Source organism: Cryptomeria japonica, chromosome 3 (genome assembly GCF_030272615.1).
Source record: "Cryptomeria japonica chromosome 3, Sugi_1.0, whole genome shotgun sequence".
Taxonomy (NCBI): domain Eukaryota; kingdom Viridiplantae; phylum Streptophyta; class Pinopsida; order Cupressales; family Cupressaceae; genus Cryptomeria; species Cryptomeria japonica.
The window spans coordinates 488,455,776-488,599,954 of record NC_081407.1 but is presented as its reverse complement, the minus strand read 5'-3'; positions in this window follow the sequence as shown (position 1 = coordinate 488,599,954).

The window sequence follows — 144,179 nt, the reverse complement described above, 5'->3', positions numbered from 1 at the left end:
CACAATAAAGAAATAAAAGTATTCCAATGTATCCAATTTCCATAAACCATTTAAACATAAGATCAAAACAATAACATTCATTTCACTGACATAATAATATTACAATATCCATAAATACATGGCTTCCAATAATATCACTGGTTACAAATATACAATATCAAGGTTACATAAAAGTCTGATACAATGACCACAAGGTCTCAATTGAACAATGAATTCGAACAAGAGCTGGTACATAAACCACGATCCAAGAAACACCAACGAAGCCTTTCCTCGCCTGAAGATACAATCCAGAACATCTGATGGGAAGTGGCACTACCACCCGACCATGTGATCCCAAAATGGAACCACCCCACTGTGCTAGGAGATAGTAGAAAACCCTCAAGCAAGCAAAGTAAGACAAGTACGAAAGGACTACAAGACTCTGCAACCATCCATGTAACACAACTCACAAAACACTAGTGACTCTAAGAAGAGAGTGTCATTGCATAGCTTGATGGTTACCATGGTACAGCCTCCATAGGTCCTAGCCCCCATACTCGAGTTTCTCCTAGTAACCTCTCCCAAGCCTCTGGTTCCAACTAAGTCTCATGTGGACCCTACCAATCCTTTCATGAAGACAAGGTGGTAAGTTTGCCATTCCAGGCCTTCTCATAACATCATGAGCCCTATACAAGCACTCACCTATGCACGAGGCACATTTATCTTAATTAATATTTAAACTACCCACCCCCTAATCAATTATTAGGTTATCACTTTTTAACTAACTTTCGACGGGTTATCTTGTCATCCACTTCGGGCACGGCCCCTGCTCGAAAGCCACTCTCTCTCTTAGGACACTAACAGGAAATGTTTCCCTCTACGAGAACTCTATGGTGAAACAAGCAACCATAAACAATCCTGACAAACACAGGTGAAGGATACTCAAATACCAACCCAAGATTGACCATTTGGACAAAAACACACAATGGCTCATATCAAATAGGTTATACAACAACACCTGATCTAGGAGAAATAATAACATAGGACACAATGACAATTTAACCAAAATTGCAATGAATAAAACTTGACTGAGAACACAATATACGCAAGATCCTATTACAGGCAATCTTTCCTTAAAAACAGCCAAAGCATAAATAACATGCAATTTACAAATTTCCAAATAACAAGAATTTACAACTTTTTAATACCAAAAACATCCACTTTGTCATTTGTCCAAAAAGATTTAAAATACAAATAATTCTCCTAATGTATTTTCAACATATTTATTTAAATTAACATTCCAAATTGTAATTAAATAATATTTTAAATAACATTTAAAATATTATAATAACTACCAAAAGAAACATATCTAATATTAAAAACACATATATGAATATATTAGATTTATTTATATACATATATAATATTATACATAATAATATTTAATTTATCTAAGCCCTTGGGTACGAAACCCGAAACAGTGGACAGGGTTTAGAAATTAATTAAAATTAAAAAAAACACTTTAATAATTGTAAAAAGCCCCTGTCACGGTAGCCTATGCTACCGCCGGTAGATAGTACTATCATCCGGTAGCACTGCTACCGTCCGGTAGCACTACTACCGCCCGTAGCACTGTGTACTACCGCCGGTAGTGGATGCTACTGTAGGTAGTTTCTTTTTTTTTTTAATTTTTAATTTTTTATTTTTTTTATTGTTTTTTAATTTTTATTTTTTTATAATTATTTTATTTTTTTTATATATATTTTTAAATAGAACAATAAAAAAAAATACTTTTTCAATAATTTCATTTTAATAAAATTTTAACAACAATAATAACAAAAAAACAATATTTTTCCAATAATTCCATTTTAACAAAATTTCAATCCTTCTTCCTTTTTTTTATTTAACTAACCCAAATAAATTTAATGTGTAATTAAATTTATTTTCTTAAGGTAATTAAAACCATTTCTCAGGTAAATACCCTTTCTCACAAATCTTGCAAATTTCCATGCATCCTAAAATCTGACAAATTTTCTATAACAATTTTCCTAATTTTCACAAAATTACATTCTTCCCATAAACAAGAAATAAACATCAGGCATGAATTTTCAAACAAAACTCAAACTCACCAGAAGAGAGTTTTGGATTTGACAATTATTTTACACACACATCAAGCAGAGAAAAATAGAAATATTTTTAATAAAACACAAAACTAAGAAATCATCCAACCTGGTATAGCTTTCGTGGAAGAATTTTGTAGAAGAGCCCTAATCCCTTCAATAACTTCTAATAAAATTTCTTCACCTAAATTCTTGACCTGTTCCTGTGTATCCCTGTCTGTGTAACTAAATAAAAGACCTAACCCCTATTTAAACTAAAATTCTAGGATCAATAGCTTTTTCACAAAAAACCTAAATTTAGAATAATAGTAATTTATTTTATTTTATTTTCTAAATTTATCACATGCAATAATTAAACAACCTGGTATAGCTTTCCTGGAAGAATTCTGTAGAAGAGCCCTAATCCCTTCAATAACTTCTAATAAAATTTCTTCACCTAAATTCTTGACCTGTTCCTGTGTATCCCTGTCTATGTAACTAAATAAAAGACCTAACCCCTATTTAAACTAAAATTATCGGATCAATAGCTTTTTCACAAAAAACCTAAATTTAGAATAATAGTAATTTATTTTATTTTATTTTCTAAATTTATCACATGCAATAATTAAAAAACATTATTCTTTCTTTACTTTTCTCATGCACATTAATTAATTTCCTAAATAAAGAATTAATACAATATTTTAATTCCAATTAATTAATTTTCTAAATAAAGAATTAAAACAATACTTTAATTCCAATTAATTCTTTTTCTAAATAAAGAATTAAAACAATACTTTAATTCTAATTAATCCTTTTATTCATTTATTTAATTATAACTTTAGAAAATAATAAATACAATTAATCTAATTTATTTTTAAAATAAAAAAATATTTTTAATACCATGCAGCTTAATTTAATAATTTCTTTAATTAACTAAATTTATAATCTCAATGCATAAACAATACAATAATGAGATAATTTCATAAACTTAATTAATTAATTAATTAAATCCACTAAAACACTCAAATTAAACAAATCTCAAGCAATTACCCATAAAAGATAAAATGACAAAATACGAAGACCAAACTAACTAACAAAACGACTAACTGACGACACTCATACGAGTGTAATTGAGTAAAATAGGGTCAACTACTATCTCCTCCACTTCAATCGGAAAATATAAGGCATGCTCAGACCTGTGAAGCCAGGTGGAGACGATACCCCGTACCTACCTGATACTTGTACCTGCAATATCCTGCATCACTGAACCACACATGCATATATATATATATATATATATAGAAAACACGGCATACACACCGATGAAGGAGAATCGCGACGTTCCCTGTCTCACTGAAATGAGTGAAGGAAAATCGTCCCCTTGCATCCAATACACTCGTAAACACACAACATATAATTCCACATTGCATAAATAACATAAAATGTCAGTACATAGTAATAATACATAAAATGCCATAAATCACAAGTACTGAAATACTGCAAATAAATTATACATCTCATCTCCAAATAAAGCATAATGTCATAAAAATCTGAATAATATGTCATGGTAATGTATCCACTGAAAAACAACCAATAATAAAATATGAGTCTAATGAGTTCAAACTAGTAGGGGTACTACATGAGCAGTGCGCTCTACACTGTTGGCCTCCTGCAAGTGTAGGCCCCTCAATTGCAATTCACATACTTACTGCAAAAGTATTATCTGACTGTGGGTAGGTTTCTCACCATGGTTTTTCCCTTTGCCAGGTTTTCCACGTATAAATCTTGGTGTCATGTGGATTGTATTTATTCTCTGATTATTGTTTATGCTTAATTGGTTTATCTGTTATTTTGGTAATTGGTTTATGCATTCCGGTATTGATCTTTTGGGTTTCGGTATTAAATTTTTAATTTCTTAAGGTTCCGGTAATCTGGTGACAATTGATTCAACCCCCCCCCCCCCCCCCCCCTCTCAGTTGTCTTCTGGTTATTTGAATTGTCTAACATTATTTCCCCTCCTTTTCTAAACTAAATGTGTATTGAGGTACATTAGTCCAATGAACTTCATGAATATTATTATTCTAGACTAATGATTGGGGCTCCCTCTTAGGGGGAGCTAAGTGTAGTTGTGATTTTTTTAGGAATTAAACAAAATGAGCTAACAATTTTTGTGTTTAGGCATTTGTATTTGATGGCAAAGGGGAAGATAATGAGAAGATGGGAGAAAATGAAAAGATTGGTAAAGGGGGAGAATGGTGTATTAGAAATCATTAAAAATTTGGTATGAGAGATATTAATATTGTTGATGTCATTGGTGTGTTTCCATCAATAACAAAGGGGAAGATTGTTGCAAGTTTGGACAGAATGAGATTTTATTGTGTTATCGTTGATTTCAACATGCTTTTTTTTTCATTGGTGACTAGTTGGTATAATTGATATTATGTTTCTTATGCAATTGAGATGAGATATCTTCTCTGGATATCTTCTATACTATACATCTATTCATGAGATTTGGATATGTTATTGATAAGTGTTTAGAGATGTTATATTTTGGATTTGATTCTCCAGTTTGTGGTGATAAGGAAGTTGTGTTCACCAGAGTGTGATGATGTCTAATAGTGTTTCTGTGTGAAATACATGATTTGCATTTCTCCGTCTTATGGTTTCTAGTGTTGCAGTTTTGGATTTAATTTGATAATGTCCTTAGCTTCATTATATTCATTTGGCATGTTTTCATGGGCTTCAGAAGAATGGTTTCAAAGTTCAATGGTCTTTTACTCTAGGTTTGACTAACCTCGGGTATTTACACTTCACATTATTTCTCCAATGTTTATGGATCATTGTATAACATGTTTGGTATTCTTTTTTATCTTTATTAATATGTGTTGTGGTCCACTTTACATTCTTTTCCACCACAAGAATATTTAGTGTCAACCTAATTTGAATTATGTTCAATTGAGATGCTTATCCAAACTTGGGATATTTTACACATGTGAGGTATCTACAGATCTTACAGTTGCCGAGGTACATTAGTGGTGGATGATTTCTCTTTTATTCTTCTTCATCTAGGTAGTGAACCTCTTCTTTCTTTCTCTTGGGTAGTAAGCCTTTTGGTAGTGAGCCTTTCTTTGTAAAAAAACATCAATTGGTGTCATCCTAGTAGGTGTTCATATATTGAGAATAGCATTCTTCATGGTTTTCCGCCCAATAGGTTTTTCCATGTAAAATCTGGTGTTTCATTGTGTATGGAGTGTTCTATTTTTCATGTTATTTCATGTTCATATCTTTCTGGAAATTAAGTGCTAAGCTAAAATGTTATGGATATGATTTTAAAAAGATTTTATATTTGTTTGTACAACTGATTCACCCCCCTCTCAGTTTTCTTGTGTGTTAGAACATTCGACAATATGTAGATCTCATAAGGGCTTTAGTAGACAATATTCATGATAATCCTAGAGATGATATTGAAAAAGATAGCACTTTTACCTCTCCTAGGGTAACTTATGAGAATGAGGAAAGAATCAATACTCCTATCAATGATCTATCTAATAGAGAAGAATCATTGAAGAACAACATGACACCACCCTCTTCTCATATACATACATTAGCACAAGGTGGAAAATGTAAAAATGGTGGTACATCAATACCGCTAGATCCTTATTTTCCTAGAGCTTAACTTGATCATCAACATATTTGTTGATCTATCTCCTAACATACTATTGAGAAAATATGAAGCCATAATTGATGAATATCCCTCCCTCCAATATACTGAAGAGGATATGAATAATAGTGATAGAAAGGAGAGTCTCCCTACAAATGATATCCCTTCCTCATCTATTCAACATTTTGGTCCTTTAACACACCCAAGAAAATTTATAATGAAAGCCCTTCTCCTTCACAATTGAAAACATCCTATGAGGTTGGCTATGATATCATTTCAATAAAATGCTATTGAGGACAAGGACTTGGAAAATAAGAACAAGGAATCAAGATCCCTATAGATCCTCCCTCACAATCCACTATAGAAGGTTTAGAATATCCCAATTCATCAACATCTATGGATGACCTTCTCAAGGTTCAAATGCTTAAGGATTACTTTGAAAAATATATAAACTATCTTCCATCAAAAAAATCGTCTTCATCAAACAATTCTCCTCCTCCCTTACCAACTCTTTTATGATAAGAGAAAAATTATTCTTCCTCAACTATCATACCTTGTCCTACATCTCAAGAGACAAGACTTATTTTGGAGATTGAAATATGATAAAAATGTTACTCTTCATTAGATATATCAATAATTACAAGAACAAAGAGGGTGACATGTATTGTCTCTTTCATCATAGCTATTCTCATTCTCTTGGAAATTGTAAAGCTTTTAAGGAATTTATTAAAGATCAATATGATTGAGCTTGTATCACTCTTACAACTAATCTCATGATTTTTCTTAATAAAAATTTGTAAGAGTGGCTTAGCATTCCATTTTCTTTATTATTTTGTTCCTTACCCTATAACATTGGTAGTTTACCTTCATTAGAGGCTCTTTGTCATGTGTGGTGATACAACTTAAATTACAATCATAGTTGGACAACAACATAAAAAGTCTTTCTTCTTTGTCTCCATGCTTGGGGGGTAAGAATAGTATTTCAATTACCTCTCTTTTCAAATATTGTCTTTTCCTTTGAGTTGAATTTTTCATAACTTGAGGTCCATTCTTACATAGAGTGGTCCTCCATGTGAGTACATATTTGTCCCTTGGTTGGACTTGTTATTTGTTTGCATTAATGTGTCTTCTTATGAATGATCTCGCCTTAGTGAATGCGTTCAATATTTTACTAAAAATTCACTTTTCCCTAGCAATGGGAGAAGGTGTGTATTATTAGTTTCTTTGTCCTTTTCAAATATGTTATCTTTATCAAATATCCCTTCTATTTTTTGGAGGTGAATATATTTGGATAAATATCTCTTCCTCTATGCATCCCTCAAAAGGATCCTTTTACACTTGTTGCAAGATATCTCTTTTAAAACTATCTTTTCCTTGCTTATAAGAGTTATGACTCTTTAGCTTGGAGTCATGTACATTATTGCCTAAAGGATATCTTATTGGTCATAAAGGTTTGTATCCTTGTTTCTATCTTCTTTAAGACATCAACATAGGGTTATGTTGAAATCTTAAGGGAAGGCATACATGTGGCCTTTGTGTAACATATGTTCAATGCAAATTGCACATTTCCTTGCATAATGCCTTGCTTGGTTATCCTTTTTCAATTTAAGTTATGGATTCCCCTGCATAATACCTTGCTTGGTTATCCTTTTTTAATTCAAGTTGTAAGTTTTCTTGCATAATTCCTTGCTTGGTTATCCTTCTTCAATTCAAGTTGTGAATGTCCTTTCAAAATGCCTTGCTTGGTTATCCTTTGCCAATCCAAGTTGCATATTTCCTTGCATAATGCCTTGCTTGGTTATCCTTTTTCAATCAAATTTGTAGATATCCTTTCATAATGCCTTGCTTGGTTATCCTTTTTCAATTCAAGTGGTAAATTTTCTTGCATAATGCATTGCTTGGTTATCCTTTTTGCAAATTTCCTTACATAATACCTTGTTGGGTTATCCTTATTACAAGTCTTATACAAGTTGTTGCATGCTTGAAACTAGACAAAAAATTCTTAGATGAGATTCTTAACTCCAAAAAATAAATAATGACATATATGACAGGATGTCAACTCATCCTCTTTTTCAACTTCTTTAAGGTAGGTTGAATATCATGATACAACTTGCTAGACCTTTGAACCCTCCTTGTGTTGCATTTTTTGATGAGTGGAACTAGCATGACACAACTTGCTAGAATATTCTAACTATTCCATTTTACATGGATCACACAACATAGCATGACTAATTTTCCCATGATAATTCATGTTTCCATGGATCACCTAGCATAACACAACTTCCTAGCCCATAGAATCCATGTTCTCTCCTATCTCCTCCCCATGAACTCATAGGTTTTCTAGTTTTTGGATCATGGTTCATAATTTGATGCATGCTCTTCCTATTTCCATGTGACCACTTGTATTCTTGTGATAATATTCCGAGAATGAGATTAGTGGGACATTTTGACTATCAAGGTCTCTTCAACTCGTTGACTTGGAGCCTTTTTTTTAGTACTAACCCCTTTTATTGTGTATCTTTTATCTTTTATTTTGTTTGTTTGGATTTTTTGACTTTGTCTTGTTTTTTGTATCCTTGCATGTGTTTGTATAAGTTAAGATCCTAAGATTGGGGACTTGATTCCTCAAAATTATTGTTTATCTCTTTGTGATCTCACTCCTAGTTTCTCCCCTCTCTCTCCCTCTCATCTTTCTACTTTACCAAGAGTATTTGCATAGGGTCATACTCTGGTTAAAGTGGGGGCTAAATTTAGTGTCATAAATTGTAACCGGTACAATTCACATCTCATTCTTGTGCCCCTACTTTAGTGTGTCCCATCCTAGTTCTCCCTAGGTTCATTTTGACCTATTTTACTCAAAATCCTATTTCACCCTATTGCATGGCTATGTGGACCCCATCTTGGGACCCCACCCTCCTATTTTCCACCTTGTTTACCCTATTTTGGGAGGACAAGATTTCTTGGGGCACCCCTATTCAATCTATGATGCCCTGGGCATGACGGTCCCCCTTAAACAAGCCCCAATTTACATAAGATTGAGCACTTTACCTCCCTAATGAGTTTTGGTCCCCATGCCTCAATGTGACCATTGGAGGTATACTTAATCCATAATTTACCTAGGAAACCCTATATAACAACATCCTATTAATTTATTTTGATATAAGAAAGATAAGACTCTAAGAAGCATTCCTAGCATAATTGAGATCATCACAAGCATTCATATTAAAACATTCTCAAGCATTCAAGGAAGCATTTCATACCACTATATCCTTGAAGCATCATGGAGAAAATCACATCAACTTTCATGCAAGTATATGCATGTGTTTGACTCTTCTATGTGTTGTCATGTTATTACATCAACATTTTTTATCACATTTAAAGAGTATTGCATCATCAAGTTTCAATCAATTGTTGCATATATGAGTTAGTATGATGCAACATTTACTTCAGTATTTGAATTACAATTTCAAGTCAATTCAAGGTTAATTCTTAAACTAGGGTTTAACAATCAAAAACCCTATTTCTTTCTTTCTATGTGCAGGTAATTTTCTTAGGAGCTACGAGTAAGGAATCCGACAAGTGAGATAATGACAACCAGACTTAGTTTTTGAAGGCACAAAAAGTAGAGGATAAGGACGATTGGCTCCCCTTAGTCCCGAGATTTTTTGACAACCTTTTGATAGTGGACTTTGTGCATCATCCTAATCCAAAAAACATTCACTTTGTTTGCCTCCAATATTCAAAGGACCAGGATGACCTACTCCCCTTCGTCCTAACAATTCAACTTGAACTTTCTATCATAGGTTCTAATCTTTTTTCCCTCCTCAAATCTAGGTTTATAGCTCTTCATGATATCTAGAACATTCTGTTACTATGGCTTCATGTCATTTTCTCATTATTTGTCCTAGATCAAGTAGTGCAATTTAACCCTGATTAAAATTCAATTTCAACTCAAACCAAGAGGAATAAATCTGATTTGTATTCAACCCTTTTAAGATTGGATCAATCAAATTAAATTCCCTCCTTAATGTAAGGTTGATCCCACGTAGAATTAGTGGCTTTATCCCTCAAGGTGTTGAAGCACTAATTCAAAAACCTTACATCCATTAAAATATTAATTGCTTATTAATCTAATTAATGATATGTATGTTGGATTTAGTGGATGGATATGATGAAGATGATATTATGGTGTTGTCTATTCATGGAATAATTATATGTTTATTTCTGCAATGAAATAATATTGATGTGGTTATTTAATATAGTTAATTAGATAAGATTGTTATTAATATGCTTTAATAGATTATGATAATGATGTTAGATGTAGTAATTAGGTATGTTCCATTTTATAAGATATCATGTTGTTGACAATATTGCTATGTGACCTCAATTGGGGAATGATTACTTACATTTTAGTTATGATATAGTATATGTATGCATAGGTGTTTGTATGTTTCGGTTAATGCAAGCACATGGAATCAATTCCACCTGGCTCCATAGGTCTAAGTGTGCCCATATAATCGATAGTAGCTATAGGAGTTAGTACACTGGCCATTAATGTCACCCAACCATAGCCATCATTCTTAATTTGGACAATTTTCCTTTATTTATATATGATAATACCTTTGTGACCATTTTGGTAATGTCCGGTTACCCAAATACATAATTTTGAATGACCAGTAAAGACTATTTGTGCATAGTTGGTCATATGTGAATTGTCATCATTTAATGTGCATATAGTAATGTTATTTTAATATTACTATGTTGACAAAAAATTTACTTGTGAAATATGTCTTATGAGTATTCATTTTAATTAGAATTTACCCAATTGGGAATATGGGTGAATTTTGGGGTTAAATTTGGACTTCAAGAGATTTTGGATTTATTTTATTATGATATGAATTTTAAACGTTTAATGGTTATTTGATGTTTTTGGAATATTTTTACGGGGCTTATTTAATGCTTATTTTATTATGCATTTTATTGTGGTGAGTTTATGAATGTGGGAATTAAAGTTTTATTTAATTATTTATTTATTTTGTCATTTTAATTTCAAAAAGCCAATCGGGTTTTATAAGAAGAAAGTGTTGATTTTGACACTTGGTTATTTTTTTCTCATATTGGCTCTCAACAAAAAAGCCCTACACTTAGGATTTTGAATTGATGATTGGTGGATATTTTCTTGATAGAATTTTATGGGTAGAAACTCAAAATATTCATGTGGGCAATGTCTACAAGTTGTCTAGTTTTTGTAGCCTCTTTCGGCGTGTTTGGATTTCTTTTAAATTTTGAAGATTTCTTCCATTTGAATGTATGTGCCTTGAATTTCTCTATTGCCTCTTAATTTGAGTGTTTGATTCTTGTTGCAAATGTCTTATAAGAGAATTTATAACATCCCTTTAATCTAAACTTATTCCTTTCATTGAGTATTTGAATTTATAGTTTGAATTTTAAATTGTATGCTTTCAATTTTAAAAACTATGATTGATATGGGGAAACTCTGTCCAAATTTTTATGGATAGATGAAATGTGAATTTTATTGCATTTTTGGAGTGTTGTATCACTAGGGTTTCCTAGATTTTTGATTGGTTGAGTTTGAATTTTGAATATTTTTAAAGGTCTATCAATGGTGGATGGTCTCCATCAATGGTTTTAGTCCAAAATATGAATTAAAAAAAGTTGAAATTTGTGGTTTATAAGAAAATTTAATTGTTGGATTGATTCATATTTGAACTCTTGACATTATGGCCAATTGAGTATATTGTGAATTGTATGTGAATATCACAATGTAAATATAATAATTTAAGGTGCATTGAGAATTGTTAGGCTCAATTGACGAAGTATTTGGTCTTTCATATTGGCACCTTTATCATTTGGTTTTTGTAATGGTGTAAATTTCGAATTAAGGTTTCAAAAAATAGAATCACTAATGTCATGCCCACTCTTGGGCACGAACGGAAATTTTTTTTTTTAAAATACTTAACTAATTATCGACTAACTAATTTAAAATAATGCAACTTAGTACGAATAGCTTAAATAAATAATGCAATTTAGGTTAGGTCTTAACTATATTTGTGTCAATCGGGTAATTAAATTCAATTTAGTAACTAGGTTCACTCAGTTACCAACGAGCTAGTATTTCCCCAAAGGGGTAATCACTAAGCTTCATCAATAAATTAAAATCTTAATACAACGATTAATGTAAGCGTTTTAAAATTTATCGTATCCTCCTTAATCCACTAGAATTCTAAATTCAATTATCCTCGTAATTTAAAAAGCATTTTATTTAATAGAAACCTCTATATTTAAAATCACTTTATAATCTTTTACTTGACCTGACCCTCTTGGCCCTACTAGAAACTTAGTGTTGACACCCTCTTATCTTTATTAATTTAATCTAATCCTCCTAATATTAAAATCCTCCTATATAGCCTCCTCTACTTATGCTCAATATTTAATATGAGTATTCAAACTTACCTTTACATCTATCAATTTGATACAACTAAATATCAATTTAACCCTACCATTTATATATATGTATAAATATATAAAATATATATATATATATATATATATATATATATATATATTTTTACATGTTTACCTATATATTTACTTATAACTTTATAAAAATGAGATTATATTGATATATCAACATGGAAGGGGAAAAAGTGTTGTTGATCTCTCTTTTTGTTTGGTGAAATCAATTCCCTCTTTTTTTTTTTAAATCATACTTCCCTCCACCCCATTCTTTATTCTAAAGCTTGATGTGTTGCCCTAGCCCGTAACTAGGGTTAGGGCAAAATTTTAAAGCATCCTCTATTATTTTTTTTTTTAGAGCTGTGAGTGTATGCGGGTGGGGGAAGGGGCAGCGGCCACATGAAGGGCATTGTGCAGGTTGGGCCGAATGCCACGCCCTCACCCCACGCCCCCCCCCTTATTGTTTTTTTTTTGTTTGCTAAATCTCGAACTTGGGCGGAGGGTTTACCATTGCAGGGAAGGCGTGGCGCATGACTTCCATCTATTACGCAGCGTGGGAGGTTTCGAGGGAGGCGAGGCGCGGGGAACCACCGCAACGCGGCACCGCCGCCGGCCGCGGACGGCGCCGTTCGCAGGCTGCGGGCGTCGCCGCCCGCAGTCTGCGGGTGCCGCAGGCTGCGGCCGCCGCCGCCCCCGAGCTGCGGCCCCCGCTACTTACTGCGTGTCATCCTTGCTTCCTACGATGGTCCGTTCGTTGGTGTTTAGCAATGCGTTTTTTTTTTTTTAACATTAAAAAAAAGTTTTCTTTACTGTAAAATATGCCTTCCGACGCCCAACGCGTGGATATATATATATATATATATATATATATATATATATATATATATATATATATATATATATATATATATATATATATATATATATATATATATATATATATATATATATATATGATGATGGTATGGGGTTTACTGGGAATATTTACAAATATATATGCTGTTTATATATTTATATATAAAAGTGTGTTCATGGAGTTTTCTGTTCAATATACAGATTTTTTTTTTTTTGTTCTTTTTATTCTATATATATATATATATATGTATATATATATATATATACATGTTTTAAATGATTCATCCAACAAATTTATTTAAGCTGCAATTATTCTCTTATTTTAAACTGGCAGATTTCTTGTAAGGGAATCAAATAAAAAAATAAATAAATAAATAAATAAATATATATATATATATATATATATATATATCATCAGTTGTCTTCTTTTCTTTGAAACAATAAATCTGGAAATACACCATCCCTCTTTTCTTGAAACAGATTTTTTTTTTTTTCTTCTGTTTTTAAACAGCATAACTGAATATTAGTTAATGAGATGAAAAGATTAAATGGGTATTTATATATGCTATTTGTTCTTTATTTCTTTATATTTTTTATTTTTTATTTTTTATCTTAACTATGACTCATATAGCCTACTTGTGGGTATTTCATTTTTTAGGATAACAATAGAATAATTTTAAGGGAATCCCTACACACTTTATCTTTCCTTGTCACTAAAATACTAAAACTAAATGCTAATATACTCTTTTTTTTTCTTGCAAGGAAAAGACTAACATAACAAATTTCTTTTCTGCAATAACCAGAAAAATAAAAGACTGTTTTATTGAATTTATAGCAACATGGTTTCATTTACTTGCAGAATAAAATAAGATGTATTTACTCTTCTTTCCTTGAAAACATGAAATTTTACATGCAACCTAATGCATTACTTTCTTCATTTCCAACTAAGTAAAGACATGATAATTTTCTCTAGCAAGGTAGATACAAAATAATAATGTGCACAAATAAACTTAAATACTACGATTTTGGCAATAGGACATTTTCATTTCCCTTTCCATGGAATAATTATACATAGCTTTACTTTTTTGGAAGATTAAATACAACATTGACTATTCCCTCTTTTACAAGCTAACCTTGAATACATTAACCTCCTTCCTTATTAATAACACATTCTAGCTCTTTCTTTTCATTTACAACTCCAAAGAGAATACATTGCCATATTAACTAATTTCTGCAACATAAAACAGCAACATGGTCTTTCAATCCTTCTTTTCACATTCCCATGCAACCTGCAAAGCAACACATTTTGACCATGGGAAGCTCACCTCCCAGCCTAGGCTTACTAGAAGCCACCCCCGAGCTTGGAGAACCAAGCACTAGACGGGATACAAACATGCAAAAACCACTACAAACATAGGAAACATATTTACATTCAAATTTTCCCTTCCCAAGTCTTCACATTCACCACTTTCATGGTGACTCTTCCATGGGTGGAAGTGGACCAAGTACCTATGGGGAGAATGCATGCCAAAACAATACAACATAGCCACCTCATGGCAACACAAATGCAACCAAAAATGCTTCCTCATTCCTTATGCCCCCCAAAAGGCTCAAAGCCATATTTACTCCCCTTATGACCCCCAAATGCATACACAAGGCTATGCATCAAGGGTCACCAAGGACACCCTTGAGAACACTCTCCACAAGGAGAGCCTCTCACCCATGGCTGTCAAACTCCTTCCACCCCAAGATCTTCCTACCCTCCCAAGGATAGAAGATCTTGGACACTCCCAAAAACAACAAGAAAACACAAACAAACACATAGAAAAGAAAACTACTCATTTTATCTTCAACACAAAAACTTCACAAAACACAATCTATCAAGCAACTCCTTTCTTTTACAAAACAACATAAACTAACATTTACAACATAACAAGAAGAAGAAGGGAGTAACCAACCTTATTCTGCCAAAAGGTTTGCTAACTTTAGTTGGGGATGAGCTGCCCAATTCCACCCTAACTTTCTCCAAATTCCACCAAAAGTGCTAAATCTCTTACTATCTTTTTCAAACAAGCATAATCTCCAAGAAAGGAGAGTGGGTGATTACTCACTAAGTTTGCAAATTCTTGCCTAAGAAGGCCTCTCACACACTTCCCAACCCCTTGGGTGAGGTGTGAGTTCCCATTGGTTGCCCTTCCCAAACTCTTGCACATTACTCAAATTGGAAAGGGAAAAGGTGGAAGAGGATGGGGAAGAGAGTTTAACTCCTAAAGGGAAGGTTCTCTATCCTAGGGAGAACTTTCTAAGTTCAATTTTCGTGCATCTTGGAATTATCACTTTTTGAAGTGACTTCATAGTCACATGGGAGAAGCCACATGTTGCAAAACACCCCTAACCCATAGGTATACCCTTAGGACCTTTGGAAAAGCCTAAAAACTTACCCTAGGAGTCCATTAAACCCTTTGGAAACCCCACTGAAGTTTACCTACGGGTCAAGCTTGAGTTGACCACTCCCATGACTCCCTACCCAAGACAAATTTGGGACCACACTCAAGTTTTTGAATGGCTTGGGTAGAAACAAAACTCCCTCCAAGAGACAAGTCAACCTCAATGACACTTAATCAGCACATGTGTCAAGTGACACAACAAAATTACAATATAAAAATCACACATGGAAAATGGGTCTCTTGAAGGATTACACAATTACATATATATTAAATTTTACACTCAAGCATTATACACATCACAAATAAAATACATTACAAGGGGAGGGGTGTTGTCTCTCCAAATAGACAACTCCCGGCTTAACAAACGCACATTGGTCTAGGCTTGGTTCTCCATTAAATTCCATGGTCACATGGATAATTTTCCTGCGCATCTCAATTAACACATTAGTAACTCCAAATAATCATAATTATTCATAATCAAATACATGGATTCCATTGCAAATCAAACACTCATACATTAGGCAACACTAATTCAATTTCTCATTTGTTTTCGCATTCAATTTCACATAAGCAATCAACATAATTTCCCAAAAATGAACCATTCATAAATATGCATCATTTTTCTTTCACCAAAATAAAATCCTGCAAATGACATTCACCATCATAATGTAATTCTATTCTAGTAACATATCTAAGGTTCCATAATCATCATGCATGAAATAAAACATCAACAAATGTCAGTGTGATCCAAATCATGGGATCATATAAGTTCTAAGTCCATAATGCATAAAATAAAGCATCCATAATAGTCTCAATATGCAAATAACTGAAAGTGTCAAACTGAATCGGGGTAGGGCCTCACAACTAACTAGCCAAATTGACCATACATTGAAAGAAGAAGGTAAATTTAATAGATATGCCATAATTTGATTAGAAAAGGGGCTAAGTATATTGATCAGATTTATCATTTTTTTTGTGGGGTATGAGTCTCCTTTCTAAGTTGAATTTGTAATGTAATTGTAAAATTATGGTAAAATGAGGGATCCTTGAAGTGATCTGCTAGAAATAGTAATCTACATATGTCCCATGGAGCCACCAACTGATATTTGGGAAAAATGAGATGTTTAGAACCTATCCTCAGATGTTTGGCCTAATTTTTCAGAGCCAAGTAGCACGGTCCTTCAATTTTCTGTCGTCAAAAGTTGAACCTATTTGTCACTATCAACACTGCTGGATTTCCTAAGTATAGCTCATTCCCCTATTCGTATACATATAAATAAAGGAAAAGATGTTGGGGATAGGGGTTTGACATGGAATTAATCATGAATGAAATAATGCAAATACTGAAATAAATATTAGGGAGATATACCACAAATTTGTAATTGTTGACGATGATGCAATGCTCTTTGAATGTAATCATAAATTCTAAATGTAATGGTATGAAAAATACATGGACATGAAAAACCCTAATCACACACATGATTGCATGAAGATTGATGTAACTTTTCTCCACAATTCTTGAATATGCAGCCTTAAATCTCTAAAAATGCTCAATGATGATTGCTTCATGGATGCATGAATAATAGGGTATATGATTGATGTCAAAATAAATTGATAGGATTTCTTTATATAGGGTTCCCTAGGTAAATTACCAATTAGGCCAACCTCAAATGGTCATGTGTAGTCTTGAGAATCAAATTCTATTAGGGAGATATAGTACCCAGTCATTTTAAATTGGGGCCCATTTGAGAGGGAATATGGAATTTTGGGGTACCCCGATCCTTCTACAAATAGGACCAAAATAAATAGCCAAGGGGGAGGGTATTCCATGATAGGACCTACTAAAGGGTGTTCATGACATCAAAGTTGGAGAATAGGGTCAAATAAAACCTAGAGAGGAGATGATGATAGGATACTAAAGTAGGAGCACAAACAATGTAAATTGGAATGGTTACAATTTATGACACTACAATTTCATGATTGGATTTTTTGAGCCTAGGGTAGGTAATAGGGTCAATGATAGGAGTGGTGTAATGGGGGTTGGGGCACAAAGGTGTCACCAGGTTAACTCATTGGGAAATTTGGTAATCAAGTGAAAATATTAATTAAAATCTGGATAAGGCTAAACATTAAATAAGATTAACTAGACACCCCTCCCATGGCTTTAGTGCTTGTATAGACTAAGTATGAGTTTAGAAGGCTTGGTCATCTATGGGTCATTGATCTAGCATGATCAGGTCCTCTTATCTATATGAGAGAACTACTTGATTCTACATGAACCATCTCTTTGAGCTACATGATGACACTTTCTACTCTTTCTCTATATGTGCCTAGCCCTATAGATATGAGTAAAACCTAAAAGATGATATGCCTTCCATGTTGATAGTGCCCTTTTATGGATTTGTGTGGGTTACTTATATGTTGGCCATTGGGCCTTATTATCTCTTGACAATTGGTTGATTATTGAACTTATTCTTGATTCTTTGATGTTTCCCTTACCTATTAAGAACATTTGTACTTATACATGATAATGATTTCTTGAGACTTTGGATTTTAACATCTTTTACCTTGATGTGGTATTATGTTTCTCATTTGTTGATGAGATCTTGAGTGTTGCTCCATGTTTTCTCTAGTGTGAGTTTATTACCTCCCCTACATGTGTGTATGATTGTTTGTCTTGTGTGAATATATCTATAAGTATGGTGGGGTGGACCTAAGGGTATCACATGGTTGAGTGGAGTTTCCAATCATAGTTGGGGACCAGAGGACTTGGATTATGAGTGGCTTCAATAGTCCTTCCTCCTTTCTCAACACTTGTTATTCTCCTTCTCTTATTTATTACAAGTTTCAATCATTGTAAAATGGTATTAAGCATTGAAATATTAGATTATTTATATGTTTATCACTCCAATTGGAGTTGAATATAATTTATAACTTAATGTAATGAATGGGTATATCTTTGCATGGTTTGGTGTCAGAATCGACCACAAGGATGATCTTGTATACTTCTTATTTCTTGTTGTGACATATTTTTATCATAGTAACATTTCCATTGGTACTTAAAAACAATGTAGATGTGTTTCTTACAGTTTCTAAGTTTGATCTAGTTATCTCCTATCATGGTCATGAGACATTGACCAAGCCTTGGTAGGATTAATTGGAACCACCTGCTGAGTATTTCATGGACTCCTATTGTCGAATCCTAGTTGTGTTGGAATATTTTGTGTTTATGTGTTGGTTTATGGATTTTTGGATGAAGAATTGTTTTTTTAATGATTTACGAGTTTGCCTACAAATCTAAGTTATTGTTTAGAGCATCAATTTTAAGTACAACCCAGTCACTAGAATACAATGAAATTATTCATAATATCCCATCTAAGTAAGTGTCACTTACTATTCAAACTCAAATAAGAATACAACTTTGTCATTTAATCCATAATCAATCAAAATATCACAAACCCTTTTCCATATAAGCATGAATTATTAATGAATTTTATTTATTTCAAAATAATAACCTTAGAATTTTGATTTGACTTGAGATGTTCCCATTATTTGAGAGTTGTTAGTTTCATATAATATTAAAAGTTGGCCAAGTTATTATTCATTAGTATTACAAGATGAAATGTTGTCTCTACACTAGATTATTCTCAAAAATACCTAGGTTTACTAGTATTATATTTATTATCCATTAGTAGGGTACTAAATCATTTTTTTACAAAAACTTCAACTCAAATTATCAAGTCACATACCAACTCTAAAGTTACAAGTAGAGCATAAACTCTTACTCTATAAATAATGATTCAATGTCACCTTTAATGATCCTTAGTCAAACACATTATAGATACCTAAATGATATAGTACCTTTTTATTCATTCCTTAATGTAAGATTGTGTTAGGACTAGTAAAATTGTTTAAATTTAGGGTCTAATTTTATCTTTTTAAATCTTGAAAAAATCCTAAACCCTATTTTCCTAGTGGCCTTTTGTTATGTTTTAGACTTTACTAGTGTGTCGTATTCATCATTTTTTAAAGTCACGACTTAAGGGTGTTTTATTATGTATTAACCAACCCCATCCCTTAGGGGTTTATTTTTTCCTAATTGACATTTTTTAAATCCCTAGGTCCTAAGTTTTTACATTTTGAGCTTTAATACTCATGGCCTCTTGGTTTCCCCCTTGTCCCTAGTACACCTTAAGTCTTCACATTTTTTAAAAGCATTTTAAACTGCGAGTCTCATCATTGGAGCTTGAGCTATCCATGAAGCCTCTTGCAAGATATAATGATACAATGAAGTGATAGAGAATTCTTATGTGGTTGTGTGACTCAACATATTGATGGAACCCTTTAGGTGTTCCACTGATGTGAACCAAAGGATGTTGAGTCACTTCATCATTGAAACTACAACAATTTGTGGAAGTGTTCTTCCCTTCCAGCAATCCATCGATGCAAAGAAGGAAGGGGTATCATGGAATATAATGCATATTGATAGAGCTTAAACTATCATTAGAACCTATTTAAGGTTCCAATTATCCATTGATGCATGTATATGTGGTAGTAACAAGTCAATCAAAAAGGTTCATTGATGGGGGCTACTTTGAGCTCCATCGATCTACCGATAAAGAAAATAAGAACCACATGATTGATGGGCCCTAACATATTGATGAAACATAATCTATCATTGGAGCTTCTCCTAACCTCTAATGATCTAATGATAGACATAAATGGATGTGAAGTGGAAGCTTGTGTAGACATCATGTGGCATAATAAAGAGTCATCGATGAAACACTCAAAGAGCTCTAACAATCTAATAATAGTAACACCATAGATATCAAAGGCTTGTCAATGGAACTCAATACATTGTTGGAACATCAAATGGGTTCCAATGATCAAGTGATTGATGTGACTTTTATGAGTCATATCGCCAAATTATTTTCAAATCTTGACAATGACCATTGATTATTTTTATCAACTGTGGAGATTTAAACATGCCAATGGTCTAACTGGTAGTATAAATTATGCTCACATGAGAATGCATTAATGAAGTCCAATTGATGAAATATAATCAATTTTTTTCCCAATTCTCATCATAAATCAAACTAAAAAGTTTCTTAGAGCTCTCCGCAATTAGTAAAATAGATTCAAAGGGTTTCCTTGCAAAATGATGCAAATATTTCTTAGAAATTTAAAGCATTTGGCATAGAAAAAATAGTAAGTGAATTAAAGCTCTTTTTTTGCAAATTTGGTTTTTGTTCTTTCAGTTAGGGCTTTTGTAAAATTGTTGTTGTTGAAACTCAAACCCTAGTTAACCAAGATTCACTATGAGTTGCAAATTAGGCAAAAAGGAATTTATGAATTCTCTACAAAATAAATATAGGTGCAATACTTGAATTCTTTGAACCCTAGTATCTCAAATGGCTAGTTCATCTAGTGGGTCTACAAAAAGGTAGCCTAGGGTAAAATGATAAAAGAAATACAAAGAATTATGTGCAGATTTGATAGACCAATTTCCTAGTTTTGTTGAATAGTTGTAAAATAGTAAGATGTAAACATTCAAAAATATATATTATATTATATTCAAAGAGGTTGTAAGGATGGTGTCTTGTTGGTGGATGGATATGTCCTATTCAAGAACCATTATGAAAAATGTACCAAAAGATTCTAGTCTATAATCCTCGGAGACTTGGGATAGCTAGATTGGTGGTATCAAATATTTTTTTTGTGAAGGTTTAAGTTTTTTTTTAGGGCATTAGATAGAAACTATGCACCTGAGAAAAAGAAGATTTATCATGAGGATGGTGAATAAATTGTTGAACTAATGGTAGGACTAAGAAGGGGGGGTGAATCACTCTAAAACTTCAAAACAAATAAATTATAAACAAAATTAAACCATTCAAAAATAATACTAAAAATACATCAATGATCAAAACAAGAACACAAGATTTACATGGAAAACCCAAACAGGGAAAAACTAGGGTGAGAATCTAATTCACAATATAAATATGAATGATTACAATGTTTTAGGCTCACTGCTAAAGAGAAACAATACCTGAAGAACTTGTAGGCTAAGATGCACTACCTTAGGGAAAGATACATAGACTTGCATAGTTGAGGCACACTGTTTAGGATAAGATACAAAAATGATGCTAAAGGACCCATTGTCATTCAGCAGTAGAAGAAATGGTAAACCTGATATGGGAAGGATTTCCTGACTATGAAATTATCCTTTAACATTAAGATGAAGTGACCAATATCATAGGAAAAATCTTTTAACTTTGGCACTGGCTTTGTGCACTATCTTCTTGAACATATCACCTAGAAAGCTCTTCACAAACTCAAATATTCTTGCATATCATTCCTATATAATTCTCAAAAATTCACACATATACCATACACAAATCATAGAACCTCATTCCTTAAATATAAAATAGATCATAAAAACCTTTAACTAAGGGTCAACCACAATTAGAATAAAAAATATTGACCAAAATAAGCCACCTAGACCAAAAATACTCAAAGCGATCCACACTAGGAGAATGTGATGAAATAGCTCTGATTCAGAGCAGACAACTAGGGGGAAGGGAAATAGTTGTCACAAAAACTTACATAATTTAAACTTATTCTTAGATATGATAATTAACCATGAAATCATGAAACAACAACACAACATTAACACACATAACACCAATAATTTTTATGTGGAAAATTCATTCAAGGGAAAAACCACGGTGGGAACCGACCCACAATACGATGATACTCTCTTAGAAGTATTTGAAATATTAAAATGGGGAATACACATGCATTCAGGCACACTATCTAGAGCTCATTACTCAAAAACAACAAGGGCTACAACCCAGGGAAGAATTATTGTCTTACAAATAGATTCAGATCACATCCCGAAGATCATGAACTAAAGAATAACATCTCCTAATGTCTGGTAACAGCTCTGGTTAAGAACAACTTCCTCTTCACTCTTCTCCGCCTCCAAAATATTAATATATTATTTGTACATACATTTGATTCTTATCCATATACAACACCACACAACTACAAAGACATTACATTTATTTGAACATGACATCAATCTTGTGAAGATCATCAAGGTCAACTCAACACTCACCACCTAATTACAAAAATATAACTATACACGCTACAACATCACATGCGGAGCAAGCAATGTCAACTAAGACATAGCACAGACCCATATCACATGCCTCGAATATGAGACACCTCCAAGAATTATGCATCAAACATCCACAACATGCTACAAGCATCTGGTTGGCCATAAATATGAAGAACACTAATATACCATTGAAAATCATCAATTACGTGCACAACGATCAATGTGGACCACCAACACAAAAGTCACATGATCTAGAAACATCCAAAAGCATCATGAATTACCAGTGCAACATCCGCATCAATTCAAATTACTAGAATCACATCACCATTATACCAAACTTCAAGAACACTAACTGCAATGACTGTCAACCTGAAAAGGTAACTTGCAGAGATCCAACCATGAACCAATTAAATTGAAAATACACATCAACCTCCCAAACATTTCTCCAAATCTTCAAATCAAGATATTACAATGCAGAGCAATGCAAGTCAAATTACTGACACTTTGTCACCACTAAACAACAGAATAATCAACCATAACACAGATATCCATAACCTACTCAAATCTTCATGGGGACCTCTAAAAATTACACTGAATCATCTATATGCAATCCTCTACAAACCCTTTAATCTGCAAACTTTGATCATCAACATGCTAAACAAATCGACTCATTGATCTTCACTACATCATTGTCACAAACAGAGAAATATGTTGACATCAATGACAACAGATATCTCAGATATCTCTCAAGAACATACTTGTATAAATCTCCAACAAAATGTGGGGAAACAAATACATCATAATACATTCTTCCAATATGAATCTAATGATCTGCACATGCTAACTTATCCTCCAAAGTCACCATCAAAGATAACCTATACATAGGAAATAAAACTTATCAAATAGTTTGCCAAAAGACATTGTCAAGTTCATACTATGCCACATAGATCTCCACATGCCATGGTGAGACCCATAGAAAGACTCTAACTCAGTCTCCAATGCATATACAAGCCAAAGAACATGATTCAATCATGATAGCCCAATCAGACACATCAAACTATAATACAATTGAATATCCCAAACCCAATTAACATACCTATCCTATGGAGAAAATAATCCACTAGAGAAGAACACTAAGAATACTATACGAGCCATAAAATCATATCCACTAAAATACAACATATTCAGAGGCCACCTAAGACTTTTTGAACCAGTTTGACAAAAACTCTTACTATGAGAAAATAGAAACAACCAGCTTTTGTAAACTAGAATCAATATACCACAACCAACACCAAAATATCAAACTCAATCTGTATCCTAAAGTACAATTACAACAATCAAAATAATGTTCAGATCAAAAAATATCCATACAACCAAGTTTGAGATCAATGACGAGCATACAAATTCATATTTTCAACAATCTTCCCCTTTTTATTGATGACAACACTTGCGAACATCAAATCATCTCTCTCTCTCTCTCTATCAACAACTATTGAAAATTTCTCTCCCCCTATGAAATCAAAGACAAAGGGAAAAACATAATATATTGATCATCCAACACATATTCCATTGTTCCCCTTGAGAGCAACAACAACATCAATCCAAAAGATAAAGGATAAGCTCTGAATCTTCCCCTAGAAAGATGCACCACTACAATGCATCTAGTTTGAAAAGGGAGGGGAAATGACTCCTAGTTTATGCCTGAGATACTCAAATGTATCCTTCACCAATACCTTAGTAAAAATATATGTAACCTATTCTTTTGTAGAATTATACTCCAATCTAACATCCTTTTTTCAAAGTTTTCTCCTTTAAGAAATGATAACAAATTGAGATATATTTTGTCCTTGGATGCATTGCTAGATTATTTGAGATGTTTATAGCAGTAGTACTATCACACATAATAGGAATAACTTCATCATATATCCTTAAGAATATATTTTATCCACATAACCTGAGTATAGCACGATGTTGTTGCCATGTATTATACTTCTATAGTAGACAAAGATATTGGATGTGCCTTCTTACTTAACAAAGAAACAAACCTATCTCCCAAGAAGAATGTACCCCCACTACTTTTCCTATCACCAACACTTTCGGCCTAATTAGCATCTATGTAATATTTCAGCATGAAATATCTATTCTTCTTATACCAAAGAGAAAAAATTGAAGTCCCTTTCAAAAACCTAAAAATACTCTTTACAACTTGCTCATATGACTGCTTCAGATTAGTCTTAAATATTGCATCTAAATAGATAACCTACATGATATCTGGTCTAGGGGAAGTTAATTATAATAGTCCTCCAATCATAGATCTATACTTCTTATGATCAACTTACAGAGATACATCTTCTTTACTCAATTTACAACCAAAATTTAAAAGGGTAGCAATAGGTTTACTGTTCTCCATTTCAAACTTCTTTAGCATATGTTTGAAATATTTAGCTTGGAAAATAAAAATTTCATCCTCTGAATGAGTAACTTATAGACCAAGAAATAATGAAACTCACCAATCATTGACATTTCAAATTCCTTCACATCTCTTCTACAAATTGTTTACATAGACCATCACTTCCTCTAAATATGACATTGTCAACATAAACAACAACAATAAAAAACTTGTCAACCTTAAATTAAATATTTTTGTTAGCGGTACCTTTCTTTAAGTTTTGTTGTAACAAATATTAATCCAATCTAGCATACCAAGCTCTAGATGCTTGTTTGAGTCCATACAATGCCTTCTTTAACCTACAAACCATATCCAGATCTTTTGACAATCTGAATCCATCTAGCTACTCAATATACACTTCTTCCTCAAGTTCTCCATTTAGAAAAGTTGGCTTAACATCCATTTGATATACCTTGAAATAATTCAAGGCTAAAAAAGAAAGAAAAATTCTTATAGCTTCCATCCTAGCTACTAGAGCAAAAGTTTCCTCGAAATCAATACCTTCAACTTGTGAATAACCTTTACATACCAATCTCGTTTTGTTCCTTGTAACCTGTCCTTGTTCATTTAACTTGTTCTAAAACACCCACTTATTTCCTATCACATTTTTGTCCACTATTCTAGGTTCCAATTCCCATGTCTAATTCATTTGTATCTAATTTAGTTCTTCATCATCTTTCTTTCTATTGTATTCTGGATCTATCTTTTCTTTTGTAGGAATAATCTCAAAATTAACCTCCTATATAGGTTCAAGAGTAACTTGATCCCATTATTCACATACTTTCACATATTTTAATTTTCACTATCTTGTTTAATCTTTTATTGTAACATCTGTAATCTTTGTTGTTTGTACCATATCCCAAAAATATTCCTTTATCTGCTCTACTATAAAACTTTCCAAGATCATCTTCATTTATTTTGATGCAATTTATTCCAAAGATTCTAAAATACTTTATAGTAGGAGGTCTTCCATTACATAGCTCATAAGGTGTCTTAGTATGATTTACTCTTATCTATACCATGTTAATAATATAAACAATTTCTTTCTGATACACATTAGCCAAGTTAGCATCCTTCAACATAGTTTTGTCCATATCAATAACAATTATATTCTTCTTTTCTACAACTACATTCTTCTAAGGGGTTCTTGGAGTAGAAAAAATCCTTCTAATTCCATATTTCTCATAAAAATTATCCATATTCTTTTGAAATAAACTCTTCTCCTCTATTACATCTCAAACATTTGATTTGAGCATCTACTGATTTTTCAACCATCGACTTGAGTACTTTAAATCTTTCATAAGCTTCATATTTCTCTTTCAAGATTATAACCCATGTCATCCTAGGATAATCATCAATAAGCAACATAAAATACCTCTCACCATAATTCCTCTTGTCCTTGTAGGCTTTCAAATACCTATATGAATCAGCTCCAAGGGCTTTGAAGTAGAATACTCCTTGTTCTTGAATCTCCTCTTTGTCAATTTCCTGTGAGGCCTCACCTCGACTCAGTCTTACATTCAGTGGATTTTATATTTAGACTATTATGGATACTTTATTTTGATGCATTTTGAGACTTAGAAATGATTTCAGGATTTGGATAACATTGCTATGTTTTGATGAGTTACTTATATGCTTTATGAGATAGAACACTACATGATTGTTAGATAGGATGATATTGCAATGATAGATGTTGTTATTGAATTTGCAGGACTTTACTATGATAATAGAACTATGACGTATGGTTAAGTTTATGTGAATTGGGATGAAATTGCTTATGTGAAATTGCTTGATAAAAGATGTATTTAATTTGTGCAGATGAAAATTGTATGCAAGTGATGATGTGTATTGTTATTCCTTTGAACTATATTATATGTGGATATTTGAAAGTACTAATGTGTAAATTGAGATGCGCAGGAAATTTACCATGTGACCATGGAAAATTATGGAGAACCAAACCTAGACTTATGTATGTTCGTAAGCCAGAGGTTGTCTATTTGGAGAGACAACACCCCATTTGTGTTGTATTTTATTCGTAATAGTGTATGCTGCATGGGTGTTAAGTGTCATTTAAATTTAGTGTGTAAAACCCACAAGAGACGATTTCATGTTTTAATTTGTAAAAGTGTTTTATTTGTGTCACTTGACACGTGTGGATTTAAATTTAAATGTTTTATTTTTGTCTCTTGGTGGGAAAGTGTTTAACTATAGTTTTTTTTTTTAATAATATAACGTGTTGTCATAAATACTTTGGGAAAAGAATCTTTGGAGAGGTCAACATATGTTTGACCCGAAAATAAACTTTAGAGGGTTTTAAAATGGGTTAAATGAACACCTAGGGGTAGTTTAATATGGTTTCCTAAAGCCCATAAGGTATACCTAGGGGTTAGGGGTAATTTTAGGCAAGTTTCTACTTTTAAGTGACCTTTTTGACACTTTAAAAATTGGCTTTTTTGAGTTGTGCGAAAATTGAAAATTAGAAGTTTAAATCTAATTGAGATTTTTCCTATTCGAATGGGAGTCTTTTTCCCATTCTGCTTTACTTTCCTTTTTGGGTTTTAGAAACTTGTGAGAACTCAGAGAATGAGCTTCTTAAGCAAGAATTTGAGAATTGGAGGGTAATCACCCACTCTCCATTTTTGGAGACAAGAGAATTTTTGAAAAGAAAAGAATAGTTTTGGAATAGAAAATTTGACTAAGGGTAGAAGAAGAAGATCCATGGATTGGGCAGCTCTTCTTCAAATATTATACTACCATTGGGCAGATTAAGGTTGGTTTCATTATTCTTTAAATGTCTATTTTCTTGTATGTGTTTGAGAGTATGATTGGTGTAAGAAATCTGTGTTCTTGAATGTCTTGTTTTAGAATTTCATTTGGAATTTTTGCATTATGCTTTGTTGTGTTTTGGGAGTTTTCTCAAGACCTCTTACTCTTGGGAGAGAGGAGGATCTTGTGGGTGGTAGCAGTGACAACCCTCGAGTGAGAGACTCTCATTTGAGAGCGATCACAAGGGATCTTTGTGTGACCCTTGCTGCATGGCCTGTTTGTGCAATGGGGGTCATAAGGAGGGATATAAGGCTAGAATGCCTTTGGGGGGCATAAGGAATAAGGGGTAGAAATTCTTGATGTATTTATTGTGCCATGAGGTGGCTTCTAGTTTTCCGTACTTGTAGTTCTCCTCGGGGTATTGGTCCACTACCACCCTTGAAAAGGACATCACCAAAGTGTGGTGCTATGTAGCCAGGTTGGGAGTGTGTCTGAATATTTGTGTGTGTATTTTTTGTCCTCTATGTGTTTGCATGTATGTTACCCATCTAGGGCTTGGTTCTCCGAGCTCGAGGGTGGCTACCAGTTAGCCTAGGCTGGGAGGTGAGCACTCCATGGTCATATTTGTGATTTATTATGCAAGAAAGTCAAGAGGAAAGGATAGGACAAGTGAAAAGTTGTAGAAGATTATTGTTGAAGAGATCTAAATTTATTTGCAGTTATTAGTTTTGTTAGGAGAAATACACCCTCATTCATTGGAATGAGAGGCAAGTTGTAAATTTGAAATATAGACATGAGAGTTGGGATTGTAGTTAAAAAAAGAAACATCCTGTAAATTTTGCAGAATATCTTAGAGTTGTAAAAAGCTTGTTTTATTTCTATTCCTGTTTTTAAAAAAAAGCTACTTTTGATTTGCATGCAATAGTCATTTTAATATGAAAATCAGTTTTATTTGATTCAGTATTTTCTCGTATCTGTGAAATTTCCTACATTCTACTTGCAGAAAAATATGAGAAGGATTTATTGTTAGCATCTAAATGAGTGTATGCATGTTGCTTTAAGGGTGTATGTTGTAGTTTAAACTTCCTATTGTAAGATTTAAGTTTTTGGATCCTAGAAAGTAATAGTTGCAAGAATGAAATTTCATAATTAATTGTAGGAATAAAATCTAAAGCATTTTCTCTCTTCCAATCCCTTATCTTTAGTTTAATAAACTTTAGATTGTTAAGTTGCTATTACATTTATTGATATCTGAAGATTTACCAAGCTACAGAAATAGGAGTCAAAAGCTCAAAGATAGTTGTTTTATTTCAATCTGCCGTTATTTTAATGCAGGAAATAAATCTATAGCTATTTACTTTGTTGTGTTCTTTTTATATTTATTTACCTCAGACTTTAGCAAAATCATATTTATGCCTTTGATAATAAACAGTAAAAAAAAATTAGAGTGTTAAAAATATATAAATTCCATCTAAATCCTATATTCACAAAGCAAATGGACAAAAAAAAAACATTATACATCTCTGTCATAGAAAATATAAATAAACTTCTATCAATGTTTTTAAATATTCCTAATAACAAATATATATATATATATATATATAAATATATATATATATATAAATATATATATATATATATTTATATATATATATTTATATATATATATATTTATATATATAATATATATATATATATTTATATATATAATATATATATATATATATATATTTTTAAAATTTAAAACAAAAAAAAAATTGTTTAAACGGAGGGTTCGGCCGGGGGCCGAGCTCACTGTGCAATGCACAGTGGCCGGCGGCCAAGCTCACTGTGCATGGCATAGTGGCCGGCGGCCGAGTCCACTATGTATTGCACAGTGGCCAGCGGGCCAAGCTCACTATGCACTGCACAGTGGCCGGCGGCCATGCTCACTGTGTGATACACAGTGGCCGGCAGCCGAGCCCACTGTGCCTTGCACAGTGGAGACTTCGGCGGCATTGACTCCTGCCTCTCACCTCCTCCCTGCGTTCGCTCATCCCATCCGTTGTTCGCTCATTCCGTCCGCCGTCCATGGCCGCCCTGCAAAATGTAGGGTCAATAAAAAAATAAATTTTAAAAAAGAGAAAACCCTAGCTCGGTTAGAGCTAGGGTAGAGGGGAAAATAAATAAGTTTAAGGGATTTTAAAAAAATAAAGTGTCAAAGAAGTAATTTTATAATGTAATTTAAATTAGGGTTTATATGAAAATTACTTTTAAAGTTGTGGAAAAAAAAAAAATTACATTAACGACTATATTGGATGAGAAAATAAATTAAAGCATTTAGTTTTCCGCAAATAAATTTTAATTAATTTTTGATACTTAGTTAGAATCAGAGTTAGTTTGATTATTGTATGGTCAACATGTTAACACATGTCGTGATAGCGAACTTTGTTAATTAACTAGTTGTTTTAAAAAAAAAATCATTCCATTTTTTTCCTTTTTTTTTTTTGCCCTAATTTTTGGGCATGACATTTCCCTAGTTGACATTCCCTACATACAAATTTTGTAGGTTTGACAATCCTAGGCAAATCTCTCTCAGCTTTAGTATTACTAATCTTTATCATGTTATCAAAAATAACATGTCCCATCCTCTTGTGCCATAACCAATATTCATTTCTCTATGTTAGAAAACATTTGCTTCCACTCTTGTCTTTGATCTAGTAGACATTCCCACTTGTCCTAATACCTTATGCTACCATTATTCCATGTTTTCCTTTTCTAGTTAGGCATCCAATCCTATTAAATAAAACTTCATAACCTTTATTGCACATCTGACTAACACTCAATAAGATATATCTCAAACCTTCAACATAATAAACATCATTAATTTTATGCTTACCATGAATTGAGATACTTCCTATTCCACAAATAGGTGTAGCTTCTTCTCTTGCAAATTTCACTAATCCACCATCACACTTTTTAATATTAATGAACTTATCTTTATCATCAGTCATGTAATTTGAACATCTAAAGTCAATGATCCAAGCTCTTGGTTCTTTTCAAGTATGCAATGCAGTCTTTTTTCTTGCTAACTTTTCCTTTCCTTCTGATCTTTCGAACCTATCCCTATCCTTCTCCTCTATAGCCAAGAATAAAGATTCCTTAGCTAATTCATCACCATCATCATCCTCAGATGAATGTGTCTCCATAGAACATAAGCTCATTTTCCCTTTATCTCTCTCATTTGTCCTTTTTCTTAAAATCACGTCTTCTATATCTACATTTCTTTTCATCATCATCATCAGATATTTTGTAATCCTCCTTGTATATACATTTAAAAGCATAATGACCAATTCTACTACAATTAAATTATTTAAAATGTAACTTACCTTTGTAATTTTCAGTCCCTCTCTTCGGTCATCTTACAAAGTTCACTTCATTCTCATCTAGATTCTCATTTGATTTTGATTTGTCTTTTGCTAGCTTTGAAACATTGAATGCAACTTATTTTTTTTCTCTTTTTTTTTCTTCCATCTCTCCAATTTCATAGGCAGACAAAGTTCTAATGAGTTGATCAATCAAATGATTATTCAAGTCATGACATTCTTCAATTTCACACTTTTTAGTTTTGTAGGGTTAAGTTAGTGTCAACAATATATTTCTTATGGCATTGCCTTCTTATAATGTTCCACCAATGCCATAGATAGCTTCTGCAACATCATTCACTTTGTGCATATAGTTCTCAACACCTTCATCATGAACCATTCTTAAACATTCATATTTCTATTTCAAATTCATCAGCCTAGCTTACTTTGTCTTTGGATATCCTTCATATGCATAACATTATTTGTTCTAAATTTTCTTAGCTTTCTCTAATCCCTTAACTTTTTCGAATACTACATCACTCAGGCAGGTGAATATTATTGTCCTAGCTGTATTGTAAAACTATGGATGAGAAATGGGGAAAAATTATCTTAAAATAAAATTAAATCAATCCTTGAATGGCTTCCTTAGTTTTCTATTTAAGTGTCAATCTAGGGTCATAAATCTTGTGAAAGGTATTGGGGCTATCTGCCTAAGGGATGAATAGTGAATTAGTGGGAATGAGTGCAATTAAACACACATTTATTATTTGCTTCAGGATCTCAATTTAGACTTCCTTTTCACTCTATGACAAGAAGTGTGGCAATGACAAAAAATGCTAGAGATTAATATTTAACTTTCAGAAATAGAACTAATTCAGATTGAGATCTTGGCAATAATAAATTCACACTAGAAACTTAACAATTAAATAATCATTTATCAGTATTTAATGCAAAATCGCACTACTTATAGAAATGATAAAACACAAAGAATCATACTACAATTACTTTACATAGATAATAGAACATACAATGAATTAAACATACAAACTTAAAAGAGATATCACCCAATAATCCAAGCAGTGGGCCCCCTCCTCAATCACCAAATAATTCAACATCTCTGATCTTACACTAGGTTAGTTGAACATTCATATGCATAGTTGACAGTCCATGTTTTTCAAATTAAGAGTAGTGTTATCTTCTTATGTATTAAAATATATATATATATCAATCTTCAAATCATACATATTTATATCAAAACAAAATAGTAGTCTTTCAATGGTTTTTTATGGCCTACAGCCAACAAACCATAACATATCAATAAAAGACAAACAATGGATGATGGCCATAACCTATTCAATATACTAGAAATTGTCTTAGTCAAAATAGATTAAAAAAATTGATTTCATTTGCATACTCAACTGCTCTAACATCCCATCAAACAAATTTTGTCCATATGCGCACGACCTCCTACTGATCTCCTATTATGACAATCAGGCAATTTAATCAGTAAATAATCAAAGTTTTTTATATAGTTTTAATTTTTTATTTTTCTTCTACATTTATATAATTTCTCCTATTTCATTACCAAATAGTGATAGGAATGATAGGAAGAAGTATAGGAATTGAAAACAAAAAGAACAATCAATGGGCTAAACAAGTAACACATTCTAGTCTCATCATTTCCCCCCAGCTAAGGATTTTGCATGTCCCCATGCAAAAAGAGTATAGGTATAGACCCAATGGAGAAAACAATTTCTACATATTACTAGTGATTTCATGAAGCCATTGTTGTCTCATTTTCTTCATGAGCTATTCATGTTTGCAGAATGGCATGCAAGGCTCTTTACCAACAACCACTTGTTCAATTTCAACTTTAAGCATACTAATTTCTTCTACCTGAGAACAATTGGTAACTTGTGCTTCTTGAAGTTGGGCTTTAAGTAGTTGATTCACCTCCTTCAATTGGGCAATTTAATCCCTTAAACCCCAAATTTCCTCCTTTTGTTTCAACAAGAGTTCTTGGTTTTACTTTATGTTATCCAAAATTCCATCCATCTTCTATTCCTCAGTATGGGTAATGATAGGGGCTTTGAGTGAGTTCTCTAACCCCTATTCCAGATAATCTACATGACCAATGTTACTGTCAAGAGTATCTTCATTGTCCACCTTCTTTGTTGTATTTTGTGAATCTTGAATCTCTTATTTATCATTCCCTATTTGTTCTACAGACATTTCTTTATGACCCATTGTGGATGAGGTATGTTCAATTCTAGCATATTCTTTAGTTATGTCTTCCCCCATATCGAGATGTTCAACTATATTTTCATTATCAGTGTTAGGGACTTCTTCATCTTGGTCAAACTCAATTTTTTTTATTTGTGCTACATTATGGATAGGGGACTCATGTTGTTTTAGTTGTTGTTTCTTTATTTTTGTCCATTTTCTATGTCTCGGTTCTTGACTCATTTTCTCCTAGTTCTTTGTCACTTATGCTAAAATTTGCAAATCCTCATCAAATTGTTTACTAGGGATCACCATTTTAGTATCTACATTAGCCAAATTATTTAACCGATCCTCACATGTAATTTTTTATGTTTCATTCTTATCATTGGGGGTAACAAGGGACTCAATTAGAGGCAACCCTAAAGATAACTTCCTTTTACACCTAGAGTCCAGGGTTTGCTTACTGGTTCCTTTATACCTAGTGCTTGAGATTCTTGTTTGATATGGGATTTTGACTTGTTTACTACTAAAATCTAGGCATTTCTTAATTTGCATCTTAGAAACCCTTCTTTTCAGAGAACTAGAATAAGCATTAGGGTTTTGTTCGGATGCCAAATTTTCATCATCTTCACTAGGAGAATTTTCTTCTTCCGGAGTAGGACTATCTTCCCGTTCATATTTATTCTTCAAAAAGTGCTTCCTTATCAGAATAATCCTCTTGTTTATAATTCTCATAAGCAGTATCATTACTAACAAAGGAGTCTCACTCATTGGGGGGGACCTATGAGCCCATGATAAGCTATGGAATTAATATGTCCCTCTTGAACAAATTTACCCATATGCTACAGGGAAGAATGCATAAAATAGGGAATGTTGATGAGCATACCTCTTTGCAAATGTAACATTAAGAAAAAATTATGGGCAAAACCATAATAGTACCTTCCTTCACATGTTATATACTAGATAATGGATTTTTCCACATCCTTCCAATGGTCTAGCAGTATAGACAATTTCATACCTTTCCCAAAGACCATCAAATAAATTCTTCCCTGTCTAAAAATTGCTTCTACATTAGCTTAAGGTTCATCATGTTCATTGAGTTATTAGGAAAATAATTATCCCCTATTATGGGAAAACCAAAAAATTCAACAATGGACTCTACTGTAATATAAATGGTTAAACCTTGAACAACTGCCTAATGCAGGGAGAGACTCAATGCAAATTCTCGGGCCACTTTCACATCATATCCCCTTAATTTCTTGAAATAGACATCCCATAAAGATTGTTTAAAGACTTTATATGCTTCATACTTTAGATCCCTTAGCTCCTCCATAGATATGGGTTCATACTAGGGCCTAACTCCTTCCATTTCTTTACTAAGAAGTTCTATTGAAACAACCTTATAATCCAAAACTAGTTTCTACAGAAAGAAACAAAACTACTAGTGAAACAAACAATTTGTTAAGGAGATGGTTGTGATAGATGGTAGGAATAATAAAACAACTAGTGGTAGCCATTAAGAGGGTATAATTAAACAATACAACTTAGATCTAATCTAATTCATCTTCCATAGCCTTTAACCAATGTTCATCCTTACAAGCTTCAATAATAGATGTCGATTAAACTTGAGAAATAAGACATAACTCTTCATTTGCCAGTGTTCTTCTTGTCATAAATTCCTTGTTCCTATCTCCAATGATTTGATCTTTAGAATGATTTAATATTACATAATTTGGTGTCTTCTGAACTTTAGGTTCACTACTTAGATCATCAGTAACAGTTGAATTTTATGATTGTGTCGGTGTAACTGTCTCAGTTTCCTATACCGGTTGAGGCATTGTCAGTTCAGTTATGATCATTTCCACTACCAGTTCCATGTCATATGATATAGAATGATTTTTGTACTGCTCATCCACTTTCACATGGGCACTTTCCACAATTTTCTGCAATCTTTTGTTATAACATCTATATGCTTTTCTTTGAATTGAATAACCAAGAAATATCCCTTCATCACATCTAGGATCAAAAATTCCAATTGAATCATCTCTTTTGATATAGAATTTACTTCCAAAAATTCTAAAATATTTAACAGTAGGTGTATGTCCAAACCATAATTCATAAGGGGTCTTACCAGTTTCACCTTTGATGTGAACTCTATTGAATGTGTAGACTGTTGTACTCACTGCTTCTCTCCAATAGATATGAGGAAATTTGGCTTCCATCATCATAGATCTTGTTGCATCCAAAATGGTTCCGTTATTTCTTTCCACTACTCCATTCTGTTGAGGAGTCCTAGGTGTAGATAATTATCTCCTAATTCCATTTGTCTCACAATAACTGTTAAATTTATGAGAAGTGAACTCACTGCCATGATCTGATCTTAGACATTTTATTTTCAATCCAGTTTCCATTTCAACCTTTGCTCTAAAGATCTTGAATTTCTCAAAATCTTTAGACTTCTCCTTAAGAAAAGTCACCCACATCATTCTAGAATAGTCATCAATAATCAACATGAAATACCTATCACCTTGAAAGCTTCTAGTCCTTGCTGGACCACATAAGTCAGTGCGAATCAAATCAAGTACATTATTAGATTTTTTATGTATTCTCTTAAAATAACTTCTAACTTGCTTTCCCAATTGACATTCCTTACATATCAGATTATGAGGCTTCATAATCTTAGGTATATCTCTAACTGCCTTAGTTGAACTGATCTTAACAATACAATCAAAATTAACATGACACAACCTCTTATGCCATAACCAAATCTCATCAATATGATCAATCAAACATGTATTATTACCAATGTTCAAGTGAAAGATATTACCTCCAGTCTGAATATTGGTTGCAATCTCCAAACCAGTCTTGTTAATGATTTTGCATTTTCTATCTTTAAACTGAAGTTGGAAACCCTTGTCTACCAATTGACCAACACTCAAAAGATTATGCTTTAAACCTTCTAAATAATAGACATTATCAGTATTATGCTTACCATCCAAAGAAATAATACCTCTTCCTCTGATCATACATGCTTTTTCATCTCCAAATCTAACTTGACCACTATTGTATTCTTACAGGGATAGAAATTTCCCTTTATCTCCAGTCATATGATGTGAGAATCCACTATCAATTACCCATTCATCCTTATCTTCAACTTTTGCTGCTAGGGCCTTTTCTTCATTTTTGATAGCCGGTTCTGGTTCATCTTCCTTTAAAGCATAGAACACCCATTCCTTTCAATTACCAGATCCACTAGTAGGGTCTTCTGTCGGTTCATCTCCAGAGTCATCAGTTACTCCTTCCTCATCCTCTATGTAGCACTATTTACTTTTCTTGAATCTATATCTATTCTGGTTACGCTTAAATGATTTCTTCACTCTTTCCCCAAACCTTGCATTCCTTTCAGGACATCTAGATGCAAAATGACCAATCTTATTACATGAAAAACATTTAAAAGGTTCTTTTCCTTCATACTTACTTCCTGTCGGACCTTTAGGTACTCTTCTGGCAAATAAGGCTTCAAGTTGCTCAAATTCTTCATCTTCTTTCCTCATGTCTTCGAATTCTTTTGCATATTAAACTTTCCAATCACTTTTTCTAGTAGATGATGATGATGATGATGATGCATGAAAAGAAGGTTCAGACTTTACAGCTCCAGAAGATCCAAATTCTTCAAGATCAAAAGCAAATAATTTCCCAATCAGAATGTCTCTGTTAACTAAAGAGTTTGCCATTGTTCTCAACTCATTAATTGCAGTTGCCTTCATCTTGTAAGCCAGTGGAAGGCTCTCAAGACTTTGGAAACTATTTCATCTTCACTCATAAATCCTCCACAACATTGAATTCCCATAACAATCTCATTTACTCTTTCCATAAACACAACAGTTCTTTCATTATCTTCCATCTTCAAGTTTTCATATCTTACCTGGTAATCATCAAGTTTAGCAATTTTGATAGTAGGATCAACTTCATTTAGAGTTTTCAATTTGTCCCACATAACCTTAGCTGATGATTTATCAGTCAATCCCATGATCTGTTGATCAGTAAGTGCACACAAGAGGGCTTCTCTAGCTCTGCAATCATTTTCAATATTTTTGTCCAAGTCTGCAGGAGCAGGATTGCCAAATGTTAGATCATAAGGTGTGTATCATTTCTCAGGGATCTCCCAAATATCCTTGCCAAGACATCTAAGATGAGTCTGCATTCTAATTTTCCATATCCCATAATTTGTTCCATCAAGCTTAGGGATTTCTCTTCTGAAAATAGTTATCGGTGGATTAGAAGTGTTAGCTGCCATAGGATCTACCTCAAGCGGTTAATCTTTTGCAAAAGAGGACCAAAGCTCTAATACCAATTGTTAGAATAACCAGTGAACAACTAAGAGGGGGGGGGGGGGTGAATCAATTGTTAATAGATTATAACACTATCTTAGTGCGAATATTTTCAATCTCAATATTTGTAACTTCAACTTGCCTATTAGCCTGCAAATGATATAGTGAGGACTTGCAATGTCAAATTTCATACTCTCATACCAAAGCAGAAATGAGCTCAAATATGAACTAAGGTCCTTGATCCATGACTATTGGTGGGCAAGGCCATTGATGTCACAACTTGCACCATTTAATTTCTCTTTCATGCTGAACCGAGTGTGTCTGAAAGTTGTCTACGATAGGGAAGTGGTTAATATTGGGGGTCTTTGCATTGTAAAATAGTGACTTGGGTTGGATCATGCTCCATCAAAGCTGTCAGGATATCTTTCCTATGACTAAAAATGTTTTTCAAACCTAAGTTAAGCGAACCCTAAACTATTCTAAGAAAGACTTCAGATCCATAACCAAGGGCTCAAATAGACCAAAATCAAAACTCAATCATGGAATTTTCTATTAGAAACTAAAATAGCTTCTAAGTTCCTATGAAATTAAATTCTAAATCACATGTTGAAAAAATAAACCTATTTTACGTTTGCATGTAATAAAGTCTATTCTAAGTTTGCGGAAAAATAAATTATGTTCTACAACTGTAGTAAATAAACTTCAATTTTATCAAACATCAAATAACCTACATTACATGAGTAATCTCTAGCAATGTTTCCACTCTTTCTCTAATTTTGAATCCACCATCTTAACATCTACTATAATGAAGACAAAACACGAAACTACACAACCAAGATTTGATAACATGCATTCACAAAAGCAATCTTCTACAATTGGAACAATCAATTTCTTAATTATTGAAGAATTTTTCAGAATTCAAACTAATGAAATGAAACGAAATTAAAATGAAAAAATAAAATAAAATAAAGTCACACAAGGATCACCTCCCTTTGGTCGAGCGGGCCCTACTCTTCCTTTGGTGGGATTTGGAAAACAATTAACCCTAGATAACCTCTGAATTTTTATTGAAATTACTTCTAGAAGGAAGTGAAACAAGTTACAAAAATATGAGACTCTACTGTCGGCTAACTTACTAACTTGTTGAACTATCTAACTAGGTTTTTGAAGAAAGCGAAGGGATATTTATACATATCCTTTATTCAAATTCAAATTAAAGTTACCTACTTAAAGCAGAGTAACGATTAGAAAACCAAACTGAAGAAGACTTAACATAGAATTAAATAACTTTAGGAAGAAGTTAAAGTTCTTAGGGACAACCAATGAAACAGATGTGGAGAAGATCAAGGGGATCATCTAACTGGAACGATCAAGAGTTGTCATCAACTTCATGGCAATTAAACTAGATTATCTATTTGTTAACTTGAAACGCATCCAAGAATGCATTAATGAATACAAAACAGATAATAATGATATTATCTTGATTATTTAACCATCCATCCATGCAAACAAGAAGAAAGTAAAACATTTAATCAAAAGATATGATTTCTAATATTTTCCCTAATAAGTAGAATATAATAGCAAAAATAAGTAAACATGCATGCATATAAGTATGTTGCTAGGCATATTAGTCCATAAAATATTAAAAGTTTAAAGTATAATAAAAAAATTTATGATGATGTACTCATCATTCCTCCCCCTTCTATCTAGAACCATGTCCTCATGGTTGATCTAGTATATTTTTGTTTTGCCTCTCAATCCATAAAACCAAATCTATGTTAGGTCCCAGAGACAACTGAGGGGGGGGAATCAGTTGTCAAATGAATCTAAACCAAAAACAACTTAACCAAAACTCAATGCTTAATACCGGTAAACCAAAGTTAATGCTGGTAGACAGTTTATCAGTAAATTGAAGTACCGGTAAAGATTAATGCATGAAACAGAAAGACAATAACATCCACAATACATAACACTAGTATTTGTACGTGGAAACCCTGTAAGGGGAAAAGCCACAGTGGGAAACCTTACGCACAATCAGATGGTACTACTGTAGATAGTATGTGTATACAATAGGGGGTCTACACATGCAGAAAGGCCAAGTGCCTAGAGCTCACTGCTCAAACACAAATGGGAGTCACACAGACTACAATTTGATGGTTAAATCCATGTACTGCTCAAAATAGCATCTTCATATGGTGGATTTAGTAACAGTGTAGTTCTGATATGTCTTCACAAAAAACCTTCCTTCGACCTTCAAATGATGTCTACATGTATTTCTTTGCTTATTCTCACATATACCTTATTACAAATCTTTTTCCCAATCGCATATCAATCTTACAAATAAGATCTTACATATATACCGAAGCCTAGGACCAAAATGTATAGCTCGGCTTTACAAAAGATATTACAATAAAAACAATTTACAAGTAAAACAATAACCGATGCAATATCCAATTCAACATGTCGGCTTAATGCATTTACAACATTAATAAATCATCTCCATAGCGTTCCATGCTGATCTGGAATAGATAAGCTTGTCGGTGCTTATCCTGGACCTATTTGTCGGTAACAACAAATATGCAAACATGAATATACCAATGAACAAATCTCCAAGACAAAGTGTCCAAATGATGTCTTCGACATAGCCAAATATTTTCCATGTCATTCCAAGTGCCGGTGAACAATATATCCTGCCGGTGAACAAGATATTGGTGACTGTGCATAAGTCACTTGCTTGCCAGTGAACATTGCCAATTCTTCAAGTGCCAGAGTTGATAAGTGTTGACATTGATGAAAAAACCATATCAACATATCCAAAATACCAACAATCTCCCCCTTTGGCATTGATGGCAACATAAGATGGAAAAACCATCAAAGTGCCAAAACAGAAATGCCAAATACCAAAAACCAACAATCTCCCAAAAGAGATCATAACTAGAAAAAAAAAGTCTCCCAAAATAACAATCTCTCCCCCTTTGACATCAAATGCCAAAGCAATACAAAAACCAGGTTCAAATACAAAATACCAACTTATTCAGTATCCCAACTACTCCCCCTAAGAAGTAGCTCTCCTCATCAAAGCTAGAGTAAAATATTTCTCTGTTAGTTCTGTCGATTGATGAAAAACATCAACTGTCTAAGTCTCTACCCGTGGGGGTATGACCCTAGGCTAATCTCTGAGATATTCAAAACTCTTCTTAGGTAGAGGTTTAGTGAAAATATCTACAATCTGTTCTTTAGTATTCACATAAACTAGTTTTACTTCTTTTGCTTCAACATTCTCTTTCAAAAAATTCGGTTTGATAGAAACATGTTTAGTTTTAGAATGTAGTACCAAATTCTAAGATATATCAATTGTTGCAGTGTTATCACAATAGATAGTTATAGGTTCCTTGCATTTTACCTTTATGTGCTTCAACATTTGCTTAAGCCATAATACCTGTGTACAGTTGGTTGCTGCTGCAACATATTCTGATTTAACTGTTGATAAGGATGTGCAACTTTGTTTCTTACTTAACCAAGAAATTAATCTGCTTCTAAGAAAAAATGCTCTGTCGATGGTGCTTTTTCTGTCATCTACATCTCCTACCCAATTTGCATATGTGTATGCACATAATTCAAAGTTTTCATCTCTAGGATACCATAGGCCAAGATTTGTAGTGCCTTGTAAGTACCGGAAAATCTTTTTTACTGCTGATTCATGATTTTCTTTAGGATTACTTTGAAATCTTGAAATAATACATATTGCATTCATAATATCAGGTCTTGTTTGTGTTAAATACAATAGGCCTCCTATCATAGATTTGTACCTAGTTGGATTAATAGGTGTAGATTCATCCGTTAGTGATAATTTATCAGTTGTAGTCATAGGTGTGCTTACTGGTTTAGAGTTTTCCATCCCAAATTTCTTTAGTAACTCCTTCAAGTACTTAGATTGACTCAAGAATATACCTTTATCAGTTTGTAAAATCTGCAATCCTAAAAAGAATTTTATTTCTCCAATCATAGACATTTCAAATTCTTGTTGCATTTCAATAGAGAAGTCTTTACATAATCCATCTTCTCCTCCAAAGATTATATCATCAAAAAAACCTTCTATAACCAAGATGTCATCAATAGTCACTTTATAGTATAAGTTGTTGTCAGCATTACTTTTAGAAAAACCAATCTTCAAAAGATATTTATCCAATCTAGCATACCAAGCTCTTGGAGCTTACTTCAACCCATACAAAGCTTTCCTTAACCTGCAAACCATATCTTTGTTATCTATCAAAGAAAATCCATTAGGTTGCTCAATGTAAACTTCTTCAAGATCTCCATTCAGAAATGCACATTTAATATCCATTTGATATACTTTGTAGTTCTTGTGTGCTACAAAAGCCAAGAATAATCCGACTTCCTCAATTCTAGCTACCAGTGCAAAGGTTTCATTGTAATCAATTTCTTCTTTCTGTGAATATCCCTTACACACTAGTCTTGCTTTATTTCTGATTACCTTACCATCTTCATTAAGTTTGTTTATGAATACCCATTTTGTTCCAATTACATTTTTCTCTTTAGGTCGGGGAACTAATGTCCATGTGTTATTCTTCACAATTTGTTCTAATTCCTCTTCCACAACTTTAATCCATTATTTATCGTCACATGCCTCATTAATTGATGCTAGTTCAATTTGAGAAATAAGACATACCTCTTCATTTTCCAGTCTTCCTCTTGTCCTAACTCCTTGATACTTATTCCCAATTATCTGATCTTTAGAGTGGTTCAATCTTACATGCCAGGGTGTCTTTGTTTGCTGCTATTCTTTAGTTACAGTGGAATTTTCAAATGATACCGATGTAACTGGATCTTCATTCTGTAATGGTGGGTTCAATGCAGGCTCATTTTTCAGTATCTCTGTTGCCGGTTCAGAGTCTATGTACCTTGAAGTTCCTCTAAACTGTTCATCAATTTTCACATTTGTACTCAACAATTTTTTGTAATCTCTTGTTAAAACATCTATATACCTTGCTCTTAGATGAATAACCAAGAAATATTCCTTCATCACTTCTAGGATCAAATTTTCCAATAGATTCATCTCTTCTAATATAACATTTACTTCCAAATATTCTGAAATATTTAAGAGTAGGAGTAATACCAAACCATAGTTCATGAGGGGTCTTACCAGTTTCTCCTTTGATGTGAACTTTGTTGAATGTGTAAACTATTGTGCTTACTGCCTCTCTCCAATATACATGTGGTAGATTTGCTTCTGATAGCATACTTCTAGCTGCATCCAAGATAGTTCTATTTTTCCTTTCTACAACTCCATTCTGCTGTGGTGTTCGGGGTGCTGATAATTGTCTTCTGATTCTATTTATTTCATGGAATGTATTAAATTCCTTAGATGTGAATCCACTTCCTTGATCTAATCTCAGAAATTTGATTTTCTTGTCGGTTTCATTTTCTACCATCACCTTGAATAGCTTGAATTTCCCAAGTGCTTCTGATTTTTCTCTGAGAAAAGTAACCCAACACATTCTAGAATAGTCATCAATGATTAGCATGAAATATCTATCACCTTGTAAGCTTTTGGTTCTAGCTGGACCACATAAATCAGTATGAATTAAGTCAAGAGCATTATTGGATTTGTCTGGAATACTTTTAAAAGATGCTCTAACTTGTTTTCCAAATTGACATTCCTTACATACCGGATTGTGAGGTTTAACAATCTTAGGTAAATCTCTAACTGCTTTAGTTGTACTGATTTTCACAATGCAATCAAAATTTACATGACAAAGTCTCTTATGCCATAGCCAACTTTCATCAATATGTGAAATCAAGCATGTCTTTTCATTGTTATTCAAATGAAAGATATTACCTCTAGTTTGATTATCGATTGCAATTTCCAAACCAGTTCTATTCATAATTTTGCATTTCCCATTCTTGAATTGTAACTGAAATCCTTTTTCAGCTAATTGACCAACACTCAAAAGATTATGCTTTAAACCTTCAACATAGTAAACATTGTCAGTATTATGCTTACCATCAAGAGATATAGTACCTTTTCCTTTGATCAAACAAGATTTATCATCTCCAAATCTTACTAGACCTCCATTATATTCCTGAAAAGTCAAGAATTTACTTTTATCACCAGTCATATGATGTGAACATCCTGAATCAATGATCCATTCATCCTTAACTTCAATTTTAGCTGCCAGGGCCTGCTCTACCATTTGAATAGTAGGTGTCGGTTGATATTTTGTTATAGCAACAAAAACCCATCCATTATCTATCGGATCCTCATTAGAATCATCAGTGACTCCTTCATCAACAAGATAATAAGACTTGTCTTTATTCTTCTTGAATCTGTATCTCTGATATTCAGGGTTAGGCTTGTATGTTCTTCTAGCTTCTTCTTTCAAAATTTGCATGACTATCAGGGCATCTTGAAGCCATATGACCTATCTTATTATAGTTAAAACATTTAAAGGGTGCTTTACCTTCATACTTACTTCCAACTGGACCTTTAGGCATTTTTCTTGTGAATAGTGCTTCAAGTTCTTCAAGTTCTTCATTTTCTCTCCTGCTTTCTTCAAGGTCTCTTGCATAAAAGGCTTTCCAATTAGAATTTTCAAATGATGATGTAGATGATGTTGATGCCTTAAAAGCTAAATCTATCTTTATAGTAGCAACAGGACCAAATTCCTCAATTTCAAAAGCTAAAAGTTTTCCAATCAATGTGTCTAGTTACTGATGTATTACGCATTGTTCTTAACTCATTTATAGCAGTAACTTTCATTTTGTATGCCAATGACAATCCTCTTAAAACCTTTGAAATAATTTCATCTTCACTTAAGGTTCCTCCACAACATTTAATACCCAAAGCAATTTCATTTACTCTTTCCATAAAAGTAGAAATTCTTTCATCTTCTTCCATTTTCAGATTTTCATACCTGACTCGGAAGCTTTCAATTTTTGCAATTTTGACTGTGGAATCTCCTTCATTCAATGTTTCCAAATGGCCCCAAATAGCTTTAGTAGTAGATCTATCTGATAATCCCATGATTTGTTGATCTGATAGTGCGCTCAAAAGTACTTCTCTTGCTTTGCAATCATTTTCTTCATCTTTTCCTAAGGTTGGTGGATTAGGCTGACTGGGAGTAGGAGTAGTATAGCCATTCTTTGTAACTTCCCAAATATCCTTTCCAATGCAATTCAGATGTGTCTCCATCCTGATCTTCCATATGCCATAGTTGGTTCCATCAAGTTTAGGATTGTCCTTCTTGAAATAGTTAGAACACATTGGATCTCCTCAAGCTATTAAACTTCTGCAAAAAGAGGACTACGCTCTGATACCAATTGTTAGGTCTCGGAGACAACTAGGGGGGGGGGGTGGGTGAATCAATTTTCAAATGAATCTAAACCAAAAACAACTTAACCAAAACTCAATGCTTAATATCGGTAAACCAAATTTAATGCCGGTAGATAGTTTATTAGTTAATTGCAGTACCGGTAAAGATTAATGTATGAAACAGAAATACAATAACATCCACAACACATAACACCAGTATTTGTATGTGGAAATCCTGTAAGGGGAAAAACCACGGTGGGAAACCTTACCCACAATTAGATGATACTATTGTAGATAGTATGTGTATACAATAGGGGGTCTGCACATGCAGATAGGCCAAGCGTCTAGAGCTCACTACTCAAACACAAATCGGAGTCACACTGACTACAATTTGATGGTTAAATCCAATAATGATGTACTGCTCAAAATAGCATCTTCATATGTTGGATTCAGTACCGGTGTAGTTCTGATATGTCTTTACAAAAAACCTTCCTTCAACCTTCAAATGATGTCTACGTGTATTGCTCTACTTATTCTCGCATATACCTTATTAAAAATATTTTTCCCAATCACATATCGATCTTACAAATAAGATCTTACATATATACCGAAGCCTAGGACCAAAATGTATAGGTCGGCTTTACAAAAGATATTACAATAAAAACAATTTAAAAGTAAAATAGTAACCGATACAATATATGATTCAACATGTCGGCTTAATGCATTTACAACATTAATAAATCATCTCCATAGCGTGTCATGTTGATCTGGATTAGATAAGCCTATCGGTGCTTATCCTAGACCTATTTGCTGGTAACAACAAATATGCAAACACGAATATACCAATAAACAAATCTCCAAGACAAAGTGTCCAAATGATATCTTCGACATAGCCAAATATTTTCCATGTCATTGCAAGTGCCAGTGAGCAATATATCCTATTGGTGAACAAGATACCAGTGACTATGCATAAGTCACTTGCTTGCCAGTGAACATTGCCAATTCTCCAAGTGCAAGAGTTGATAAGTGTTGACATCAATGACAAAACCATATCAACATATCCAAAATACCAACAATCTAGATGGTTGAAATTTTATTGTTGATACTTCTGAGGGGGTACATATCCATTTCACTATTTTACATCATTTGAACATTCTCTTAAATCTACCCCTACAAAATTATTTGATGCATTCAATTATGGCATAGGAATGAGGATCAGTGGAGGTCTGAACTTCATTCAAACCGATTTTATATCCTACTCTTCCATAATCCTTACAACTGACCTTACCCTATTAAGACTCTAGGTAATGTTTGTAGGAGAAATAGGTTCTCTCCTCCTTAATAGAACTAGAATGGTATTATACCTAGCTCTTTATTGTTGCAATGCTTGGTAGGGTAATTGGTTCTGAACATCCCTAAATGCACTTATACTAGCAAACAAATTCCTACTATAAGTGGGTTGTATCTATTTAAGTTGTGCAATGGAGATGAATTTTGATCTGAAATCTAAGGAGTTCAATGTCTCATCACTAATTGGGAGGCCCAATTTGTTTTTTTGATCTCTATATTGGTTCATCTTGTCTTCCCATTCCACTTGATTCTGCAATAGAGAAATGAATTCTCTAACTTGTACATCCCCAACATAAATATTTAGAAAAGACTGGTAGTAGTGGCCTAAAAGAAATCCATGCAGATTGAATTCACACATTTGGTTTTGATAAAGAGGATGGATTCTATAGAAATCCTCAAGAAAATCATCATCATCCTAATACTTTGGTTTCCTATCCAAAACCAACTGATTAATTTTCCATTGAATAACTTTCTCACAGAGAAATAGAGAATACAACCTAGAGAGTTTTCTCATTGCCAATAAAGTTGATCAGAGTTCTACAACTTGCTCTACTCATTGAATTTCTTTATTCTTTTCATCTTTCTCTTTCTCAAGTTGTTTTAACAACTCAAAATTTTCTTTTTTATGTTTTGTAAATGTATACACCTAAAAATGGTCTGAAGATAATTAATTAAATAAGCAATTATTTAATTAATCCTCCTTTCCAATTTAATTGAATTCACTAAGCAATTTGATTAAATTTCCCTTTTCATCTACTTATTAATAAATCTAAGGATTTATTAAATAGGTTCATTTCATTTCACCCCTTTAATTAATTAATTCAAATTAATTAATTCCCCCATCAAAATCATTTCTTCTAAATCTCCTAATTAATTAAAACAAATCAAATCATGAGTTGTTGAAATTAATTAGCCATTTTCTTAATATTTGAATTTCTAAATTCAAATTCTCCTAACTTCTACCACTCCTAAACCTAACCATTCCTAAACCTAACCCATTCTACCTACCACCATGTCCCCTTTCATCCAACACCTTCTAGAACCTTTGTGACACTTGTCACTAAGTGTTCCCTTTAATCCAACCCCCTTTGCCAACCTCCTCCAATTTAACCATTGATATCTATAGATCAATCTCAACTGTTGATTCATGCCAACTCACCCCTAGCCTTGAAAAATCTTATAAATAGACCTCATTTTGAGCAATATGGATCCCATCTCATTCGTAGCTTAAGCATTGTTATTATAGGCATCTAGCTTCTAGCTTATCAGTTTTAGCAATGTTATCATGCTCATTTTAGCTTAATTGCATCTTCATTCTAGTTCATTTTCTAGATCAATCAATGTATTCATGTAGCTAAGTCATGCTATTCTTGCTAAGATCATGCATTTGCATCATTCAAATCCTCCATCTAAGTGTAGTCAACTCATTGGAATTTGCATAATAAGATCTGAGAGCATTTTTCATACTCGCATTTACTAGGAGGCAATAAGTCGATTAGCTATGGTTTTGTCTTTCTTTGATTTAAATCTTCTAACCATGCTTGTAATGATTTATTGAGTGCATTGTGTTTGTAGGTACAGGTACACTTCACAAAGCATGACAGTAATGAGTAGAGAAAGTTCCCAAGGAATGGCAAAAGATGTTGAGATTCCTTGAGTAGGGGTTGGATTTTTTTGATTCCTTATTTGTTTCTCTTTAATTGCCAACTCCTCTTTTAATTTCCTTATCTCATTATTCTGCAACACCTAAGAAGTGGCCTGATTTAATGCTTCCTCTATTTCTTCCATCCATCTTTTTCCAATTTTCTTCTTTTTCATGAGCAATTTTCTATGTCTCGTCAGTTTTCAAAGTGGCTTTTCTTATCTCTTCATCTTTCTGCTTCAAAATTTCTTCCATAAAATTTATTTTATTTTGAGCTTCCGAAAGATCTATCTCAATTCAAGATAACATTATCAATTTGATCAACTTTGCATCTTCCTCCTCTCTTCATTTATCTATTGGCATCGGGAATTTATTCTTTAACTAGTATTTCTTTTCCCTCCCTTCTAACAAACTGTGGAGAAGAAGGTGGTAATTGGGCTTCAAAGTCATGGGAAGGAGATGAATGAGCTTGAGTAACCTCAAACTCTTCAGAAGTTTCCAATATTTTAGTATCTATTCCTGAGGGTGTAGAAGAATGAGGTGACTATTGGGTCTCCATATCATTTGAAGGTTCATCATCAATAGAAATTATTTTGGGTGAGAACTAGTCAGGGATTTTCTCAATCTCTTGTTCTTTTAATGGAACATTGTCAGCACTCGGTTGACTAGGCTGGGTTGAAACAAGGGGAACATTATCAATGAATTGTGTGGCATGAGGGTTTTGAACGAGAGTCTACTAGGCATGCTCATTTGGTTCTGCAATGGAGGGGTCACCAAGAGCTCTATGGATGTCAGAAGGAGAGATAGGTTCTTCTCTAATTTCTTCACTACTAATCTTTTTGGTAGAGCTATGAGTAACTCTAGATATCTTGGGCTCCTCCCTTTCTATTTTATTCTTTTTCTTTGATGGGCCCTCTTTTGTGAGTTTAGTCCCCTTATCTATCCTTTTCATTTTCTTCCTTGAGGGTTCCCCTTTTTTTATTTTCAAACTTTTTAACATGGGACCCTTCTTTACCTTCCTGACAGTTGAAGATGAAAACTCTTAACCATTTTTATTTCCTTGACTCCTTTAAGAAATGATGTTTGCTAATAAGATGAATTACTAGGGTAATTTATATGACCATCTATTTCTTTTACCTTAGCCATCATAGAATAAATCTATGAAAATAGGAAAGAAGGAAGATTAAATCGAGCTTCTAGCCTAGTGTTTCCATACCTTAAATGAATTAGGAGTCACATGCCAGGGCCCAACACCTTGCCATACTTCTCTTCACAGGTGAAAAATTTCATAAGCCAGAGCACTGCTATTTTCCATGGCTCATCCAAACTGCTTCTGTTCACACCCTTAGCGCTACCTTTGTGTATTTGCAACTTAGGCTACTTCTCATTTCCTTCATGGAATAAATTAATCACTTCATCAAAATTAATGTGGCCCTTGTTGATCAATTCCCCTTTAGTGGTAATTCCAGAGAGTTCACTTATAACCTCGGGCGTCACTTCAATTATTTTCCCTCCTACCCTGGTAACATTAAAATGGAAATTCTCCATAAATTCTTCCACAATTCTCGATGCAAACCCTTCATAGATTTTAACAAACCTTATCCAACCCACTTATTCTAGCAATATTTCTGTCTTTGGGTCTAAGATAAAATTTTCTGGCTCAGTGATTCTTTTGTTTCCCATTCCTTTCTTACTCAAAAATTTCACTTCAACTCTGAAAATTAACTCAACTCACAAAACTGGAAATGAAAAATCTTCTGTGAAAGAGAAGAGATATGTTCAGGGTGATTATTAATTACACACAATTTTCATTAACTCCATACTAAATCTGTACAATCCACCTTGTAGTGTCCCTCCTAGATTTTCATTTTGAGTTGTACAATGATAGACTTATTTAGACATATGGTTGATGTTTTGATGATTAATTATGACTATATTCTTATCTTTGATGATATTGGTGATGCTAGATATTTTATGTGGACATATGCTATTTGACAGTTCATGAAGACGATTGATACATGTTAGACTATATTGATGATGGAGCTACATTTGATGATTTATGTATGCTCATTATTCATGATGGATCATACTACTTATGAGATTTTGAGGATATTATGATTATGCTAACCCTATTCTATGATCATGATGATTGATTTGATATTATGGTGTATGTGATTGTCTTTTATTGTATTCATGATTAGAGATGATGTCATACCACTCATTGCGACCATGATATGATGTTGTGATTATCTATCACTTGCCTGATCATTTATGATGTACATGTATCATATATATGTTGTATTGTGTCTAGTGGTGATTGCAGGTTTGCAGGTACCAAACATCGACTCCATTTGGTTTCACAAGTCCATGGGTCTTATCCCAATGGCAAGTTGTTAGAGATGGCATGTGTTTCCCTCTCATACTCTAGGTTTAGTTGCTCACCTTGTTAGTTGTGTTGTGGCGTAAGTTGTTGGTTAGAGTTTTGTGTCGATGTTTGACCCCTTTGTCGAGTTTCTTGATATGATGTGGTTGTGTGGTTATTATTTAATAATTGGATTAATATGATTTATTAATGTTTATATTAATATATTATATAGCATGGTTATTTATTTATTTGGTTTATTTAGTGTTTAATGTTGGCAATTTACAATCATTGGATTCATTTTTTTGTCATTGATGGCAACAAGATCTGATGGAAGTCATATACCAGCACTAGGAGGCATATACCAGCAGATACCAACTTTGGAGAATTCAAGGCTACACCGACATCGACATCAATACTTGATTGGAAGCCAACATCAAGGAGGATTTACTTAATAAATCATTTTGTAAATTTTGTCAAGGTCGACATTCAATATCTTTTGTAAATGTATTGTAAGCTGACATTAGGCATAAAATTTGTAATAGGTATATAGGTCAGTCTGCTAGTTTATTTTTGTGAGATAGGAGATAGATGAAATGTATGGATATAGGAGAATATAGAAGAACTATATAATGAAAAATATATGTATGAGGATCATTTTGTATGCAAATTTTATATCATGCAATGATCTGTAGATAGCTTGGAAAGCATTCTTGGAGGAGAAGAGATACTAGTAGTAGTTGAAGGTTTATGAACCAGTATAGAACAAAGACAGAACTGGAACTCTATTTGGCATAGCAGATGCATTATTAAGTTCATTTTCAGCAATTTACTTTAGTAGAAAGCTTGTAGTCAGTGAGGCTCTTTAGTGATGAGCAGTATACTCTAGGCAATGTGCCTTCCTGCATGTGCAGGCCCCTATTATATGTAATATCTTTTCATATGGCCAGTGAATTGATATTGTGGGTCACAAATCCCACCATGGTTTTTCCTCATTGAGGTTTTCCATGTATAAATTATGTGTCTTATGGTGTTCATTTATGTGGATGGTTTGTTTTCTTCTTGTTATATGTTTATTTGTTTAGCGTTTTATATGTGTATGGTATAAAAGGATAAAAACTATTCATACCGGAAGAACACTGATTCACCCCCCCTCTCAGTGTTCTTGGATCCCAACAATTGGTATCAGAGCTTGGTACCTTAAAATAAGTTTAGCAGCTTGAGGAAGATCCTAAAACTGGAATATTTGAACATGGCTATGGAGAAGCAACTTGAGATGGCTCTTGAGGATTATGATGCTGAAAGAATGAAGAATTTGAAATTGAAGAAGAATTGAATTCTGCAAATGAATTCATTCTTATCCTGTAAGAAAGGTTATCATCCGCTCAAGCCAAGAGAAAAGAAATTTTGCAAAAACCGGATGATGAGGAGAAGAATGCTCTTAAGGAACAATGTCAAAAACTAAGTCAAGCAAACATTCTCATAAAGAATGAAATGCAAGATCTGACTATGAGGTTATCAAAAGATATTGAGGATAGAAAGAAGAAGGAAGATAATCATGTTATATCTCTAAAGAAAAAATTTGATGAATGTGGTAAATTGACTCATGAGAATAATTTGTTGAGAACTGATTTGGCACACTCTTGGAACAATGAACAAGAACTTGAAAGACAAATAACTACTTTGAGAGATGATCTGACTACTACAAGTGAGTATAAAGAAAAGTTTAGGATTAGTGTTGCACAGTTGGATGACTTATTGAAAAGACAAAGACAGATTGATGATCCTAGAGGACTTGGATTTGTACAAGGTGAAAGCTCTGGTACTACAAATGAAGATCAGACAACTAGTATGCAAAACTCATCAGAATAGAGGAAACCGATAAGTCAATCTAATGCTTATATATTCAATGGTAGATTTTTTGTTTGCAATAAATTTGGGCATATGGCTAAACAATGTAGAAATAAAGAAAATTAAAACTACAATTCTGTCCCCTGTCAATGCACAAATTGCAAGAAATATGGTCATAGGTCAGAAGATTGTAAAATGAATGTTAAATGTCATGCATGCAACAAAATAGGTCATATTGCTAAGTATTGTAGAAGCAAGACTCAACCAGTTAATAATGATAAAGATAATGTGAAAGGAAAGCATAAGGTAGATGAAATACAACAAGATCACACCAAGAGATGGGTTAGAAAATCTGAAGAACCAAGTGGAGATGGATCTACACTGGTAACTCCACTGGTAGAACAGGGTATTCCTCCACCGGCAGGAAATTCCACTGGTAACTAAGGCATAAGCCTTAGGGGTTGGCAACGTCATTGCTAAATTTTGCATATTACCACAGAAGAGATCTAAGGAGATCTAAAAGAGATCTGGAGAGTTGTGTTTATCATTGATGAAGGTTCACCTGACACATGACAGTGAAACTGACATCTGTAGGGTTTTTGGCAAAGCATTTATTACAAAAAATTAGGGTTTTATTCACTGATAAAAGGGGATAAGTGAATTCATTTCCACTCACCGAGCATTCAAGCATTTAGAGTGAAGTAAAGGCGAGTTAAGAGCGAGCAAAAGTGTTGTGAAAGGATTTTGAGCAGTTATCTAAAGCACTCAATTTTCCACCAGTGATCGCTTTCAGGTATTTTTTGAAATGGAAGCTCCTACTTTCATTGAAAATCCCACCATTGTCGAAGTCAAGGATAGGTTAAGGCTAGTATTTAAGGAGGTTCCCAAAATTGCTAAAAAGGATGACTCAGCGGGAGCATTTTCTAGGGTTCCTAACGGTGTAATGTATGTTGAAGATGTGAGGGCATACATTCACTGCACCTTGGAGGATTTGGGCACAAAGGAAATAAAAAAAATGTATCAATCTGTGATACTAGGAGACTCTGGAACCATCAAACCGGAATACAAAGAAATTGAGCTTCTAGGGTTAACCGATATTCTATACATACTGGAATTCAAATATGAGGTTATTAGATACATTTTGAGAAGGGTTCACAATGAATTTATTTGGCTAGATAGGCCTTACATGATCACCAAGGAGGCTATTCAAGCTGTCACTGACTTACCCAAAGTTGGACAAGAACCTGGCAAGAAAATTTCCAACACAGAGGTTGAGAAAATCACTGGTGCTACACCTGACAAAAGATCAATGAGGATAAGCACAATCATTGACATTGATATAAAGTTTGCAAGCATGATAATAGGTTACACAGTAACTCAATCCAACCGATTGAATTCTATTGCTAGTTCATGCATTCATGTTGCATATCAGATGCTAAGCAACAATGTAAAGTATGATTTATGTGAATGGATGAGGAGTGAATTAATGTTTGATGAATACTAAGAGGGGGGGTGAATTAGTATTCCAAAAAATACTGTACTTAAACACTTAAACAGTCTAGCAGTAAACCAGTAAAACAGTTTAACAAACAAACCGGTTAACACACATGCAAACCAAATAGAAAATAACGCATTCACCCATAGAAGCACAATCACCATAACACAAGAGATTTTGATGTGGAAACCCAAATGGAAAAAACCACGATGAGATGAAACTCACAAGTAACTATCTGTAGAATAGTAACCAGATCGGTTAAGGTCATACAATGTTCTTTACTAGAATAGATCCTGTTAGGAATCTCAATCTTTGTTAGGAGATAAGTCTGATTAAAGACTACCTTGTGAGAGATTTTCAGATCCATAGATGTGAACCACCTTGTTAGAGGATTTACAAAGGCTTCTCTAGGCCTACCTGGTTAAGGGTTTCTGACTTGTCAAAGATGTGAGTAATCAACAAGTGAATGATCTAGCAAATGGCACAGTCTGCTTGATTAGATCCATTGTAGCTCATAGATAATTCTCTTCAGCATTACTTCAGTCTTTAGTAAATCCACACTCTGTTATAGTACACAGACTTGATCTTCTCAGTTAAGATCGTACATACAAGAGCTTCAATGAACACCCAAAACCTAACAGCTACACTCATACATGCACATTCAAAACCGTAGACATGATTTCCTTAAAAAGAAATTTGATTTCATGTCAGTCCAATAGGATTACATTGCAAGTTCCTAGGTTCATTTTATCTAGACACATTTGGTAACACAACACAAAAGTGTCGTCAAAGTGTCGGTGGATGGTAACTCATCACAAAAATATACCAGTTGGTAACTCATCATAGAGTATTACCGGTTTATACAACTTTTGTGTTTACCGGTTGGTAACTTAGAGTAATACAAGTTCAAACAAATTTCCGGTTGTCAAAAATTGAAGACTGGGAAAAAGATAACTGCCGCTTCTAGCTCCTTTGCTCCTCTCCACTTGAGATCCTTAAACCGCTTGATCTCTCTATGTCACTTGGGTCTTTATACCACTTGAGATTGGTAAACACTTTATTCATAACATCAATAGTCTAAAGACTACAACATGATACCGGTTTGGAACAATTACCGGTTGAGCATAATTCATACATTCACAAAATGATCTCATAGCAAGTGTGTGTCCATCAATGACAATCACAACATAATCATCAAAATGCCAACAATCTCCCCCTTTGGCATTGATGGCAACACTTAGAAAAAAAAAATTGACATCTAAGTGTTTTACAATAAAATTATGCCATAATCAAAATTACTCCCCGTAAGCATATACACTATCCCTTTTGCAAAAAATACAATGTATACTACTTCCTTACAGAGATAATCATGAAAGTATACATAGCATGCATTAAAATTCAAAATACTACTCCCCATCAAAATTTTAAAAATAGAATACTACTCCCCCTTTGCCAATAATGACAAAGTACAACTGAAAAACCCCTGTTCCATTAGCATTAATAACTGATTTAAAGAGTTTATGACAATAAAGAGTGAAACTTGTCAAAAACTGATTTAAAGTCCTGCATAAATGTCTTCATGGATAAAAACCATGATTCAAGCAATGAGGTAGCAACCTCATTCTCCATTTGCATCTGATAGACCTGCTCTTCCATGGCATCCAAGGTACTCATCTCTTGAGTGACCATTAGGGCATCTAGATTTAGATAGCATTTCTGAAGAATTTGCAGTCTTGGTAGTAGGACTAGTTGAAGTTCATGCAAATTACATCTGGTTGCTTATCTCTTCCTCTATTCTTGCAGACTGGAGTTGAAACCAGTGAGCGGTTTGTCCATATGTGGAGAAGGAATCATATGGCATCTTGAAGGTGCTTATAAATGATTGCATATCAGATTGTAGTTTGGCTTTCTGAGCAAGCACATCATCACAGAATAGATGAGGTTGACATATCTTGCTTAGCAATAATTTTCCCTCATCCATTGCATCTCTAATGTCCTTCTGTGCCTTCTGTAGATCAGATCGGAGCTCTATTAACTTTTTCACTAAGGAAGTGTCCAAAGCCTTTTGATGCTCCTTCTTGGCATTTGCTTCTACAACCTCTTCCAGGCTTTGCACCTGGTCTTCTACAACTATGCATAGGAGCTTTAATTATGCAAGAGAGGAATCGGTACTGGGGAGGTTGGTACCGGGTATCAAATGGGTAAGAGTGTCCACCATAGCTTGGATCACATCTTGCTCTTTCTTTCTCCTTATTGCTTCCAGGCGTTCTTGGGCAACCTTAATGCTCTGCAACAACTCTGATTTGTTTGTAGACTAGAGGTCAATGGGATTAGTAATGTCAGCCCATTTGGCTTGACTACTGGTTGCCTTTGGGGTCTCCATCTGAGTGCTCTATGTCACTCCCTCTTTCTCTTTAGCTCTTTTCTTGTCCTCTTTTGCCTTCTTTTTCTCCTCTTCTTTCCACTTCTCTTCTTCTTCATCCTTCTTCTTTTTCTCCTCTCCCTGCTTCTTTTTCTCTTGCTCCTTTCTCTTCTCATCTTCCTTTCTCTTCTCCTCTTCCTTTTTCTTCTTCTCTTCCTCTTGTTTCTTCTTCTCCTCTTCCTTTCTTTTCTTTTCCTCTTCTAGTTTCCTCTTCTCCTCTTCCTTTTTCTTTTCTTCCTCTTTTCTCTCCTCTTCCTCTTTTTTCTTCTCTTCTTCCTTTTGCTTCTTTTCCATTTCTGCCTGTTTTCTATTTTCTTCCTCTTGTTTCTTCTTCTCTTTCTCTGTCCGTTTTCTCTTGTCTTCCTCCTATTTCTCCTGACCTTCTATTTCTATTGGTGCATCCAGAGTAACATTTTCACCGTTCAAGGCATCAACATCAATCAGATCCAATTGAGTAGTGACCGGTTCTCCTTCACTATCATATACTTCATATGGTTGAGTGATTTCCAGTTCTTGCTCAGTTTTCCTGTTGGCTTCAGCCACTTGATGCAATCTTAAAGCTGATTGAGCAAGGGATTGGGTATCTTTGACCACTTCCAAAACTTTTCCTTCCAACAATAGGAGTCTTCTTCTTCTCATGAAGAAGAGGCCCTTATATCTCTCCACCACTTCATACAGTTCTATTTTGGGCACATTAGGAAAGTATAGTTCAAATAATTCCTCTCTTATTTCTTGTTCCTTTTCTATGGCAATGCGCCACTTGTTATCTAAAGAATTACACAAAGAATCAGGTGTCTCAGATTTAATTTCTGATGGCCACCAGTCATTAATACATAAATAATTAATAACTTCCTGTTCAACTTCCTTCTTTTCATCATCATTAAAATTATTAAAGCACTCTTTCAAATCACCAAGTACTTTTCTTCTAATATTCTTAATTGTTCTTTGACAATGTGTCAATGGTTTGTAAGAGGAAATATCAATATTTACCGGTGCAAATGTTGTTGGTTCACTCTTTGTCTCTTTCCTCATTTGCCTAGTCTTCTTAGGCTATTCTTTAGAGATAGTGTCCACTGAGTCTGGTGTATTTCTTTTTGTCTTCTGCTTCCTCTCAAAGACTTTGGCGAGTGTCACTTCCGGTTTCTTCTTTGCTGGTGACCACTTGGTCACTTTGGGACTTGTTGTGATAACTGGTGTCGATGATGAAGGCATTGCCTTTCCCTTCTTTACTGAGGGTTCTTCAACCAGTGTAACCCTTTCCAAATAGGTGCTGGTTCTCTTTGCCTTTGGATCAAGGGGCGACGTGATTAGGGTAGAGGCATACCCATCTATCATGTCATACATTACCTCATATCCCATTGGTTCCACTTCTTCCTACCTAGGCTCAACCACCTCCATTATGCACTCATCAACTCTGATGGTGAAGCAGATGTCATCTTCATATTTCTTGACAATATCACTAGATATTCTTACCCTTTGGTTCATTTTACATCTGAACTAATCAAATTATTTATTCAGCACTTCTGGATAACCGGTTCCTACCACTTGTAGGCTTTCCTTGATTTGCTTTGTCACCAGTTGGTCAGCAGACCACTGAATATCACCTACTCCTAGAAAATAGCCTTGGAAGTAGAAGAACAACCCAACCAATAGTTTTCCAAACTTAAATCTAAAGGCATTGTCCTATTTCATTGACTTGAGGTTCAACAGAAGTTGTCTTTGCATACAAATACATAGATCAAACAATGCATCTTCCTTGATCATCTTGTGGGCGGCATTTACCGTTGCAGCAGAGACAGAGTTGATTCTACTGGCATGGAACGTCTGATATCCTATCACCATACATGCATATTTGACCAAATCATCCTTGATGGAATTGATAGTCATTCCTCGTGAATCACTCACTAAACCAGTGAGCTTAGTCATTTCTGTCTTGCTAATCTTCCTTAGGGCTGGCACTTCACCGACATTGTAGAAACCGGTGATGGCATGAATTGCTTCTGGTGTAATATCATGCGTCCTCTCTAAGTACATTTTATCACCTTGTACTCTGCTCAGAATAATGTGGATGTGATCATCTAAAAATTCTTCAAGGAAATAGACAACATTGTGAAGTTTCTTCTTTTCCAGAATGCTTAATTATGGTTTAATCTTTTTGTCCTTCCCACAAAACAAACTCAACTGAGAATGGATCATCAGAGATCCTAGATCTTCAATCTTACAGTCAATGTAATTAGAAATGCCTTCCTCCACTATAACACCAGTGGGTATTTGAGATAGGGCATTGTATTTTGCCTTCCATTGAATGAAGTCTACAGAATCAACAGGTGCACTAGAACTAGCATGTGATGCGAAAGCCATGATAAACAAAGAATTGTGAAAAATACCTTCGTAAGTCAAAATTTAGGGCACGCAATTTAAACTTTGCTACACACTCCTTTCATTGCTGAAATACCTCTTTGTGTTCTATACTTCACCAACAGATGTTTGCTTCTGATTCTTCTTCAGGATTTTGATAAATTCTTTGAATCGCAATCCAAATCGCTTTTCTGCACTCTGTGCTTGAAAATTTCTTCGCTCATGAACTAATAAGTGAAAAATGACTTTGAAAAATTCTTTTAAACAAGTTCTTCACCTACCACAATAAATGCTCCACTATTAGGGCGTAAACCCTAATTTGCCTTTTACCATTTCTGGTCTTCTACCAACTAATAGGTATCACATACCAATTGAGGTCTTTTATGGGTGTAAACCAGGGGTTTGAGATATTTCACCATTTTCCCCCCTAAGCTTTTCTGATGCTTAGTTCGCCGGTTCAACGACTTCCACACTAGGTGCAGAAACCAATTCTACTTGAATCACTTCTTCCGGCTTCTTCTTCCAGGTTTTCTTCATATCTGCTTGCACAATTTCAACATCAATCTTTCCTTCTGGAGTGACCAGTATATCATCCGATATACTCTTTCTTGTTCTGCAGAATCTTGCTGTATGACCCAGTTTGTTACAATGATATCAAACCATTCCAGGTGCTCTCCAGGGTCCATTATTCATGTTTCCATTCTTCCTTCTGCATGTTGCAATAGTGTGACCATGACCATGACAAATCACATAGATTTCTCTCCATCTAGTTGCCTCTTGATAGCCACCGCTACCTGACTGATGACTATAGGTATTAAACTGGTTTGGGTTCCGGTTCTCAAAGGATTCAGGAAAAACTCCTTGACTCCTTTGAGGATACCTTCTAGTATTGTGCATGACAGACCTGCATTCAAATGCTCTATGCCCAAACTTGTTACATGCATAACAATTACCATTGATCTGTTGGGTCTAGGCTTATCATTTAGAAAATAAGGAAAATTATTGTAAGCCTTACTTCTACATACATTAGCAGTGTGTCCTTCCTTGAGACAATTAAAGCAAACAGGTTTGAACTTTTTCTTACCTTTATTCTTTGATGGCAGTTGTTTCTTTGATGCTCCATCTTTTGTTCCAGAGGTCTCACCTTCCTAATAATCAGAGAAACCATGTTCATTGGTATTCTTTACCAGTTTAGCTGATTCAAGCTTCTGTTCTAGCTTGATAGTGCTCTTATTGAATTTGGCAAGTATTCCCTTTGACTTAGTGAGTTCTTTGGAAATAACAACATTGGATTCCTTCAAGGTTGCATTCTCAGAAATAACCATGTTTAGTTCACCTTGGATTCCTTCCTTTTCCATTTTATTTTCAAGAAAATGAGCGGTAAGTGCACTGATTTCTTGCTTCAGCTTGGAGATCTCATGATCTTTGTCTTTTACCAGATCTTCATCTTTCCTCTAGTTCTCAAGCTCTTGATACATTCTGATAGTTAGTCCTTCAAGTTCCCTTCTTAGGTTGGCATTGGACTCATTCAGTTTTTCAACTTCTTTAATTAGGGCTTCCATGTCCACTTCATCAGAAGAACTGTTTTCAGTTAGCTCCATCGATTTTTCAACATGCTCTCTTCTTTTTGCCTGAGAGGCCTTATATTTGACCTTAAGTTCATCATAAGCTTGCTCAGTCTGAGTGAGCTGATGAGTAAGTTCCCTCATAGTGTATTCCCCCATATCTCTTTCCAAGTGGTTAGACTTATAGAAAGGTAAGCTCTGATACCAATTGATGAATATTAAGAGGGGGGGTGAATTAGTATTCCAAAAAATAGTGTACTTAAACACTTAAACAATCTAGCAGTAAACCGATAAAACCGTTTAACAAACAAACTGGTTAACACACATGCAAACCAAATAGAAAATAAGGCATTCACCCATAGAAGCACAATCACCATAACATAAGAGATTTTGACATGGAAACCCAAATGGGAAAAACCATGGTGAGATGAAACTCACAAGTAACTATCTGCAGAATAGTAACCAGACTGGTTAAGGTCATACAATGTTCTTTACCAGAACAGATCCTGTTAGGAATCTCAATCTCTGTTAGGAGATAAGTCCAATTAAAGACTACCTTGTGAGAGGATTTCAGATCCATAGATGTGAACCATCTTGCTAGAGGATTTACAAAGGCTTTTTCTGGGCCTACCCGGTTAAGGGTTTCTGACTTGTCAAAGATGTGAGTAATCAACAAGTGAATGATCTAGCAAATGGCATAGTCTGCTTGATTAGATCCATTGTAGCTCATAGCTAATGCTCTTCAGCATTGCTTCAGTCTTCAGTAAATCCACACTCTGTTGTAGTACATAGACTTGATCTTCTCAGTTAAGATCATACATACAAGAGCTTCAACGAACACCCAAAACCTAATAGCTACACTCATACATGCACATTCAAAACCCTAGACATGATGTCCTTAAAAGGAATCTGATTTCATGTCGGTCCAATAGGATTACATTGCAAGTTCCTAAGTTCATTGTATCTAGACACATTTGGTAACACGACACAAAATCACCGTCAAAGTATCGATGGATGGTAAATCATCACAAAAATATACCGGTTGGTACCTCATCATAGAGTATTACTAGTTTATACAACTTTTCAAGTTACTGGTTGGTAACTCAGAGTAATACCGGTTCAAACAGATTTCTGGTTGTCAAAAATTGAAGACTGGGAAAAAGATAACTACCACTTCTAGCTCCTTTGCTCTGCTCCGCTTGAGATCCTTAAACCGCTTGTCTCTCTATGCCACGTGGGTCTTTATATCGCTTGAGATCGGTAAATGCTTTCTTCATAACATCAATAGTCTAAAGACTACAACATGATACCGGTTTGGAACAATTACCAGTTGAGCATAATTCATACATTCACAAAGTGATCTCATAGCAAGTGTGTGTCCATCAATGACAATCACAACATAATCATCAAAATGCCAACAATGTTGAACCTTGGTAAGATCAAAGGAATCAAGAAAGGAACTTTTAGATATGGAAATTTGGTTGTTTGTTTAATGCTTTACTTTCTGAATGAGCTACCTAGTCTAGGGAAGAAGCATTGGGCTCATGACATATCGGTAGGTATGCAAATCAAGGAAGCAATCACCAATCTTGGTACCGGTAGAGATGAGAAACTTTGGGGGTATTTCAAGACATTTCAAGAAAACATGAGGCAAAGGGAGAGAATATCAAATAACATTGTGGAGAAGTATTCCACTGATATCTGTTTTATGGTTAAAACTGATAAAACTCTTATGGAAGTAGTTGAACCTAGGAAAATCTGAATTACTGAGCTTGGATATGAGTTGGACGATAGCATTTTTGAACTCTATGCAAAGATGTTGTTAGATGCCATATTAGATGATAAAATAGAGCATTTTGGTATAGGAGGAGAGAAGGCTCTTGAAGTGAAAACCAGTTTTAGTAGGAAGAGAAGAGAGAAGAAAATAGAAAAGATGTTTGCATATGTACAAGATGTAATCTATAAGATAGACACTCAACTAGGTTTGAAATCCAAACAAGCAGCTAAATCGATAGAGGTTGGTACTGTAGAAGTGAAGAAGCCACAAGTTCACATTTCCCCTATGACTTCTGATTCTCATTCTGAGGATAATGAACCTCTGGCTTCTAGAAGGGTACAAATGAAGAATGTGGTAAAACCACCGGTAGAGCAGAAGAAGGTAGAGCCTAAGAGGATACTTGTTAGAAAGGCAACTAAGCCTACTGCACCTCCACCACCGGCAAGGAATCCTATGCAAAAAAGGAAACCAGTAACACCAACAACCAGAAGCAAAAAGAAGAAAGGTGATGATACTAAAACCAGTAAGACCACAATGACTTGTGTTGAGCTTATTGATGAAATTACAAAAGATGAAATATTGAAAAACGTATCAAAGTATTATGAAGATTTATAAGAGAATGAGAAAAATGAATTAGAAGAGGCTATTATGTTGTATATAGACATTTATAAGAAAGCCTTAGTTGAAATTTTGAAGGAGATACCTTTATCCTTCTATAATAAACTTGAGGCTAGAAGACTTGACACTATCAAGAGGGATAGGGAGATTAAGGAAGTAGCATTTTTGGAAATGTGTGGTTCTATAAATAATGAAGAAATGAAAAGATGTATAGATACTGCAAATAGGATAGTTTTCGATAGTAAATACTGACAGATAAGCCTTATGATGGGGAGAGTAAAAGAGGTGATAAGTGAGACTAGTAAGGGATGGACCAACTTCTTTTAGAAAAACCCAGATTTTCTCACATCTCAAGAAGAATTTGCAAGGGCAACAACTTCCACCATTCTTGACAAATCAAAAGGGAAAGGTATTTTGGGCAGTTTAACTCCAATTTAGACACAACCGACAGTAACTATAGATATTCAAAAACCACAGATAGTTAAGGAGAGTGTACAGTCTGTACTGGCATAGACCATTTTTTAGCAAAGCAATGTACAAGACACTAGAAATATTGTGGATAATACTCCACCAACAGTAACTGACACTGCACCAAGTGGTGAAGCCACCGATGCAAAATAGGTTGAGATGGACAAGGTAAAAGCAATTGAGCCCATATCAGCAGGTAAAACTGATTTCTTGGCAAAGGTATTGACAATTGACACTTCTCAGGTTGAGAAGAAATCACGCTCTAATTTGAGTCCAACTTAATTGATGATGATGGCTACTCAGAAATTACTGAAGGAAGGTACTACAGATAAAGGAATGATTGATCAATCGATCACAGTGTTGCACAGATTAATACCTTATTGTCAGATTGAAGATGGAGCAAGCCCTTCCAGCAAGCTCAAGACTCTAATAGAGCATATCTCCAAAAAATTTCAATCTCTGAGGCAGATTGTAGACCGACAGGCTTTGGATAAATTTACAACAGCTAAAAGAACAACTTTTGATCAGATTATAGAAACAGAGAAGAAGAAAATTAAGGAAAAACTTATTCCTATTGAGGTTTGTTTAAAATAATGTACAAATATCTATAGAGTGTGTTGTAACATAGAAAGTCTTATGGCTAATGTAGATAGCAGATTGAAAGAGTTATATGATAAGATAACTAAAATTGCTAACTCTTTTGATGGATTGACTACATTGACCACATTCTATTGATGGATAAATTTTTTCCTTGGAGAACCAAATTTTTGCTTTTGATAAGGAGAGAGATAAAATCATGCGAAGAGCAAGAAATCTAGGGAGACTGGTAAGTCCTAGACTAGATTCATTGGGTGTTCATAAGAGAGAGTGCATGGACATGATAACTAAACCCACACCGACAAATATACAAGAGAAGGAAACACTTGCCCACTTACTAAGTGGACTAGCATCTATTTCTGATACTTTCAAATCTGGTTGGGATACATATATTTAGTTATTACAAAAGACATACCCAAAAATATTAAAGATGACTAAGCTCCAGTGAAACTAATAGTATTATTTTGTTTTGAAATTCTTTCAATTCTTTCACCGGTCTTCGGCATTAATGTCAAAGGGGGATTATGCATATATGTGAAAAATATAAGAGAATACTAGATAAAAACACATGGGAAGGATATCAGATGGAGTGTATTGCTCAAGGGGAGCATACCGATAGAGAATCCATTTTTCACATGAGTGTTGCCATCAATGCCAAAGGGGGAGATTGTTGGAAATTGACACTCATTCAATTCATTTTATTGTCATTGATGGAAACAAGATCTGATGGAAGTCATATACCGACACTAGGAGGCATATACCGGTAGATACCAGCTTTGGAGAATTCAGGGCTACACCGACACCGGCACCAGCATCGGCACCGACATCAATACTTGATTGGAAGCCGACATCAAGGAGGATTTACTTAATAAATCATTTTGTAAATATTGTCAAGGCCGACATTCAATATCTTTTGTAAATGTATTGTAAGCTGACATAAGGCATATTATTTGTAATAGGTATATAGGTCAGTCTGCTAGGTTATTTTTGTGAGATAGGAGATAGATGAAATGTGTGGATATAGGAGAATATAGTAGAACTATATAATGTGAAATATATGTATGAGGATCATTTTGTATGCAAATGTTATATCATGTAATGATCTGTAGATAGCTTGGAAAGCATTCTTGGAGGATAAGAGATACCAATTGTAGTTCAAGGTTTATGAACTGGTACAGAACAAAGACATAACCAAAATTCTATTTGGCATAGTGGATGCATTCTTGAGTTCATTTTCAGTAATTTACTTTAGCAGAAAGCTTGTAGTCAGTGAGGCTCTTTAGTGATGAGCAGTATGCTCTAGGCAGTGTGTCTTCTTGCATGTGCATGCCCCTATTATATGTAATATCTTTTCATATGGGGCCAGTGAACTGATATTGTGGGTCACAAATCCCACCGTGGTTTTTCCTCATTGAGGTTTTCCATGTATAAATTTTGTGTTATGGTGTTCATTTAAGTGGATGGTTTATTTGTTTTTTGTTATATGTTTATTTGTTTACCGGTTTATATGTGTATGGTATAAAAGGATAACAATTGTTCATACTGGCAGAACACTGATTCACCCCACCTCTCAGTGTTCTTGGATCCCAACATTTAATTGATTATTTGATATTTAATTTATTGTTGAGATTTTATAATTATTTAATTGAGATTAATTTATTGATTTATTTTATCTATTGCTTAATTGATTATCTAATTGTTTATTTATTGCCTAATGCTTATTTATTTATTATTTAAATTCAATTGTTGAATTGATTTTATATTTTATTATGTTTCTATTTATTAAGCTTTTATTTATTTATTTATTTATTATTGGGATTTAACTTTTTAATATCCCATTTATGTTTATAATACTACCTTTTTATTATTATTTGCATAATTAGTTATATTATAAAATCTACCTACCCCATCTTGTTATTGGATGAATTAATTGGGGTAAGTAAATAATAATATATTTGGAGGGGTAAGTATGAAATATAGTTTCTAGGAATATTTCTATTGGCCCACATTTTCCTATAGTTTTATTTTAATTTTTCTATTTATTGGGTTTTCTATGAATGTTGTCAGGTTAGCTTCCAGACTGGTTTTCTATGATTTTGGATTTCTTTCTTGGATTTTGGATTGGGAATGCTTGTGAAATGGATTATGGATTTTTTTCTACTTCGAAGTTGTCATTACTATCACTTCTAATTCTAGGTTGGAGGATCATAATCTCTTGCAATTTTATTTTTAGAAAAGAAGTGTTTTCTTTGTGTATGAATATTGTTTGCAGGAATGTGAGTAGTATTATTGCAAATGAAAAAGGAATAATTATATAAATAGGTATATAAAAATATATGTTATTAAAATTTTGAGGATTGGATTTTATTTGCTTCCTTAATTCCTTTTACATTGGATTATTTGTCTGAAATTGCCGTGAATGGCTCTGAATGCAAACTATGTTTTTCCATGGTTGTTTGCATGCATTTTTTGGGTCAATTAATAATTTTAATTGGTTTTACACAATCTCCTATGAGTTCTAGGAGTGATTGCACTCCCAAAACCTGATTTCATTTGCTTGATTTTGACAATTTTCTCTCTGTGTGTTGTCAGGAGTCACAATGGCAAATTTTGAATGATTTTGAGTCTATTGTTTGGTTAATTGATTGAATTTATCCTTGATTATTGTTTTTTGAATGTCATTGCATCTTTCTAGATGGTTTAAGAATCCAATTTTCATTCCTTAGTAGTTTTCTAGGTCATCTGGGAGTGTATTTTTCTGTTACTGAGTTTTCAAGCTTTTTGTTTCATATGCACTAGAAGAAATTTTATATGAGCCAAAAAAATTGTCAAATGCACCACTTTAAGTGTCATATGCCCTAAAGTACTGGTCATATGCATTAGTCTACATTTTCACTGTGTTTTTGAGGTTTTTGAGAGTTTAGATTAGTTTTCTTGATTCTACCTTTTTACCAAAGGCATGTTGTGATATGATTGAGGTTCTTGAGGCATTGTGCTATTCATATTTGATGTATTAGTATTCATTTGAGCTCTAGCAAGAATTTTCATACTTATTCATTGAGGTTTTTTTATTGTTGCTCCAATAAGATGAGTGGATCCTTTCTATTTGAGGATGGACTATTGTTGCTCCAGCGAGAGGATATGTTGTGCCTTGTTGTAGAGTATTATGGGATGTTATTGGCATTATGTTTTGCCCCTATTTATGTGTATTTTTCCTTCTTGAGGCTTTTATCTATTATTGCAATTTGGCAATATGAGATTTATGGCTTGGTTCTTGATGTATAGTTCTTCGTGAATATTTATGGATATCATTTGTTCTTTTAGATTAAATGTTCATATGATACTATTGTTATATATACCCTAAGGTTATGGTCCATGGTTGGGAGAGTGGGCTCTTGCATGTGTAGGACTGGGGTCATGAGAAATAGGCTTCTAAGAGGTTCCTAGAGAGGATGCTCAGGGTCTAGACCTGTGATGCAGGAGCATCCTCAGTTCATAACAATCTTGCATCAACCAAAAACATTTTCTTTTCTGTTTGCAATTTCAGTTTTTCCTTTCTGTGTGTCTCAGTTTTGGCACACTAGTTTCTTGTGGAGTTGGATTCTTATTGAAGAACTTGATCACCCTACTTTCTTTCTAACCACATCTCTTTTGGATCACTTTTCGGCAAGATATTGCTACCGGTTTCCTTGACAGATTCTTGTTACTGGATTGTTCCGTTATTTCTGGTTGCTTGAGACCTATTCTGGTGATCTACTGAAACCCATTTCAATGTTTGTGGAGCCTTAGACGTTGACCTCGACATTTCTTGACATGTGGCTGACCTTCTACATTTTGTCCTTTGGGATTTTTCGGAGGCCAACCTCATTCATTTCTGCATGTTAGGGTTTTGATCCTTTTGGGCCAGCCTGATCCTTTGGATCAATATATATATATATATATATATTTGTAATCATTCTTTGCAATCGATAATCATGAATCAATTCAGGAAAATGAGTATCAGATAGATAGTTCTTAGAAGATAGATCTTTCGATTTAAGGTCACTATGAGACCTATTCTACCAGGCCTGTGTGTCGGTATGTGTAACTCAGTAGTTGCTGGTTGGATGTATTTGACTTTCATACAATAAAACAATCTATTATGCATTTGTCTCCATCATATCTATGTGTTTCCATTGTGTTAACTCTTGCTAACCAATTTGGACTGATCTCTTCGAGGCCCCTCTGTCATGCCCAAAATTTAGGGCAAAAACAGAACGATTTTTTTTTTTAAAATACTAATTAATTATTTTGTCCTTTGGGATTTTCCAGAGGCCAACCTCATTCATTTCTGCATGTTAGGGTTTTGATCCTTTTGGGCCAGCCTGATCCTTTGGATCAATATATATATATATATATATATATATATTTGGAATCATTCTTTGCAATCGATAATCATGAATCAATTCAGGAAAATGAGTATCAGATAGATAGTTCTTAGAAGATAGATCTTTCGATTTAAGGTCACTATGAGACCTATTCTACCAGGCCTGTGTGTCGGTATGTGTAACTCAGTAGTTGCTGGTTGGATGTATTTGACTTTCATACAATAAAACAATTTGTTATGCATTTGTCTCCATCATATCTATGTGTTTCCATTGTGTTAACTCTTGCTAACCAATTTGGACTGATCTCTTTGAGGCCCCTCCTCGTCGGTGACTGCTTCAAGTGGTATCAAAGCGAAGTTTGTTCCAGAGGTTGCGTGTCCTAAATTTTGTTGTAGTGGCAGATTGCGGATCCGACTACAATTGCAGAGGACTAGGAATGGTGGAGCGCATGGGAATGCAAACCCTGTTGTAATAGAGATGTTGTGAGGAATAACAACCCAGTTAGAAGTCATGGAGATAGCCCAGAGAAGAGGGTGACATATTGAGGATGTGAGCAAAGATGAAGGAGAAGAAGCCCCAACAGAACAAGTAAACCTACCAACAGTTGATCCAGAGGAGGAAAGGTTTTTAAGGGTTTTGAGTAGGGCGAACACTAAACCTCATTTTACCCCACTCGAATATGATGGGAAGTTAGATTCATATGAATTATTGGATTGGATCTTGGAGATGGAGAAATATTTTAACTTTGAAAACACTGCAGAAGAGAGGAAGGTGAAGTATGCTTGTACCTGATTGAAGGGTCATGCATCTCTTTGGTGGGAGCACTTGCAAGTTGATAGGAAAAGAAGAGGTAAAGAAAAGATTAAGACATGGGATAGGATGATTTCTAAGTTAAAATCAAAGTTTGTCCTGACAAATTATCCAGTAGATCTATTCCAGAAGTTGCAGAATCTGAGATAGAAGGAATCTAGTGTGAAGGAGTACACCGAAACATTTTACAAGTTGAACATCAGATCCAGACATGTTGATGATGAAAATGAACAAATTGCAAGATATTTGAATGGATTGTGGATGTATATACAAGATGAACTCAGTATGATCAAATTAGAGAGTGTTGAAGAGGCTTATCAGTATGCAATAAAGGTTGAAGAGAAATTGAATAAAAGGCATGAGCAGAGATAGAGAGGTAGAGGTGGAAGGTCTACTGGAGGAAGATTTCAAGGAGGAAGAGGAACCAGTATGGATCAGAACAAGGACAAGGAAGTGAGCAAAGAAGGTAGTTCATACTAGAAGGATGATAGAAATTTCTACTAGAGGAGACAACCGGATGGTTATCGGAATGAGAACTTTGGAAGACAAGACAAAAGGAAATTCAGATGAACCTATTTTAAATGTGGAGGAGAAGGACACCATGCATTTGAATGTAAGAAGTCAGAGACTACCAGAAGAGAGGTAGTGGTGGAAGAGAACCCCACCGGATCAAACAACAAACTGGAAGATGGAGAACTATTGATGATGAGGAGAGCTTTGTGTCATACTGGAGAAGATAAAGAACCCTTACAAAGGAAGAACCTATTCAAGACCAGATGTAAGGTATCCTATAAGTGTTGTAAAGTTGTTATTGATAGCGGTAGTTCAGATAATCTTGTTTAAGAAGAGATGGCGATTAAGTTGAAATTGGAGAGATTGAAACACCCCAAGCCTTACCAGATAGCATGGATTCAGGATGAACATAAGTTGTTAGTAAGTGAACAGTGCTTAGTAAAATTGAAAATTGAGAATTATCATGATGAAGTTTTATGTGATATTATGCCTATGGACATTTGTCATCTTTTGTTGGGAAGACCTTGGTAGTTTGATAGACAGGCAATACATGATGGAAGGAAGAATACATACACTATTTTGGCCAATGGGATGAAGCAAACCTTGTTGCATTTGGAGGAACCTTTGAAGAATGAAGTTTGTACGAATACCAGAATCTGTCTTGTAGATGGAAGGAAGTTCATAGATGGACTGAGACATGAGAATGTATGTTTTACCTTAATTCCTAAGAGAACTGAGAGACCAGAACCAGAAGGAGAACACTCGGCAGAGATAAGAGATTTGTTGATAGAATATGAGGACATCATTTTAGATAATGTACCTGATGGATTGCCAGCTATTATAAGTATTAGTCATTACATGGACTTAGTTCCCAGAGCTAGTTTGCCTAACAAAGTTGCACACCGGTTAACACCGGCAAAGAATGAAGAATTGAATAGACAAGTGCAGGAACTATTGAAGAAAGGTTTGATCAGGGAAAGTTTGAGCCCTTGTGCAGTACCAATAATATTAGAACCTAAGAAGAATGGAGAATGGAGAATGTGTACTGATTCCAGAGCAATAAACAAGATCATAGTGAAATACCGGTTTTCGTTGCCTAGGATGGATGACATAATGGACTATTTGAGTGGAGCAAAGTACTTTACAAAGATAGATTTAAAGAGTGGATATCATTAGATCGGGATCAGAGAAGGTGACGAATGGAAGACTACATTTAAGACCAATGAAGGATTATATGAATGGTTGGTGATGCCTTTTGGACTGACTAATGCACCGAGTACTTTCATGAGGCTAATGAATGAGGTTTTGAAGAAATTATTGGGTAAGTTTGTTATTATATACTTGGATGACATTCTGATTTTCAGTAAAACAAACGAGGAACATTTGTGGCAGTTAAGACAAGTTTTGTAGAGGTTGAGAGAAGAAAAGTTACTGATCAATATCAAGAAGTGCACTTTCATGAAGGATAAGTTAGTCTATTTGGGCTTTGTGATATTTGAGGATGGTTTGAAGATGGACCCTGAGAAAGTGAAAGCCATTGTTGAGTGGCCTACACCAGAAAGCATTAGAGAGGTAAGATCATTTCATGGATTGGCTAGTTTTTACCGGAAGTTTATCAGAAAGTTTAGTTCATTTTTGTAATCCTATGACCGAGACCATGAGGGGAGATAGGAAGGAATTCAAGTGGACCACCGGAGAAAACAAAAGTTTTGAGTAGTTGAAGCAGAAAGTGACTGAGCATCTGTGTTGGCTTTACTAGATTTCAATAAGGTATTTCAAGTGGATTGTGATGCAAGTGGAACAACAATAGGAGCAGTTTTGAGTCAGAAAGGGAGAGCAATAGCATATTTCAGTGAGAAATTGAATGATGCCTGGAAGAGATATTCAGTATATGATCAGGAATTTTATGCCATAATTCAAGCCTTAAAGAAATGGAGAGATTACTTGTTGCCTAAGGAGTTTGTGTTGTATACAGATCATCAAGCTTTGCAATATTTGAGCAGTCAGAGTAAGTTGAATTAGAGACATATGAGATGGGTAGAGTCCTTGCAGAGTTACACCTTTGTGTTGAAACATCAAAGTGGGAAATCTAACAAAGTTGTTGATGCATTGAGTAGGAGAAGGAATTTGTTGACAGAGATGAGAGTGACAGTATTAGGTTTTGAAGATTTGAAGACCTTGTATGATGAAGACCCGGATTTTGGAGAACCTTGGAAAGTCTGTAGAGCTGGTTATGGTTGATAGGAGCAAATGGTTGGATTACTTCATTCAGGATGGAATTTTATTTAAGGGAGTTCAATTGTGCATACCTAAAAGTTCCATGAGAGAGAAATTGATAAAAGAGAAGCATAGTGGAGGTTTATCTAGACACTTTGGCATTGATAAAATAGTTGCATTGGTAAGTGAGCAGTACTTTTGGCCCCAGATTTATAAAGATGTTAAGATATATGTACAAAGTTATAGAGTTTGTCAAGTTACAAAAGGTAGTATTCAGAATGCGGGATTGTATAAACCTTTTCCAGTACCAATAAGACCTTGGGAGGATATAAGTATGGATTTTGTACTTTGCTTACCTAAGACACTGAGGGGGAATGATTCATTATTTGTGGTAGTGGATAGATTTTCAAAGATGGCTCATTTCATACCTTGTAGGAAGACATCAAATGCATTGCATATACAAGACCTATTTTTCAAGGATGTGGTAAGATTGCATGGATTACCTAAGAGAATAGTTTTAGACAGAGACACTAAATTTGTTAGCTAGTTTTGGAGAACACTTTGGAAGAAGATGAAGATAGATTTGAAGTTCAGTTCTACTTTTCACCCACAAACTGATGGATAGATAGAAGTAGTTAACCAGAGTTTGCGAAACTTGTTGAGATATTTAGTAGGAGATAAAACCAGAAGTTGGGATTTGATCCTTGCACAAGTAGAGTTTGCCTATAATAATTCAGTGAATAAAAGTACGGGAAAAACACCTTTTCAGATTGTTACCGGAGTGCATCCTAAAGGAATAGCAAAATTGAGAGACATTAGAAATGAAGATCGGAAGAGTTCATAAGTAGAAGAATTTGCAGAGCACATGACAACATTGCACATTCAGGTTAAATAACATTTGGAAGATATGAATAGAAAATACAAGGAGAAAGCAGATGCAAAGAGGAGACATAAGGAATTTAAAGTTGGCAATGAAGTAATGGTCTATTTGAGAAAAGAGAGATTCCTAGTTGGAACTTATAATAAGTTGCAGATGAAGAAGTTTGGACCCTATAAGATCTTGAGAAAGTTCAGTTTTGGAAATGCATATGAAGTGGAGCTACCACATAGTCTAAGTATTTAACCTATATTCAACATTACAAATCTTCATGAGTACCATGAACCAGAATTGAGTGAGGATAGTATTGCAAACTTGGAGAAACAATCTCCCTGGAAAGAACCAGATCAAATTGAAGAGATTTTGGATAGTAGGATCGAGCGTAGTACCCGGAGCAGTCAGTACAAATAATACCTTGTGAAGTGGAAGAACAGACCAGTGGAAGACTCATCTTGGATTTCTTAGGCAGAGGTAGACCATCTTGGTTTTCCTCTGACCCCAGCAAAGTAAGAGGCTCACTTTCTATTTACCCTGGATGTCTGATGTAGGAGCATCCTTGGTTCATAGAAATCTTGTATCAACCAAAAACATTTTCTTTTCTATTTTTAGTTTCAGTTTTTCCTTTCTGTGTGTCTCAGTTTTGGCACACCAGTTTCCTGTGGAGTTGGATTTTTCTTGAAGAACTTGATCACCCTACTTTCTTTCTAACCAGATCTCATTTAGATCACTTTCTAGCAAGATATCGCTACCGGTTTCCTTGACAGATTCTAGTTACCGGATTGTTTCATTGTTTCCAGTTGCCTGAGACCTATTCTGGTGATCTACCGAATCCCATTCTAATGCTTACGGAGCCTTTGACGTTCACCTCGATGTTTCTTGACTTGTGGCCAACCTTCTACATTTCATCCTTTGGGATTTTTTGGAGGCCGACCTCATTCATTTCTGCACATTAGGATTTTGATCCTTTTGGGCCGACCTGATCCTTTGGATCGATATATATTTGTAATCATTATTTGTAATTGATAATCATTAATCAATTCAGGAAAAGGGGTATCAGATAGATAGTGCTTAGAATATATATCTTTCAATTCAAGGTCCTTATGAGACCTATTCTACTAGGCCTGTGTGCCAGTATGTATAACCCGGTTGGATGTATTTGACTTTCATGCAATAAAACAATTTGTTTTGCATTTGTTTCCATCATATCTATGTGTTTCTATTGTGTTAACTCTTGCTGACCATTTTGGACTAATCAGTTCGAGGCCCCTCCTCACCGGTGACTGCTTCAACCTATCATGGAACCACATGAAGAGTTTATGATTAATTGCAAGTGCCATAATAATTTATTAGTGGTTTTAGGTAATTATTAATTCACATAATTAAGATAATGAATATGTTGTTGTTATGCCCCACTCATAGCCCTTGAGGAGAGACTCGGGATGGGATTGGGAAGACCGTTGGAGTGGTAAGCCAAACTCCCTTGATTTCTCATAGGTTGAGATGGCTCCACATGTCTATCAAGGTGTGGTGTGGCCCCTTCTTTGTGAGGATAGAATGTGATGACACTCTTCCCTACATGTGTTTATTATCCTTATGCCTTTATGTTGATTATTCCTCTAAGAGTTTATTGATTTATTTAAGCCTTGTGATGTGGTTTGATTCATTATTTTTGGTTGTTATCTTGTGGATGTCATGTTGAGTCCCTTGGTTTTTAGGTGTCAGCCTAGGTCTTGAGTGTGATTTGGAACCCCATGTCATCTCCTAGCATGGGGGTTGGTTCCTATTTTGTTCCACATGGACAAGTGGTTTGATGCCTTCTTCCATTGGGATGTTTGGATGTTAGCATGCATGGTTGTGGATTCTATGGTTCTTGATTATGCAGATGATCTATGGAGATAATTTTTATGTATTACAGATAACATTGTCTCATTATGACTTGTAAATGTGAAAGAAGGTTATGTACTTATGTAACTTGTATAATTATGCATTAGGATATGATGTAGTAGAAGAGACTATGAACTTGTAATAAAAAGAAGATGTAACCATTGTATGTTCTAAGCTATAGTGGATGTTCATCTTGTAATAAAGAGTTTGAGATTCTATGATAGAATAAGAAAAGGATAGTACATATGCATTCTTGTTGTATTTGAGTCTATGAGATAGATTTTCTATATATGGTACTTTATGGAATCCTATTTAGAAAAGGTTAGCACTTGCTATTATAACTCATATATATGAATGTGAAGGTAATCTTGCTGATATGTAATATGATTCTTAAGGAAATGATTTATCCTTATTCATAGAGATGGTTATATGGATTTATAATGTGTTATATTATTAATGTAAGAATTGGATTTAGGAACATTGGATTTGGAGTTTTAAAATGAACATAGAGATTGAGGTTAAATGGGAAGTAGGATAGTATGTTGATGTTGTTATCAAGTAGTGATATTGAAGTACTTACTGATCATCAAGAAATTGCACAATAATCAATGTGGACCACCAAAACAAATAGGACATGATTAGGAAACACCAACAAGCACATTATAACCATCCGCAATAGTTGCACCAACACCACTTATGCAAATCTTCATCAATCAACACACTAACACTCAAGAACACTTAACAACAACAACTTGGTTAATAAAGATAGCTTCCAAAGTACCAAATCATGAACCATTTGAAATGAAGATACACATGAGAATACCAAACACTCTCCCAAATATGCAACACAAGATATGATCATACCGGAGCACAATAGATCAAACACTAGAACACTGCAACACTGAACACACAAAACTAGTCTCCATACCGGAATCCACAACTCAACCAAATCATCACATAGCATCATGGAATAAACACTGAATCAAGTATCTCTAGTTTATTCAACATTCCAAATAGATAAACCAACCAGATCAACTCACTACAATCACTGGATCACTAAAACATTTCTCTGCAACACCAAAACATAGGAATATGTTGACATCAATGACAACAACATATCCTAGCCATAGGAATATCCAACAATCTCCTCCTTTGGCATTGATGGAAACATATAAATGTGAAAAATAATCAATGTAAAGGAATAATCAACACCAACAAACTCCCCCTAAGATCATGCACACAAAAGCTTCAAAAATAAAGTAGTTTTTCACATGCATCTCTCCCCCTTTGACAAAAATGCCAAAGATATAAACTAATCAAGCTTCTCAAATTCCAAATGACATAATCCTCCTAGAACATACTAACTACTCCAGATGAGTAGCAACACTAACTCATCAACCCAGATGAAGAGATAAGACTATGAAATCCACCAGATTGATACATCTCAATGCACCTAGTTCTCATCAGGAGGGGCAGAGATCCCTAACTTGTCTCTCAAGTACACAAATGTATCTGTATGAAAATTCTAAAAGAAAATATATGCAATCTAATCTTTTGTACATACATACTCCAGTTTTATTTATTCATCACTAACTTTCTCCCTCAAGAAATGATACTTAATTGATATATGTTTCGCTTTAAAGTGCAGTACCGGATTCTTGGAAATATTAATAGCACTTGAATTGTCACAGTAAATAACAGTAGGCTCATCATACACAACTCTAATGTCTTTTAACATCTATTTGATCCAAACTACCTAAGTATAATTGCTAATAGAAGCAATGTATTCAACTTCAACAATAGATAGAGATATAAAATCTTGTTTCTTGCTTGCTCATGAAACCAATTGCTTCCCCTAGAAGAAAGCTTCACCAGTAGTTATCTTCCAATCATCTACATCACCTTCCCAATCAACATCATTATAGGCATATAGCATGAAATCATTATTTTTCTGATACCACAACCCATAATCAATAGTTCCCTTCAAGTATCTGAAAAATCCACTTAACAACAGTAGCACAAAGATAGAAAACATGCATGATATTCGGTCTAGTTTGATTCAAGTACAATAGTCCACCAACCATAGATATATAAGGTCTGATTCACTTTCTACGATTCATCATTCTTAGACAACTTGCATCCAATCACCATAGGAGTTCCAACAGGTTTAGAATCAACAAGCCCAAATTTCTTCAATAGTTCCTTCACATACTTAGATTGAGAAATGAAAATACCTTTACCGGTTTGAGTGATTGCAATCATAAGAAGAATTTCATTTCACCTATCATAGATATCTCAAATTCCTTTTTCATATCATCAAAAAACTTCATACTCAAATCATCATCTCCTCCAAAAAAAAATGTCATCCACAAATACTTCAACAATCAAAATGTTATCATTCTCAACCTTAAAGTATAAGTTACTATCAACAATACCTTTACAAAATCCCAACTTCATCAAATACTTATCTAATCTTTCATACCAGGCTCTAGGGGCTTGCTTCAACCCATACAATGCTTTCTTCAATTTGCATACCATGTCTCCTTCATCTGATAAATACAATTCTTCTGGTTGCTCAATCTATACTTCCTCCTCAAGATCACCATTCAAAAAGGCTGACTTGACATCCATCTAATAAACTTTGAAATTCTTGTAAGTAGCATATGCAAGAAGCAATCTAACAACTTCAATCCTAGCTACAAGAGAAAAAGTTTCTTCATAATCAATACCTTCCATCTGAGAGCATCCCTTATATACCAATCTTTCTTTATTTCTTACAAATTCACCGACTTCATTCAGTTTATTCCCGAACACCCATTTAGTACCAATCACATTATTGTCTTTAGGTCTCAGAAAAAGCTCCCAAGTGTTATTCTTCTCAATCTGATTCAACTTTTCCGCCATATCTTTTATCCAATTCTCATCCTTATATGCTTCAACACCATCTTTAGGTTCAATCTTAGAAATCAGGCATATCTCTTTAACAACAAGTCATTTCCTAGTTGTAGTACCCCTACCCTAGACAGCTTTGTAAAACCGGTTTGACCTTGGTTGACTTTTTTATGTGGCAATCTTGAATGGTTGAATTACCATGAGGTAATGTTTAGTCAGATATTATGATTATTGTGCATATCTGTTAATGTGTTGTCGCATTGATTCTTTTGTAAGTTTAAACTGTCCTCCTGATTCTTGTTATTAATCTCGAGCTAACTTCTTCATTAAATATATATATATGTATGCTTGTCTGACTCTTGGTTGCAGGAGATTGCAGGTACAGTACCGCCTAGGTGTAAGGTCTATCTTCACTTGGATTCGCAGGGTTGAGTATACCTCTTTCATCCTTAGAATTTGGTTAGGTGGTCGTAAAACTTTCAGTTTACCCTAGTCATACTCAAATGAGCGTCGCTTGTGTTCCATCAATTTTCTTTTCATTTGGGTTTGCGGGTCGGGTAAATGGTTGTCTTACTTGGTTTGCGTGCTTGGCGTGTGGTAAATGGAGTATTTAACCCTAAGTATTTATTTTGATTTAATGTGTTCATTTACACATTAGTAATTGAGGAATTAAAATAAATAGGTTTCTTTTATGTGATTAATCATTAATTAAAAAGATCACCCTATTTATGTTTGTAGTGAGTTTAATTTAATGGTTAATTTTAAATAACGAATTTATTCAGTTTATGCATTTAAAAAAAAAAAAGATTTAAATTTATTCGAAATAGAAATAATTTAATCTCTTTTGCTTTTTGGAATAGAAAGATTAATTTTAATTATTTAAGAAAATCAATTTTGATTAGAAAAGTGAGTTTTATTCATATTTATTTTATATAGTGTGTAAGATTGATTTTGAGAATTTAATTTAATTAAAAAATATTTTACCCTCATTAATATTCTGAAATGCAACTATTAGCTTTGTTAATTAAAAATTAAATGAGGGAGAAAAGCATTTCTTTTAATTAACTAAATTTATAATATCAATGCATAAACAATTCAACTATGAGATAATTCCATAAACTTAATTAATTAATTAGTTAAATTAAGTTGCAAGCTGCATGATATTAGAAATATATTTTTATTTAAATTTTAGTGGAAAAATAAATTAGATTAATTATATTTATTGTTCCTAGAATTTTAAATAAATAAATAAAAGAATAAATTAAAAAAATTGAATAAAAAAATTAATTGGAATTAAACTATTGTTTTAATTCTTTATTTAGAAAATTAATTAATTTGCATGAGAAAAGAAAAGAAAGAATAATGATTTTTAATTATTGCATGTTAGCTTGTCTTTTGTTATAAAATTAGAAAATAAAATAAAATTACTTTTATTCTAAATTTAGGTTTTTGAGAAAAGCTATTGAACCTAGAATTTTAGTTTAAATAGGGAATAGGTCTTTATTTTAGATACACAGGAAACAGGTCAAGGATTTAGGTGAAGAAATTTATTGGAAGCTTGTGGAAAAGATTAGGGCTCTTCTACAGAATTCTTCCAGGAAAGCAATACCAGGTTGGGTGGCTTCTTTGATTGTTGATTTTTAGAAAATAATTCTATTTCTTCAATTTCTCTCTGAATGATGTGTGTGTAAATTATTGTCAAACCCAAAACCCTCTTCTGGTGAATTCGAGTTTTATTTTAAAAATTCATGCCTGATGTGTATTTCTAGTTTATGGGAAGAATGTAATTTTGGGAAAATTAGGAAAATTATTATAGAAAATTTGTCAAGATTTTATGATGCATGGAGAATTGCAAGATTGGTGAAAAATGGTATTTATCTGAGAAATTAACTTCTCTCATTTGATTTTGTTTTAGTTACGACAGTTTTGTTTATTTATGGAATCTCTATGAAATGGTTTTTATTACCTTAAGAAAATAAATTTAATTATACATTAAATTTATTTGGGTTAATTAAATAAAAAATAAATAAATATGAAAGATTAAATTATGTGAAAATGGAATTATTGGAAAAATATTGTTTTTATTGAAATTAATGTTAAATTTTTTATTTAAAAATACATAAAAAAAACTAAAATATAAAAAAATTAATTTATTAATTTTTGTGGGGAGGCATTGCCTCTACCCACGCAGCACAACCCATAGGTAGCGTGTGCTACCATAGGGCAGCAGCGCTACCCAAGGGTAGCGTTGACTGCCATATGGCAGCAATACTGCCTTAGGGTAGTTATTTTAGAGTTTAAATGTAATTTTTAATTTTTAAATTTTATTTGTTAATTAGTTTTTTTTTTAATATAAAAAAATTAAAATAAATAATAAATAAATAATATTAAAATAATTATAATGTGTTAATATATATATATATATATAAATAGATATATATGTATATGTATATAGTTGTTTAATTTTTATTTGTCAATTTAAAGATTTTTGTTATATGAATAAAGAATTTAGAATTTTGTAATTTTAGAAAAAAAAGAAAAAAAGCTTATAATTTTAAATTTGATATTCTTATTGGAAATATATTAGGAGTTTAATTCATATGTGAATTTATTTAACTTTATTGGAAAAATGACAAGATGGATTTATTAATATAGTTGTATTTCCTTGTCTTCTGGAAAAATCTATTTAATTATGTTCTTGATTGTTTAAAGAAAAGATTGCCTGTAATAGGATCTTGTGTAGATGGTGTTATCAGTCAAGTTTAACTTTATTGCAATTCTGGTTGAGTTGTCATTGTGTCCTATGTTGATATATTTGTTTGGACCCTGTCGTTGGATGATTTGGGGTACCTGTTTATGTCTTATGTTTCTAGTTTGGTTGTTGCCTTGTGATGGTGTTTTGACTAGTCTTGTTCTGTATGTGAGTGTCAAGTGTTGACTTGTGGTTGACCATAGCGGGTCAGGTCTCTAGTTAGAGTATTTTCGGGCAGTGGACCTTGTATCAGTTTAAATGTGTTCAATTGGATCCGTTTCTATGTAGGGATCATTGATGTAATTATTGACCGATGTGGTCGGTTGTTTATTGGTATGATTCACCTCGGTGGCAGGAATGTAAATGATGTGGAACTTATGTACCCTTAACTAATTTAAATGAACAGAGGGGTCTTGCAGTTGAGCAGACCCGGAGATGTAACCCTCTAGGGGTGAACTCCGATATCACTTTGGTGTTATGTGTTGCTTTTGTACTTATGTTTTCTTTTTCAGTTTTAGCATGCATGAATGGCATTATGTTAGAATGTATGAAGTGAATTAGATGAAATTAATTGTAAATGCATGTCTTTTAAATGCAGTAAATTGGATCATGAAAGAATGTAGTTTGGAATAATGGAATATATTTAGGAAATTAAGTATGCATGGAAAGATCTCGTTAGTTATGGTGAAATTCAAGTGTGTTATTAATTAGATGCGTGACTTAAATTTTAATAAGAAAAATATGAATGAAAGGTATGATTAAATTGTAATTCTAATGGATGAACTTCATTTGGGTTATTTACATTTTCAATCTTAATATTAGCTATATTTTAACCTTAATGGATGTATTCATATGTTACCTATGATTTAGTCTTAATGAAAGAAATTATTCTTTGTATAAGTATTATCTTGTCTTGAGTTAAGTTAAATTCTGAATAAAATAACAGCGTTGGGAAACTCTTTAGGTGTTAGTTGATGTCTTCCGCTGTATAATTTGTTCTTTGATATCTCGCTGTATCATTAGGTTGTGCTTAACTTTTTAAAAAAAATTTATTGCACTCCATTCATGTGTTTTAGCTTAATCCCTTCGGGGTTTCCTGGCGGGGCATTACACTAGTCATCACAGCCTTGTTCTTATCACCTATAATTTGACTCTTAGAATGATTCAATTTCACATACCTTGGAGTCTTCAAATTATTTTGATTATCAGGCTCTTGAACTTCTTCATCGATAATAACAATATTCGGATTAACTGTCTCTACCAGATTGCTCTACTTTAGGATCATCAATCTTATATCCACATGCTCTTATCTTCTTTCTAAAATATTCATCAACCTTCACATTTTCACCTTCCACTATCTTCTTCAACCTCTTATTGTATAATTAGTAGGCCTTGCTCTTAGTAGGATATCCCAAGAAGATTCCTTCATCACATCTTGCATCAAACTTTCCTATATCCTCATCTCTTTTGATTTAACATTTGCTTCCAAAAACTCTAAAATATCTAACTATAGGAATATGACCAAACCATAGCTCATAAGGAGTCTTATCAAAATCAACTTTTATATGCACCCAGTTGAATGTGTAAACGACAGTGCTAGCAACTTCTTTCCAAAAAGTTTGCGCAACATTTCCTTCAATCAACATCATTCTAGCAGCATCCAAGATTGTTTTGTTCTTCCTTTCAACAAATCCATTCTGCTAAGGGGTTCTATGAGCAGATAACTATCTTCTAATTCCATTCCTCTCACAAAATGTATCAAACTCACTAGACGTGAATTATCCTCCTCGATTAGATCTCAGATACTTCAACTTCAACCCCATCTCAATATCCACCTTTGCTTTGAATATCTTGAATTTCTCCAATGCTTTTGATTTCTCCTTTAGAAAAGTCACCCATATCATTCTAGAGTAGTCATCAATCAGATACATGAAATACCTATCACCTTGCATGCTTCTCACTCTTGTAGGACCACACAAGTTAGTATGGACAAGATCTAATAGTCCATTTGATGTATACAACTTTCTTTTAAATGATGTTCTTATTTTCTTTTCCAATTGACATTCTTTACATACAAAATTAGAAGGCTTCACAATCTTAGGCAAATCTCTAACAACTTGAGTGGAACTTATCCTTATCATACAGTCAAAATTAACATGATACATCCTCCTATGCCACAATAAACTTTCATCATTTTGAGAAATCAAACAAACTTTTTCATCGACATTCAAGTGAAAGATATTATCTTTAGTTTTAGTCCCTGTTGCAATCTCTAAACCGGAAGCATTTAGAATATTGCATTTACCATTCTTGAATTACACATCATATCCCTTGTCAACCATTTGTCCAACACTCAAAAGATAATCCTTTAAACCTTCAAGATATAAGGCATCATCAGTATTATTCTTACCATCAAAAGATATAGAACCTCTACCACAAATCACACAAGATTTATCATCACCAAATCTTACTATACCACCATCATACCTTTCCATATTCATAAATTTACTTTTATCACCTGTAATATGATGTGAACACCCATTGTCAATTACCCATTCATCTTCTTCTTCAATCTTAGAAGCCAAAGCTTTCTCCTCCACAATGTAGCTTGTAGGATTCACTAGTACCAGATCATCTTCTTTTATAGCAATAAATACAAATTCATCTCTTGAATTCTCATTATCTGATTTCTCATTTGTCACACCTTCATCAACAACATAATAGCATCTCTTTTGATTTCTATACTTTTGGTAGGGCTTGTAGGGCTTATCATGCTTATCATGCTTCTTGTATCTATCATGCTTATCAAATATATCATGTCTTTCATGCTTATCATACCTAGACATTCTTTCAGGACACCAAGAAGAAAAATGTCCTATCTTATTACATGAGAAACATTTCAAAGGTAACTTCCATCATACTTACCAGCTCCTTTAGGCAATCTCTGAGCAATAAGTACTTCAAGATCATCTAACTCTTTCTCTTGTTCTTCCATCTCTCTCATCTCTCTCTCATATCTTGAAACCCTAGACGGATTTTCTCTCAGATCATACATTATTTTCCCAGATATAGAGGCTTTAAATGAAGTCTCAGATTTACCATGTGATTCTCCAAATTCACTCAACTCAAATGCAACCAACTTACCAACCAACATATCTCTTATCATAGTAGTCACACTCTGGATCTCATCAATAGCAACAACTTTAGCTTTATAAGAAGGAGGCAAGGATCTCAATACTTTAGCAACAATCTCATCTTCCTCAAGAGTTCCACCGGCACATTTGATGTTCATAAAAAGCTCATTCACTTTAGCTATAAAGGAGGTTATGTTCTCATCTTCTCCCATCTTCAATGTCTCATATTTTCCCTTCAAACTCTGTAACTTATCAACTTTAACTTGTTCATATGCTTCATACAAGACCTCTAGATTTTTCCATATCTCATGTGTAATCTGAAGTTCCATCACATTACTCATCTCTGAATTGGTCAAAGCACTCAACAACACTTCCTTAGCCCTTATGTTATGTTCAACTTCCTTGATCTCATCAGCGGTAACCGGTCCATTTAGAGGAACATTGTAGACATTCTTTGTAATCTTCTAATAATCTTCACCAAGACACTTCAAATGTACTTCTATCTGATCCTTCCATACAGTATGATTATTTCCATCAAATCTAGTACTCTCCTTCTTAAACTAATAAGTTTCCATCTCAGATCTCCTCAAGTGGTTAAGCTTCTTCCAGAGGATCTAGCTTTGATACTACTTGTTAGTAACAGTAAGGAAGGAAAACTGAGAGAGGGGGGAGAGGTGAATCATTTTTCACTGGATTGAACCAAATTAAACCAATTAAGCACAATATCAGATCTGATTAACTGCAGCAAAAATAAAGATAAAAGAAACACACAGAACACCAATATTTTGACGTGGAAAACCCAATTAAGGGAAAAAACCATGGCGGGAACCTACCCATAATGAGATTATAATCTACATTAGTATGTGTAAATATTACAATGGGTAATGCACATGCATTCAGGAACACTAGCTAGAGAATAATGCTCAAATTAAAATGACCTAAAAGGCTCCAACCCTCAGCGAAGGTTCACTACCTTACAAAAATATTTGAACTACAATCCAAAAAGAATGAACTGCAAATATAGCATTTTCTAATGCCTCATGACAGTTTTGATTAAGCTCAAATGTCTTCCATTCACCAATCTCTACTCAACATACCACACCGAAAGATGAATTCACTTGATCACATATACACCACTCTCCGATAATGCAGACTTGACCATGTTAGGATAATCGGTGAACAACTGAGAGGGGGGTGAATTAGTTGTTAATAGATTATGTGAATTAAAGCACTTAAAACCTTATACCAAAATAAATGATAAAGCATTAAACCATAATTGAAAACCAAAGAATCAATACCATGCAACCATAACACATAGCACCATGATTTATATGTGGAAAACCCGGTAAAGGGAAAAACCATGATGGGAAACCCTACCCATAGTCAAATGATACTTTTGTAGAAAGTATATGATTACAATAGGGGCCTGAATATGTAGGAAGGCACACTGCCTAGAGTGCACTGCTCATCATAATGGAGTCTCACTGACTATAGAGATATCAACCACCTCAAAATATTTGGACAACAATCTAGAGAGAAGAACTGTCGGTGATAGCATCAAACATGCCAAATTATAGTTTCAGTTAAGCTCAATACCAGAGGTCTAAAACCTCTTACATAAACCCAACTCGATCACTTATGATCAACCAAATCCTCTACAAAAATTATTATTACATTATTTGCTCCTTTCCATGATCTACAATAAGATCTTTTACATATATTTATACCAACCTGGGACCAAACCAATTAGGTCGGCCACCCAAATAATAATTCAATAGATCTATTACATAATCCTAAAATAAAATCATAACACATGTCAACCTAAGGCCAAACAAACATCATCTAATCAATAAAACATCCTAAAAGTGCATTGAAGGATCCACCAACATGTTACATGAAAATCAGTCCATAACCTAGATAGTACGGGACCTAAATTAGATCCACACACTCCAAAGAAATGACATAAATCAGTTGAGGCATGAACACAATCACCATCACAATCTTGAATCCCTTCTAGAAGGTACACCAACACCACTTATGCATTACATCAAAGATCTTCAATAAAGCTCTGCCGGTGAAACCCTTACTAGACCTACAAAGAAGGCTTACTAGAACATGAAATAGCATCCGATCATTAAGGCAATACCAACTAACTAAAATATACTTCAGAAGCATATAAACCATCCATACAAACTTATTCCATCATCCAAATCATACCGGTTACAATCAACTGATAATCTTCCCAATCCAATCCTTCTACCAGAAGCCAGTAAACAACCATAACAACTAGTGTTGACATCGATGACAAAACATCAATGCAACACATAATCAATTCCATCATATGACCAACAATCTCCCCCTTTGGCATTGATGGCAACACTATATGTGAAAAACATCTAAGTGCTAAGAAGTGCCAAACAAGTCTCCCCCAATGGAAGACCGCCAACACTCTCCCATAGAATGATATAGAATGAAGCTCTGAACCAAATCTGAAACAAAAGACCAAATACTGGCAAACTCCCCCTAAGGAGTGCAATGAGTCTAAAAAATAAATGGTAATGGCTTTTCACATATATTCCTCCCCTTTGACAACAATAACAAAGAATCAAACATAATAAAAAAACTCTAAATCTCAAGGCTGACTACTCCCCCTAAGTAGTAGCATTATTTCATCAATTCGGAGCAAAAGATAGCTCTGATAATGCATACCAAACTGATGCACATCTGCATTATTTAAGTCTCTACCGGAGGGGTAGAAACCCCCAATCTGTCTCTCAAATACTCAAATGATTCCCAGGACAAAGGTTTAGTAAAGATGTCTGCTATTTGTTCTTTAGTGTTCACATAAACCAATCTAACTTCTTTTGCTTCCACCTTTTCCTTCAAAAAGTTATACTTGATTGATATGTGCTAAGTCTTGGAGTGAAATAGCAAATTCTTGGATATGTCAATGTTGGCATATGCACACTCCAATGAGACATTGTATGTCATTGAAGGTTTTGTCATTGATGGCAACCTTGCAATCCTATGGCACCGGCAAAGGCATTATACTGGCATCAGCAGATCACACTCTACACCAGCACTCAGGACACCAGCACCAACACAAAAGAAAGGAAGTATACCGGCACAGAGGTGGATAGGATTTTGTTATATTATATTTTGTTTATTATTGTAAAACTTTGTAAGCCGACTTGGCAAATTGTAAAATGACTCTTATATATAAAAGAGATCATTGTAGACATTTGACATGAGTGATGTAAGTGAAAAAGAAAAATATTAGGCAGACCTATTATGCAAAATATAGGCTAAAGGGTTTATGTAAGTAGCAGAGCAGCAACCGGTACTAGATTAGGCATTATAGATTCTATTATAAAGTAGTACAAGATATTGGATTTGTATAATCCTCATTGTAAGTTAGTGAGACTTCCCATTGAGTAGTGAGCTCTAGGCAGTTGGCCTTCCTGCATGTGCAGGCCCCTATTGTAAGTAATATTCTCTTATTGGCCAGTGAGTGAATATTGTGGGTCACAAATCCCACTGAGGTTTTTCCCACACTGGGTTTCCTCATTAAAACCTTGTGTTATGGTGTGCTTTTCATGTGGATGTTCTTAATTCTGTTTATTGCATTATTTCTTGCATACCAGTACACTGTTATATTATGTTCTGCATGTTTTAAGTTAAGAAATTCTAGATATCGGTTAGATACTGATTCACCCCCCCCTCTTAGTATCTGTGGGATTCCTAACAATTGGTATCAGAGCCTGGTCCTCTATTTTTAAAAGCCTAACAACTTGAGGGAGATCTTGACACCAGTAAAGATGGAAAATCTGATGAAGCAACTTCAAGGAGCTCTTTCAGACTATGATGCAGAGAAATTGAAAAATATCAAACTAGAAGATGATTTAAGGGAAGCTTAGGATATCATTCAGGTACTTCAAGAAAATTTTACTGTTGCAAGAAATAAGAGAAGAGAATTTTGTGAAAAATTGCAAAATGAGAATGATAAAAAGGAATCACTTAATGATATGATAAGCAAGTTGAAACAAGAGAACATGACAACAAAGAATGAGATGTAGGATATGAATATGAGATTTTGCAAAGAGATTGAGGATAGAAAGAAGAATGAAGAAGATTTGACTAGAAGACTAAGTGATTCAGCAAATGAGAACACAAGACTTAGCTATGAAAATGACATGTTGAAGACAGATCTGATGCATACTCAGAATGACTCAAATGAACTAATGAGACAAAAACAAGTCTTAGAAAGAGAACTAGAAACTGCAAATCAACATAAAGAAAAATTCAAGAAAAGCTTAGAGGAACTTGGCACCTTGCTGAAGAATCAAAAACCTAAAGGTGACACTTCTGGAATTGGCTTTGAAGTTGGTGAAAGCTCTGGTACTGCAAATACTCAGGATCACAGCAAACCGGTAAGACAACCTAATGCTTATAAATTCAATGAAAAATGCTTTAACTATAATAAGTATGGTCATAGAGAAAATGAATGTAGATCTAGAAACTATCAGAATATAAACACACCCACCGGTCAATGTTCTAAATGCAACAAAGTTGGTCACAACTCTGAAAACTGTAGAATGAATGTGAGATGTTATGTTTGTGGAAGATTTGGACATTTATCTAATCAATGCAGAACACAAACTGGCATAGGTTATGGGAAAGCTATTCAAAAGAATAATGTAACTTGTTATGCATATAACAAGATTGGGCATATTGCAAAATTCTATAGAAGTAAAGGAACACCGGTAGACAACAAAAGTTCTAGCTTGAAAGGTAAAGAAAAAGTTGAAGAGGTTAAGCAAGAATTCTCAAAACAATGGATTAAAAAAGCTGATCTAAATATTAGGAATACTCCTCCACCGGTAGAACAAATCAATGCTTCACCAGCAGGACAGAATGATGCTTCACTGACAGGACAGAGCAGTGCTCCACCAATAGGAATTTCTTCATCTAATGGAAGAAAGTTTCCTTGAGGGTTTGGCAATCTAATGACACATGTGCTATTATTCCCTCAGTTAGAGATAAGAAGTTGGAAATTACTTATTACCGGAAAACAATGTTAAATGAACACTTAACCAACATGCAATTAATGTGGTAGATGGTGAAAAGACACTATAAAATTGAGGTTTTAGCTCCATTTCATTTCACCGAGATTTCAAACCTATGAAGAGCGCGAAGATTCCGAGCTAAGGCATTTCGAGCAAGAGACAAGAACACTCCAAGCAATCATCCATCCTAAAGGCAGTAAAAGGTATTTAATCATGGCATCCACCTCTGCAATTGAATATATAGCAAACCTTACTATTGTTGAAGTTATAAAAAGACTTAGGTCCGTATTTCAGTTAGTTCCCAAGGTAGCAAAGAAAGATGATACCTTAGGTGGTTTTTCTCAAATTCCTAAGGGAGTTGTTTATGCTGAAGACCCCAGAATGTACATCCACTGCAACATTGAGGAACTAGGAGATGAAGAGATTAAAACCATGTTTAAAACTATGATATGTGATAAAACCGGCAATGTAAAAGATGAACACAAGATCATTGAAACCCTAGGATTTACAGAGATCCTTAACATTCCTGAATTCCCCAAGGATGTGATTAGGATAGTCTTAAGTAGAGTACATGGTGAATTTTTTTGGTTAGATGCAATTCACAAAATCACTAAGGAAGCTATGAAAGTTTTCATTGGGTTACCGACCACTGGTAAAAGGCCAGATAAAACCAAGAAGGTATCCAATGACCTAGTTACAAACCTAACTGGTGCAACATTTGACAAAAGGTCCCTAAGAGTTAATGCTGTAACAAAAATTAATGTGAGATTTATCAGCATGATATTAGGGTATAAAGCTACTCATGCAAATAGACTCAATTTAGTTTCAAGTTTATGCATTAAGAGTGCTTATGATATGGTTACAAATAATGCAAAGATTGATATATGTGAGTGGTTAAAGAATGAATTAATTGACAACCTTGGAAAGATTAAGAAGGACAAGAAAGGAACTTTTAGGTTTGGAAATTTGTTAGTATGTCTGATGCTACATATAACAAAATAGGTTCCCGGTATAGGCTACAAAGAACTTGGATATGATATACCAATAGGCAAACAGTTAACAGAACTATTCAATAACATGGGAGAAGACAAGGAAAACAATATTCATGACTTCTTTCAAGCATTTAAGGCCAAAATGAAGAAAAGAATCAAGTTATCACAAAAGATTGTCGACAAATACAAAGATGAAATATGCTTTGTAATCAAGAAGGATGAAATCTGGATGGAAGCAGTCATCCCTAGGACAGTTTGGGTAACCGAGATGGGCTATGAAATAGATGATCATATAATTGAAACATATGCTAAAGCACTTCTAGAAGCCCCCAGAGAACTTAAGGAAGAAATATTTGGTAGTGCAGAAACTATTGAAAGCCAAATACAATCAAAGAAAAGAGTGAAAAAGGTTGAGGCAGTTGTAAGGAAAGGTTCCAAACAAGCAAAGGCCATCAAAGAAGATGTATTGAAGAAAACTGGTATAACAAAGGATGAGTTAGCAACTCCACAACCTGAAACTCACCTATCACCGGTAGGTACTTCTTCAGAGAGTGACATGCCTGCAACTTTCAAAAGAGTTATAAGGAAAAGATATCCCTCACCGGCAACCACACCCTCACCCAGGCAGACAAGACAAAAACAACAAGCAGTGAGATCCTGGGTAAGAAAGGCTACACCAAAGAAGAAGAAACTGACACCCAAAAAGAAAAAAAGGACAAACAAAGACTTGGCCCCTCTTGATATACTACTGAATGAAATTACAGAGGAAGGTAAATTGAAAAATATAGAGAAAATACATGACACTTTAATAGCAGATGAAAAAGAACAAGTTGAAAATAGTTTTATATTGCATATGGATATGTATAAGAAGTTTTTGATGGAAGTAGTCAATGAAATTCCAGATGAACTATTTAATAGACTGGAAGCAAGAAGACAAGTAGTAATAGAACTGGACAAGAAAATAAAGATTGAAAAGCTACTTGTTGTATATCTGGTAAACTCACCTACAGAAATTGATGACCTAATTGCTCAAGCCAACCGGTCAGTATTTTTCTACTACACACCGACACGTTGCTTTAATGGTTGGAAGAGTTAATGAGGTGACTGAGGAAATAGAAAATGGATGGGATATATTCCTAGTTGAAAAAGAAAAACAAGAAGAATATAGGAACCCCAAACCCATAAAAGTTTATTAGAAAGATAGAGACAATGGTATGTTAGGTCTCGGAGACAACTGAGAGGGGGGGGGTGAATCAGTTGTCTAATAAATTCAAACCAAAAACTTATTAACCAACTTAATGCTTAATACCGGTAAATCAGTTAAGTATGCCAGTAGATAGTGTTAACAGTAAATTGCTATACTGGTAAGGATTAATGCATGAAATATAAATGTAAAGTCATCCACAACACATGACACCAATATTTGTACGTAGAAACCCTGTAAGGGGAAAAACCATGGTGGGAAACCTTACCCACAATCAGATGATACTACTACAGATAGTAAGTGTACAAGAGGGGTCTACACATGCAGAAAGGCCAACAGCCTAGAGCTCACTGCTCAATCACAAATGGGAGTCACACTGACTATAGTTGGATAGTTAAATCCAATAAGAATGTACTGCACAAAATAGCATCTTCATATGATGGATTCAGTACCGGTGTAATGTTGATATGCTTCTACAAAAACCTAACTTCACCTTCAAATGATGTCTTCATGTATACCTCTGCTTGATCTCGCATATACCTTCACACAATTCTTTTTCGTATTCCACACTTGACCTTACAAATAAGATCTTACATTTATACCATACCCTAAGACCAATTTTAGTAGGTCGGCTCTACAAGATATTACAATAAAAACATTTTACAAATAATATAATATCTGATGCAATAACCAAATAAACATGTTGGCTTAATGCATTTACAACAATAATAAATCATCTCCATAGCATGCCATGCTGATTTGGAAAAGATAAACCTCTCGGTGTAACCCTAGATAACCTGGACCTATTTGCTAGTGAAAGCAAATATGCAAATATGAATATACCAATGATTATTTCTTCAAAATAAAGTGTCCACATGATGTCTTTGACATTACCAAGTGTCTTCCATGTCATTCCAGGTACCGATGAGCAATATATCCTACCGGTGAATCATATACCAGTAACTATTGCACAGATTACTGCTTGCCGGTGAATGTTGCTGGATCTCCAAAAGTAGGTGTATTCAGTTTGTGTTGACATCAATGACAAAACCATACCAAAATACCAACAATCTCCCCCTTTGGCATTGATGGCAACACAAGATGGAAAAACCATCAAAGTGCCAAAACAGAAATGCCAAATACAAAAACCAACAATCTCCATTTCTCCCCCTGGGAGTAACAATACCAATTTCTCCTTAAATGTGATTTTCAAAATCTCTACCCTAAAATATTTCACCAAAAAGATAATGTGTTTTTCCATAGATATCTCTCCCCCTTTGACATCAAATGCCAAATTCAAAAAAAAGTCACAAAATACCAACCAATTCAATATACCAACTACTCCCCCTGAGAAGTAGCTTCCTCATCAAATACCGGAATAAAAGATTTGTCCATTTAATTCTGCCGGTTGATGACAATCATCAACTATCTAAGTCTCTACCGGTGGTGGTAGGACTCCGAGCTAATTTCTAAGATACTCAAAAGTCTCCTTAGGTAAAGGTTTTGTGAAAATATCTGCAAGTTGTTCTTTAGTATTCACATAAACCAGTTTTATCTCTTTTTCTTCAACTTTTTCCCTTAGAAAATTCAGTTTGATAGAAACATGTTTTGTTTTAGAATGTAATACCGGATTTTTAGATATATCAATTGCTGCAGTGTTATCACAGTATATAATAATAGGTTCCTTGCATTTTACCTTTATGTCTTTCAACATTTGCTTAAGCCAAAGTACCTGTGTACAGTTTGTTGCTGCTGCAATATATTTTGATTCTACTATTGATAAAGATGTACAACTTTGTTTCTTACTCAACCAAGAAACTAATCTCTTTCCAAGAAAGAATGCTCCTCCAGTGGTCTTTTTCTATCATCCACATCTCCTGCCCAATTTGCATCTGTGTACGCATATAGATCAAAATTTTCATCTTTAGGATACCATAATCCAAGATTTGTTGTGCCTTGTAAGTACCGGAAAATCCTTTTCACTACTGATTCATGATTTTCCCTAGGATTAGTCTGAAATCTAGAAACAATACATACTGCATTCATAATATCAAGCCTGGTTTGTGTCAAATACAGTAAACCTCCTATCATAAATTTGTATCTAGTTGGATTAACAGGTGTAGATTCATCCTTTTGAGATAATTTGTCATTTGTAGTCATAGGTGTGCTTACTGGTTTAGAGTTCTCCATCCCAAATTTCTTAAGTAGTTCTTTCAAGTACTTAGATTGACTCAAAAATATACCTTTATCAGTCTGTGAAATCTGCAATCCTAAAAAGAATTTTATTTCTCCAATCATAGACATTTCAAATTCTTGCTGCATTTCAAGAGAAAATCCTTTACATAATCCATCTTCTCCTCCAAAGATTATATCACCAACAAATACTTCAATAATCAAGATGTCATCATTAGTTACTTTGTAATATAAATTGCTATCTGCATTTCCTTTAGTAAAACCAATCTTTAAAAGATACTTATCCAATCTTGCATACCAAGCTCTTGGGGCTTGTTTCAATCCATACAGAGCTTTTCTTAACCTGCAAACCATATCATTGTCATCTGTCAAAGAAAATCCATCAAGTTGTTCAATATAAACTTCCTCTTCAAGATCTCCATTCAAAAATGCACATTTAATATCCATTTGATAAACTTTGTAATCCTTGTGAGCTGCAAAAGCCAAGAATAATCTAATTGCCTCAATTCTGGCTACTGGTGCAAAGGTTTCATTGTAATCAACTCCTTCTTTCTGAGAATATCCCTTACACACTAGTCTTGCTTTATTTCTGACAACCTTTCCATCTTCATTAATTTTGTTTCTAAATACCCATTTGGTTCCAATTACATTTTTATCTTTAGGTCGGGGAACTAATGTCCAAGTATTATTCTTCTCAATTTGTCCTAATTCTTCTTCCATAGCTTTAATCCAAAATTTATCTTCACATGCCTCATTGATAGATGATGGTTCAATTTGAGAAATAAGACATACCTCTTCATTTGCCAATCTTCCTCTTGTCATAACTCCTTTAAATTTGTTTCCAATTATCTGATCTTCAGAATGATTTAGTCTTACATACCAGGGTGTCTTAATTTGTTGTTGTTCTTCAATTACTGTGGAATCCTCTGATGATACCGGGGTAACTGGATCTTCATTCTGTACTGGTGGATTTAGTGTAGGTTCATTTGTCATAACTTCTATTGCCAGTTCAGAGTCTATATACCTTGAAGTTCCTCTGAATTGTTCATCAACCTTTACATTTGTTCTCTCAACAATTTTCTACAATCTTTTATTAAAACATATATATGCCTTGCTTTTAGATGAATAACCAAGAAATATTCCTTCATCACTTCTAGGATCAAATTTGCAAATATACTCATCTCTTCTAATATAACATTTACTTCCAAAAATTCTGAAATACTTAAGAGTAGGAATATTACCAAACCATAGTTCATGAGGGGTCTTACCGGTTTCACCTTTGATGTGAACTTTGTTGAATGTATAGATAGCAGTGCTTACTGCCTCTCTCTAGTACATATGTGGTAGATTTTCTTCTGATAACATACTTCTTGCTACATCCAAGATAGTTTTGTTTTTCCTTTCAACAACTCCATTCTGTTGTGGTGTCCGAGGTGCTAATAATTGTCTTTTGATTCCATTCACTTCACAGAATGTATTAAAGTCCTTAGATGTGAATTCTCCTCCTTGATCTAATCTTAAACATTTTATTTTCTTACCGGTTTCATTTTCAACCATTTATTTGAATAGTTTGAACTTCCCAAGTGCTTCTGATTTTTCTCTGAGAAAAGTAACCCAACACATTCTAGAATAATCATCAATAATTAGCATGAAATATCTATCACCTTGTAAGCTTTTAGTTCTAGCTGGACCACATAAATTAGTGTGAATTAAATCAAGAGCATTATTGGATTTTTCTGGAATATTTTTGAAACTAGCTCTAACTTGTTTTCCAAATTGACATTCCTTACAAATTGTATTCTGAGGTTTCAGAATTTTAGGTAGATCTCTAACTGCCTTAGAAGTACTGATTTTTACCATGCAATCAAAATTTACATGACATAGTCTCTTGTGCCATAACCAACTTTCATCTATATGTGCAATTAAGCATGTCTTTTCACTATTATTCAAATGAAAGATATTACCCCTAGTCTGATTACCGGTTGCAATTTCCAAACCAGTTCTATTCATGATTTTGCATTTTCCATTTTTAAATTGTAACTAAAAACCTTTCTCAACTAATTGACCAACACTTAAAATATTATGCTTTAATCCTTCAACATAGTAGGCATTGTCAGTGTTATGTTTACCATCAAGAGATATTGAACCCTTACCTTTGATTGAACAGGCTTTGTCATCTCCAAATCTTACTAAACCTCCATTATATTCTTGAAAGTTTAAGAATTTACCTTTGTCTCCAGTCATATGATGTGAGCATCCTGAGTCAATAATCCATTCATCCTTTGATTCAACTTTAGTTGCTAGGGCTTGTTCTACCGGGTGAGCAATAGGTGTCGGTTGATCTTCTGTTATAGCAACAAAAACCCATCCATTGTCTACTGGATCCTCATCAGATTCATCAGTCACACCTTCATCAGCAATGTAACAAGATTTATCTTTGTTCTTCTTAAATTTGTATCTCTGATATTCAGGATTAGGCTTGTATGTTCTTCTAGCTTCTTCTCTTAGTCTAGCATGTCTATCAGGGCATCTTGAAGCCATATGACCAATCTTATTGCATTTAAAACATTTAAAGGGTGCCTTACCTTCATACTTACTTCCAATTGGACCTTTTGGCATTTTCCTTGCAAATAGTTCTTCAAGTTCTTCAAGCTCTTCATTCTCCTTTTTGGTTTCTTCAAGTTCTCTTGCATAAAAGGCTCTCCAATCTGATTTGTCAAATGATGGAGCAGATGATGTTGATGCTTTAAAGGCCAAATCAGTCTTTATAGTAGCAACAGGACCAAATTCCTCAATTTCAAAAGTTGAAAGTTTTCCAATCAATGTATCCCTAGTTACTAATGTATTAGGCATTGTTCTTAACTCATTTATAGCAGTAACTTTCATTTTATATGCTGGTGGTAAACCATTTAATATTTTTGAAACAATTTCATCTTCACTCAAGGTTCCTCCACAACATTTGATACCCAAAACAATTTCATTTACTCTTTCCATAAAAGAAGAAATCCTTTCATCTTCTTCCATTTTCAGATGTTCATACCTAACTCGGAAGCTTTCAAGTTTTGCAATTTTGACTGTGGAATCTCCTTCATTCAATGTTTCCAAATGATCCCAAATAGCTTTAGCAGTAGATCTATCTAATAATCCCATGATTTGTTGATCTGATAATGCACTCAAAAGTGCTTCTCTTGCTTTGCAATCATTTTCTTCATCTTTGGCTAAGGTGGTTGGAGCAGTCTAACCAGCTACAGCAGCAATATAACCATTCTTAGTAACTTCCCAGATGTCTTTGCCGATGCAGTTCAGATGTGTCTCCATTCTGATCTTCCATATCCCATAGTTGGTTCCATCAAGTTTAGGATTGTCCTTCCTGAAATAATTAGTAGACATTGGATCTCCTCAAGTTGTTAAACTTTTGCAAAAAGAGGACTAAGCTCTAATACCAATTGTTAGGTCCTGGAGACAACTGCGAGGGGGGGCGGTGAATCAGTTGTCTAATAAATTCAAACCAAAAACTTATTAACCAACTTAATGCTTAATACCGGTAAATCAGTTAAGTATGCTGGTAGATAGTGTTAATAGTAAATTGCTATATCGGTAAGGATTAATGCATGAAATATAAACGTAAAGTCATCCACAACACATGACACCAATATTTGTATGTGGAAACCCTGTAAGGGGAAAAACCACGGTGGGAAACCTTACCCACAATTAGATGATACTACTATAGATAGTAAGTGTACAAGAGGGGTCTGCACATATAGAAAGGCCAACAGCCTAGAGCTCACTGCTCAATCACAAATGGGAGTCACATTGACTATAGTTGGATGGTTAAATCCAATAAGAATGTACTGCACAAAATAGCATCTTCATATGTTGGATTTAGTACCGGTGTAATGCTGATATGCTTCTACAAAAACCTAACTTCACCTTCAAATGATGTCTTCTTGTATACCTCTGCTTGATCTCGCATATACCTTCACACAATCCTTTTTCGCATTCCACACTTGATCTTACAAATAAGATCTTACATTTATACCATACCCTAAGACCAATTTTAGTAGGTCGGCTCTACAAGATATTACAATAAAAAGATTTTACAAATAATATAATATCTGATGCAATAACAAATTAAACATGTCGGCTTAATGCATTTACAACAATAATAAATCATCTCCATAGTGTGCCATGCTGATCTGGAAAAGATAAACCTATCGGTGTAACCCTAGATAACCTGGACCTATTTGCCGGTGAAAGAAAATATGCAAATATGAATATGCCAATGATTATTTCTTCAAAATAAAGTGTCCACATGATGTCTTTGACATTACCAAGTGTCTTCCATGTCATTCCAGGTACCAGTGAGCAATATATCCCGCTGGTGAATCATATACCAGTAACTGTTGCACAAATTACTGCTTGCCGGTGAATGTTGCTGGATCTCCAAAAGTAGGTGTATTCAATAGGTGTTGACATCAATGAAAAAACCATACCAAAATACCAATAGGGTAAAGGTAAAGTTGGTGGACCACCTAGTATCAAGGTTAGAGATAACTTACCCCCACCTCCTTTAATTACTCCACCGGTAAGAACAACAACTACAAAAGATCAACCGGCAGCTAAGAGTATGGATGTAGAGGATGGTAATCCTAATCCTGAAGTCTTATATACTGTGGATGTTGATACTCAAAAGATCAACATTGTGGTAGACAAAGATACAGCTGATAAGATTTAAATGGCTAGTGAGCCTCTGGTAGCTGAGGAAACTGATAACACACAGGAGAAACTGACAGAAGACAAAGAGCAAAAGGTAGAGACTCAGACTCAGACTGAGACAATGCAACAAATAGAGAAACAAATAGAGCAAAAGGCCTAGAATAGGAACAACAACAACAACAACAGGAATAGGTACATAAGGAAACAGTGCCACCGGCAACTAGTGAAGTAGAAAAACCATGGCTGAAAGAAATGCAGACACAAACAGACCTACCATAGGTTGATACAAGCTTGGTTACTTCCACTGACGGTACTCAGATTGTTGGTTCATCATTAGGCTACAAATCAACTAATGTGACTGAGGTACTATTAGACTCAATAAAAAAGATAACAAACTGTAGCTCACAAGCTTACAAGGCAATTGATGATACCATACCAATTTTGAAGGTAATTGCTCCTAACTGTAATATTGACAATAAAGATTCTTTAGGACAACTTGATACACTGTGTAAATATATCACAGAAAACATTGAGAAAATAAAGGAAGAGTCATTGAAGGATAAAGTAGAAATTGAAAAACAAAAATTCTTTGATGAGCAAATAAAGAAGTGTAACAAAGATTTTGACACACTTCTACCGGAATTATGTAATTTATTGAAAGAGTACAAAAATCTGTACAAAGACACCTGTAAGACAAACTTTTTGACTGTAGATATAGACAAGAAGATGAGAAAGGTACAGGATGAGATCAATAAACTTGCAGATAATTTTGTTAACTCACCTGATACACTATCAGTTTTTGAGGAGAAGATAACAAATTTTGAAGAAGAATTACTTAAATTGGAAAGAGAGAAAGAAAGAATAGTGAATAAGGCAAAGCATTTGAGATCAAAACTAAATCCAAGATTGGACTATCTAGCATCACTACGAAAGGAAGTATCTGAGGCACTAATACAGGGAAAGAAAATACCGGCAGAGCATTTGCAGCATCTCACCGGTACAATGAAGAGAATAGAGACAACAATAAAGGATAGCAAAAAGTTTATGGATAGTATAAACTTAATTTTGGGAGATCTTTTTCAAATTGTAACCACCCAGTTACAAGGTTGAAACTACAAACTCTACTGACATCTTGACAACCTTTGTCATTGATGCCAAAGGGGGAGTAGTGGGATGAGAAAATTCAATTTCACAGGAATCATATGCTCAGGGGGAGAACACACATTTTTGGTAACATTTTTTGGACTTCACATTTTTGGATACATTTTTGAAATTTCTCATGAGTGTTGCCATCAATGCCAAAGGGGGAGATTGTTGGCATATGCACACTCCAATGAGACATTGTATGTGATTGAAGGTTTTGTCATTGATGGCAACCTTGCAATCCTATGGCACTGGCAAAGGCATTATACTGGCATTAGTAGATCACACTCTACACCGGCACTCACGACACCAGCACCGGCACAGAAGAAAGGAAGTATACCAGCACAGAGGCCGACAGTATTTTGTTATATTATATTTTGTTTATTTTTGTAAAACTTTGTAAGCTGACTTGGAAAATTGTAAAATGACTCTTATATATAAAAGAGATCATTGTAGACATTTGACATGAGTGATGTAAGCGAAAAAGAAAAATATTAGGTAGATCTATTATGTGAAATATAGGCTAAAGGGTTTATGTAAGCAGCAGAGCAACAACCGGTACTAGATCAGGCATTATAGATGCTATTGTAAAGCAGTACAAGATATTGGATTTGTATAATCCTCATTGTAAGTCAGTGACACTTCTCATTGAGCAGTGAGCTCTAGGCAGTTGGCCTTCCTGCATGTGCAGGCCCCTATTGTAAGTAATATTCTCTTATTGGCCAGTGAGTGAATATTGTGGGTCACAAATCCCACCAAGTTTTTTCCCACACCGGGTTTCCTCATTAAAACCTTGTGTTATGGTGTGCTTTTCATGTGGATGTTCTTGATTCTATTGATTGCATTATTTCTTGCATATCGGTACATTGTTATATTATGTTCTGCATGTTTTAAGTTAAGAAATTATAGATACCAGTTAGATACTGTTTCACCCCCCCCTCTCAGTATTTGTGGGATTCCTAACAGTCAATAGCTGCAGAGTTATTACAATGAATAACTACCAGATTATTACAACTCACTTGTATATCCTTCAACATCTGCTTCATCCATAGAGCTTGAGTACAATTGGTTGTAGCTGCAACATATTCAGCTTCAGCAATAGATAAAGAAATGCATGATTGCTTCTTGCTAATCCATGAAACCAACTTCTTCCCAAGGAAGAATTCTCCACTGGATGTGCTCTTCCAGTCATCAACATCACCTGCCCAATCTGCATCTATATATGCACATAAAGTAAAGTCATCATCTTTAGGGTACCATAAACCATATTCAATCGTTCCTTGCAAATACTAGAATATCCTTTTTATTGCACTTTCATGATTTTCTCTTGGATTAATTTGAAATATTGATACAATACTGATTGCATTCATTATATCTGGTCTAGTTTGAGTTAAATATAGAAAACCATCAATCATGGATTTATATCTTGTAGAATTTATTGAAGGGGATACATCATTAATTGACAATTTTTCACTTGTAACCATAGGAGTACTAACCGATTTAGAATTTTCCATACCAAATTTCTTCAATAATTCCTTTAGATACTTAGTTTGATAGATACAGATGCCTTTGTCAGTCTGAGTAGCCTGCAAACCTAGAAAAAATCATATTTCTCCAGTCATAGATATTTCAAATTCACTCTACATATTATCAGAAAATTTCATGCATAAGTTTTCTTCACCTCCAAAAATGATATCATCAACAAATACTTCAATAATCAGAATATCATCATCAGTGATCTTATAATATATGTTACCATCAACATTACCTTTTATAAAATCAAACTTCAAAAGATACTTATCCAACCTTGCATACCAAGCTCTAGGAGCCTGTTTTAATCCATATAGGGCTTTCCTTAATCTGCAAACCATAGTTTTGTCATCTGTCAGTAAAAATCCATTAGGTTGATCAATAAAGACTTCCTCTTCAAGTTCTCCATTTAGAAATGAACACTTCACATCCATTTGATAGACCTTGTAGTTCTTATAGGCTGCATAAGCAAGAAATAGTCTACCAACTTCAATTCTAGCTACTGGTGCAAACACTTCACCATAATCAATTCCTTCCTTATGAGAATATCCTTTCTAGACCAATCTAGCCTTATTTCTTACAACTTATCCATCCTCATTCAGTTTGTTTCTAAAAACCCATTTAGTTCCAATAAAATTCTTATTTTTAGGCTGGGGAACTAAAGTCCAAGTATGGTTCTTTTCTATCTGATCTAATTCATCTTCCATAGCTTTCATCCAACATTCATCTTTACAAGCTTCAATTACTGATGTCGGTTCAATCTAAGAAATGAAACATACCTCTTGATTTTCCAATCTTCTCCTTGTCATAACTCCCTTGTTTTTGTCTGCAATGATCTGATTTTTAGAATGATTTAGCCTTACATACCTTGGTGTTTTCTGATTTTCAGGTTCTCTGTGCTGCTCTTCAGTTACAGTTGAGTTTCTAGATGATGTCGGGGTAACTAGTTCAGTGTTCTATTCCGATACAGGCACTAACAGATTATTTATGATCATTTCCACTGTCGGTTCACTGTCATAATATTTACCTTGGTCTTTGTACTTCTCATCCACTTTCACATTAGCACTCTCCACAATTCTCTACAATATTTTATTATAACATCTATATGATTTTCTTTTAGTTGAATAACCAAGAAATATTCATTCATCACATCTAGGGTCAAACTTTCCAATGGAATCATCTCTTTTGATGTAACACTTACTTCCAAAGATTCTGAAATATTGGAATGAACAAACCATAATTCATAAAGTGTCTTACCGATATCTCCTTTGATATGAATTCTGTTGAATGTATAAACCATTGTACTTATTGCTTCTCTCCAGTAGATATGAGGCAAATTATCTTCCATCATCATGCTTCTGGCTACATCCAAAATGTTTTTGTTCTTTCTTTCCACAATGTCATTCTGTTGAGGTGTCTGAGGTGCATATAGTTGTCTCCTAATGCCATTTTCTCACAATAGCTATTGAATTCACCAGATGTGAATTCACCACCTTGATTTGATCTCAGACACTTAATTTTCATTCATGTCTCTATCTCAACCATAGCTTTAAAGATCTTGAATTTCTCAAAAGCTTCATATTTCTCCCTTAGAAAAGCAATCCACATCATTCTAGAATAGTCATCAATGATTAACATGAAATATCTATCTCCTTGAAAGCTTCTTGTATTACCAGAACCACATAGGTCAGTATGAATCAATCAAGAATATCATTAGATTTATCTAGTATTCTTAAAAGAAGTTTTGATTTGCTTACCCATTTGACATTCCTTACATACCAGATTATCAGGCTTCACAATCTTAGGTAAATCTCTAACTGCCTTAGTTGAACTAATGTTTACAATGCAATCAAAATTTACATGAAAAACCTCTTATGCCATAACCAACTTTCATCAATATGTGAAATCAAACATGTCTTGTCATTGGAGTTCAAATGAAAGATGTTACCTTTTGTCTTTGTACCGGTTGCAATCTCCAATCTTGATTTGCTAATAATTTTGCACTTTTCATCCTTGAATTGTAATTGAAATCCTCTGTCTACCAACTATCTTATACTCAAAATATTATGCTTCATACCTTCAACATAATATACATTATCAATTTTATTCTTACCATCCAATGAAATGGTTCCTCTTCCTTTGATCATGCATGCCTTGTTATTACCAAATCTGACTTGACCACCATCAAATTCTTAGAGGGTTAGAAACTTTCGTTTGTCTCCTGTCATATGATGAGAACATCCACTATCTATTACCCATTCATCTTTGTCTTTACATTTTTATGCAAGGGCCTTTTCCTCATTTATGATAACTGGTTCCGGATCATCTTCCTTCATAGCATAAAATACCCAATTGTTTCCATTGCCAGATCCACTAGCTGAATCTCTCGCCAGTTCTTCTTCTGAGTCATTAGTTACTCCTTCCTCATTAGCATAGTAGCATGATTTATTTATTTTCTCCTGTACATATGCTTAATCTACTATTCAGGGTTAGGCTTAAAAGATCTTCTTTCTCTTTCTTCCAATTTTGAATTCCTTTCAAGACATCTAGATGCAAAATGAACTATCTTATTACATGCAAAACATTTGAAAGGAGATTTTCCTTCATACTTACTTCCTATTGGACCTATAGGTATCCTTCTAGCAATTAGGGCTTCAAGTTGCTCAAGCTCTTCATCTTCTTTCCTAATCTCTTCCAATTCCTTTAACTACAAAACTTTCCAATCTTGCTTATCGGTTGATGATGTAGATGCTTTAAATGCAGTATCAATCTTTGCAGCTCCAGGAGGACCAGATTATTCAAGCTCAAAAGAAGATATCTTCCCAACAAGAGTATCTCTATTGGCAAAAGAGTTAGGCATGGCTCTTAGCTCATTAATTACAGTTACCTTCATCTTATATGCCAGTGGAAAAACCCTTAATACTTTTGAAACAATCTCTTCCTTGCTCAAAGATCCACCACAACACTGAATTCCTAATAAAATTTCATTTACCCTTTCCATGAATGCAGAAATTATTTCATCTTCCTCCATCTTCAATCTTTCATATCTTACCTGGTAACATTCAAGTTTTACAATTTTAATAGTAGAATCACCTTCATTTAGAGTCTCCAACTTGTCACATATATCTTTTACCAATGATTTATCTGATAGTCGCATGATTTGGTGATCTAATAAGGTGCTTAAGAGGGCTTCTCTAGCTCCGCAGACATTCTCAATGTTCTTATCCAAGTCTGTTGGTGCAGGAATGTCAGATGCTAAATTATGAGGAGTGGAATCATTCTAATTTATTTCCCAAATTTCCTTTCCAATGCATCTCAAATGAGTCGCCACCAGAATCTTCCATACTCCATAGTTTGTTCCATCAAGCCTAGGGTTGTCCTTTTGGAAAATAGTACTTGAACTATTAGTTTCCATAGGATCTTCCTCAAGTGGTTAAACTTCTGCAAAAAGAGGACCAAGTTGTGATGCCCATTGTTAGGATAATTGGTAAACAAATAAGAGAGGGGGTGAATCGGTTGTTAACAGATTATGTGAATTAAAGCACTTAAAACCTTATACCAAAATAACTAATAAAGTATTAAAGCATAATTGAAAACCAAAGAATCAATACCATACAACCATAACACATAACACCATGATTTGTACGTGGAAAACTTGATAAAGGGAAAAACCATGGTGGGAAACCCTACCCACATTTAGATGATACTTCTGTGGAAAGTATATGATTACAATAGGGGCCTGCACATGCAGGAAGGCACACTGCCTAGAGTGCACTACTCATCACAATGGAGTCTCACTGACTACAAAGATGTAAACCACCTCAAAATATTTGGACAACAATCCAGAGAGAAGAACTGTTGGTGATAACATCAAACATTTCAGATTAGAGTTCCAGATAAGCTCAATATCGAAGGTCTAAAACCTCTTACATAAACCCAACTCGATTACTTATGATCAACCAAATCATCTACACAAATGATTATTACATTATTCACTCATTTCCATGATCTACAATGATATCTTATATATATCTATACCAACCCGAGACCTAACCAATTAGGTCGGCCACCCAAATGATAATTCAATATATCCATTACATAATCTTGAAATAAAATCATAACACATGTCGGCCTAAGGACAAATAAACATCATCCAATCAATAAAACATCTCAGAAGTGCATCGAAGGATCCACCAAGATGTTACATGAAAATCGGTCCATAACCTAAATAACGCTAGACCTAAATTAGATCCACACACACCAAAGCAATGACACCAATCAGTCGAGGCATGAACACAATCACCATTAGCATCCTGAATCCCTTCTAGAAGTTGCACCAACACCACTTATGCATTACATCAAAGGTCTGTAATAAAGCTCTACCGATGAAACCCTTACCAAACCTACAAAGAAGGCTTACTAGAATGTGAGATAGCATCCAATCATTAAGTCAATACCAACTAACTAAAACATACTTCAAAAGCATATGAACCATCCATACAAACTTATTCCATCATCTAGATCATACCGGTGATAATCAATTGATAATTTCCCAATCCAATCCTTCTACCAGAAGCTCATAAACAACCATAACAACTAGTGTTGACATCAATGACAAAACATCAATGCAACACATAATCAATTCCATCATATGGCCAATAAATCATAGACACCAAATTACATGAATATTACACCCATTTATACACATCATCAACTTTGACTACAAGGTCAGCCAAATCCATAACACATAATTATAAAATTACATCACATGATACATAAATCAACCAGTTGACCAATGCAATATCATAGAGAACATAGCATGGACCTAAATCAACTCTTCAAACATGCACCACCACCAAAAATATCGCTAAGATCAACCACAACACATTACACCACCAAAATACTGCATAACACAAAGAATATCACCGGACCAAGAAGATCATCAAGAACTCGCACAATAATCAATGCAAACCATGAAAACAAATAGGACATGATTAGTAAAGACCAAAAAGCATGTTATAACCATCCGCAATAGCTGCACCAACACCACTTATGCAAATCTTCATCAATCAATGTTGAACGCAATGTACCACTGAGGGGGGGTGAATCAATGGTTCTTGAAATCTTTTCCTTTTAAACCAAGCTTGGAATACTAGTTATCAACCTAAACACTAAACAATCAAATCGGTAAGATAAGAGTGGATATCAAAAGAGGCAAACACACAAATGCATAACCCACAACACCAGATGTACAAGGAAAACCCAATATGGGAAAAACCTCGGTGAGAAATTCTGTTGGAGTCTACTGCTCCAATCCAGCCTCACAATGAAACAATAAATTACAATGATTTAGGGCACCAACCTAAGGAGCACCAACCCCTATTGATTTAGGGTACCAACAGATACTCATTTAGGGCACCAACCCAAGGAGCACCAACCCCTGCACCAAGCACCAACTCGGTGTAATATAATGAAATACAATTTAGATACAGTGATAGCACCTAGTTGTGAATGAGTTCTACAACACCTGATCAATGGATTTTTGTTGGTTAACAACCTCCTCTTCTTTACTGGTTCTCACACTACTGGTTATCATATTACTCTCTCTAATCACTCACCGGTTACTCCCAGCCTTTCTTCTCTCTCTCTTAGCCTCACATTTCATAGTGTCACTCTTGGATGCCTTCCTAACCAGTCACTCCTTACTAGTTCTCTTGACTATTAGAACTACAACTGTTTGTTGGTTACTCTATCTCTACTGGTTAGACCCTCTCACCGGTGACCAGCTAACACACACTCTGAATCTCTGAGAAATAAATCTTAGGTAGATTGTCTTTCTTGCTTAGGCTCTCTTTCCTCTCACCCCTCACATCTAGCATCAAATCATTTCAATCTCGAGTTGACATATTTATCTTTTAGGGTTCCCACCACAAGAAGCATTCAAATGGTGTCGTGTTAGTTTTTTCCTTCATCAAATAAATTTGTATTAGATTTGATCTGATCTTCTTTTCAGAGTGATGATCCTCATGTCATCGATCAAAACAGCCAACACCTCACATTCCAATGTGCATTTTCTATATTTGGATGTCTATAACATTATTTTCTACATTTCTCTATCAAATGCCATTAATGGCTCGATGGTTTGCTTCAGAAAATGGGTAAAAAGATTAGATATTCTTGCAGGGTCTATTCAATCACTTTTCCACCTTATTTTCCTTGAGTCACAACATTCTATCATCCTCCCATGATTTGCAGGTTCTTCATAAAAGCCAACCTACTTGTAAACTACTACATCGATGAGTACTTGACCGACCTCTGTGTGATCGCCACCTCATTTCCACCTATTATCCTTGTTGACATCTACCTATGCTCAGTTTTCTATGTCGGTTTGACATCTTTCATTGACCAAGATTGACTACCTGTTCAAATCACCTTATTGGTATAAACTAACTTCAGCGGTGGTCCTTCATACCTATTGACCTCTTCTTTGTCGGTGGATCAACTTGGCCTTACATCAAACAAGCTAGTCCATCTAATAAGTCCATATACATGTAGCATTAAACTTCTCTATGTATACCGGTTCTCATCCTTCAGTTCTTCTTTTGCTTGCTTTCTTTACCTTGTCAGTGGTCCTACTTTATTGGTAGATAGTGCATTTCATGTGTACCAGTAACATACCTTTTTCTCTGCTTACACACATATTGGTTGACATCATCATGTATTACTTTGTCCATACCGGTCACCACTACTTACTCACTGATGGTGATGCCATACCAATTTGACATCAATTACAACCTAATGCCAACAATCTCCCCCTTTGGCATTGATGTCAACTTATTGCAAGTCTTCACACTTGTATATTTCTCCCCCTTTTACGCAATGACAAAGGGTTAGGGTACTTCATTCTCCCCCTTTGATTCATACTTATCTCCCCCTTAGTCAAATCTTCTCTTAGTGATTACAGTCGGTATTGAGACATACAATCCTAAACTATTCCTATGATTAGCATGTGGTTCAAGAGATATGGATACTGCTATTAACTCCCCCTAAACCATATATCTCCTTACAAACTTAAGTGTATGAGACAAGTGATACAACTCCCAACTTGTGTCTTAAGTACTCAAAAGTGCTTACCAACAATGGTTTGGTGAAGATGTCTACCACTTGTTCTCTTTTAGGAACATATTCAATATTTACTTCCTGTCCTTCAACCTTCTCTTTGAGAAAATGATACGTGATTGCTATATCCTTTGTCCTTGAATGCATCATTGGGTTCTTTGATATGTTTATGGCACTTGAATTATCACACCAGATGGGAATAGGATCAGAGATGTCCACCTGTATTTACTTGAGGTTTTGCTTCATCCAAAGAACCTAAGAGCAGCATGTAGAAGTAGCAATATATAGTTGATAGGGAGACTGAATCCTTCTTCTTGCTATGCCATGAGACCAACCAGTCACCTAGGAAGAATGCACCACCACTTGTTCTCTTCCATTCATCAATGCAACCTGCCCAATCAGCACCAGTATATGCTTCCAAGATGAATTCCCCTTGTTTAGGGTAACATAATCCATAATTGAGTGTCCCTTGCAGGTACCTAAAAATTTTGCTTATGAGATTCATATGTGACTGCATAGGTGTTGCTTGAAATCTAGCCACCATGCACACTGGCTACACTATATCTGGTCTAAAAGTAGTAAGATACAATAAACTACCTATCATGGATCTATACAATGTCTGATCCACCACAGGTGATTCGTCATTCTTGCTTAATTTGCTTCCGGTCACCATGGCGGTACTTACCGGTTTGCAGTCCTCCAATTGAAACTTCTTTAGGATATCCTTTGCATACTTGGTTTGTAAGATAAAGATTCCCTTACCTAGCTATGATATCTACAAACAAAGGAAGTATGCCAATTATCCAATCATTGATATCTCAAATTCTGACTGCATTTGATCAACAAATTCTTTGCAAAGAGTTGCCTTGTTGCCTCCAAAAATAATGTCATCTACATACACAACCACAATGATCATGTGATTTACATTTACCTTGATGTATAAATTGTTGTCAGCACTCTCATTTTTGAAACTTTGCTCCTTTAGATACTGATATAGCCTTGAATACCATGCTCTAGGAGCCTTCTCTAAACCATACAGGGATTTCTTCAACCAACACACAAAATTTTCATCATCATGTAACAAAAACCCTTCTAGTTGCTCCATGTACACTTCTTCTATTAGACACAATGCACCACTGAGAGGGGGAGGGGGTGAATCAGTGGTTCTAAAAAAATTTCCTTTTGGATTTCCTTTGAGGGTGACACCAGTTTGTGAATCAAGCACAAAATAGATTTACTGGTTGGTATTGAAACTAGCTCAAATACACATACACACAAGGAGACATCACACATCACCAATATATACAAGGAAAACCCAATGTGGGAAAAAGATCGGTGAGCAATGTTGTTGGAGTCTACTGCTCCAATCCAACCTCATGGTAAACACAGTTACATAGTTTAGGGCACCAACCCAAGGAGATACAACCCCTGACTTTAGGGTACCAACCCAAGGAGCTACAACCCCTAACATATTTATGGGCTACAACCCAAAGGAGCACCAACCCCTGCACCGAGCTACAACTCACTGTTCATAATGTAAATTTCAAATACATAAGTTGTTATCATGTTACAAGTGAATCTTGCAACCTTATCAAATATCTTACTCTGTCGGTGAAGTATCTTCTTTCCTTTACTGGCTCACTCTTCTTCCTGCTCTCCACCTGTAGCTTCTCTGCTAGATCTACAGCTCACCTTCAGCACATCACTGGTATCGCACTCTACTAGTGTAATCACCACCGGTTCTTCTCTCCAACTGGTTGAAAGCTTCAACCAGGTTCACTCTACCTCTCTTACTCATTGAACACTAGGTTGATCTTGTCTTTACTTGCATAATTCTACAACTTCGCAATAATATGATAATATCTCTATTGAACAGCACCAAACAATCTCTTAGGCCTTTTTATTTATAGCCCAGATTTCCCACCAAATACAAATTCAAAACTCAGGTGGTTAGGGTTTCTTCACCATCTTTGAGACATACTAAATCCAATCAGATCTTTCAAGATCTGATCTTTCTAACATTTGAATGCATATCTTTGCCATAGTCATGTTTCCTCGATCACACCCTTTAATCCTAGTGATTTTCTTTTTACCTTCTCAATAAATCCTTCAGTTAGTCACAAGAGATCTGTCGGGCTATTTCCTTCATCGCCTTGATCTTCTCAATCTCTTAGCTGGCTCATAGTTGTCTTTCAGACCTCGAGCCTCAAACCCCTGCAATCCTTCTGCGACATGTCTGTGATTTGTGGGGTCTTTCATTAATGTTGACCAACCCTGCAACAACCTTATTGCTATACATTCTATCCAATCATGGGTTTTCCATGTTGACTCTGTGTCTACTATCTACCAGCTCAACACTTCAAGTTAGTCCAAGTAGGATCACCAACCAACCACCTTATCGGTTCCTCACTTTGGCCAGTTTGCTAACCCTTCCGGTCTCAACCATTCTACCGGTTACTTTGTCATGTCTGCTTTCATCTTGAGCTATCAATGGAACTCTCAAACTGGTTTCTAGTCTGGTAAGTCCTAAGTATGCTCATTTCCACAAATGGGAAATATTCTACAACAACACCTTGCATATATAACCGATGGACTCATATACCGGTTACCACTCTTGATGACATCATGTCATTTAGCTTCACAAGACTCCTATCTTCTTTCAGAGAGATCAGATTCCTATACTTACATTTACACATCCTTTTTTCCTGATCAAGGATGTTCCTTCCTCTATCAGTTTGCTAGGGTGACAAACACTTCAGACTTCCTCTGACTCTTCTCAAGATGACTACAACTTCTTTTGATGGGAGTCCCGCTGCTGTGCAACCTCACAGCATACTGGTTCATTCTTCTCTTCCAGTGTTGAAGTGATTTAGATAATATTTTTCCTCTTCATCATGAGCAACCACTCAAACACCTTGCCCATTGTCAACACTTCACTTAACAGTTGACATACTCTCCTTACTTTACCGGTGTTCTTGCAACACAAGGTGATATCCAAGATATCACATCTTGTACTCCTCCATGGCAGTGTTGCACATACATCCAATCTACCGGTAGTTATCCCATACCGGTTGACATCAATGACAACACAATGCCAACATCTTCTTCCAAATTTCTATTTAGGAAGGCAAATTTTACATCCATTTGATATACCTTATAACCCTTGTAGGTTGAAAAGCTAGAAACATTCTAATTGCTTCTAATCAAACTACTGGTGCAAATGTTTCTTCAAAATCAATGCCCTCTAATTGAGAGTAACCCTTTCACACAAGTCTAGCTTTGTGCCTAAAAATTTTACCTTCTTTATTCATCTCGTTCTGGTAGACCCATTTGGTGCCAGTGATGTTCTTGTCTTCTGGTCTAGGGACTAATTCCCATGTCTTGTTCTTCTCAATCTGCTGCAACTCTTCTTCCATGGCATCCATCCATTTCTGACTTTTGTTGGCCTTATTGAATGTTTTAGGTTCTACTTCAGTCATGAGGTAGAAATTGACTTGTTCATCATTCTGGGCAAGTCTTCTCCTAGTCTACACATTGTCACTCTTATTACCTAAAATCTACTCTTCTGGGCGGTTTATCTCCACATACCAGTTAGGGGCCTTTTTGGATGCTTCTTCTAGTTCATTTTTGGACTTAGATTCTTCACCTTCATCACCAGAATCATCATATTGGTTCACTTCTTCTTGTCTTCCTTTGTGCATATCCTCGTCAACTCTTACATGCACACTCTCAATGACTCTTCTTAGTCTTTTGTTGTAGCATTTATAGGCCTTGTTGTTAGTTGAGTAACCAAGGAATATTCCTTCATCATTTTTGGAATCAAAACTACCTAAACCATCCACATCTCTCTTGATAAAACACTTTCTTCCAAATACCTTTAAGTACTTGACTGATGGTTTCCGGTCATTCACCAACTCATAAGGTGTTGTTCTGCTATTTTGTCTTTGTTGAACCTAGTTCAAGGTATATGCAGCACTATGAACCGGTTCCTTCCAATACATGTTTGGCAAACTTGCCTCATTTAAAATGGTTTTGGCCATCTCCTTGACTGTCCTATTCTTTCTTTCTACCACACCATTTTGTTGTGGTGTCCTGGGGGCTGAGTATTGCCTTCTGATTCCATGTCTTTCATAGTAATCTTCAAACTCATTTGATGTAAACTCTCCACCCCAATTTGATATTAGACATTTCAGCTTGCACCCACTTTCCATCTCTACCATCTTCCTAAAGATCCTGAATCTATCAAATGCTTGTGATTTATCTTGTAGGAAAGTGACCCATGTCATTCTCGAATAGTCATCAATGAAGAGCATAAAATATCTTTCACCAACAAGAGCTCTTGTCCTAGTTGGACCACACAAATCTTTATGTACAATTTCAAGTGTTCTTGAGGTGTTGTATTCTTTTGTCTTGAAGATCGCTTTAGTTTGCTTCCCTTTCACACATTCATCACAAAATGTGCTCACCAGTTTGATAATTGGTGGTATATTTCTTACATACCCCTTTTTTCTTATTGCAACTAGATTATAAAACTTTATGTGGCCTAATCTTCTATGCCACAACTAGCTTTCGTTCACTTGTCCCAACATGCATTGGGATTCAAAACATTATTTAAGATTGTATACATTACCATATTTCCTCTTCCCTTCGGCTACAATCTGACCGGTACTCTCCTTTATCTGGTAGATGGTAGAATCAAAGGTGAATTTATAACCTTTGTTACACATCTGACTCACACTGAACAAATTATGTTTCAAGCCTTCCACATAATACACATCATGTGCTTTTAGTTTGCCATCAATTTTTAGAGTACCTTTTCCCTTTATTTTGATGGATGAGTTGTCTCCAAATATCACTAAGCCACCATTCCAATCTTCAAGCTTGATAAATTTCTTTTTATCACCAGTCATGTGGTTCGAATAGCCATTGTCTACAACCCATAGATTTCTTCTTTCAGCATGTAGGATAGTCTACACTATCAGACTTGATTTTGCTTTGTCCTTTTCTTTCTCAACCCAAATCGTTTGAGTTTCCTTCTTCTTATTAGCTGCAATTTTGTGCTCCAGTTTGACTACCAATTCCTAATCAGGATCTATCCTATTCTTAAAAAGCTTTTCTATATGTCCAAACTCTTGATAGTTATAGCATTTCACATTTACATTGAAAGATGAATCTTTGAAACTATTGTAGGACACTGGTTTACTCTTCCTACATTCAAAACTCCTATGACTAAATCCATTACACTGATAACAGACAACATTCATATCCCAGAATGCATTAAATAGATTTTACTTTCATAACTCATAGTGGTCTTATTGGTTAATCTACAATCAGCTAACCTATGTCCAAATTTCTTACACCGGTAACAATAACCATGAAAGTTTGGAACATACCGGCTAGGTTGCCTTGGTCCTACAAATGTCTGCCTCACCGAGGCTCTTCCTTTCATGCTTCTGACTCTAGTAAATCCTTCATGATCAACTCTTGAATTTATCCTAGGATTTGCATTTTGGTACATTGAGTGTGGCCTCCGGTTCATTGATTGTGTATACCGGTTTGTGTGATGGTTTCTAATAGCTTCTACATAAGTCTTCTTATTGATATACTTGCTTACTGTGAATGTCTTCTTCTCTCCACCTTCACTTGAAGAAGTGAACTATATCTCCTTGTCAGATGTGTCTTTGTTTTTTGAACTTTGTCCTTCTTCAAATCCTAAGCCACCGGTATCTTTAGATTGCTTTTGTTTGCTCAACATCTTTTCCAAGGATTTTGTGCTACCCTCATATTTTCTTCTCACTTTCATTTCATCCTTACTCTTTTCATGCTCCTTTCTGAGCTTCACTATTTTTTTTTCCAGATCTTGATGCTCATTTTCCTTCTTCATTAGATCAGAGGATGTAACTTCATATATCCTCTTGGATTAATCAACTCGGGGTTTCAAGTTAGAGATAACTTGATTGGACTCATCCAGGGATTGCTTCAAGAGATCTTGTTCTTCTACTGCAGCAAGCTTGACCTTCTTGAGTTCTCTTCTTGTTTTACTTAACTCCTCAAGAGAACTTATGAGCTCACCTTCTAGATCCACTTCAGCTTCAATGTCTTCTTCTTCCTCATCTTCACCAAGCGGTTCATCTAGAGCCATAAAGAGGTTAATTTCTCATTCATTTTTATTGAAGTCATCTTCTGATGCACTTTCTTCATATGTGGCATCATCCTCAATAGTATATAAGCTATTCTGCTTTTGGTAGCTTCTTCTTCCTTGCCGATAGACATTCCTTTCTTTGTCTTTACCGACAGATTTGCCAAAACTTCTTTTCTCATCTCCATCGGTTTCATTATAAGGACATTTTATAGCAAAGTGTCCAAATTTAAGTGGTAAATTTCCTTTATACTTGTCAGATCCTCTCTTGAGCTTTTTGACAAAGTCTGATACCTCTGGATCCAAGTCTTCACTAGATCCTTTATGAGGATCCAAGTGGTAAATTTCCTTTATAGGCTATTAGAGAGCCAAATAGTTCATCCATTATGAAGGTCTTTAGATCCTTAGCTTCCTCTATGGAAGAAACCTTAGTATCATACTTAGATGTGAGAGATCTAAGTACCTTCTTGACAATAATCTCATCAACAATTTTTTCTCCAAGTCCTTTGATGGTGTTCACAATTTGATCTATTCTGTGAAGGTAGTTTGCAATCTTTTCTTCATCTTTCATCTTTGTGCCTTCAAGCTGACCTCTTAGTGATTGCAGCTTGGCCTCTTTTACTTTGGCATCTCCTTCAAATAACCTCTTCAATTTATCCCAAGTCTCCTTGGTGGATGCACAGTGCATGACCTTGACAAACTCATTATCTGACAACCCGCTTAAGATAGAATGTTTATCATTTGCATGGTTCTCATACTCCTTCTTAGCATTCATATCAGTGGGAGGAACACTAGGGATAGTAACCCAATTCTTGACAGACATCCACACATCAAAGCCAAGTGAGGAAATATAGGTCTCCATTCTTCTGCTTCAGAAGGCATAGTTAGATCCATAAAACATGAGGGCTTTTGAGGAGGTAGACTCATTTCTTGCCATTGTGTTCTTTGACCATAATCTACCTAAGCTAGAGAAATATTTAATCAATTGGGAACCTTGCTCTGATACCAATTATTGAACACAATGTACCACTAAGATGGGGGTGAATTAGTGGTTCTTGAAATATTTTCCTTTTAAACCAAGCTTGGAATACTGGTTATCAATCTAAACACTAAACAATCAAACTGGTAAGATAAGAGTGGATATCAAAAGAGGAAAACACACAAATGCATAAACCACAACACCAGATGTACGAGGAAAACCCAATATGGGAAAAAGATCAGTGATAAATGCTACTGGAGTCTACTAATCCAATCCAGCCTCACAATAAAATAACAGATTACAATGATTTAGGGCACCAACCCAAGGAGCACCAACCGCTACTAATATTGGGCACCAACCCCTACACCAAGCACCAAATTGGTGTAATATAATGAAATACAATTTAGATACAGTAATAGAACCTAGTTGCAAATGAGTTCTACAACACCTAATAAATGGATTTTTGTCAGTTAACAACCTCCTCTTCTTCACTGGTTCTCACACTATTGGTTATCAAATTACTCTCTTTGATCACTCATCGATTACTCCCATCCTTTCTTCTCTCTCTCACCCTCACACTTCATAATGTCACTCTTGGATGCCTTCCTAACCAATCACTCCTTACCAATTTGCTTGATTATTAGAACTGCAATAGTTTACCGGTTACTCTGTCTCACCGATGACCTGCTAACACACACTCTAACTCTCTAAGAAATAACTCTTAGGTAGATTGTCTTTCTTTCTTAGGCTCTCTTTCCTCTCACCCCTCGCATCTACAATCAAATCATTTCAATCTCGAGTTGACATATTTATCTTTTACGGTTCCCGCCACAAGAAGCATTCAAATGGTGTCGTGTTAGGTTTTTCCTTCACCAACTCAATTTGTATTAGATTTGATTTAATCTAATTTTCTAGACTGATGATATTCATGTCATTGATCAACACCACCAATACCTCACATTTTGATGTGCGTTTTTTATATTTGGATGTCTGCAATATGCTTTTTTGTGTTTCTCTGTCAAACGCCATTAATGGCTTGGTCGTTACCTTTGGCAAATGGGTACAAATATTAGATCTTCTTGTAGGGTCAGTTCAATCACTTTTGCCACCTTGTCTTCCTCAAGCCGCAACATTCTACCATCCTCCCATGATTTGTGTTTTCTTCATAAAAGTTGACCTAATTTTAAACTACTACGTCAATGAGTACTTGACTGACCTTTGTGTGATCACCACCTGGTTTCCACCTATCATCCTTGTCTACATCCACCTATACTCGATTTTCTATACCGGTTTGACATCCTTCACTGACCAAGATTGACTACCGGTTCAACTCACCTTACTGGTATAACCTAACTTCACCAGTGGTCCTTCATACCTGCTGACCTCTTCTCTGTTAGTGGATCAACTTGGCCTTCCATGAAACAAGTTGGTCCATCTACTAAGTCCATATGCCGGTAGCATTAAATTTCTGTTTATACCAGTTCACATCCTTCAATTATTGTTTTTCTTGCTTGCTTTACCTTGCTGGTGGTCCTACCTTATCAGTAGATAGTGCATTTCATGTGTACTGGTAACATACCTTTCTGTCTACTTACACACATATTGGTTGAAATCATCATGTCTTACTTCACTCATATTGGTCACCACTACTTACTCACTGGTGATGATGCCATACCAGTTTGTCATTAATGACAACCTAATGCCAACAATTAGCACGTTAACACTCAAGAACACTTAACAACAACAACTCGGATAAGAAAGATAGCTTCTAGAGTACCAAATCACGAACCATTTGAAATGAAGATATACATGATCATCCCAAACACTCTCCCAAATCCACAACACAAGACATGATCATATCAGAGCACAATGGATCAAACACCAGAACATTGCAACACTGAACACACAAAACCGGTCTCCATACCAGAATCAAAAATTCGACCAAATCATCACATAGCATCATGGAATCAACATTGAATCCAGTATCTCTAGTTGATTCAGCATCCCAAACTAATAAAACAATTAGATCAACTCACTACAATCACCGGATCACCAAAACGTTTCTCTCCAACATCAAAACATAGGAATATATTGACATCAATGACAACAACATATCCTAGTAGCAACAATATCCAACAGTACCCTAGAGAAAGTATATATGAATGAAATATGTGATGATAGTTGTTATGTTATTAATATTTTCTCTTGCGTTATATGATGCTATGATTATGTTCATGAGGTTCTATGTAGTATATTAGACAATAAATGATGCATTCAAAATGTTTATGGTAGTTGATCATGTGGCATTAAAAGTTGTTAAAAAAAAATTCTCTATTTGTTAGTTAGTTTAGTTATTTCCTCTAGGGTATTTTGGTGGGCATTACATGCCTACCATTATACTGTACTTTCCTTCATGATTTGCTAAGTTGGTGATGGTTTTAACATGTGTGTTAATCACCGCAATCATTACTTTTTAGAATTTGAAATGATAATTAACGTCATTCCAACTCATCCTTTATCTCTTTGTTTAATAATTTTTAACTTATAACATTAATGTGATTAATAAGCTGGCGGAAACTTTATGCAAACAAAATTTATCATTTCCTAATTTTATATCTACAAAATTAGAAAATAATTTTTTGAAAATAATACCCATGATAAATGTTTACCTTTAGATTATCCAATGTATAATGGTCAAGAGCCATCATGCAAAACTGATCATTTTTCTACCAAGGAAAATCAACATATAGATCAAAAGCCATCAGGAGCATAAATATCATCTTATCAATAATAAAATGGACAAGTTGATCAGGAATTACTCAAGACTCTTTCTGCATGGACCAAGTAAACATTAAATAATGAAACAATCTTCAAAAATTTATCAGGAGCAAGAGGAACACTTATCCAACAAAAGACTTATTTTTGGAAAATTGAGAGCCATTAGGAGTCATCAGGAGCAAACTGTAGTTGATCCGAAAAAAGCTACCATTTCTGATTTTCAACTTTTCCCTTAGGTACGAATTGCCATTTTTGGTTTTCAATTCACCCCTAAGGAAGACCACCAATTCTAGTTTTTAATCTTCCTTGATTTTTTTTTCGAAGATAAACCACCATTGCTATTTTTCAATTTACCTCCTTTATTCTGTCTTCTTGCTGGAATTATTCAGAACTGAGGTTCATCATAGAAGTGATATCTACTATGGTGAAATGTTCAATTTTGGATTGAAAGTCTTCAAGGAATTCTTCTTTAGATGATGATTTGTGATATAACTTAAGATGGTGACCATTAATCAACATTATTCTCTTTTCTTCATCAATAGGCACTAACTGTACTGCACCATTGTCAAAAACTTGATCTATCTCATATGGCCCTAACCATCTGGTATGAAATTTTCCTTTAAACTCTTGAAACCAAGAATCAAATAATAGTGCCCATTCTCCCTTCTTGAACTATCTAGAGACAATATACTTATCATGCCATAAATTGCTCTGATTCTGAACCAACTCTATTTGCTATAAAGCTTCCATTCTCATTTCATCTAATCTATTCAGCTATAAAAAACTTGCCTTCAATGCATCGAACAAACTTATACCAATTTCTAATGTTGTTCTCAAGGTTTTTAATTCAAATTCTATGGTCATAACTGGGGTTTTTCCATACACCAATTCATAAGGAGAAAACCATGTTGTGGTTTTCTTGGTTGTATTATATGCCCATACTACCTCATCCAATCTATCTGACCAATCTGATTTCCTTAGTAAAACAATCATTGCTTCTATATTTTCTAATTCATGGTTAGTGACCTCAACTTGACCATTTGTCTGCGAGTGATATGGTGAAGACTTTCAATGTGTCATTCTGTATTTGGGCATGAAAGCCTCCATCATGGAAGATATTTATTGTGGTCCTTGATCAGATACTATCTCCCTAGATGTACTGAATCTCTGTAGAATGTGCTTGTATAGAAAGTCAGCTACTTTATCCTCTCTTACTATTGGATATGCTTTCACTTCGGCCCATTTTGTCACATAATCTGTACAAACCAAAATGTAGTGGTATCCTCTAGAAGCCAAGACTATCTGAGGTTGAAGTAGTAATTCCATTATTGTTATCGTCTCCCCATGTGTTATCACTCATCACAATGTTTTATATAGAATGAAACATCCTTAGTTATGGAAGGCCAATAGTAACTGAGACCCAGGATCTTATGAACTGTTCAGATCACAAAATAATGTCCTCCTTCTGGTTCATGATGACAAGCATGTATGTTGTCATAAACATCAATCTCTTGTATACACCTGTGAAGAACATGATCAAGGCACAATTTAAATAAGAAACCATCAATCCATTGAAACCTAGAGCTTTCATAAATTAATCTTTTCTTTTTATTAGGATTGAAATGACTTGGACATTTCCCTATCACAAGATAATTTGCAATGTCAGCAAACCAAGGAGATTGTACTGAGATAGAAAACAAGTGCTCATCTGGAAATGCATCATTTACTGGTTCATTATTTCCCTGCAACAACATCCTAGAAAGAAAATCAACAACAACATTATCTTTTCCTGGTTTATCCATAATGGTAATATCAAATTCCTACAACAATAAAAACCATCTAATTATGTGACCTCTGAGAACAACTTTATTCATTAAATATCTAATGATTGTATGATCAGTGTGAATAAATACTTTATACCCAGTATTGTAATGTCTAAACTTGCTAATTACATACACAATAGCTAAAAACTCCTTCTCAATTGTTGTATAGTTCTTGCCTATTGGGCTTAGGTTTTTGCTGATGTAATAGATGGCATGCTTCGCTCCATTCTCATCTTTTTGTCCTAAGACTGCTCCAATTGGCAAATTAGATGCATCTATATAAATGTGAAATGGTTCTCCCCAAATTTGTCCCTTTATTATAGGTGAATTTGTTAAGGCATACTTGATAGCTTCAAATGATTTCTAACAATCAGTTGTCCATAAGAATTTTGAATCTTTCTTGAACAATGTAAACAATGGTTCTGTAATTTTACAGAATCCTTCAATAAATCTTCGATAATAACCTGCATGTCCAAGAAATCTTCCAATACCAGTTTGTGTTTTAGGGATCTCAATCTGCTGAATTATTTCTACCTGTATGCGGGAAAAGTAGGTCAATGAAACTTAAAATGTGAAAAATGAAGTTCCAAGAGGCTTGTCCACACACCCACAAGACTTCTTGGTGCAAGTTATGGAGTCATGAAGAATGACTCAACTTCCCAAGGATGGTTCCATGGTTCTCTATCTCACAAGGTCCCTCAAGCCATTGCCTTTGCTCTCATATCACTGAGCAAAGTGGCTTAGGGATGACAAATGCAAGAACGAGGGATGCTTATGATTGATTTAGTCATGAAAATGCATCTTATCTATGCATGATTCTACAAATGCAATAAACTAGATTATAAGATGACAAGATTAGTAGCAATACTATCCTAACATGATATGCTAGTTTATGAGTTAAGCTAATGATAAAGGAAATTGTCTAAAATGCTTATTAGATTTATTCCTATAACAAAGAGAAGCTAGATGTGTTGATAAAATAGAGCATAAATGAGATACTAAAGCTTGCATGGATGCTAAAATGGAGGAATGAGAGCTCTATCTATAGTGAAAATAGGGCAATGGATAGTCAGGATTGAAAGAGTTAGTCAAGGGTCAAGTTTGAAAGTTGCCAATCCATGTTTTCAATTTTCACCAATGAAATGGTGACAATTGTCAACATAAGGCTGGTTGAGAGGAGATGTATGAAGCATTAAATGCTTGAGAAGACCTCATGGTTACCCTAGGAGGTAAGGGTTAAGGTTAGGTTAGGGTTATCCATTGGATAAAGCTTTTATCCAAGGGGTAAACTCTTGTGCAAAGGTTAAAGGAATAACTATGGTCAAAGCAATAAATGCTTGATGAGACCCTTGGGATAGATGGAGGTTGAGTTAGGCAAAAAGTCTCTAACCATGCTACTAAGGGTTAGTTAACCATTAATGGTTTGAAGACTTTGGGGATAAATTTGTAAGAGTCCTTCCAAATTTGGGGGCATTCAACAAGTTAGCTTGTTGAATGGATAAAGGATTTAATTCATTTTGAAGACTTTACTCCAAATTTGAGAAGTGACCTCCTCAAATTTAGGGAAAGGGGATAATGGATGGGTTTAGGCTAATTGATTAGGATTAGATGGATTCTAGAAGAAATTAGGAATAGGGTTTAGGATGCAAATGGGAGATGTAGGAAAATGCAAGTGGGTGAGGGAAAATAGAATTAATTAAAATAAATTGCTTTATTTCAATTTGGTTGCAAGTTGGGGATTTAAATAAATTGGATTCATTTAATTGGAGTAAACTGTTTAATTAAATGTGAATTTAATTAAAAAGTAGAGAGAAGGGTTTAAATTAAATAAAATGATTTATTCAATTAAATGACATAAAGGGCTCAAGTGAATTTAACTAAATAAATTGAATAATTTATTTAATTAAATAGAGGAATGAGAATAAAATGAACATTAAATATTCATTTAGGAATATGGTCATTTTTATATGTCTACTTTTTGCCCCTCTTTGAAGTGACGTGTGTGCACGTGTTGATTCAAAGAAAATGATGTGTCATTATGATTTGTTTGTGATCAATTTATATGTCGTTTTGAGATTTTCACGTCGTGCCCCGGATTTGATAAACGATGTTGGTAATGCCCCCTCGGGAGATGAATCAAAATTTTGAAAATTTGATTTGATTTAGATAAATTTGATAAATTTCATTGCATTGTACAATTTTGTCTATGTTGAATGTGGTAATTTGATTCATCTCCCGATATTTCCATTTGGTAGGGTTGTAGGAGATACCGCGATCAATTTTACGCGTCCCTCCATGTAACCCTAATTTTGATTTACCCTATATAAAAGGAAAAGGTGATTTCTTTTGTCTCATTTGTGCTTGTTGACTTTGGAGAAAGTGACACTTGGAGAGAAGTCAACATGTCGATTCTATATTCTTCTCATTGATTCGAGCACATTCGGAGGTATCGGAGGCCTGCCGAATATGGAGCACCAGTAAGTCAACCCTTTTGACCCCTTTTGGATTTTTTATTTTGTCATTTTTTATCATGTTTTTGATTTTGACATGCAGATTTTACGTTTTAGCACGTCGGGGTCAAAACTTAGCGCATACGATAAATTTTGTAGCACGTAGGTTTGAATGAATTAGGGTAACGTCCGAAAGATTTTGGGTAGCGCATCGCTAGGTTAGGATAGCACATAGGATTAGTTTAGCACACCAGGGTCATAGGGTAGCACAGAGGGTAAAACGGGTAGCGCATTGTAGATACCAAGCGCATAGGGTTACTAGGGGGTTGCATGGGTAGGTCTAGATAGCGCGTAGGTATAACCTAGCGCATAGGGATAGATACATAGTGCAAGAGTAGGATAGAATAGTGCATAGGGTAGGTTTAGTGCATAGGGTAGGTTAGGTGGTGCTTTGGAAGAAAAGGGTAGCGCATAGAGTAGGTTGGGTAGCGCTTGTCAAGGACAGGGTAGCGCATGATAAGCAGTTTAGCGTGTAGATAAAATAGTTTAGCGCATAAGCAAAAAAATTTGAGTAAAGTAGGATTTTGGATAAAGAAAGATAGGTAAGTTTTTGCCAGTTTTACCAGGATAGGTGCAAATTGTCAGTCTGCATGTCTGTTGTCATTGTTTTGATAAGTTTGTCCAATATGAGTTTTGATATAACTTGATTTGATTTGCGATTTTTCAAGTTGATATACATTTGACGTAAATTTGATATGATGTGGTTTTGGATATGAATGTGGAGCTTGAGTTGTTTTACAAGCTGATATGATTGTGGAACTTGAGTTGTTTTACAAGTTGATATGGATGTGAAACTTGAGTTGTGTTACAAGTTGATTTGTTTGTGGAACTTGAGTTGTTTTACAAGTTGATATGGATGTGAAACTTGAGTTGTGTTACAAGCTGATATTATTAGATATGAAAAATGGATGATATGATATGGAACTTGATTTAGATTTTCAAAGTTTCAAGTTTTTATATGATTTTGATTTTGGTATCTATGTTGCAAGGAGGAAACTAATATTGGACTTGTTTTTCTTTTTGACAGGAGCAGCTTGGAGTGGTTCAATTGCGTGAGCAATTTTTGAGACCGTGGTCCTTGATACCATGATTGACATAGGCAGATAGAGATATTATTAAGAGCTGTGGCCTAACCTCGTTGTTAGATATGCCTCGGTTTATCATGAACCGGGGTTTATTGACTGCATTGGCGGAGAGGTGGCACAGTGACATGAACACCTTCCATTTGGCGATAGGCGAGATCACAGTGATGCCTGAGGATTGTTACTAGATTCCATGGATTCCTGTGGTAGGTGCATTGCTTCCCTATGAGCAGACTGAGGAGGGTGGGATTGAGGCACTTTGCCAGATCTTTCAGGATGATACTGTTTGTGGGTATGAGATCCCCTAGCAGGAGTTTTTGGATTTGGATTATGTGCCTCTACTATTAGTTCTGGCAAGATTTATAGGTGGTTTCTTATGTCCCGACTATAGGTCGAAGGGACTAGCAGTGGGGTGGGGATTGGTTCTGGAGGATATGGTGATGCAGGGTCACTGATTTGCATGGGGGTCGGCTATGCTGGCTCACTTATATAGGGATTTACATCAGGTGGTATACCTAGGTTATGAAAGTTTATCAGGTGGAGTGACACTGCTATAGGTATGGGCATGGGAGCATATTCCCACAGCTAGGCCATTGGCAAACAGAGATAGGCCTGTTGGGTGTGCCTATGCATATGGATACAGAGGGATAGTTGTCCAACGTAAGTTGGACAAACTAGAGCACTAGAGGAGAGTGTTGGATGATATTGATACGGTCGTTTGGAAACCATATATAGGTTGTGAGGTATGGGCCAAGGATGGGATGGAGATACCCTATGTTTACATGACCAGATATTTGATAGGGCGGACAACCTTTGTTATTGAGAGGTTTCTACATAGCTGGGTGCTACGACAGTATGGTCGACAACAGGGGATTCCATAGGGAGCATGTTTTTATGTTTGACAAACACATGATATTTCGATTGGGGGCCTACAATTGATAGCGCGGCGACAGTGGAGGAGTTCTTTCATGCAACCAGCTAGATTTGGGATTATGCCCCTGAGATAGTGGATGCAGGGATGATGGACGAGTTTGCAGCACTCTTTGCAGCACGTGTAGTGGCCCAGATATCAGATCTAGCGGAGATGATTCCCGCTTTTGATGATGATGAGGATGATCAGTGAGGAGAGGCTGGTGAGGAGATAGAGGTTGGAGGTGGGGATGGAGGGGGTGATGATGGAGGAGGTGATGATAGAGGAGGTGGTCGAGGGCTGTGAGGGGAGAGGAGGAGATTGGATCGAGTGAGACTTGATCGGGGGAGGAGAGGAGAGAGAGGTGGAGATGGTGGTGCCAGAGGGATACAGGGTGAGAGGGTAGGGCAGCGGGTGGTGATGGATAGGGGGAGAGGAGGTTTGGCTATCAGAGCTGGAGAGGAGGAGAGGGTTGGCAAGGTGTTAGCGGCAGTGGGAGGGTATGATGATTTCAGACGACCGGCCCAGAGGAGGAGGTCAGATGTTTTACCTCCACCTGCACTCAGGACAGTTAGAGGGACAGGGGGTACCCCTTCACAGGTACCCTTGCAGATGCAGATTTTGATGCATGTGGAGGATGCACAGATTAGATCGCTGTAGTTGTCAGTGCAGCATTTGTAGACATAGTTGTTGGCGTATGAGCGTCAGATTACTCAGTTGACCATAGAGTGTGATACTGAGATAGAGCGGTAGGGTTGAGCAAAGGAGCTCGCAGCGAGTTTGCAGAGAGCTACAGCAGGTGGTCTGATGAGAGACACCTTGAGAGAGCTAGCTTTGAGATCCAAGGAGGTGGAGTACTACAGGAGACATTATGAGGATGTGGTTCCCAGGGAGCACCGAGTGCAGAGTTTTTCACAGTTGAGATCTAGTCGATCTTGAGAGCAAAGGCATGATAGGGCCTTCTAGATAGGATCCACCTAGAGATCCAGGTGCTGGGACATTTGTAGCGAGACCATCTCCCTCAGGAGATAGTCATACCTGAGAGACATTGTCTCTATTGTATTTTGATCATTTTGTTGTATTGGCATAGACATGACATATTTTGTACATTGATCATTTTTTGAGATATATATATATATATGACACCATTTTCTTTGATCCTCATGTGATGTGTTATGGATTATGTTTTCTACATGCTGTTGTTTATCTTATGATGATGCAATGCTTAGATAGATGTATGTGATGTGAATATGATGTATATGATGTGATAATGCAAGATATTGTGAGATGTATCTGATGAATACTAAGAGGGGGGGTGAAATAGTATGCCAAAAATCTCTTCACTAAAACACTTACACAGTCTAAAGATAAACTGGTAAAGCAGTCAAACAGTCAAACCGGTTACCACACATGCAAACCAAAATGTGAATAAAGCATTCACCCACAAAACCAATACAACCATAACACAAGATATTTGACATGGAAACCCAATTGGGAAAAACCATGGTGAGATGGAACTCACAAGTCACTATTTGTAGAATAGAAACCAGACCGATTAAGGTCTTACAATGTTCTTCACCAGAACAGATCCTGTTAGGAATCTCGATCTCTGTTAGGAGATAAGTCCGATTAAAGACTACCTTGTTAGAGGATTTTAGATTCACATGTGTGAACCACCTTGTTAGAGGATTTTACAAAGGCTTTGAGGCCTACCTGGTTAAGGGCTATAGACTTGTCAAAGATGTGAGTAATCAACAAGTGTTTGATCTATCGGATAGCACAAACTGCTTGGTTAGATCTAGTATTGCTCATAGTTAATGCATTCCAGCATTACTTCAGTCTTCTCTATCTCTCTCACAGTTACAACTTGATCTTCTCAGATAAGATCATTCTCAACTTCCACCTTAAACCCTAGCTCGACATTAACCCTTTTAGCAACCTACTAAAACCCTAGACATGATGTCCTTTTAAAGGAATCTGATTTCATTTCGGTCCAATAGGATTACATTACAATTTCCTAGGTTCAATGAATCTAGACATACTCAATAGCAGGACATAAAAAGCACCATCAATGTGTCGGCACCGTCAAACAATCGATGGATTGGTAACTCATCACAAAATGCCGGTTGGTAACTCATCACGGAGTATTACCGGTTCATACAAAATATCGGTTGCCGGTTTGAAAAAAATGAAGACTGGTAAGAATGTGTTGTGCCGCTTTGCTCCCTCGTACTGCTTGGGATCAACGAACCATTTGGGGTCGACATGCCGCTTCAGACCGGGAAACACATTCTGCAAAATCACCACTAGTCTAAAGACTAGAGTACAACATACCGGTTGGAACAAATACCGGTTGAGCACAAGCTCATACACATAAAGGGGATCTCAATATAAGTGTGTGTCCATCAATGACAATCACAACATAAACAACGAAAATGCCAACAGTATCTTGAAAATGAGATGTATGATAATGATATGCAACTAATTGATAAATGATATGTAACTAATTGATAAATGATATGCAACTAATTGTAAAATGATATGCAACTAATTGATTTTGAGCATCCTCATTCTGCATTTGTCATCCCTGTATAGCCACATGTGGTTTGCTTTCTTTGTATGTATCATCATTGAGCATTGATTTGTTTTGGGATATGTTGAAAATTTATACAAGCATAATGGTATAATTGAACCATAATGACCTAAGAAAAATTTACATGATTTTTGATTTTGCAAGATAGCACAAGCATCAAGGTATAATTGAACCGAGACGACTTGAGTGCGGATTGCATAGAAAGAAACAAGATTAAATCATTTGTATGCATAAAGTGGAATCATGTCTTCAGTGATTTGTTGTGAATCATCTCTCGAGACAAGTATTTACACGGTATAGATGATCGCCTCACAGACAGAAAACTAAGAAAATATTGGAGTCCCTACGACGTTCTCTAGCTTTGAAGCATTGTTGAGAAAATTTAGAGGATCCAACAATTCAAAAAGTTAAAGTGCAAAAATAGTCAAAACTTTATGCAAGATGCAACATTTGATATTTCAAAAAATCATCCATCATATTTTGTGAATCTTGTTAAGCGATCAATGTTTTGCTTTGCGATTGTACGAGTGTTGTTTTGCTAGATACGAAGTTTTGAGTTTGCAACAAGTTTTGACGTTTCGAACATGTTGCAAGTTTTGATTACTGCCCCTAGTCAAGTGTACTTCTTAATGTGGATATGTACAGTGATTACCAAACCATGGTGAGATGCAGTGAAAGGATATGTGGATAAACCAGGATAGTGACTACGTTAAGTATGGCCTGGATGGATATTGTGATAAAAATGTCGGGCGATGGCCGATAGTGCGTGACTGTGGATATAATGGTATGGACATAGATAGAAGAGTTGTCCTCTCACAATAGCGCTTGTTGCCAGGTTTTCACTAGTTGCTTTTATTGTACCTTCTTATTTACCTTTTTCTTGATTTTTTGATTTTTTTGACTTTTTCCGTGCATTAGATTACTCAAGTGTAGTATTTCTTCAGATGAATGTTGTTAGTTGGTTTGTCAAGCACATCTCCTTCTGAAGTTGTTAGCTGATAGGCACCTGATCCATAGGCTGAGATGATGACATAGGGACCTAACCAATTAGGTTCAAATTTCCCTTTCTTTTCCTGATCCTACTGATTCCTAGGATTTTATTTGAGTGCTAGGTCACCAATTTTAAAAATTTTGGGAATGACCTTGTGGTTGTAGCTCCTGCACATATGTTGCTGATATGTTTTGGGATGAGTGTAGGCACGTTGATGTCTTTCATCTAGAAGCTCGAGCTCTTGCAGTTGGTTAACTCGATACTATTCATCTGGGATTAAGCCTTTCAAAGAGACTCTAAGAGATGGAATTTCTACCTCCAAGTGTAAAATTGCTTTTGATCCATATGCCCCTTGTAGGTGTGCAAATGCTAGTTCTATAGGCCCAAAGTGCTGGATTGAGTTGTATATGCCAATCTTTGCCTGCATCATTCACTATTTTCTTTAGGATTTTCAATATTGTTTTGTTGGATGCTTCTGCCTGACCATTCCCTTGTGGGTAGTAAGGTGTAGAGAAATGATGTTGGATTTTGAATTTTTCACATAGTTCTCATACATCTTGGTTTTTGAAAGGTCGTCCATTATCTATGATGATGGAACTTGGAATGCCATATCTACAGATTAGATAATTAAGGACAAAAGAAGCAATTTGTTTCCCAGTCACTGCGGTCATGGGGTCTGCTTCTATCCATTTGGTAAAGTATTTCATTGCCGTTATAATGAACTTGTGTCCATTTGAAGATGAAGGATGAATTTTGCTGACCAAGTCTAGTCCCCACTGACAGAAGGGCCAGGATGTTGTGAATGGCTGCAGTTCCTATGCTGGTGCATGTATAAGATTGCCATGGCTTTGGCATTTAGGACACTCTTTTGCAAAGTGATAAGAGTCTTTTTCCATTGTTGGCCAGTGATATCCCATTCTTAGAAGTTTTTTAGAAAGAGTAGTACCACTTGAATGTGTGCCACAGATACCTTTGTGAAGCTTGTGTAAAGAGGAGTCAGATTCATTACGATCAAGACAACGAAGAAGAGTACCATCTAGACCGCGATGGTACAAAGTATCAGCAGTAAGAGTATAACAGGCGGCTTGCCAAATAAAGTTGCGCTTTTGGTTTTGGGATAGGTCAATGGGTAGGATATTGTTCTTAAGATAGTTGTAGATGGGTCCATATAATGGAGAGTCAGAACTAGTCAAGGTATAGATAACATGGGATTCCAAATGATCATAGGCTAGGGAGAACAATTGCTCTACCAGAAACTCATAATGATTCTATTGCTCTGGAATTTGTAGTAGTGAAGCGATAGTAGCCATGGCATCAGCTACTCTGTTATCCAAACTTGGTATTTGCTCGAAGGTGATGTGTACAAAATATTGTTTGAAATCATCCACCATTCGCTTGTAGGGTAGCAGCTTGTCATCCTTTGTCTGATAGTCATTGTTGATTTGATTGATGATAAGTTGTGAATCTCCGTAGACTTTTAATTCGGTGATCCACCATTCTACGGCCTATAACCAATGCCTCATATTCAACAATGTTGTTGGTGCATGGAAACATAAGCCTATATGATCTTGGTATAGTGTGTCCTTCAGGAGTGATGAACAGAATGCCAGCACCAAAGCCATGTTGTGTGTAGGATCCATCAAAACATAAGGTCCATTGTTTGGTGGAGATAGCAAGAACGTCTCTGTCTAGAAATTCGATCTCCATAGTTTGTTTTCCAAGTAGTGGTGCTTCTGCCAGTTGATCTACAATTGCTTGTCCTTTGATAGCTCGTTGTTCTATGTAGTAGATATCAAATTCACTGAAGATCATGACCCACTTAGCCAATCTTCCTGTAAGAGATTCTTTACTGAGTAAATATTTGAGAGGATCAATTTTTGCAACCAGCTTAATTGTGTGAGCTAGCATGTAGTGTCAGAATTTTTGAGAGGCAAATACCACTGTTAGACAAGTTTTCTCAATGAATGTATAGTTGAGTTCATATCCATTCAATGTCCTGCTGATATAATAGATAGCTCGCTCTTTGCCCTGTTGATCTTCTTGTGCTAACAATTCCCTTAGTGATATGTCTATTGTTGAAATATAGAGAATGAGTGGCTTCCCTACTATTGGTGGTACTAGAACTGGTGGGTTCATCAGATATTTCTTGATTTGATAGAAGGATTCTGCACATTTGGCTTCCCATTTGAATGGTACATTTTTATGTAGCAAATTATTGAATGGGAGACTTTTATCTGCTAGTTGAGTGATGAATCGCGTGATTGATTGGATTCATCCTTGTAGAGATCTAAGTTGGCTGATGTTCTTTGGTGGTGGCATTTCCATAATGGTTTTTACCTTTGCTGGATCCACTTCAATACCTTTTGCTGAAACTATGTAGCCTAGTAATTTGCCTGATGTAACCCTGAAGACACACTTCTTAGGGTTGAGCCTGGCTTGAAATTTTTTCAATCTATCAAAAATATTTTCTAAGATGCTTAGATGTTCTGCTCTGGTGAAGGATTTAGCTAGTAAATCATCTACATAGTCTTCCATGAAGGTATGCATCATGTCATGAAAGATTGTTGTCATTGCTCGTTGATAAGTTGCTCCTGCATTCTTTAAGCCTAAAGGCATGACATTCCAACAGTACGTTCCCCATGGACAGGTAAATGTTGTTCTATCTTGATCCTTCAGGGCTATCTTGATTTGATTATAGCCTGAAAAACCATCCATTAGTGATAGCATTGCATGGCCTACTATGAGGTCTACAATTATGTTGATACTGGGCAAAGGAAAGTCATCCTTTGGACAGGCTTTGTTGACATCTCTAAAATCAATGCAGATTATGATACTGCCATCTAGTTTTGATACTAGTACAATGTTGGAAATTCATTCAGCATAGTCAATGGGTTGAATAAATCCGACGTCTAATAGTTTCTTCAATTTAGCTTTAACCATGAGTGCCACATGTGGATTCATCTTTTGTAGTTTTAGCTTGATTGGCTTAGCTCTTGGAGCAATGAACAAGTGATGCATGATTAATTGTGGATCAATCCCGAGCATATCTTCATATCACCAAGCAAAGTTGATTTTCTTTTCTTTAAAAAATTTGATAAATTCTGATCTTTCTGCTTCTGTCAGAGATTCTGCAAGGTGTATAGTTTTGGCTGCTTCTATAGTACCAATGTTGTTGATTGAGTGGGCTCAATCAATATGGGTGATCTCTTGTGATAATGCTCATGAAGAGTGTCAAGTCTCCCATCCTTAGGTGCCTTAAAAAGGTTTTCACCCTCAGATGCGTCCCTTATTTTTACTTTTGTGTGATCTATTGCTGCCATTGACTGGTTTTCAGTAGTAGATCTTTTATTTTGCTCATTTTTGCGACTGAGAGACTTGGCACTCCCCTGATTGTAGACATCGTTACTTTGTTCACTGGTAGAGTTTGTCTCTAGGTTAACCGTACATAAGTAATGGATAATGGATTCTTCATTTGGGAAAATTGGTATATCATGAGTTTCAGGTTCGTCCCAGTCTATGAGGTCAGGAAAGACAAGTGGTAAGGGATCGTAAGGTGGATCAAGTTCAATTGCTGTAAGTGTCAGGATGGAAGTATCATCATGATTGGCTGGGGTGTTAAAGAAGTTAAGGATTTCATTGAGGTATTTGATGGTATCATCTTCCGTATAGACTTATGCATAATATTGTTGCTCGTTTTCCTTGGCATCATAGATATTTTGTGGACCAAATTCAAGTGGTCTAGATTTTGTACTGCATTCTTGAGAGATGGGTGTATTATTGTCATTTGCACAAATATCTTCAGTAACATTAGAGCAGCTGCCCCATTCATATTCATTGGAATTAGTCTCAGAGGTATTATCCCAGATTCTAGCAGTGTTGTGAATTGGTATATTGTAGGGTGAGAACAGGTCTTTGATAATTGAGACAAGTTTGATAGTTTTCTCTGATTCTATGTCAGACCCTACTTCCACTCTTTGCATGTGTTCATATATTGTCTCTCCTCAGGGAGGAATGATGTAATCCAGAGGTGAGTCTTCTCTGTTGGATGTTGGTTGTTGAATATGATCTGCTTCTGCAGTAGGTGCTTCCTTCTTTTGATTGATATGCTACTTTTGACATTGTTCTCGTTCTTGATGTTCACATTCTTTATGTATTATCTCTGCTGACTCAAACAGTGCCTCCTACTAGGAGTCTTCTTTGTATTTCTTTTTTGCTTTCCACCAAGGTTTTTGATATTTGTGTGGTGTCCTCTTTGGTAGTCGAGTGAGTTCAAAGCCCAATCCTTTTTTGTCTTTACTAAATTGTGAAGGAGGGTCCAATGGTGACGCCTTCCTGACGCTTACCAATAGGTCCTTTGCCATTGTATCCCATTTGCTGCATGATTAAGTAACCTTTTCCATACAGGTGTGTTGGTATAGGTACTTCTACAATAGTTGCTCTGTCTTCTTCCTCATCTTTGTATAGCCAACTAAGGATATCCTTTTTCTTGGATTCATGTTCTAGAGTGCCGAGTTGAATGAATGTGCCATCAAACTTGGTGATGGGCTGAGTTTCTTGATGTGTTGATGTTGTAGGTAATCCATGAGATCTAGGTGATGTTGGTAAGTTGGCCAAACACATGGGTTCTAAAGAGTATTCTCCCATGCCTTGTTCTTTGATCTTCATTTTCTGCTTGAAATCTCTAGGTAATGATTTAGACTTTTCTTGTTGAAGATCATGTGCTGATGAATTTTGTTTCTCTCTATTATGTGGAACCAAGCTGTCTTGGGCTGCCCCATAGCATTACAATGCTGAAATGGATTATGATTAGCTGATATAGAAACCTCCTGCCCATTGTAGGGAAATTTGACACACTGGTGATATGTGGAGGGCACTGCTTGCATTTCATGTATCCAGGGTCGACCCAATAAGATATTGTATGTGAGGTCTATGTCTAAGATCTAGCACATGGTATCCTTTTGTATCGGTCCTACCTAAATTGGCAACACCACTGTTCCTTTAGATGATCTTTCCTCATCATCATATGCCTTTATAGTGATCTTCTTTCGTGGATCAATAGACTCCTTAGAGAAGCCTAATGCACGGATAAGTTTTAAGGTACAAAAATTAATTCTAGCTCCTCCATGTATTAATACTTGTTTAGCTCAGTGTTTATAGACCATGACTTCAATATGGAGTGGAGTATTATATGGATGGCTTAATGAGATATTATCATGCTCAAAAAAAGTGAGGTTATAAGGTCCTGTCATATGAGCCACCATGGCTTGGAATTTGTCAGCATCCAAATCTTGAGGTACATTTGTTTCGAGTAACGCTTGTTCCAATATGTCTTTGTGTTTTGGCGAAAGTTTCAGCAACTCAAGTATAGATATTTGAGCAGGAGTTTTGCGTAGTTGACTGACGAGATCATATTGAATTTTGCGTACAGTGTTTGTTGTTGGCATATGTCCCTTCAAGACATATTTTTGAGCTCTAGTTGTTACATTGACTGATTCATGTTCACGCCTGTCTTTGATTGTGATAACATTAACTTGATTTTCCTTAGCTAATATGTGATTGATTTTGTTATTGTATATGTGATTGATACGAGCTCCATGTGTATCATTTGAGGTTGAAGCTCCATCCTTGTTGTAGTTTGGAAGAGGATTTTTGAAAGCTCCATGGTCACCATTTGTTTTGAGACCATCGACCGTTAAATCACCTCTATCGATCATGTCTTGAACAATGTTTTTCAGCCTCATGCAATCATTTGTTTGATGACCTTTGTTGCAATGAAAATCACAAAAGTGTGAATCATTCCACCAGGGTGGTTTTATTTGTGGTTCAAAGTTGTTGATTGCAGGTAAAGAGATAATTTTGTTTGCCAAGAGTTCTTTGAATGTTGACTCCAGTGATTGCCCTAGTGGTGTATAAATGCATTTTGGAAAGTTGTTTGTGTTATCCCGTGAGTTTGAATTAGGTCCTCTATTGGTGTTATTATTTTGGGTATTGTTGGTGTTGTTTGTGTTGAGTTGATCTTGATTGGTATTTGGTGCATAAGTGTTAGTGCTTGGGTTAGCACCTTTGGGATTTGTTATCACTGTTTTTTAAAATTGGGTTCTTTCCCCATAATTGGCTATGGTTCTTTGAAAATATTCGTAGGGTGTGGCCCCAGGTGTTTCAGCTTTGTTCTAAACCTAGAGGGTTTAAGGTTGTTCTAAGTTTTAGGCTTTATCTTTTGTATTAGGTCCCCTGGTTTCTATTTCGTCATTACTTTATTTCACTTAAGTCATGGGTCGCGGGGTCGTAAGAAGTGTCCCCCCCTTGCTATTTACCTAGGCGGTTGTGTTAATTATTTGAAAATTTTTCGCCTTTTATTATTTCCTTCTAAAGTGTCGGGCCCAGTAAACATCGATCGACTTGGGGAAAGATCCGACGGTCAGCGCTATTTTGCAAGGGTGAGGTGCTCGCCTTTTAAGGCCGCGAAATAGCGAGGATGAATATCAGCCGTCCATGTGTCATGCGGAGAAAGTAAAGGTTGCGGCCGTCAAAGAAGGTAGGGCCCCCCTACGTGGTCTTCTCTGGCGTATTAGAGGGCAGCACGTGGCACAGGTCACCACAGTCAGCATGTTAAGATTAAGGATCAAAAATGGGCCCCAAAGATGAGTCAGCTCACAGGTGGAGGTGACCCGGCAGGGACAGCTCTTACAATTCATTGAGACCCTGTGGCTCCTTCCAGCGAATGAAAAGTCGACAGGTCAGCTTCGAAGATGACAGGGCGCCAGGTGTCCGTGGCGTGTCCATGGGCCCACCTCTTCTGAAAGCTCCTAGCAGGGTTTAAATGCCGATCAACTTGAGAAAGGATCCGACGGTCAGCGCTATTTCGCGAGGGTTAAGTGCTCACCCTTTAAGGCTACGAAATAGCGAGAATGAATATTAGCCGTCCATGTGTCACGACGGGGTAAGTGGAAGGCATAGCTGTCAGAGATAGCTGGAGCCCTGTGGCTTTCTTCTGGCGTATTATAAGGTAACACGTGGCACAGGCCGCCACAGTCAGCAGGACAAGGCGTTAGGTGTCCATGACGTGTCCGTGGGCCCACCACCTCTGAGAGCTTCTAACAGGGTTTAAATGCCGAGCAAGTTGAGATAAGATCTGACGGCTCGCGCTATTTTGCAAGGGTAAGCTGCTCACCTTTTAAGGCTGCGAAATAGTGAAAGTTAACCTGGACCGTCCACATGTCTTGATGACACGCGGTCTAAAAGGAAGCTGTGGCTCCCTATAGTTTATGCTTGACAAATGAAAATGTGACAGGTCGGCTCCAAAGATGACGAGGAGCCAGGTGTCCATGGCGTGTCCATGGGCCCACCATTTAAGAGATAGACCTGTCGAGACTGAAGTGGGGCCCCCATGGTTCTTCTTCCGGCAAGTGACAGAGCGACAAATCAGCACAGTGGATGACTAGATGCCAGATGTCACTGACGACACAGCGGGCCCACCATTCCTGAGGACTTTTTCGAAGGATTAAAAGGTGATCAACTTGAAAGATGATCCAATGGTCCGCGCTATTTCGCGGGGGTAAGCTGCTCACTTTTTAAGGCCGCGAAATAGCGAGAGTTAATGAGGGCCGTCCACGTGTCACGATGATGACATGGCAAAAAGGGTAAAACATGGGCCCACCACAGTATAAAGAGCGACATTCAGCCAGTATCAAAACAGAATGTGAGAGGATTTTCTAAGCCAATGGTCGGATGCCGCGTGGTATTATGCAGCCAATAAAAAGACAGGACTTAGACTAAGGACAAAGCCATCAAAATAAAATTCATAGAGAGACACTTGCAGAAAGACTGCGACCCGTTGGAGCTAAAATATGAATTCTTGTATGAATTCGATTTTGAAGGGACGGCCGAAGCATGCGGAATCAATGTTATAGTTAAGGCCCAGAGTACAAGCATTTGATTTCCTAACAACCAAGTAAGGATACCTCTTAAAAGGATTTTTGCAGAGGAAGCAAACGCAGAGTTATCTTTTACAAATACAGAGAAGGCGAACTGGTTGCAGAGCGAATTTCTTCAAGCAAGCATCAGGTTTTTTCTTATTTTGCAGCCATTTTTGTGTTGTAATAAGTGAAATTGTTCTCGTATAACAGAAGTGTTTTCAAAAGTGATATTCATCTGGTTGTATTACAAATGCCTCCTAAAAGGGAATTTTCTGGTAAAGTTGATTATCTGGAAAGAAGTGTATGTGATGACTTTTTAGAGCAGTTGACAATGTCAACTAACTAGGCATCCAAGGCCAAAGAGTTAGTACCCAGGGCTCCCCGACTGAAAATTGGAGAAGGATTATATGACAAGGGTAATTAGTTAAGAGACCCGCAGGTGGGATTGTCTGGGTTGGGGTTATTTAAAGTCGGTTTTGGAATGAGGAATTCTCCTACTCCTCAAAATAGCATTTGGGAATTAGATGTTGGGAGATTGGTAGTCCCAGGGGTGTTCATGGATACAGATTTGTTAACCCAAATGGCATTGAATTATGATTCAGTTACCAGGTGTATCCGGGATGTGAATGGAAAAACCCTCGTGGGGATAAATGCAGAAGAGTTGAGAACAGTGTTCGGGCTTAGTGAGTTTACCAACTTCTTGGAACCTATAAACTTCACACAATTAGCTCAGGTATACAGGGCACAGAGGACTCATCTCAGGAATGGGCCTCTCAAAGAACTTTTTCTGAAAGTGGGAGGGTTAGCAGTTGTAGGGCCCAATACATAAGAGCCTTTTTCACTAAGTATGTTTACCTTGAGGGCAAAAGGGATGTACTGGGCACTTTGCCAAGTTCTAGGAGAGGATGCTGAATCTAATATGCCAAATCATTATCTGTTAATGATTGTTCAAATTCTGAATCCTTCTCTTGCTATTACATTTGATTATGCTTCCTATATTGCTGATGCTATCCATGGAGGATTGATAAGGATAAAGAATGGAAAGGTGGATAGGCCATTTGGGTGGTATTCACTATTGATGCACCTCTTCCTCTTCAAAGGTGGAGATTATTTCGCCAGTGGAATGGACCTGGTAAAAGAAAAGGAGGGAGAAAAGATGCCGGTACAATTATGGAGTACTGTATTGTCATGGGATAGAGAGGATGCAAGTTTTCTAAAGTTTGATAAATATTTTGCATCCAAGATAAGGACTCTCCTTTGCTCTGACAATCCAAGAGTCCCCAAGGTTCTTCTGGAATTCTTAAGACCAAAAGAATTCGCAGAGAGTATCAAGATAGTTCATAACTGGGGTGATATGTACTTGTATCCAGTTTCCACAGTTTTTAGAGTCTTTGGTTTCAGAGGCACCCCATTTTTGTTACCATACCAAGTCCCCCTCAAAGTGGGAATAGCTGAGATTCTCAGACAAATTGGTGACTTGCAAGAGGCAGAGTTAACCGGCAGAGGTAAAGGGACTATTTTCCCTACAGCTACAGTAGCCCACCAATTTGTAATCACCAACGGAGGCTGGAAATGTTTTGAAGATTTCCTCAAACCCTACCATTTGTCCACTGCAGTGTCTAGATGTGCTGATCCGGAGGATTTCTACAATGGTGTATTCCGGAAGAAAGTAGCATGTAGAGGTAGGCCCCATCAATTCCACTTTCCTGAAGACCTCATGAGGAATGAATTTGATTTAGATGAACAGGAGTTGAGGAAGGAAAAATTGGTGGCTTACAGGAAGGCCCTGGATTTTATGCATCAATTTGATGCTAGCTATGACCCATTGTCTAGCTTCTTCCCATTGGAAGAAAAGATAAATTTTTTGATTATTTGTTTTGAGGATGTGATGCAGACAATAAAGGAGAAAAGGGAACTTGTAATTAAAAACAACCCTGAGAAAGAAAGAATGATTTTGGGGAAATCAACTCCTACTAAAGCCATCCCTCCTGGTGATTACACCCTGCATAAGAAAGCAGGTTATAGTGTGTTGGTGTCTGCAAGAGGGGAACCCTCTTCATCCAAAGGGAAGTGAAAAGCACATGAAGTCATTGACATACAAGACAGCCCAAAGAAGTAGAGGGTGGGGAAGGAGGTGCAATCAGATACACCCTTATATTCCCCATCCCAATCCCCTCTCCACATTGGAGATGAACAAGCAGCAACTGAATACCTCTCTCAGTTGGGCAGCTTGGGGGAGATTGCGTATACATATGATGAAGTGGAAGAAGGGATGCCAGAAGAGCCCATTGAAGCACAAATGGACATCACTTCAACTGAACTCAAAGGCCAGGAGTGGGATCCTGAGATAAAGAAGGCCACTAGTGCCTTTCTAGCAGATGATAGTTTTGTCACATCTGAAGCATTCGTGCAATTTATCTGGAAACAACATATAGATAAGTATAATGCTAGATGTGAAACAAGAAAGGCAGAACAACCTGATAAAGATCCAACCTCAGTGGAGGAAGAAATAAAACAGGAGATGATGGAAGAATTCAAAACCATCACTCCTGAACAGGGAAGAGATTTAGTAGCACAAGCTGGAGTGCTCATTCTACCAGAATGGAATATTGCTGATGCTCTGGTGCTGGATGCAGTGAGAAAAGAAACCAAACCCATGGAAGGGGTTACATTCAGTAAAGACAATGCTGCTCTAGTCATGTGGTCCCTTAAGAGAAATGAGGACAAGAAGGGTAAAGACACCACAGGGACAAGTCACATTGGTGGATTAATGGTCAAGAGAGTAGAGAGTACAGGGGTAGTAGAGGCTGCTAGCACAGTGTTGGAGACTGTCAAATTTAGTGTTGCAGTAGCTGAGAAGGATGCTAAAGAAAAGGAGGCCCTCCAGCTCAAATTGGAAATAGTCTTGAAGGCTTATGACAGTGCCAAGGAGGAAATAAGAGGCAAGCAGAGTATTATTGCCAGATTGCAGAGCCAATTAGCAGGACAACGTCAACAGGGTGAGTCTTCAACATTAATGATCACCTCTTCTCCTGCAAGACCTCCACCTACTAGCCCCATTATTGAGCTCCCACCATCTCCTGCACCTTCCAGCTCTCAGATGATAGAGATAACTCCCCAAGAATTGAAGAGTCTTAAGCAAACTCAGGCCTATTATGCAGGGAAGTATGAAGAGAAAATAAAGGCCACAATCTCCAGTTTTGCAGACACTATAAATGCTTCACTCCTTCACAATAGTGTAGGAAAAGTCATGGAGATATGGACTGAGTTGAGAAGAGATAAGGCCATCTTGACACCCATTTTTTACAGATGGAGGCCTAGGGAGCAGGATTTGGAGTTCATGTGTGTCTCCTGTGATGAAGCAAGGGCCAATCCCATTATAAAGGCTACTTCTGATGTTGCTAAAGTTTTAATGCAATTAGCTACAGATGTAGATAATGTGGATAGAAAGGTAAATTTGTGCTAAAAGGAATACACTGATCAGGTTTTTGAGTTGCTCCCAGGAATTTTTGTTAATCCAGATCAGCTGAAAGACAAGCAGGTATGGCTTAGAGAGATGGATGCCAAGTTGTCAGCAAGTGTCAAAGGAATCATTGATCTCGATGACACCTCATTCTTTGGTCTAACCATACAGGAAATAGAAAGAATTAAATCACACTACAGTTTTCTTAACTCAGAAGTCAACAAACTGAGGAATTCTTGGAAAGGGTTGACTAAAGTTAAAAGTGATGTGATTAATTTTGTATGGCCGACCGAGGAGACGTATAGTGAGTGGGGATTTAAATATTCCACTCGAGATCCGGAGCAGTTAGAGAGCGCCCTTGAAGAGCCAGAAGAGGTTGCAACTGAACAACCCGTCCAACAGACTGTTGAAGAAGCTGAAAAGAGCGCATAACTGAAATTGTAACTTCTTCAATTTGTGAAGTAATTGTAACAAACTTTCCTCGAGAAGTCCGAAGCTTTGTGCATCCATATTGTTATAAATGGATACCAGGACTAGAGAGAAAGGGATCAAAAAAATTTTGTAAGAAAACGCTGCAGAAATATTATCTGAGCTTTTCCAAAGATTAATGGAGAATCAGACTTTTGTAAGATCTTTTCAAATGGATATCAATATACAGGCCGTCAGTTTGGAATGAAAGCTTTGTGTCGTCTTCAATCTTGTCCTTGAGTTTATTTACTCTTTTTCATTCAGAATAGTCGAGGATTTTTCTGTTTGAATGAAATTGTAAGGCAATCTCAGTATGGGTGTTTCTAGCTTTTCTCTTTAGGAGGGAAATTAAACATGCATGACTACTCTACCAGTAAATACTTTAGGAGAAGCTTTGAATTTTGAGGGCCGTAGTTTATTTTGAAGTAATTAAATTCTTGTTGATGTTAGGCATCTGCAAGGATAAATGGAAACCAAGTTGATGGGAAGTATAGAGATATCTTGTTTCAGGAGTTTTATTTGAGTTTGAGTGACTTTGTAGCCTTGGATAAAGCACTGGTATTAATCGAAGGCTGTTTATTGCATACTTTGTTGATCAAATATGTTGAAGTTGAGCATTGTTTCATCCTTTGTTTTCAATTGTTTTTCAAGGTGAATGAATCCACTGGTTTCTGGACTGGTTTGCTGTGGATTTGTTGCTTAAGAGTGTGGAGTTAATTCACAGAAGGTATACCCACCTGGGCTCAAAGAAAGGTCCGAAGTGTAGAAGGTCTAACCAAACCTTGTCATATGTTGTCTCTAGAATCCCTTTATCTTTAATGTCTCCTCGGCACTCATTTTAGATTGTATTATTTTAAGGGCATTGAAGGGAAATCAGATTTTGAGAACAACAAAAGTGGCGACTCTACTGGGGAGAGATATCACAAACGATATAGACACAGAATCTGTGCCAAGACTTGTGGAAAGTATTGTTGTGTTGTGAGTAAGACTGTTTGCGTTTATATTTCCCATAGTTTTGTGGGTGGCGACTCTGTTATTTTTGAACCAGTCCTTGTGAGATATAAACTTTCTAAAATAAAGACAAATAAGATGCAGGGAAATAAGCATACAAGATCATTCATGAAGAAACATCCTCGTGAAAGCCTGCAAGAAGGTCTGCCAGAACAATCACGAAGAGGCCAGAAGAGATCTGTGATGCATGAGCCATCAAATGCTGCATGGGTGCAGAAAAACAACAATACTGGTAAGATGCCTGACCGACCTGTTTATGCAAAGTCAAATTCATCCTCAAGAGATTCGGATTAGGATATTTTAGGTTTTCATTCAGGATTGTTTGGAAATATTGATGATATGCCTATTTTAAGTCGAGATTTATCACATGTTAGTGTTTCTGCAAAAGATAGAACTAGCTCAAATGCAATTAGGCACTCTGTTCCTAGGACAATAGATGGGAACATTAGTTTGATTGATATAGATCAAATTAATGCATCGGATTCTAAAGAAAACTATCCTGATGAGGATAAGATGTCTCAAGAAATTGAAGAATTGAATAAAAAAGTTCATCATTTAATATCCTTGAGGGCCCAAAAGGAGGCAAATAAGGAAAAGGAAGTTAAAGCCAAAATGATGGAGAGAGATAGGCTTCTTAGACAGATAGTTGATCTTGAAGTGCTTGCCAAAGACAAAGAAAAGAGTGATCAAGAAGGCCCGGTGATCAGGGAGATCTTAATCCCTAAGATTAGACCAGTTCCTAAGTCAGTAGCCCAGCCAATAAAGAAATTCCTAATGATTCCCAGCTCCCTAAAGTTAATTTAGATAAAGGGAAACAGATCTGGGTAGATGATGGAGTAGAGTCTAAAACTGCAGAAGGGATTTCTCATAGGATCCTAGCGCATGAGAGAGAGATGGAAAGGATGAGGAAGGAAAAGGAAGACCTCCAAATGGAGTTGGAAAAGGCTGAGTTAGAAGCTGCAAATCAGGAAGTTAAGAGAAAGATTAACTACCTAAAAGCTCCCCCTATTACATTCCCATCAGAAGATCTTAGTTAGCCTAATCCCCAACAAATTTCTCTCCCTCAGGTCAATACCCAACCAGCAGTGCACACTAACATTGCTTCAGTAAGCCACATACCTTCAAATAAGCAGTACACCCAAATATCTCAATCCCCAATCCCAAAAGCTAAGATGATTATGGGGAATAATAATACTATTTCCCCTTTTCAAAGAAGGCCGATTAATCTAGAACAATATAAGCAATTGTTTTTTGATGGGATCCCAGGATATCCAAATCATGTTCCCACTGAGTTAAGAGACAAACTCCATAAATTTGCCGGGAACAATGCAGTCAGTGCTGAGGAACATCTCAAATCTTTTGGGGATTTGATAAATGATTATGAGATAGTTGATGAAGATGTGATTATGAAACTGTTTGTTCAATCCCTGGTTGATGATGCAAGAGATTGGTACAGAGGTCTTCCAGTAGCTAGCATAGGTTCATGGGAGGAGTTCAAAAATTGCTTTCAAGAACAGTATGGTGATAAGACTAATGTGAGTTTCATGCTGAATGAGTTCAATAATATTAGAAAATCTGAAAATGAAATAGTCACTGATTTTAATGCTAGGTTCCAAAAGGCTATGCATAGATTATATCAGGTAATGAGGCTAGATGACAATATGTGCCTTAACACCTATTATAATGCATTTGATTCTAAGATGGCTTACATTCTCAGAGATAAAAATCCTCATAACCTGAGGGATGCCTTTAGAATTGCCATAAATGTTGAAAGTAATAGGAAGGCATCTGGAAAATTAGGAAGGAGGACAGATGGAAGCTTATGGCATGAAACCAAACAGCAACCTAACAAAGTTGCCAAGGAAGAGGATAAAATAGAAAAACTGGTTACTGCTATGAAAGATTTGACTGCTAAGGTTAACAAAAATGATAAACCTCATTACAACTGGCAAGATAGACCTCCTAGATTACATGATATGCCATACAATACAAATTGGAAGGATGGTAAACCCCAAGTTGAGAAGCCTAAAATTGCTCAAAGCCAAGACACACCAGATCCTTTGAAAGGCAAGACTGTTAACAATATAGAAAATACTCCCTGGTGTATTGCCTGTGATGGACCACATTCTCCTCATCAGTGTGCAGTAGCTCAAGCTCTGGAAGAATCCATGAGACCAGAAGCAGAGCTTGATATTAACATGTTCGAAACTATCATAGAAAGTGATGAGGAATCTATGCAAAGTGAATGTAGTGATGTGTTAGATAATGAAAGATTAGTACAAGGGCAGTTAGCCTTAGGCTGGCACCCTACATTGAATGTGGTAACAATTGAAGATGAAGAAGTTCATCTTAGGAGGCCTAGTGAAGAAGAGGTTAGAAATCTCACTAAGGCTGCAATCGCCAAAGCTAAACATAACTACAATCTGAGAAGCACCAAGAGAGATACTGATCAAGGTGAGCCAGGTTCCATGTTTGTAAGAGAGGTCACAAAGAAAGGGGCATCAAGCAGTGTTACTGCTACTGTTAAAGCTAGTCAAGAAAAAGAGGAACAAGTTAAAGACTTCCCTAGAACCACAGATGCCAAAAATGCTGGTGATGCAGAAAAGGTGGAAGTAGTAAAAAAGGCCAATCAATTCAAAGTAGAAAAGGTTAAGGCTAATACTGAACAGTGTAATTATTCCACATTTAATATGGCCCAAGCTTTAACTCAAATGAAGGTCACTGTCCCATTAGTGGAGTTACTAAAGATTAAGGAACACAAGGATGCAGCTTTGTCTCTATTCTCTAGTATATCTGATGGTGATTCAGTATTACCCACTGGTTCAGATAAAATCGGGAAGGATCAAGAGTTCCAAACTCCAGAGGTATATGTTGGAACCACTATCACTCAGGAGCCTTCTCAGGTGGACCCTTTCTATGTTACCCTGCTGGTAAATAACCGGTTAATTAAAAACTGCATGATAGATTCAGGAGCAGCTGCTAATGTGATGCCCTATGGTGTCATGAAAGAATTAGGATTGTCAGTGACTACTGTGTATGGGAAATGCTATGCCATGGATAATAGAGAAGTACCTGTGATAGGTACAATGAAAGATGTAGAAGTAAAAATAGCTGCATTTCCTGAAGCTACTTACAAAATGGATGTTATTGTCACAGATACTAAACCCCACTATGGCATGTTACTTTCTAGGAAGTGGGCCGCAGCAGTGGGGGGAAATGTTCAATTGGATTTGTCTTATGCTACTATTCCTGTTGGTGGCAATAAGGTCAAACTATACAGGGAGCCACGAGCTCCTAAGGTAGTTGAAAATGTGGACCCTAGTATGCTTAACTGTATGATTGATGTGGATTTAGATAATTTCAGAATTCAGCCAGTATTACCTCAATTGAAGAACACTGACCCAATTGTAGTTGAGCTACAAGCACAGCAATATGGATTGTGGCAAATGTATTTCGATGGAGCTTGTTCCAAAGAAGGGTCTGGAGCAGGAGTTCTTTTTGTATCCCCATCAGGTATAACCTTTAAATATTCATTTTTATTGGCATTCCAATGCACAAATAATACTGCAGAGTATGAAGCTCTGTTATTAGGACTTGAGGTTGCAAAAAGGCATGGAATCCAATTATTGAAAGTGATGGGCGATTCAGAGCTGGTTGTCTCTCAGGTAAGGTCTAAGTATGCATCCAAGAATGATAAATTGAAGCAATATAAGCATGCTGTTTGGGATGTTATTGAATATTTTGATGCCTTTTCTATCAACTGGATAGAACGAGCAAGAAATATTATGGCAGATTTTTTAGCTAATGTTGCTTTAAAAAACGATGATGCAACACTAACCGGTATTTCTACTGTTGAAATAAAAGCTAGGCCTTCTATTCCTGATAATGTGTATAATTGGCAAGTTTTTGCTGATGATGAAGATATTCTTAGGTTCATCCAATGTGTTGATGATTATGATGGACAAAAAATTGATTGTAATGCATTGGTGGAAGTAGTGGATGGCAGAGAGGCAGTGTTTGGAAATGATATTGTCCAATTGGAAACCAACGAGATACCTAAAGGGTTTGTGGAGTTAGAAAGCATGTTTAGTTATAATGACAGTCATCTACACCAGCAATCTACCACCAAGTTAGAAGAATTAGAGGAGGTCAACTTGGGGACAGAATCATCCCCCAAGTTGGTATATATTGGAAAGAAGCTACCTCCTCATGTTAGGACTAACCTAATCAGTTTACTGAAAAGGTATAAGCATGTTTTTGCTTGGTCTTATGAAGATCTAAAGGCGTATAGACAAGATCTTTTTCAGCATGAAATTCCCTTACTTCCAGATGCTAAGCCTTTTAGACAGAAACAGAGACCTATTAACCCCTTGTTAGAAACAAAAATGCAACAAGAGTTGACTAAATTGAGAGAAGGGGGGATTATCAAACCAATCAGACATTCTTCATGGGTTTCTAATTTGGTCCCAGTGAGAAAAAAGAATGGAGACATTAGATTGTGTGTTGATTTTAGGAACC